General features: G+C 36.2%; 10 protein-coding genes across 25 annotated transcripts in view; 4 read left to right on the top strand and 6 right to left on the bottom strand.

Annotated features, from left to right (window-relative positions):
- The window catches only part of LOC110807791 (Leucine-rich repeat protein kinase family protein), a 6,568-nt gene extending 3,359 nt beyond the window's left edge, over positions 1 to 3,209 (top strand). For 3 of the 5 annotated variants that reach the window (XM_022033044.2, XM_022033042.2, XM_088222640.1), the window contains 5 exons: positions 1 to 119; positions 414 to 622; positions 723 to 763; positions 1,068 to 1,179; positions 2,422 to 3,209. The exon at positions 1 to 119 is cut by the window's left edge and continues 122 nt beyond it. In XM_022033044.2, coding sequence (XP_021888736.1) covers positions 1 to 119; positions 414 to 622; positions 723 to 763; positions 1,068 to 1,179; positions 2,422 to 2,700 — 760 coding nt within the window. In that variant the 3' untranslated portion in view covers positions 2,701 to 3,209. The remainder of the gene's footprint in view (positions 120 to 413; positions 623 to 722; positions 764 to 1,067; positions 1,180 to 2,421) is intronic. The other 2 variants (XM_022033043.2, XM_022033045.2) reach the window with 2 other exon arrangements.
- Positions 3,210 to 9,311: 6,102 nt separating this feature from the next.
- On the bottom strand, positions 9,312 to 17,158 carry LOC110807785 (ubiquitin-conjugating enzyme E2 2-like). Its single transcript, XM_022033027.2, has 5 exons — positions 16,841 to 17,158; positions 16,702 to 16,727; positions 12,531 to 12,620; positions 12,268 to 12,356; positions 9,312 to 9,864 (listed from the first exon to the last, which is right to left on the bottom strand). The coding sequence occupies exons 1-5, from the start codon at positions 16,963 to 16,965 to the stop codon at positions 9,736 to 9,738; spliced, it is 459 nt and encodes a 152-aa protein (XP_021888719.1). The 5' UTR covers positions 16,966 to 17,158; the 3' UTR covers positions 9,312 to 9,735.
- A 9,574-nt stretch (positions 17,159 to 26,732) lies between these two features.
- Positions 26,733 to 28,306, bottom strand: LBD20 (LOB domain-containing protein 20). The gene is made up of 2 exons (XM_088222462.1): positions 27,720 to 28,306; positions 26,733 to 27,260 (listed from the first exon to the last, which is right to left on the bottom strand). Exons 1-2 carry the CDS (start codon positions 28,104 to 28,106, stop codon positions 26,901 to 26,903), a joined length of 747 nt encoding a protein of 248 aa, XP_088078588.1. The 5' UTR covers positions 28,107 to 28,306; the 3' UTR covers positions 26,733 to 26,900.
- Positions 28,307 to 29,663: 1,357 nt separating this feature from the next.
- Positions 29,664 to 31,995, bottom strand: SDG20 (SET domain protein 20). Of its 3 annotated transcripts, none has more exons than XR_015821745.1 (3): positions 31,174 to 31,995; positions 30,186 to 30,685; positions 29,664 to 30,087 (listed from the first exon to the last, which is right to left on the bottom strand). XR_015821745.1 is itself a non-coding variant. In XM_088223266.1 (2 exons), the coding sequence occupies exons 1-2, from the start codon at positions 31,871 to 31,873 to the stop codon at positions 30,297 to 30,299; spliced, it is 1,089 nt and encodes a 362-aa protein (XP_088079392.1). In that variant the 5' UTR covers positions 31,874 to 31,995; the 3' UTR covers positions 29,664 to 30,296. The 3 variants fall into 3 exon arrangements, 1 of the variants encoding a protein (XP_088079392.1); XR_015821746.1 differs by having other exon boundaries at positions 31,186 to 31,995; XM_088223266.1 differs by having other exon boundaries at positions 29,664 to 30,685.
- Positions 31,996 to 32,664: 669 nt separating this feature from the next.
- EGY1 (Peptidase M50 family protein) lies at positions 32,665 to 52,445 on the bottom strand. Of its 3 annotated transcripts, XM_088223260.1 has the most exons (10): positions 51,845 to 52,443; positions 50,600 to 51,064; positions 50,334 to 50,474; positions 49,436 to 49,537; positions 48,635 to 48,846; positions 48,445 to 48,495; positions 48,303 to 48,372; positions 36,486 to 36,554; positions 33,278 to 33,328; positions 32,665 to 33,047 (listed from the first exon to the last, which is right to left on the bottom strand). In XM_088223260.1, the coding sequence occupies exons 1-10, from the start codon at positions 52,220 to 52,222 to the stop codon at positions 32,889 to 32,891; spliced, it is 1,698 nt and encodes a 565-aa protein (XP_088079386.1). In that variant the 5' UTR covers positions 52,223 to 52,443; the 3' UTR covers positions 32,665 to 32,888. The 3 variants fall into 3 exon arrangements, with proteins under 3 accessions (XP_088079386.1, XP_088079387.1, XP_088079388.1); XM_088223261.1 differs by lacking the exon at positions 50,334 to 50,474 and having other exon boundaries at positions 51,845 to 52,445; XM_088223262.1 differs by lacking the exons at positions 32,665 to 33,047; positions 33,278 to 33,328 and adding an exon at positions 35,161 to 36,400 and having other exon boundaries at positions 51,845 to 52,444.
- Positions 36,563 to 48,041, bottom strand: LOC148253546 (uncharacterized). Its single transcript, XM_088223267.1, has 2 exons — positions 40,997 to 48,041; positions 36,563 to 40,833 (listed from the first exon to the last, which is right to left on the bottom strand). Exon 1 carries the CDS (start codon positions 46,841 to 46,843, stop codon positions 46,265 to 46,267), a length of 579 nt encoding a protein of 192 aa, XP_088079393.1. The 5' UTR covers positions 46,844 to 48,041; the 3' UTR covers positions 36,563 to 40,833; positions 40,997 to 46,264.
- Positions 52,446 to 53,171: 726 nt separating the features above from the next.
- On the top strand, positions 53,172 to 61,384 carry LOC110807792 (guanosine-3',5'-bis (diphosphate) 3'-pyrophosphohydrolase, putative (DUF2215)). The gene is made up of 10 exons (XM_088223263.1): positions 53,172 to 53,389; positions 54,802 to 55,021; positions 55,121 to 55,278; positions 55,358 to 55,503; positions 56,787 to 56,849; positions 56,961 to 57,053; positions 57,931 to 58,092; positions 58,520 to 58,611; positions 59,327 to 59,481; positions 60,787 to 61,384. The coding sequence occupies exons 1-10, from the start codon at positions 53,290 to 53,292 to the stop codon at positions 61,092 to 61,094; spliced, it is 1,497 nt and encodes a 498-aa protein (XP_088079389.1). The 5' UTR covers positions 53,172 to 53,289; the 3' UTR covers positions 61,095 to 61,384.
- Positions 61,385 to 62,456: 1,072 nt separating this feature from the next.
- BPM4 (BTB-POZ and MATH domain 4) lies at positions 62,457 to 69,892 on the top strand. Of its 2 annotated transcripts, none has more exons than XM_088223265.1 (4): positions 62,457 to 62,981; positions 67,830 to 68,175; positions 68,301 to 68,576; positions 69,433 to 69,642. In XM_088223265.1, exons 1-4 carry the CDS (start codon positions 62,617 to 62,619, stop codon positions 69,499 to 69,501), a joined length of 1,056 nt encoding a protein of 351 aa, XP_088079391.1. In that variant the 5' UTR covers positions 62,457 to 62,616; the 3' UTR covers positions 69,502 to 69,642. The 2 variants fall into 2 exon arrangements, with proteins under 2 accessions (XP_088079391.1, XP_088079390.1); XM_088223264.1 differs by having other exon boundaries at positions 62,459 to 62,981; positions 68,301 to 68,580; positions 69,433 to 69,892.
- Positions 69,893 to 70,494: 602 nt separating this feature from the next.
- Positions 70,495 to 84,467, top strand: CAT4 (cationic amino acid transporter 4). 4 transcript variants are annotated; one of them, XM_022033078.2, is made up of 14 exons: positions 70,495 to 70,642; positions 71,898 to 72,099; positions 72,503 to 72,587; positions 72,685 to 72,825; positions 72,893 to 73,011; positions 73,092 to 73,188; positions 74,120 to 74,292; positions 74,364 to 74,430; positions 74,712 to 74,870; positions 78,238 to 78,502; positions 80,596 to 80,698; positions 83,470 to 83,582; positions 83,845 to 83,920; positions 84,045 to 84,467. In XM_022033078.2, exons 1-14 carry the CDS (start codon positions 70,555 to 70,557, stop codon positions 84,199 to 84,201), a joined length of 1,845 nt encoding a protein of 614 aa, XP_021888770.1. In that variant the 5' UTR covers positions 70,495 to 70,554; the 3' UTR covers positions 84,202 to 84,467. The 4 variants fall into 4 exon arrangements, 3 of the variants coding, with proteins under 3 accessions (XP_021888770.1, XP_021888769.1, XP_021888771.1); XM_022033077.2 differs by lacking the exon at positions 70,495 to 70,642 and adding an exon at positions 70,820 to 71,254; XR_002538536.2 differs by lacking the exons at positions 70,495 to 70,642; positions 80,596 to 80,698 and adding an exon at positions 70,820 to 71,254.
- Positions 84,468 to 85,084: 617 nt separating this feature from the next.
- LOC110807799 (RNA-directed DNA polymerase (reverse transcriptase)) lies at positions 85,085 to 90,013 on the bottom strand. 4 transcript variants are annotated; one of them, XM_022033055.2, is made up of 3 exons: positions 89,474 to 90,013; positions 87,571 to 89,398; positions 85,085 to 87,466 (listed from the first exon to the last, which is right to left on the bottom strand). In XM_022033055.2, the coding sequence occupies exon 3, from the start codon at positions 87,460 to 87,462 to the stop codon at positions 85,126 to 85,128; it is 2,337 nt and encodes a 778-aa protein (XP_021888747.2). In that variant the 5' UTR covers positions 87,463 to 87,466; positions 87,571 to 89,398; positions 89,474 to 90,013; the 3' UTR covers positions 85,085 to 85,125. The 4 variants fall into 4 exon arrangements, with proteins under 4 accessions (XP_021888747.2, XP_021888749.2, XP_021888746.2 ...); XM_022033057.2 differs by having other exon boundaries at positions 87,571 to 88,449; XM_022033054.2 differs by having other exon boundaries at positions 87,571 to 87,644.
- Positions 90,014 to 108,370: the final 18,357 nt, after the last annotated feature.

Raw genomic sequence — 108,370 nt, 5'->3', positions numbered from 1 at the left:
TCATTTAGTCAGTGCTCTTGGACACTGTTTTGAGTGCTACTTGGATGATTCCAGCGTCAGCAGAATGTTTCTCATATTTGAATATGTACCAAATGGCACCCTAAGAAACTGGATATCTGGTAATATATAAAATTTCTCTGTAGATTCTCAGAGTAATGACATATTCATCACACTGCTTGCCCTTCTCCTATTATCAGGCTCCATCTGAAAGTGATCAGTAAATAATGCTGATTAAAAATAGTGAATCATTTCTGTAATTTGTCAATCAAATGTAATTGGTCAAACCACATGAAACAATTCCACAAAAAATATAATTGGTCAAACAACTGACAATGTAGTCCATTTATGTATTCCAAAGTACCACTTTTGTCCACTGTTATCTAAATCTTGGTTCTATATCTTCTTTTGAATAGCAGAGCGACGCACCAGACGATTGCTTAACTGGGAACAGCGAATAGCAGCTGCAATAGGTGTAGCAAAGGGCATCGAATTCTTGCATACCGGAATTGTACCGGGAGTTTATTCAAATAATTTGAAAATAACGGACATTTTATTGGACCACAACTTTGTTGCAAAGATTAGCAGCTACAACCTCCCATTACTAGCAGAGAACACAGTAATGGTATACAAGACATAATTTGATCTGTTAGGTTATTCTGGTCAAGGAAATATTTTTGTTTGAGTAAGCAATTTGAGCTTGTATTATCTGTTCATGCTTGCAGGGTGGTCCTGGTGGATCCAAAGACCATGGCATTAGTACAAGGTATTCAGTGATGGATGTAATTGGATCGAGTTAGTTACTGGGATATTTCAATAAGGATGGTTAAAGACTAAATGCTTATCAAAGCGTAAAAAGCTTAAGTTTTCCTGATGACTAATTTAAGCAAGAATGACATTGCATTTTCTGGTCTCTAATCAATTTAGAATTAAATTCATGTAAACATGAATCTCTACTATTTCATTTAAGAAGGATAATGATACGTGAGTTTCTCAATATTGAAAAATTTTCATTGCATGAGCTTCCTCAAAGAGTATATGATGTTTCTCTAATCATTTGTTCTTGACAGCTTAAATCGTGAAGATAAGATTGATATTTACGACTTTGGAGTAATTTTACTTGAAATAATTGTTGGAAGGCCATTCAAATCCAGGAATGAAGTGGATGCTCTAAAAGATCAGGTTAGGATGCTTCTATATTTGTTTTCCCCTTTCATTGATATAATTTCGGTTCCTTCTCCGTAGATTTCCTTCATATCTCATACAAATTATAGATGATAACATGGAATGAGGTTGAAATCTGATATTGATTGAACTTGCAAGTCATACAAGCTCATTTTTTCATCAACGAGGATGCAGAATGGTTCTCTTTCTTTTTCCTAATATGAGCACAACACACTTATCTTGTCGCCTTTTTCTAAAGATTTTCCAGATCATCATTCTCTCCGGTTACATGAGAGAGGCTCCATACTTTCTGGCAGGTGGCTGTTGCATAATAACGTCATTTCAACTGAAAATATAGATATTAGGGAACAGACAACAGAAAATTCTATTCATGTTCGACACAAATACAATAGGCTATCATGCAGCACCTTAAATTTCATTAATCCAGCTTCCTCTTTTGTGGAATTTGAACTTTCCTACAACTTTCTATATTTGTCTCAGAAACGTGTCTAAGAAGAGCCAGCCTCAAAATGGTATACAAGCCATTTGTCTTTCTTATACAGTGAAGCATGGTTTCACTTACATTGACTATCTTCATCTCTGCATGGTCATATCACATTCTTGTTTGGCGCAACGAATGACCAAATCCAGTGGAATGATTTTGTTCCTCAAAGGAAATTATAACTGGAGGTTCAGAGATAGAGTGCTCTCAACTCTTTTTCCCAAACTCATCCACCTCTTAATTTTGAGAATGAAAATTAAGTTGCCTTTCAACATTCTTGTTTGGGCATCCAATGCTTGCACGAATCATTCAAAAATAAAATCTACTTCAAACTTACATTTTGGAAACAGAAAGATGTAGATTGCCATATAATTACTAGCAATATATTTATCCACATGCTCCGAATCTAAGGGATGTCTCGTGTCATTATCAGCTGAAGTGCCTTGAATAGTTCTTAGAAATATTATGGCAAATGCCAATCTCCAAAATCCACGTCAAGTTGGCTCACATATTTGTGTAAATAATTCACTATCAGCTGGAGCTCCTTGAGTAGTTCTTAGCTTTAATGGTGCATTAGTATAGAAGAGAAACTCATTTACCAACCGTGAGCTTCCAGCACATGGTAAATATCTTTCGAGTATCATGTATAATGCACATCAACTCTCATGGTTTGAATCAATAAGAACTACAAAGAAAACTTTGGTCGGAGTTATTTTATCATATCCATAATTGACTTATTACTCCTTGAACGTATGCAGTTGCAAACCAGTATCCAAGCTGACGATGCAGATAGAAGGACCATGGTCGATCGAGCAGTTAGGAAGACATGCTCAGATCAATCATTAAAGACGATGATGGAGATTTGCTTCAGATGTTTGCTAAACAAGCCAGCAGATAGACCATCCGTGGAGGATGTGCTGTGGAACTTGCAGTTTGCTTCTCAAATCCAAGATGAATGGCAGGGGGTCTCCCAGAGCAGTGAAGGTTCCCCAATTTCCCTTTCAGCACCTCCCAACCTACACCTCACCTATAATTAGCAGCAAAAACCAGGTTTTTATGATAATGAGAACTTTTCTGGAAAAGCATGTTTATGAAGTTGAAGCTTCTTTCATTTGTTTCTCAACAAAAAAAGAAAAACAACCATACCTCTTGGGACATACTTGTCTTCCTTCTTTGTTTTCTTCATCCTCTATCACTGCTTCAGGGTATAGCAGCTCACTAGAGGCATCAGAGAAACAGCATCCATGAATCTAATACCACGTTAAGAAGCTTTTCAGTTCATTTGTTCATCCATTCATGGCATGTCGAGCTTTCGATAGAGGTTTTTGTTTCCCTTATTGTGTTCTTCTCATTTTATCTCATTTCGGTGCAATTGCAGATGACTAGAAGGAAGTTGCAGAATCAATTGTATATACCTGTTTCCTAAGAAAGAATGCTGTTTAATACTCATCGTGTCTATTGATATCAGTTCCTGGTTATCTTGTTCACGGATTGTTTTATACCAAAACCAGTTTTTCATGACAATGTGAAATCTGAGGTTCTCCCACACTTTACTCCATTTTGACAATAGAGAGAGTGTATACAACTTCAATTATGCTCATAAAAGTACAACCAATTATCTCTTCTGAAGATTAGAAGGGAGCTCAAGAGTGTTCTGGAACAAATGAATTTCACAAGAGAAAGAAAAACACTAGAATTTATTTGTAAATATTGGTGTACTATTGTAAAGTTGCTTCAAACATGACAATTTAATTTTAATAAATTATAAATGAACACAAGAGTGTAGTCGTGTCTTAGAAAAATGCACACGAACCCAAACTCCCCTGCAAACTCTGAAGCAGCCCGCATGTTTAGTGAGAATAAGCGTGAATACAACAGGAGAGTGCGTGAAATTGTAGAACAGAGCTGGACAGCTGACTGAACCAATAAAACCACTAGCAACCTGTGCCATCCCAGAAAAATAAAGAGAGGTAGCTGTGGTGGCAAGCTTGAAAGTGAGACTAGTCCCAGAAAATCTTGTTAGATGGTGTATTTTCGTGATTGGGTTTGGTGTGCATTTTTCTTAGAAGATTTGTTGAAATGATTTTATTTCTGCCTAAAAGACAGCTCCGCTTGAACTTTGTCAGTTAAATGCTCTTCTTTCACAATCCTTCTGTAGTGTTGGCTTCTGTTTGGGCATTTGTACAGAAGCATTATTATAGGAGTGATGTATAGGACAAATATTTGAGAGCGGATAACCCTGTCTCTTGGAGAAGAGTTTGTGTAACGACCCCGGAAATGTGAAAATGAAATGAGTATTTAAACACATAAAATGCGGAAACGAGATCAAAATTTCAGTTAACATCCCTTACACGAAAACCAAAAACGTACTTAAAATATAAAAGATTAAACTAACTAAAAGAGAAACTCGAAAATAAAACTATGAGTATGACTACAGAATCTCTAAGCATCCCCTTCGTCGTGCTCCTGCGGAACGGGCTCGGGAACCATGTCTTCCTGATCTGAAATGGTTAAATAAGGAGTGAGCTACACTAGCCCAGTAAGAACGTCACGATATCTCACCGTCACGGAGGTAAAGGTGGGTAGAAAAACACAAAAGACCAATGGAGCATGATTTACAACAAATCCTTTTTATTTATGATAAAACCTTTACCATCCACTTACCTCGGTGGAATTCATGAAACAATATAAGAAAACAATAACATTATCACAATCATGGAATAATATAAGCTGTAAAACATAGCACTTATCATGCATTTTGTAATTCAATCATTATACAACATATCATTTTCTCATTTACCAGCTTACTAGTATCCATGGGGGTCCATAGGGGTCCCGCTATCCGTTAACCTTTAACATTCATAATCAGTTTCCAGGGCCGTCCCCATACCCCGTCCGGTATGGGCGCCAAAACCATAAACCTCAATACCCCGTCCGGTATGAGGGTGAAACGGGCCGTCCCCATACCCCGTCCGGTATGGGCGCCAAAACCATAGACCTCAATACCCCGTCCGGTATGAGGGTGAAACGGGCCGTCCCCATACCCCGTCCGGTATGGGCGCCAAAACCATAGACCTCAATACCCCGTCCGGTATGAGGGTGAAACGGGCCGTCCCCATACCCCGTCCGGTATGGGCGCCAAAACCATAAACCTCAATACCCTGTCCGGTATGAGGGTGAAACGGGCCGTCCCCATACCCCGTCCGGTATGGGCGCCAAAACCATAAGATCTCCATACCCCGTCCGGCATGTGAGACCACAATCCCGGTAGGGTTCCCTACGGACCCGGTCCGTCCACCATCTCCCAGGATATCTAGTCAGGCTGACCCCATCATACAATTATCAGTCTACACAATCTTTCATTTTCCTTTTCCTCAATAAGCATCATCAATTCACATTTAAACAAGCAAATCGTAATTCATGCCGAACAGACAACATACAGTATCAGTTCTTCAGTCATTCAACCCATAATTAATAAAACAGTAATATATGCACTCGAAACTATAAAATGAACACATCAAACCTCATAATGCATTTAAAGCTGTAAAACAGGCCAAATAATAGTAAATCATCAATCACACTAGACTCGGGCTCCATTAGCAACCTTAAGCAATTTCACACATGCGTTAATTCAAGAAATACCGTTTTATCATTTTGAACTTTAATACCGTGATAGGAAATAGGGTGAGGGGTCCTTACTTGTTTTCGGGATCCGAATACGATTCACAGTGCGCCTACAGGCCGTCCCTAATTTTCCCTGAATTTTTCCCGGGGAACTGAAACACACTAACGGTACCTGCACGTGTTCAAAAAAAAAACCCAAATTAGGCCCAGGGCCTCTTTCGGCCCAAATCGCAACTCCGGCACGGCGGCGGCGAGTCACCTCGGGTTGGCTGTTTTCGGTCGTTTTCGGCTGAATTCGGCCACACTCGCATCGGTCCCTGTGAGAAAACAACCCTAGGGCCCTCGGGGGGCCAAAAAATCACGGAAAAACGGAGCTTACTGGCGGCGGCAGTCTCGGGTGCGGCGGCTCTCCGGCGAGGTTCGTGTTTTGGTGATTCGGCTCCGGTCAACCTGTAGAGAAAAGAATGGTGATCACGGTGATATAAAAATTGCATCAAACGGAGGCCGGGAAGGGCCTCGTCGGAGGCAAAAACCGAGAGGGAGCGCGGCGGCGCTGCTGGTCTTCGGCCGCGTATTCCGGCCGTTTGGCCGGGATTTTAGCTTCGATTTGACCATAGGAGGAATCAGCGTGGAAAAACGAGTCGGGGGTATGAAATTTACCTCGATCGGCGGTCGGAAATTTCCCCGGTGCGGCGGCGGGTGGCGGCGGTCGGCCTCTGGTTCGTCTTCTCCGGCGAGCGGCAGGCGGCTAGGGTTTGTGGTCTGGTGTGGGGGTTCTATTTATAACCCCTTGCCCTTTGATCTCAGCCGTCCATTTTGTTTTAATCTGGGCCGTCCGTTTTTGATTAAATATGGGCCGTCCGATCGCGCGATTGATCTGGGCCGTCCGATCGCGCCCACGCGGATCGCCAACGTGGCTCGTTCAGGAGCGACGTGGTCTTGCCACGTGGCAGGCCCCGGTTGGCCGGGACTGCTGACCGAGCCTGCTGACGTGGCTGCCGACGTGGCTTTTTTTTTTTTCTCGGTCCGGGCGCTACAGTTTGGGAGGAGCTCATCCCTTGTAATATACTCATGTGGAAAGTTGAACATTTTGAATGAATGCCTGGATATCCTTTTCTTGATGTCAAGTTGGAAGTTTCTCGCTTATTGTCAAGCTTCTTTGACTTCCTGAATGTTTTTTGCCTCTGTAAATTAATTTACCCTTCCTAGTTGCAGCCGAATGATGCGAGTTGGTAGGCTTCGGCCAAAGCTTTCCTTGAGCCTTGGAACAAAGGCTTTCCGGCTTTAGTTAAGCAAAGAGAAGGGGAAGCGTGATGGGCCCATAACCCAGAGGTTCTAGAATCGAAACTTGATTCTTGTACCACCTTTAGCGGTCATCCCTCTCTTATAGAGTGTGTCCAGAGCACACTTATATTTACAATTAAATAATAAAACTTAATTTTTATTAAAATACAAAGTGGTTACAAATGTTATATTTATTGAATAATGTATATAAGATACAGTACAATACGAGAGTATAAAACTTTTGTTCATATATCACCAAATACAACAGTATAGTAGTATCGATTCTTAATACTAACTTCACAATTTTTCTTCCCTATCACTTTCTATTATGCAGTGGAATTCTCCTTATGTGAAAAATGATAGAGGAATGAGATACACTATCCTAATAAATCGGTATTGTAAGGCACGTTTAAATACATATAATATATCATATCATCACATACATAAGTGAAACATATTTATCCCATGTTCCAAAATCATATAAAAAACCATCATGTATCATAGCACACAGCAAACATAGAACACTACACACTTGTATCAGATCACAAAGTAAGTACAGTGCATTAATATCTGTACTAAATCATATAACAAGTATAATATACCTAGATCTCATAGATGCTATATTACACAGTAGAGTCCAATCATTGCATTGTACAATATTTTATAAAACTATCATTATTTTCTAAAAAATAGGTGTCAAAACATACTATTGCTACATGCCATAACATCCACTTATCTTGAATCATAAGTACATTTGGACTCAGGCACGAAATTTTCTAGTTTAAATCTTCGTTAATTATATAACTAATTGTAAATTAGGTTAATTTATTACATATTACTAAAATTTGAGGGCAGATTATTCGTTAGAAATGTGAAAATATGTCAGTTTAGATAATTGATATCTGTTTAAAAGACTGAATCCTATAAACACTATTGCATGATCTCATGAGATAGTGATTTTATAGTTAGTATTTTCACAAATGGAGAATGAATGACGACGGATATTTAGTTAGTTTTCATGTTGCAAATATTTATAATGTATAGCTTGAAGCACAAAGATAAATTTAGATTTGTGATTGTTTAAATTCTTATACATAGTTAAAATGCTATTGCCACAGATTTTCATCTATGCGTGCACATAAGTTCATTTTTCTTTACCTTCTATGTCTAAATTTCATGTAATAAAGTTCTAATTTAGGGCTTATAAAACTTACATTTTTGTCGCAAGCACTCTTTTCTTCTTTTTCTTCTTTTTCAAGGATTCATATAATCTTTTAGTTAAACTCTAACAATTAACTTATAAATATAGAATTATTATTTCTACAATTACAAAAGAACTTAATAATTTATACGAAATTATAGAATAGCTTCATAAATTTTATGAAATAATAATCTAAATTATCTTAGACTCATATTAAATAATTATTTATATTTTAGGGATGGGCATTAAGCTAAAAATTTCAAACACCAATTTTAGTTTGTTAAGATAAAATTATTTTAGTCATTTTGGTGATTTTAGTGCAAAAAGTCTCAAGAAGGTTGCTACATATATACTAGTGTTACCAACACTCAAAGTTACTTGAGAAGATTCTTGTTTATTAGAATAAATGAATAATAAAAATTATAATATTTTTTTTAAAAAAATCTTATTTAAATGATCGGTTTATAACTTTTTCAACAAGAAGTGTAAGTTCAAGTTGAACTATAATTTCGTGTGTATTTCCGTTTTAATATTAATTCTATAATGTTATAAATAATATATATTTTTTTAATTAATAAATATATGAATTTATTAAAAAAAAAACTAAAATTTTATTTTTGGAACATGTAAATTTATGAAAATTATTTTTTGGACCAGATTATGAATTTATAAAATATTCTATTAAATTAAATTTTTCTTTCTGTAATGCATTTTTAGTTTAATAGATTTTTATAGTTCTATTTATATTTCAAAATATATATGTCTCTAAGTTATGATGATATATTTTTAAAATTATTAATTTTGATGAAATCTAAAGTTTATTATTTCCATTTCATTTATAATTTATTAAAATTAAATTGTCATGTTCGAAGCAGCTTTGCATATAAATCGAACTACAAAAACTATTAAACTAAATGTAATTTTTTTGAAAACTAAATATAAGTTTTCTATACCCTAAATTAGAATTTTATTACATAACCTTTAGACATAGAAGTTAGAGAAGAAAAAGAAGCTATGTGCAGGTAAAGAAGAAAATTTGTGGCAATAGCATTTTAACTATGTATAAGAATTTAAATAATCACAAACTCAAATTTATCTCTGTACTTCAAGCTATGCATCATAAACATTTGCAAAATAAAAACTAGCCAAATCTCTATCTCCATTATTTCTCCATTTGCCAAATCACCATCACAATAAGACCATGCAATAGTATTTCATAGGATTCAGTCTCTTAAACAGGTACCAGCGATCTAAACTAGCGCATCTTTATACACTTTGGTAACATGTGACAAATTAAACTTAGTTTACAATTAGTCATGCAGTTGACGAACCTTTAAAGTGACAAATTTACTACCAACCATCCCCTTCTCTTTGCTTAACTAAAGCCATAAAGCCTTTGTTCCAAGGCTCAAGGAAAGTTTTGGCCAAAGCCTACCAAATCGCATCATCCGGCTGCAACTAGGAAGGGTAAATTAATATACAGAAGCAAGAAACATTCAGGAAGTCAAGAGGCTTGACAATAGGGGAGAAACTTCCAACTTGACATCAAGAAAAGGATATCCAGGCATTCATTCAAAATGTTCAACTTTCCACACGAGTATATTACAAGGGATGAGCTCCTCCCAAACTCTTCTCCAAGAGACAGTGTTATCCGTTCTCAAATATTTGTCCTGAACATCACTCCTATAATAGTACTTCTATACAAATGCCCAAACAGAAGCCAACACTACAGAAGGGTTGTGAAAGAAGAGCATTTAACTGACAAAGTTTAAGCAGAGCTGTCTTTTAGGCAGAAATAAAATCATTTCAACAAATCTTCTAAGAAAAATGCACACCAAGCCCAATCATGAAAATACACCATCTAACAAGATTTTCTGGGACTAGTCTCACTTTCAAGCTTGCCACCACAGCTACCTCTCTTTATTTTTCTGGGATGGCACAGGTTGCTAGTGGTTTTATTGGCTCAGTCAGCTGTCCAGCTCTGTTCCACTATTTCACGCACTCTCCTGTTGTATTCACGCTTATTCTCACTAAACATGCGGGCTGCTTCAGAGTTTGCAGGGGAATTTGGGTTTGGATCACAAAGCAGAGACTAAGAAAACACAGCAGACATATTATTATTAGCAGGTTAAAACCTCAGATGAAAAAGTAAAAGTCCAACCAACAGGAACCATAAAAATTAGAAAATCATCATAGAAACAAAACCCTAAACAACTCCAGCAGAGAAGTCTTCAAAAGCATGAAGCTGCTTGAACGTAAGACATCAAAAGAAGATAAAAAGATCAAACAGGGCCAAGGTTGAATTAAACAAATAACAGGTACAGACAGTAGCCTCCTTCGATAATGAGGCTTTCCAAATTAAACTTGCCAGCTTAAGTACAAATTTAGAAAATGCCAGACACGTGACTTCTAAACATTTAAGAAGCAATTTGAGCCATATATGTTTTCTTTTTTTTTTTTCTTAACAAAAGAAGATCTATTAAGACAAGAGGAGAGAAGTACAATGAAAGGAGGGAAAGATGTCCTCGAGATGTTACAATCTACAGTGAGCAACAAAATTGTAAAGAAATATGATAGAGGCATCCCTTTTTAGAAAATGTTGATTCAGGCATATGCTGGCCATGTATTAGGTCATAACTTTTCACAAACGGCTAAACCCACACAATCATATGGAACTTTAACTTGATGAGCTCTGCAAACCATCATCCATGACAAGCTTAAGCAACAGCTTGCAACCATGACAACGAAGAAGTTTGGTGACTTAGATTTCTAAAGAGATTAGGAATTCATTTCTGGCAATCTACATTTGTTGTAATAATATGGGCAAGATTAGGACTTCGATAGTACTAGGATTTTTTTACGCTTAAAACCAATTTCTTAATAGGCAAATCAATACACACTGCCTCCCAATCAGAAGGGGCCAACTTTCTGAAGTTGAACTCGTCAAAATTCAGGATTGAAGATTGCAGTTCAGTGCTTGACATCATGGCCAGAATGGTGGAGATCTAGGATGGTGACGGCTGTGTGATGTTGAACGGGTATTGTGGCTGTTTCTAGAAAAATTAAGTCACCAAAATAATGTGCCTGGAGCAATCAGCAACTTCCCAATTCAAAGTTGCTGGCAATATCCAGTAGCCAGCTATGGTTAGGACTTCCAGTGAAGCCAATTATTACTGCTTTTGTTTTGCAATTTTGGTTATAATTTTTGCTAATTATTTGAAATACAAGAGGAAAGTAAAAGAGCACACATGAGGGAGATAATCAGAAAGGAACTAAGAGAAAATTTTCATTTCTTTTCCTTTTTCATTGTAGAGGGCTAGAATAAGTGATAAAGGATAAGTGAGAGATGCTCAGCACTCGGACAGTTTTAATAGCCCAGTACCTATTTCCCTGAAATACGCAGAAGAATAGAATGAAATAGCACTATTGTAATGCTCCTATTATTGTTCCCGACTATGCACGGAACGTGAGAAGCAGATGAACAATCATCTGCTTCCCGAAGAAATCGAAGTTAAAAATGGGATAACATGTTTGATAAGGCCTATTATACCCTATCACTCTCAAACAACAAATTTTCATTTCGTCAGTAGGATTCCTGCTACCCAAAAACTTGTGCTTGCTTGGGAATTCCTATGGGAATCTCAAGATTTTACCAAAAGTATCTTCCGGCTGTGACACTTCAATGCAAAAAGAATCATATATAAAATGGCCACTAAAAATTAAGAGCTTCAAGCACTAAATTTTAGAAACTTATCTTTGAAATTAAACACTAGAAAGTTGCCTTTTAGCTGTTCTACAATTAGCTAATCAAGCAAGGACATCAGCTTATGGTGGAAGATATCCACTCCTTGGGTTTTGAGATCCTAATAAATTTGGGAGTTTGTCACTGTTTGGGATTGAATAGTACTTGGACACCTATATTCAATCCAACAGATAAACAAGTTTGTGTACCCAAAATCATGAGAAACGAGGAAAATTCCGTCCTTTCGGATAAATGGTCCTTAACGTATCTTTTAGTCCAAAGTGCATAAGGCTCAAATCTACCTGATGATAATCCTTAAAAGAATAACCAATAATACAACTCTAATGTGGCAACTGTCAAAGTTTGAACCTGAATAGACAAAAAAGCTGCTGACTACTATCCATCAGAGAGAACCATATCTAATCGCCTAAGTTTAAGGAAAATTTCTTTGCAGATGAAAGAGAGAAAGACAAATAGCAACTTTCTTCAAGAAAAGTGGTAATCATGTCATATCATGAGATATAGCTGAACAAAATTTATTCCAGCTTTCTCTTCATCTGCAAAAGTGATCCAACTTGGATCAATAAAAACATTGAGGGAACTGATCAACAAAAGGAGCCATCAACAAAGAAAAAAGATATTGCTTGCAAGCACTTAGTCACAAAGCTTGTGGTATCAAATCACCACAAGGAAAATTATTATTAACAAGAAATAGAATTTTTCAGCCCAAGAAAAATTCAAAAAATGTTGTACCTGAATAGAGGTAAGAATAGCCGCAACATCGTATATAGGACTCCACTGATTTTGCAAGATATCCAAACAAATACTTCCATCTGCGTAGACTAATCAAATGCAATTATATATAGTTAGAAGCTGCAATCAATCACCATTTTAAGACAAGATATTAATATAGGACAGACAGAAAAGATGAACAATTAAGAAATCAATAGTAACAATAGGAAGTAATTTATCAGAGAACATCAACAAAAAAATTGGAAACAAGATATTTCACATACTATTTGGATGAAACATCCTTGAGACGAAGCGTACTGTAGGAGGTTTATTTGGATAATCCTCTGTGAACTGCAGTGTTAACTTGAACGTACCTGGAAATAAGAGAGGGGAAGAAAAAGAAAAAATCTCAAGAAAATGTATGAACACAATTATGAAATCTCTTCAACAGTGCATCTGAGGAAGAGAGAGAATCTCTGGTTGAAGCAGATAAATTACAAGACGGGTAAAACCAATCCTAATTCCAGAAGTAACCTAGATTTACTTTCATTGAACTCACTGAATTAGATAAAACTAGGCACAATATTTTCACCCACTCCAGCTGCTCATGCAATTTCACCTGACAAAAGCTACTGAAAATTTCCCTCTAACTCAAAGGAATTGCAATTCATTCTATTACAAACAAAAAAATACATGGAAATTCCATGCTAAATGAGCCTTAACCAAAAACAAACAAGGTACTGTTATAGACGTTAGTCATCAATAGATATTAGGGTTATGAAGGTTGACTTCATACTTCCTCATATCTTTTTATTTAAATAGAAATTCTTGAAATACCTCTATCAAATCATTCTTAATAATGCGCTATATGATGGAATAAAACTCCGGTAAAATCATCTGGACCAGGGAATTTCTGAGTGGACATAGTCCAAATAGCCTTTAGAATCTTCTCTAACTTAAACTATCTTTCAATATGCACAGCTTTGGCACGACAAATGGGCTGCCAATCAATTCCTTGAATGAAAGGTCTAGATACCTCATCCTCAGTATACAAGTTACAGATTTCACGCCTTATCAACTCCTTATCTCCGTCACAACCCCCCCCCCAAACAATAAATCCAATTCTAGCCGCCAATCAACTCCTTGAATGAAAGGTGTAGATACCTCATCCTCAGTGGAACCTAGTGTTTGCATCACCCTCTTTCACGCATTTCAATCTAGCTTTTGCCTCAAAATTTGCTCTTTTTTGAACAAAACCTCCTCAAGTTCCTTCCTGAGTTTGAAAATTAGATTTAAATGGTTCTGGGATATGTTATTTTCTGATGCTAAGGTTCCAAGCCCTTTAGTTCCTCGAGAATAACCATCTTCATCTTCCTTGTATCTCCAAAAATTTCTTTATTCCATTTCCTCATCTTTTTCTCAAGGAGTTTCAATTCCTGCACAAATTTATACCCCGCAAAACCCCTAACCATGTCTTCATGCCACCATTTCTTCATTCTATCCACAAAATCAGGATGTTGGATTCACAGGTTCTCAAACCAGAATAGAATAGGGCCCCAATGGACATGTTGGGAGTTCAACATGATAGGAAAATGATCTGATAAAGACCTCGGTAAAACCTCCTGTATAAAATCAGGAAATGTGTCCTCCCAACAAGATCTATTTCGAAAAAAAAAAGTCCTCCTAACAAGTGAAAATCAGTAAGCAACTAAGACACGAAGAACATCTACCTCATCTTTCTACAACCAGCTGAATTGAGCGTTATTGAGTGGAAGATCGCACAACTCGTGCTCTTCTATAAAATTATTGAAGCCTCGCATGGTCATAGTTTCCCTACCACCTCCTAACTTCTCATAAAGGAATCCACATGACTGTCCCCCAATACATCAATGTGGATTGCACAAATCATAAAGAAAGGATAGCTCCTCTCAAAAAAGAGATCTACTAGGGTTCACGGGTCCATAACACATGTTATCTGCCTAGATCCCTTTCCTTCCACATCAAGCAAAACTAACAATGATACAGAAACTTCGATCACATCAATTCGACTAGCATAAAAAAGCAAAATAAAGTAACGAAGTCTAGTGCTTAGTCAGAATTCTGAGCAATGAATCTAAGAGTATGCGAGCTATTATGATTGAACGGTGATCCTAGAGATCTAAGGATCAAAAGGGATGACCTCGTGCGTGTTTATTGTGACAAAAAATCAGTTATCAAGATTGTTCATAATCCAATAAAACACGATAGGCCAAAATATATTGAAGTTGACAGACACTTCATTAAAGAGAAAATAGACAATGGTCTAATGTGTCATCTTCGCGGATGACACGCTCATATTCTGCCAACCTAACACAAGTCAATTAATATTTCTCAAATGCATTCTGATATGCTTCCAGGCTGTGTCCAGGTTAAAAATTAATCTCCATAAATCAGAATTAGCTCTGGGTTGCTACAATTCTGGAAATTCATTCCGTGACATTCTTGATTGTAAAAAATTTTCCTTTCCCATTACTTACCTGGGTGTACCCTTGGGATCTAAGAAAAATGACAAAAGATGCTGGGAACCGGTGATTGAAACATTCAACAACAGATTAGCCACTTGGAAGAAGAATTTTAAGTCCAAACGAGGCAGATTAACACTCATAAAGAGCACTCTCTCAAATCTGCCTATCTATTATTTATGGATTATTAATATTCCCATAAATGTTGCCAAAAAATTGGAAGCCATCCAATGCAAATTTTTTATGGGGTGACAGTGAGAAGAAGAAAAAACATCATCTGGTTAAGTGGTCGGATGTTAAGAAACCCTTGAGGGATGGTGGTTTGGGGCTGAGATCCTTGATTAATTTATACAAGGCCTTGCTTGGTAAAAGGATTTGGAGATTTTGAAATGACAACAACAATTTATGGAAATTGGTTATCAACTGCAAATGGTTTAAAGGCAATACTCATGACCTTTCACATATTCAGAACAGCAACTATGGTATCAGTATGTGGAAGAACATAATTAAATTGAATGATGCTGTGAAATAACATAGTACTCTCCGTCCACCTGGAAAATGTTCATTGCTCCAAAAGCTAAGCATATTCATTCATAATAGAAAAACAAAATCTTCTAAGACCAAGCTTTCAAAGAATCATGTAGTTTTTTCCCCCCTATAGCACCCAACAAACAGACACTGAGTGATATTTGCCCCTGTTGGTCTAAAGAGAACAAGTAAACCACACCATGCTCGCAATTCCATTGCCACCATTCTAAGAGCTACCATTTATTTCATCCCCAAAAGAATAAAGGCCATTCCCTGACGATTTCTAGTCAGAAGGTACCAGGTACCAGGTACCAGAAAAGAAGATAGTTAACAGATGAAGCATCTTCCTTGCAGATCAACACCGTTACGAAACAAAAAGTGACACAACTTTTCCTTAAATTTCAATGATTAAGACCATTTTTGCAAGGCACTTCACAAGACAAAACTACTAACTTGCCAGCAACACCAATCTTTCATATGATCTTCCAGGTGAAGGTCTCAATGTTCCTCACCCATCATCTTCAACTCAATGATTCTGAGGTACGATTTCACATTAAAAACCTCAGTTGCTTCAGGTCTCCGTACCACTTCATCTTTCTTGACTAATTCCAAGGGAAACTCATATTTTACAACATCTTCAGAATGAATAACAACAATAAAAACCTATCATCTGCTTGGACTGGACCTCTCCATTTTGCACAATCAGATCAAAAACACATTTATAGAGACAACCTCCTCATTCCAAAGGTGTTGCTTGGTCACTGAAGTCTGAGGCCTATCAATATTGAGCATAATGGGCTCCTTGGAGATCAGAACCCTTGCTCTCTGGGATTCCCATAGCAAGTGGAGAAACAGCTATTTTTCCCTTTTGTTTGATATTTTGGATAAAGCAATCGGCCAAGTCCACCAAAAGAATATAGTGAACCAATATGCTTTCGGTACTAGTATGCTAGATAAATGATGTAACCATGAAACCTGGCCTCTTTCCAACTAGGGTTAAATAAAATTGATGGTGGAAAATGGCAATCTAAATGCTACTTTTTCTGTCAATCTACTGCCTTATGAACATCAGACCTGAGACCAGATATGAATCACGAAAAATTGTAAATTCCAAGCACAAAGAAGGAAAAAAGGGGCTCCTGATAAGCAGAAACGAGGAAGGTACATTGAAACCCTTGCAAACTCGGCATAAATCACCAAAAGTGAGGAGCAAACCGAAATAATACCCCTTACAAAGCAAACAACCGACAACTAAAGACAAGCCAAAAGTCATGAACCTTACGAAACCCATCAGATCAGTTCTTCAACCCTCTCAGCTCAACTTCACACATAAAAGTTAAGGACATAAAAATTAAGAAGGAAAGAACTGAAAATTAATTTTCCAAAAAATTGAATACCAATACCGGGGAATATTAAAAGTACCCACCTCCATCCCAAGGAGTGTCATCAGGCCTAGAAAATCCAGAAACAGAAACGACGAACGAATATCAAAACAAAAAAACCCAATCAAAAGCAGAAATCAAGAAAATAAAGGGGGGAAATAGAAAATTAAGATATGGAAATACCCAAAAATTACAGCGTTCCAGAGCATAATGTTGTTGTCCTGAGGAGCACCACTAATTCCAGCAGGCGGATCCAGCTGGAGCCTCTTGAAATCCCTCATCAGCCTCTTCCTAGCTGATGTCGACATCTTTCCTGACTTTCACTCCACAGTCAGAGGAACAAAGATCCCTAGTGCGAGAGATAGAGGGAAGAGGAGCAAGAGATCTGAGGATATATCAAGAAGGATCAAGGTGAAAGAGAAGGTAGAAAGAGGGGTTTTCTTGCTTCTGCTGTGTCTCCCGCAAGAGCGTCTAACCGTATTTCTTATTTGTTCGTCTAGTAGAGATGTGTGAACTTCTTATTCTGGATTTATAAAAAGAAGGAAAAAAATAATAATATATATATATAATTATGTATATACGTATAGGTTCTGTCAATAATTTTTAGAAATTAATAATTTGATTTTTCCATATAGTATTTTTTATTTTAGAAAGTAATTCAATCATTTTATTATTTATCCTCCCAAAAAGTTAATATATATCTTTTTTATAAAAAAAGTTAATACATTTTCTTATTTTCTTTTATTTATTATATTTATTAAAATCATATAATCTCAAACAAAATTATTTATTATATTATTATTTAATTATTTATTGTCAGTGATATTTTTTAAATTATTATTTATTGTATATTAAAAATTTTATGATTTTCTACAAAGACTTACTGTTATTTTTCAAAAAAAAAAATTAAAAAAAAATTCTACATCTAATTGTAATATAAAAAATGTCTTGTAATTACCCTTAATTTTTAGTAAATTAAAATATTGCATTTAATTATTGTTATATAATATTCTTCTATTATTATTATTTTCCTTTACATATAAATTAAATCTTTTTGTATTTTTCCAAAAAGATTTTATTTATGCATTGCCATTGGTTATAAGTGATCTTGGAATCTAAATTTCCTTCTCTAAGTCTTACGAAAGAATATATATATATATATATATATATATATATATAAACTCTACAAGGCAAGAAATTTCTTAACTCAAGTACTCTAATGCTCATGTTGGTTTACTAGAGAGAAGTGAAACACACACATATATATATATATATCTTTAGTAAATAGATGGAAAAAAAATTATGTTTGGAGTTAGATACTTCTCAAAACTATACCAACACTTTTGCCACTAACATTCACTCACGTTTTGGTGGTCCGAAGTTGTATGCTACGTTCAGAAAGAATGAATCAATCGCTTCTAAAAAAGAATCTCTATTGAGTCTCTTCTAATTAGTTAAACTGTAGATGCGTTGATTTATTTCACGGATGAGATCTTTAGTTCAAATTCAGGATGACCCAGCTGCACCAAGAAAAATAATAGAAAAAGCATATAATTTCTTCACGTATGCTTTACTTAGCTCAGGGGGAATATAACTCAGTTGGTAAAGTTTCACTCTTGCAATTGGGTTATTAAGATTATAGATTTGGTGTCTAATTATCCAAATAGTAATGATAGTATCTTGTACTTAAATTAATGTTTTATTTTTTTTTTACGCAATAGGAAAGAGAATCGAAACATATTATTGAAAGATTTTATCGAAACAAAAATGAGCTGTCAAGAACGTAGAGGAGATAGTATGATCAGTGAGTCAGATATAGTATGAATGATACATGTATGGTAATTATTACACTCGCTCATCTTCACATAAATTCTGCACAAAGTTCCCACAAAATAATGATAAGCCATCAGAACTAAGGGTTGGATGTGAACATGCAATAACATTTAGCAAAAAGAAAGAGCATGCATGGTTAGCATACAAAATTGAAGGCTTCAAGATAATCTCGACTAACAAACTAGAATGTTACTTCTTCTAAATGAACAAATTTATTTATTGCACTTGTTATGAGAATCCTAACCTGCAAGTCCTCTGAGAGAGCCTCCGATATAGCAAGAGTATAACAACCAGGGACAAATCTCCCTGCAGAACAATTTACAATTTTCAACAAATAGCTTAGTCAGAAATAAAACATATAGTTACCTTAGATCCAATTGGAAATCTAAAAAACAAACAAATTAAAAGCTTTGGCCTGTAATATAATATTCAAACACCATACAATTATACATGAAGTACTTGGAGATTTTTTATCCTTTTAAATTACATTAATAGGTTGAAAGAATTCGTTTATCCATGGTTGAACTTTTTATTTTTCTATACAATACAAATTTGAGTTCGATTACTCGTCTCTCGCGTCTTCATTATAAAGTTGTATTGTATTTAATATGTATCTGCTCTGTAACTAACGAAATATATAAAATTTTGTATTGTATTTCTTTTAGGTTTTCAAATAATGTTGTAGTTGTTTCATATGGATGACATTCGCAGTTTAATTGTTTAGTTGTTAAGAATTTAAGAAAGTTTAATATTATTTTTGTTTTAATTTATTTAAATTTATAATTGTCTTTTGAGGTTGTTTGTATTTCTAGTTCAATTTCATTTGCCATATTTTGTTGTTGCCAAACTTTGAGTTAATTATTTGTTTGGTGTGAAATTTGAAGAGTTGAAATTAATTTTTGATTTAGTTTGTTTGTAATTGTATTTGAATTTGATCTTGTGACTGTAGTGTAGTTATAAATGCAAAAAAAAAAAAAGACACAAATAACAAAAAAAATGCTACTAAAATAAAAAATCACAAATAGAAAAAAAATGCTACTGGAATGAAAATTATCTAAGATAATCATAATTAAATAAAGTTAAGCGTAATATGACACTAGTACCTCATAATTGAACAAGTTAACAATACTTGAAAAAGAAAACAAAACACAAATAATACGAGTGGACGCACTTCAATTAAATGCCGAAAATGTTACATAGTAATAGAATATGAATAGTTTAAACTGGCCGAATAAAAAACAAGCATGTTGGATATGTGGTTTTACCTGATTTTTGCATTTTGAAATCGACTAAGTAACTAACAAAAGTAGAGAATCAAATTGTGAATAACCAAGATATTTCTATGCATATCAAAACTGAAAAATTAAAATAAAAAAAAATCACTAAAACCATCAAGACAAACATTAAAATAAGACAATTTTATTTAAAATAAGTTTAAGTTTATTTCTTAAGTAAACAAAGAGAAATTTATTAAGTAAACAACGCTGAATTTTTCAACTCATAATCATTTCATTTTATGCAAATATGTCATTAGTTTATTTTTTAAAAAAAATTAAAAATGTTACGGTTGTTCTGTATGCATAGTTGTTGCGGGTTAATTGTTTATTTATTGAAAATTTTAAAATTTTAAATTGATTTCTGGTTTAGTTTACTCGGATTTATAATTGTCCTTGAGCTTACTAGTAATTATAGTTGAATTTAATTTTGTAATTGAAGTTGTAGGTCATTTATTGTAACTTGTTAGTATCGTGTTTGAGTTGGATGTTTGTTTCTTGAAAAATTTGAAGAGTTGAATGCGATTTTCGTTTAACTTACTTATATTTGTACTTTCATTTGAATTTGTTTGTAATTACATTTGAATTTAAGTACGTAATTATAGTTAAATTCTTTTATTTTAGTTTGTTATAATTACCTCGAGTTAATTGCTCGTTTGTCTTGAACTTCGGAAAGTTAAATGTTAATTATTGTTTTAATTTACTTGGACTTGTAATTGTTTTTGAATTTTTGTTGAACTGTATTTTTAAATTTCAGTAATTATAATTTATTTGTTTAGTTTGTTTTCTCAATTTATGGTTCTTTTTGTATTCTGTTTTATTTGGTTAATGTTTTAATTTAATTGGCTGATTGTTGCACTATTATTTTTTAATTATAATCATACTCCAGTTGGTTAATGTTTGAACTAGTCAAAATAGGATAATGTACTATATTTGCAGTTGCTACATAAAATATTGAATAAATACTAAAATTTATTAAGAGTTAATATAGATTATACGGGGACAAATAACACATTAACTTTCTAAAACTCCGACCAAAAGATATAAGAAATAGTTGGAGAAAACGTATAATTAAATCATAATCAAAAGAAGTTAAACTTGTTATCCAACAAATACCTCATAACCGAATATGTTGATAATAGCGATACCTGCAAAAGAAAACAAAATATAAATCATAGATACGTTTATAGACCATCTTTAATTTCTTTCTTGAAGAACTTTATTGTGACAAAATATGAAAATTTTAACTAGTGAATGTAAAAATGACATATTAAATACCTGAATTTTAGAGTTTAGAATCTTCAACAACTAAATAAAAATGAGAAGATTAATTTGTGAATAAGTTAGAGTTTTTTTGTGTATAATTCAAAAGATAAGAGAATCCCTCACAAATAAATATAAGTAAGAAGTCAAATCTGTTATGCCTCGAATGCCGCATAACTGAATATGTCAACAACAGTGATACCTGCAAAAGAAAATAAAATATAAATAATAGATAGACGTCTTTATTTTCTTTCTTGAAGAACTTCGTTGTAACAAATATGAGAATTGTGAATGTGAATGTGAAAAAATCTGAACAAAAGTAAAAAGATAATTTGTGACTAAGATAGATTTTTTTTTTTTTTTTTGTAATTCAAAATAAAAGAGAATTCGCTCACAAATAAATATAACATATGTATAGATTAGGCTGGAAATGAATGTATTAAAACTTTTTTTTCTTTTATAAAAAAAAAAGATCATCAAGAACAAATATTAAAGAATAAAACACCTAAAATACTACTAAACATTCTTCAATAAGATTAATGTTAACCCCCAACCCCAGAAGAAAACATATTTCACTTTTCTAGAAATTTAGATGTTTCAAAATCTTATACACCACAAGGTTTCAAAAGGATGCAAGAACAAAAATTACCGCCAAGAGCAACACTCAGATAGGCAATGGGCCAAGACAAAGTAGTACAACCAACTTAGCCACACCCCTACTATCCGAACCTCTAAACTAATGCCTACTAAGCCACTCTTGCTAACATTAATATATGAACCAAAGATAATCTTCTACACTTACAAGAGAGGCAGCATACCATAGTATTCATGGGATAGAAAAAGGTTGGTATTGTCTATAAATTGGAGATTGGAGACCAAGGATAATTATGAAATTATAATGGCGTATCCAAAGCATATGACATATCAAAAAATAGCTCATTCCATTCGTCCACTTGCTAGTCAACCTAGCACAATCAAGTAACTGAACTACTATGTAACGCCCAAATAATTTCAACATTTTTGTTATTATTTTTATTAATTTTATTTATTTAGTTTAATTTATAATTTAAAAAAAAAGTGCCACGTCAGCAGTTACGTCAGCGGCCCAGTCAGCAGCCCTGACCAATCAGGACCTGCCTCGTGGCAAGACAACGTCGACCAGGGAACGGGCCACGTGGGCGATCCGCCGCGTGCGATCGGAAGGCCCAGATACATCCCCGCACGCACGAACGGCCCAGATTTAATCAAAATGGACGGCTGTGATCAAAACGCAAAAGGGTATAAATAGAACCCCCACACCTAACCACAAAAACTCTAGCCGCCTGCCCTCGCCGGAGAAGACGAACCAGACGCCGGAGGAGCCGGCCGCCGCCACCCGCCGCCGCACCGGGGAGTTTTCCAACCGCCGATCGAGGTAAATTTCATACCCCCGACTCGTTTTTCCATGCTGAGTTCCCCTGTGGCCAAATCGGAGCCAAAATCCAGGCCAAACGGCCGAAAAATACGGCCAAAACCCAACGGCACTGCCGCGCCCCTCCTCGATTTTTGCCCCGATGAGGCCCTTCCCGGCCTCCGTTTGATGCAATTTTTATATCACCGTGATCATCATTCTTTTCTCTACAGGTTGATCGGAGCCGAATCACCAAAACACGAACCTCGCCGGAGAGCCGCCGCACCCGAGAGCACCGTCGCCGGAGCATTACGGAGCCACCGTGCCGGAATTGCGATATTGGCCGAAAGGGGCCCTGGGTCTAATTTGGGATTTTTTGGAACACGTGCAGGTACCAGTAGTGCGTTTCAGTTCCCCGGAAAAATTTCAGGAAAAATTAAGGACAGCCTGTAGGCGCACTGTGGAGCCGTGTTCGGACCCCGAAATGAGTAAAGACCCCTCACCCTATTTTCTATCACGGTATTAAAGTTCAATAATGATAAAACGGTATTTCTTGAATCAATGAATGTGTGAAATTGCTTAGGGTCGCTAATGGAGCCCGAGTCTAGTGTGTTTGTCGGTTAACTGTTATTTGACCTATTTTACAGTTTTAAATGCAGTATGAGGTCTGATGTTTTCATTTCATAATTTCGTGTGCATATTTTACTGTTTTATTGATTATGAGTTGAATGACTGAGAAACCGATGCTGTATGTTGTCTTGTTTGACATAAATTACTGGTTTGCTTGTTTGTGTGTGAATTGATGATGCTGACTGAGGAAAAAGGGGAATGAAAGGTTATGCAAATTGATAATTGTATAATGTGATCAGTCTGACTAGATATCCTGGGAGATGGTAGACGGACCGGGTCCGTAGGGAACCCTACCGGGATTGTGGTCTCTCATACCGGACGGGGTATGGAGACCTTATGTGTTTTGGCACCCATATCGGACGGGGTATGGGGACGGCCCGTTTCACCCTCATACCGGACGGGGTATTGAGGTTTATAGTTTTGGCGCCCATACCGGAAGGGGAATGGGGACGACCCTGGAATCTGATTACAAGTGTTAAGGGTTCACGGGTAGCGGAACCCCTATGGATCCCCATGGATACTAGTAGGCTGGTAAAAGAGGAAAAATATGTTGTGTAATGATTGAATTACAAAAGGCGTGATAAGTATTATGTTATACAGTTTATATGATTTCATGATGATAATAATGTTATTACTTTCGTATATTGTTTTATGAATTTCACCGAGGTAAGTGGATGGTAAAGGATTTTATTATTGATAAAAGGATTTGTTGTAAATTATGCTCCATTGGTCTTTTTGTGTTTTCTACCCACTTTTACCTCCGTGACGGTGAGATATTGTGATGTCTTTACTAGGCTAGTGTAGCTCATTCCTTATTTAATCATTTCAGATCAGGAAGACATTGTTCCCGAGCCCGTTCCGCAGGAAGACGACGAAGGGGACGCCTAAAGACTCCATAGTCATATTCATAGCTTTTACTTTCGAGTTTCTCTTTTAGTTAATTTGATCTTTTATATTTTGAGCACGTTTTTGGTTTTAGTGTAAGGGATGTTGATCGAAATTCTGACTTCGCTTCCGCATTTGACATTTTTAATACACATATTTCATTTTAAATTTTCGGGGCGTTACATACTAGGTGAAGGTTAATAAGATCAACCAACAAAGAAGGCTATCACAGTCACTTAATGAACAATGTATCTCTTTAATAATAAGACACCTAAAATAAACCCTTTGACATACTAGTTCAGAATGGGGGAAGCATAACATCTCTTTCTCGTTTCTACACAAAATTAATATTTCAGTCAACTAAATAGTATTTCTTTCCTATTGGAGGCAAGGCAGCTGTTAATAAAAGTGAGCTATTTTTTTTTTTTTCTATCACAACTTCCTTTCTCTTAAACTCTTTGCTCTTTCACTGGGTTAGAGAGTCAAGAGTGTTCATTTGCTGGTAACTTTAACCAACCATTGATTCTCATGGCTTTCTCGCCATAAATGGAAGCCACTCCACATTTTGACATCAGCAATAATCTTTCAAATCTAAAAGATATCACGAAAGTAATATATATCTAGAAGTCATGACCTAAGACAGACATGTTTAGGACATAATTAGCAGAAGAGAAATATCATTAACAAAGCAATAGAAGACAAGATTTAGATGCTTTTCTTTATGGGTTAGTTTTTTGTTCTAAAGAATTTCAATAGATATCTCTAAACTCATGTGTAAACCATTCATACAATTTAAAAAGACCTGCCACATTTCAAAAAGATTAAAAAACAGTCCGATTTACAATATAATTTAGAAAATCTCTAAAAATTAGAGCTTCAAAAGCTTTATTGTGATTTCTCAATGGTTATAATAGCATAAAATGATTAATTAAAAAGCAATATATTTTTTTATACCTGAATGCAAAACATAAAAGTGCGAAAAAACTTTTTGGAGTTTAGGCTGCTTGAGTTCGAATAGTATTCATTCACTGACTATAAACCAAATAGGCAAGGTGTTTAAAATGACACCATAAGTTGGCATCTTACCATCGCAACTACTCATTTGCAACCCTATAGTACCTACTGAGACCCAAGGAAATCGGAGAGAAAAAGATAAAAGAAAAGCAATTTTACATAAAAGAAACATATACCACGATTTAGAAGGGGAGAGAGCAAGAGAGAGAGAGAGAGAGAGAGAGAGAGAGAGAGAGAGAGAGAGAGAGAGAGAGAGAGAGAGAGAGAGAGAGAGAGAGAGAGAGAGAGAAAGAGAGAAAGAAAAACAATTTTACATAAAAGAAACATATACCAAGATTTAGAAGGGGAGAGAGAGAGAGAGAGAGAGAAATGGGTAGATGGGCTAGGCTTATTTGGGTATAATTGCTTGTAATAAAAAAGGGCTTGCTTAAGTAGATTTGGACTTTATTTTATGTCCCCTCATAAATTCTTAAATAATGATAGTGAGCTTGATTTTCATCCTAATGACTTTAATTTTCATTGTTGAGCTTCTTGAACTATGAATATTAGAAAGAAAGATAAGACCATTTTTTTATGTCCTATAACAAACAAAAATACTCTAACACCAATTTGTTGGAAATTTAATGGTACTATCATACTCACCAACAAGAGCAAGAGAAAGGAACACAAGTTTTTCTTCAAAATGACTTTTTCATTTCCTTCGATTACATAGTTTATTCAAATAAAGTAGAAGGAGATCATTGAATTAATCATCAATTACAATTTTATTTGATAATCCGCCACAATAATCAAACCATCATTTATAAACATAGGAAGCGCCATTTTGAAATGACAATTTTTTTTTTCTAAAAATATTTTATTTATCTACCATTTTGAGATATACAAAACTAAACTTTTTAATTCTCCGTGAAGTTGTATGCATCGAATTTGAATGAGATTTTTTCTTTAAAATCTCTTTCTAAAATTGACGGTTCATTTAGTAGTCAACAAGGTTCGTCAAATCAATTTCTATTGTCACGATCCAACAAAAAGTCGCTATGACAAGATATTTTTGTAGTCTACTTCTACCATAAATAAGTGTTTTCCAAACTTGATAGCACAAAAAAAGTTTAAAAGATACCCCTTATTTTTTATTACATGAGAGAAAAAATAATAAAAGATTTAAAGTCGCACAAGACAAACTTTTGATATAATAAGTGGTCGAGCTCCTAAAAAGCATAACCAAGCAATCAATATACATCCTATTCGAGCACGAACAAGGCTCCAAGATGCATCTTCAAAAGTGACTTAAGTGAAAAATAATACATTTAGTCTTTGTGTTATTATCTTGATTTACATTTTTATTATAGTTTACTTAATTTTATTTATATTTTATGATAAATTTAAATTCTCATTTATCAATAAAATGATACTAAAATTATATAATTTGAATTAAATATTAAATTAGTTTTAAATTAAAATATTATTTTCATTCAAATTATAATTATATTCTAATTCTTATTTTTTATTATATTTTTACTGTATTCTCATTCATTTTATTTTTAATTATGTCAACGACCATATATATATATATATATATACCAAGAACTTTTAAATAAACCACGGTTGACATTCTATAAAAAAATTTATTACTTCAACCAAATTAAAATTAAAAATCAAGTTTACAAAAATAAAGAAAAACCAAAAGTAATTTTATGATGAATACTGAAAAAAAAAAGTAACGCAGTACTATATATATATCAAGAGATAATAATAGTTCTTTTTCCCAAGAAAGAAAAATTCTATATAGTATAGTTTAAACCGGTATATATATATATATATATATATATATATAGTACCATAATAATAACAGCAGTTATACATATATATATATATATATTTATATGTATATATGACTTAAGAATAAGCCAAAAAAAGAAAACGGAAAACAAAAACGAAACTTGCAGAAGAAGTTTCATGACCTCCGGTGAAGTATGTGGTTGGGAAAGACGGGGGCGGAAGCGATATCGGTACTATCTTGCTCATCGTCATCGTCCTCTCGGGAGAATCTAGGGTTGTGAAGGGAAGAAGGAAGTGTGTCGTTGGTGACGAATCCGCTGTTGAAATTGGAGGTGAAGTTGGAGATGTTGATGAGATTATTCGAGGCGGAAGAATTGTTAGAGTAGGCTGGTTGCATCAGAGCCAGAACCTGTTGCTGTTCATGATGATGTTGTTGCTGCTGCTGCTGTGTGTTTTGAAGCACATTCGCCATTGCCAACCTACTGTTAATCACCTGAGCCTGTACCATTGCTACCTCCGCTTGCAACGACGACACCTGCAACTCAGTCAGTTTTCAGTTCTATTAGTTTCTCTTTTTGTTTCAGATTCAGAGGATTATTTTCAAATTGAGTTGAGCGAAATTCAACTGTGTATATATATATATGTGTGTGTGTGTAATCAATATTCAATTCTACTAATTATTTTACTTCTTGCTTCAAATCCAGAGGTTTATAGAACTCGAATTTCTGATTATAGTCAAATTGACGTAATGAATTACAGAGACGATATCGAAGATTAGAGGTGAGTTGAGTGAAATTCAAGTATATATACATGTAATCAACATTAAATTCTCTTAGTTATTTTACTTATCGCTTCAAATCCAGAGGTTTAAAAACCCGAATTTCTTATCATTGTCGAATTAACGTAACGAATTACAAAGACGATATAGAAGATTAGAACTGAGTAGTGAAATACGAGTAAATAAATATGTACGTATATATAGAAGTGGATTAACCTGTTGCTGCAGAGAAAGTATCGTGGAGACACAACCGTAAACCGGATCGGACAGTCTAGCTTGAGCCTCATACGAAATGGTAACCACCGCATCGTGCCGGCGATTTACCGGAATGTGCAACAGGAGTTTCGACACATTGCTGGCGCCAAACACCTTATGAACCGCCGCGAAGCGAGCGGCACCTTGGTCAGACCCGAAGTACGGTGCAAAAATGCAGCCGCTGACGCACTTTCTCCTCAAAAACTTGCACGCGCCGCATGGAGAAGGTGGCGCAACAGAAGGCGAAGGGTTGGAGTCACCGTCGACGGAATCAGGCTGGGTGAAAACCTTGCCGTTTGGTCTCCGGCGAGCGTCGGAGGTAGGGTGGTGAGGTTGTTGGTGAGCCATTGGAGGGTGTGATTGAAAGAGAGGAAGAGACAAAGGTGGTGGAGTTGGGTACTGCTTATATGTAAAAATTATGGAGGAGGCCACGTTTGTCTCGTGAAGGAGTTAGCAAGGTGATTGTGGTAACCTTTTTTTATTATTATTTAATTATATATAAATATATATGTGTGTATAGGTGTATGTAGAGAAAGAGAGGGAGGAAGACGTTATGGATGGTTGGTAAGGCTGGCGAAACGGGAAGAGGCTGAAAGAGAAGAGGAGGGAGGGCGTGAGGTGCACGTGCAAAGGTAGTGATTCAATCTCAAGTGGTGGTGTTTGGGATTAATTTTATTTCTTGTTTTAACAAAAAAAAAAAAAAAAAAAAAATTAGAAAAAGTTATATAATATATTCATAGAATCTTTCTTTTTCATCACCAATTTATAATATATACTTTTAAATTCGTAATTTTTAAATAAAATATTAAAATGTTAATGATAATATTATATTAATTGTATAATTTTTATTATTTAAAAAAATCAAATTTATTATTTTAATTTTATTATCAAAATTTTAACTTTTTTTTAATTTTTTTATAAAATAATAAATTTTAAGTAATTTTTAAATAACAATCACTAAACCATTATACTTGTTTTAACTATATATTTTTTTATTATTATTTAAATTTCATAGGTAAAATTTGATTTTTTTTTTTTATAAAATTTTTCATAAAATTGATTTGCAAATAAAAATAATTATTGTATTAGTGTGCTTATGTTAAAATTTATTATTTAAATATCATAGATAAAATTTAAACTTTTTATATATTTTTTATAAAATGACAAATTCTATAAATTTAAATTCGTGATCTTTACACAAAATATTCGTACTTGTGTTAATTATATAATTTTTTTATTATATAAAAAATCAAAATTATTATTTAAATTTAATAGACAAATTTTGAAGAATATATCAAAATTATTTGAAGAATATATTTTTTACGACGAATTTGTTCTAATGTAAGAAACATTGTATATAAAAATAAAAAAAAATACTGTACAATTTTCAATAATTATTGATTTTATTACATTAAAAAAAAAAAAAAACTTGAATAGATTATTAATTAAAACAAAATGGTAATATATATATGTATATATTTATATTGCCGAGAGATGGGGAGCATGATATAATAATATGTAAAAATAGAAAAGAGGTGTAATGAAAATTGTGGGTTGTGTGAGTAGGAGGAGGTTGTCTGTGTGGAAAGGCACAAGATTTGTGCTGCCCGTGGCGTGTGGATATTTGATAGCTAACCGACGTGCGGTTGTCAGCCACTTCCATAATCCTATAAAAATTTCATTAAAAAAATTATATTATAAATATATATATATATATGTATATTGTGTATGAAGTTTTTACTTCAAAAATAAATAAAAAAATTTCATGTATCTATTTGTATTTAATAAAATGTATGAATTATATATATATATATATTAATTTCCCATAAAATTTTATATTAACTCAATTTTATGATCAAAGGTAGAGCATTTATCGTTTTCTGTTTGAAATAATTTATTGACAAATAAACTCAACACAAATTTTGAAATTGTAAACCTTCATGCAATCCGAAGCATTACAGACAGAATTTTCAGAAATTTCCTAATCTCCCATGCTTCTCTTTCTCACCCTCTTGTCTTTTCTCCAATCCTTATCTTGTTTCTGGTTCTATTAACCACTCCAGCTTTCACTTCCAACAATGGTGTTAGGAGCTTAGGTTGCTAAACAACTGGTATCAGAATTCTGAATTCATGTTTATAACCGAGAAATTTAAGAATGTGCAGAAAATTTCCCTAAATCACTTTGAAGCTAATTCTCACATTTTCAGCCAGACATGAGAGATCATATCTTCATCTTCATCAAAACTTCCAATTCTGTTAATCATAAGCTCAATAATTTGTCCATCACACTCTTCTTCCACATTTCCAGTCCTTTCTCTCTTTTTCTGAGCTGGTAATGAAGTATCCAAAATACCCTCATATCACAATCAAAAACCTTTTACAAATGAATAAATATACACATAGACCGTATAAGATTAGTTTGGTTACCTTGAGTCATGATGAATGCATGGAGGGAAATATGTTAAGCTTCCAGCGAGTAACAGTACCAGCCAAAGCACAGATTAATATTTCTGAGTCCAAGACACCTCCCTCTTCCAATCATGTATCCTCCGAAGGCAAAACTCCAAAACAACATGAACTGCTGCAAAAGCACTGCAAGCCGTTGGCCCTCATTCTAATGTCCCCATAGCTGAAAGTTAGCTCCTCATCTTGCTTTATGTTCTTGGAAGCAAAGAAACAAAGCCGAGGAAGCAATATCCCTGTGCTTCTAATTAGTGCGGTTGACAGATTACCACCATCACAAGAATGGTTAATGAATCGTGCAACATTTCCAACTCTTGTGGCATCAATATTTATCCTTAAACATGCCTTTCCGGATGGAAGATGCTCTCTCACAACTAAAAGAGCGGAGGAAAACCGGCCAGCTGATGCAAACTTGTCATAGGCTTCTTGTCGTCTTCTAGCTTCTTCAGTCGTCACAAGTTCACCTTTTGAAGAACATTTCAACCGTAAATGTTTCTTATAAATTACTTTATCATATGATCATCATTTTTGGCAATCAAAGTAATCCAATGAAGATCTGAGAAAAGTTCTGCCAAGATTATTTTGTATCATCAAATTTAATTATAACCCTCAACAAGATGCAATAACACCAGTAGAACTATAAAATAAAAATGACACTGCCTAAATATATGAGGTGTCAGTATTCTCTCAACAAATTACATATGAACCACAGGAAAAAATAAAAGCACAAAAATGGTTCAGTACTCACCCTAGCAAAAATAAACTTGTTTGGTTAAAATTCGGAGATGACACCATGAGTTGACTCGAGAATGAAGCACAAAAGAACCCAAACAAGCACTCTATATGAGTAAGGCAAATAGTATAAGCTCCATTTCATACTGACAACCAAAGCACTAACCCAAACAAACACTTCTTAACTGCTTCAAACGGAAACTAAGTTAAGATGAGATACCAGCATACTCACAGACAAACTCCCCTTGCTGAATCGGCTGATCAGCGTACAAACTCCATCCCTTCCTGCCATCACGCACGATTTTCAACCGAACAGAAATCCCCCTCTGGCTCATTCGATTCCCACACTCCAACCCGCACCCGCAACTCGGCCCACACTCAGTCACTATTCCCATCCCCTCCAAACCCCGACACGGGCACCCAAACCCACCATTATCATCCACCTCCTCACATTTCCGGCAGCGACATCCAGACACGGCCTCCCCAGCCTCGTCCACGAGATTCACCAGCCTCGCAGAAGAACCCAAATCCGGGACACCCGCGTCGCATCCTGGCGACCCAGTTACCGATTTTGGACCAATTCGACTCAGCGAGTTACAAGTCAAACCCCAAGATTGGCGGGGAATGTTTTTTGAAGGAGAAGAGGGGAGAACCTGAGAGGGGGTGTACATGAAAAAGGCATAGGGATGATGATCGACTAAGTTGTGGAAACGTATAGGGAAGGTCTCGAGGGATCTAGAGACGTCGAGGGATCGATGGAGAGTTAGGGATTTGGCGAGCTGATTGAGGATTTTGCAGGTCAAGGAGACGTTGGCTAGTTCTACTGGGGTTAGCCATGGGAGGATGAGGTCTGCGCAATGGAGGAGTGAAGCTTCTGGTTGGTGATGGTGGTGAAACTTTTTACGCCATTGTTGCGACATTGGGGAGCAGTGGGATAGTGACCCCGCCAAGACAAACCCAAATCAGAAACAATCCGCCATTTGAGCAGGGTACGGAGTCCCTCTAGGTGGGAGATTTTGTGACGGCATAAATTAAAGGTACCTTATTTTAACTCCAAAATTTAATTTGCATTCTGTTTCATCGAATATAAAAATATACAAAATACACGAAATTGATTTGCGATGAAATTTTACTTTTTTTTAATAAAAGAAAATTGGGTTTCTGTATCGGAACCCTAATTTTAATTCCCATTTAGCTAAACTCCATTTCCATAACTGCGTCAAAAGACAAAATTGCTCTCAAACATGTAAACACATGGTAAATTTTTTATTTCAAATTAAATAAAATATAAAACTCAAACTCGAATTATATTATTTGAGATAGAAATTTCTTGGTTTACAGTAAAACTTTTAAACAAACACATGAAGAAAACAATTTTCAGAGATAAACCCACTTAGGTATAGTGTAACAGTGAGATCTAACAAGGATAAAATAGTAAATATAGGCAAAAGTGTGGCCATAACATTAATCTTATTTCTAAACTTAATTGGGTCATGGATGACTCCTCTATTAACATCTGGTGTGATTTTTGAAAAGAAAAAAACAAATATTGTATTAGATGATAAAAGGTATTAAATAATATATTATCACCTATTATTCTAAAAAAAATTGAAGTGAGAAATAATTCAATTATGGAAAGTGTACAACAATGCAAATTAGAGTAACCTAATTAATATAAATCCAAAAAATATTATAATTACAAGCCATAAAGGAAGAGAAAAAAAATCTGTAAAATTATCTTATTAGAAGACATCCATGTTTCAATTTACAACTGACTGAAATCCTAGTGGAAGCAAAAATGGGGAAAGGGAAAAACAGGGTAACAAATAAGGATAACATAGTTACAAGAAAGATTATATAACCAATTGAACAAGACCTCCATCATCTCAATGTTCAATATGATTTTAGTCAAAAATTGGATTTACATGTTAGACATCAAAATATGGTTACAAGACCTATACCTAGCTCTTCTGCGAGCTCATCCCCAACGGGAAGCAGCGTCAAGATGACGAGGAACATAGCTATGGCAACAGCTACTTTCCTCCATGTTCCAACCTCAGTCACATCATTCAAGCATGGCTTCTCTGGAGTTCTCTGAGCACGATATCGAAACAAATAAGTAGATGAAAAGATGAGTTTGGAACACATTTGAATATGGTATTAGTAGATCAATATGGTCCTTATTTTTAAATCAGCCTTAGCGACAGTTAATTGTATATAAGAAACTTAAACAGTTAACTAATTGGAGGAACTACGCCTCTCATGGATGCTGCAGTTGGATTCTGCAAAATGATGCAAATAGTTTCATTTGATAACTCTAATACCTGGCAAATCAGCACATAGAGTCCCCAAGGAAGTGATAAAGGACCGCCAAGCTGCACCAAAGGGAAAATGGAAAAAATATATGTAAAATTTAAGGAATTGAAGCAAATTGAGAAAAATCATGATACAGAATTGTAAATTTATAATTAAATCTTTTACTTATTGAATTTTTATTTATAGTACTTAATTTACAATAGGTAAATACATATAGAAGACGATTAGAAGAGTTTTAATAAAAAATTAAATATGAATTAGTCCCATAAAAAAAAAAAAGATCTTTCAACTACAAAAGTCAACTATGATTCTAATTATATCTGAAAGGACCAATCTGCACAAAATTAAACTTCTACAAGAAGTTAGGTTCCTACACTTTCCCTCAAACTTGTTTAAAGATGTTGAACAAATCAAGTTTGAAACTTAATTCCTTGAAGTTTTCCTAGGTAAATGTCTAGGTGAAAATATCCGCTGTTTTATGGTAATACCGAATGTGCCACAAGAAAAGTGCTCTTGATTTTATATTCTCTTAAACAAAGTGTCTATCAATCTCTACAAGTTTAGTTCAATCATAATGAACTGAGTTCTTTGTTATACTTATTGTGAATTGATTTTCACATAACACTTCTACATCCTCTAAAGAGGGAATTTTTAATTCACCTAAGACCCTTCGTAGACATATTCTTTCACAGCTATCATGTCCCAAATCTCTAAACTTAGCCTCAGGACATCTCCTTGATACCACTGATTATTTTTTAGTTTTCCAAATAACTAGGTTTTTCCAAATATGGAACAATATCCATAGGTGGATCTTTTATCAATTATAGAATCAGTCCATATTGTTGAATTTTCTGAATATATGACTAACTTATGATTTTTCTTTCAAAAGGAATAGTCATGTAATTCTTATATAATCATCTATAAAGGATATAAACTATTTAATACCAATAATATTGTTGATTCTAGTAGTACTAAGATATCACTATAGCATAGCAAGGTTTAGATGCTCTGTGGGGCAATATAAGATATATAGTATGAATATATTTTGACAACTGACATATTTTATAATGAAAATTTTTTAAATTTTTATTTTTAGATAAAAAGAAAATAGTTTTTGAAGGTATGCAAAATTTGGATGTCCCATTCGGTAACCCATAATATAATGATATTAAAATTGTCTAAGTTGGACTATCTTTAGACTAAACACATATTACAGTATGGAATTATCTCATAAAAGATTCATTATCCTTGAAAAAAGAGATTCATGAGTACACGTTAGCATTGTCAATCGTCCTTCTCGAATTCAAGTTCTAAAATTTACGTAAGTTTCAATAAAATTTAGCAATACAGTTATAATCTTGGATAAGTTTTCTTACTGATAATAAATTGCAATCCAAGTTAAGTAAATGAAGCACTCTATTTAAGATTAATTTTTTTGAGTGGATATCGCTTATTTCAACCACTGTTAAGTGAGAATCATCTACTGTTTCAGAGTGAGATTCTCTTTGCATGAATTATATTCTTGAAACAATATTTTATTTCCCAGCATATAGATAATGGTCTCGAAGTCAATGATTCAAGTATCTTGACTTCCTATAATAACATTAAAAACACTAAAAAAATCACACTTTTAGCTTGTTGTCCCAAATCCTATATTGTTATTCATGGAGTTTTAATCTATTAACATTTTTTAGAGGGTTTCTATTTGCTCTTTATTGAACATGCATAATTTCTTAGTGGAGACAACTTCATTAATAGAGCCATGATTTGCTTACTTTTTATACTTGCGGCTGATTTTGTGGTCTTTCAAATCAATTGTTTTTCTATGAATTTTCTTGTAATTGTCTTGAGTATGACCTGATTTTTTACAATAATCATACTAAAGTCTTCCTTTTCTTTATCGGTTATCTGAGTTAAAATGAGGTCCTGGGGCAGTCAAGGTAAAGTTTTGCTTAGTAGTAGGGCTTGTAATCCATCTCCCACCATTACATTCTTTATATTTTCTTCTCTATTTACTTCAGAAAATACATTACGAAGATAAGGTAATGATTTCATTCTGATGATTTTTCTACGAATTTTATTCAGATTTTTATTCAATCCCATGAGAAATTTGAAAATCATTTTCTTTTAAAATTTCCTTGTACTGCTTTGCATCATCTAGACAATTCCATGCAAGTTTCTCAACCACATTCAGTCATTGTCAATGAACATATTATAGCATTGGATTACAGATAAATTTTTTGTTGTAGGTCTCAGAGGCTAGATTCAATAGTAAAAATTTCTGATACATTTTCTTTATTCGAATAGAACTCCTTAGCTGCTTCCTAAATTTCGTGTATTGTCCCGTATAACAAAAAATTTTCTCCAATATAATTTGTCATAGAGGTAATCAGTCACGACATAATTAGATTATTCTCGGCCTTTCAAGTCCAGAACTTTGGGTCCTCGGCGCTTGGTTGAATGACTTCTCTAATGAGATATTCTTTTCTTCTTATGAAAATAAAGATCTTGACTCATTGAGACCATTGAATGTATTTGCTTCTATTTAGTTTATGGCTGGTGATTGAAATTTGAGTGGCTTTTAGTTTGGATGGTCTAATGGAAATAATTCCATCAAATCAAGATGTGACTTCACAAAGGTTATTTGATCTTGTCATGGCTATTCCATATTTGCTTATCAGCAAAAGAGAAAAAGAAAAAAAAAGGCCTTTTAGAGTTCAAGGATTCTACTATAATCCTATGAAAATTTGTAGTTAAATTTTTTATTTATTAAATTTTTGTTCATAATACTTTATTTATAACATCTTACATATATAATAGAAGATTAAAGAAAATTTTAACCAGGAAACTAAATATAATTTGTCATATAAAAGAAAAAGACTTTCAGCTTTAAAAGTTGACTACAGTTTTACTTTATAGGAAGATTTCCCTGAATATACCAATCTGTATAGGAATTAGACTTTTACAAAAAGTGAAATTCCTACAAGAATCATACCAACTGAAGAACTAAGAACTTGAAAGTTCTAGTACTGGGAAGAGACAAAAACAAGGGTATGGAAGCAGAAAGCCAGAAACCCATATATGGAGCCTTTTCAGTGTGTTATTGACATAAAACAAAGAGGCTACGTTACCTGTGTATTATAAGTAGCAATTAAAAAATCTGGCTATGGCTACTTAACTCTGAGCATAGAACCAAAGAAAAACAATTAAGCATACCACTCCTAATCCAAGCAGCGTGTATGTTGCCAAACCAGATCCAATTAGTGCACTTTTACCAAAAGCACCCTGTACGAACAAGTGAATAGATCATGGTAAATATTTATACAGTTAAGATATAATCAAGCCTTCATAACTTTCATTATACTTACCCCAAAGAATTCTCTAAACTAAAAATTAAAATATAAGTCAGACAAATGATATGCTTCCACCCAAGAAACAGAGAACCAAAATTTTCTTCAATGAAAATATAAGGGTTTACATGCTGCGCATGAAAATTTCAGAATTGTATTTATAACAGTCAGAATATTCTGTTACAAAGGATAAGCGAAAATTTGGAAGTTATTTTGGGCAATTTGAAACTTGATGTCTGAGTTCAAGACAGCACTGTGGAGAAATAAAGCGTGCAGAATAAATTTGAAAGTCACAAGCAAACGACAGAGATCAAGCAATCAAGTGAAGTAAGACGAGAAATGAAGGGAAAGACAGAGAAACATAGGGAGAGAGAGGGAGACAGACAGAGGATAACCAATCAACCATTCACATTAAGCTACATAGCACTAATACTCGTTTAAAGAGCCATATAAAAGTAACTATAAATATTTCACACCACTGTTTGTCACGCGTGTCCTGCAATGTGTTCAACATTCTTACTGGAACCAAAAGTTGGATAAACACTTATAATAAATAACAAAATACAGTATTCATTGAACTAAAAAATCGCCATATACAGAACCAGGACTACTGATTTTCCTCTTTTTTCATTTCTATTGTCATTTTCTTCGGAAAAACAACAAGGGAGACAAGGGAGAAAGAACCTAATTACAGTAAGACCTTAGAACTCCCATGATGTTCACTAACAACTTGACAGATACCAGTTTACAAGTTGTAGCCAGCTATGGCAAATGAATCTAGGTACAAAAAAAGACAACACTAGAAACATTAATGATCAATCTATGAGTTACTTGATCCTCTAAAAATTTCTACAAGAATAAACCATAAGACACTGGCATGATTTTCACACAGCATTCCTGAACGAACTGCCTTGAACCCAAATGATTCCTTTAGATACTGTTAAGAATGATTGGATTGGTTTTATATTGAATATCATACTTCTATATATACAGTCTTTCTAGAATAATAAAAAATAGATAATTAATCATATATGGTATATTTTGTCCTAATGCTCTTTAACCTAATTACATACGATACATTATTTTAACACTCTTCCTCAAACAGAGGAATAGATGTTGTCCATTAACAGCTTGCTAATGATAGTCTGGAATACTAGACTAGTCAAGTCTTTGGTCAATATATCTTCAAATTGTGAGCTAGTAGACATATATATGGAATACATATTGAACCCCTATCGAGCTTCTCTTTAATGAAGTGTCTATCGACCTCAATATATTTGACCTTATTGTGTTGTATTGAATTATGGGCAATTCTTATAGCCAATTTCTTGTTACAATATAAGTGCATTGGGCTGTCCCGTTTAATTCTTAGATCTTTCCTAATTCTCTTAAGCCACAATAGTTTATATACCTCTTGACCCATTGCTTGAAACTCTAATTCACTACTCGTTCATGTAACCATATTCTGCTTCTTACTCCTCCAAGTACCAAGCTACACTCATAAAAGGTATAGTAACATGTGGTAGATCTCTTGTCTACCACTAATCTTGTATAGTCTACATCTGTATAAACTTTTAGGAGCAGCCTGTTATTTTCTTAGCATGATTCTTTTTTCATGTGACTATTTCAGATAATATAGCACCGGTAGGCTGCTTGTAAGTTCACTTTCTTAGGTTGTGCATGAATCTACTTATAACACTTATTGCATAAACAATGTCTAGTCTTGATGAGACAGATATATTAATCTTCCCACAAACCTTCGGTATATCTCTTTCTCTACCGGTGTATCCTCTCTTATTGATCGTAATTTATGACGGAAAACAATAAGGAGTACTTGCCAGTTTACATGCTCACTTATTAGTATATCTTAAAAGGTCATAAATGCATTTCTATTAGGAAATGAAGATTTCTGACTTTGAGTGGATAACTTCAGTTTCAAGAAAATATTTCAACTTTCTTAATTTTTTTATTTCGAATTCTTTTATCAGACATTGTTTGAGAATCAATTTTTCTTTTTCATCATCAACGTATACTAGGAGAATTGTAACTCCCCCTAACTTTGAATGTTTGATGAACAGGATATTAGTCTCTCCGTGCTTGCTTATATCCCCAAGCCTATCATTACTTTCACAAATTTGCCAAATTGTTCTCTATGTGATTGCTTGAGTCCTAGAATGCCATAACCAGTTTACACAGTTTATTTGGTCATGTCCCTTTGGCAATCCTGGTGGGAGTTACACATAAGTTTTTTTTTTTAATTAAATCTCCATGCAGGAAAGCATTCTTCATATCGCATTATTATAGTTACCAATCAAATTAGGCAACTAAGATAGCAAGACTTGCATTGTGTTCTTACTTACTGGTGCAAATATTTCTTCATAGTCTATTTTGTAGATCTGGGTATAATCTTTTATCACTAGTCTTGCTTTATACCTCTTAATTGTCTCATTCACCTTATATTTTATTGTAAACACTCACTTGCAACCACACATTTCTTTCTTTTGAGCAGGTCCACCAATTTTCACATTCGGTTCTTTTCTAGTGACAACATTCCACATTTATAGTATTTTTCTATCTCTCAAAGGATAATGTCTCATATACAATGTTAGAAATACACTCAATATTTAAGTTTGTCAAGAAATTTCTATGGGATCATGAATATTTATTAAGTAACACAGACTGTAAGATAGGATAAAGAGAACGTTTATTATATTTCCTGATTTCTTTGCGAATTGCAATATGTATATCATTATTAGATTGTTAAGGGTTTTTAGGACTTATTTCAGTTCCAAAACTTATATCTGATGCTTGAATTTACTTCAACTCGACTTAATTTTTTCTCCTTGTATAAACTTGAGTGAATCTAGGATCATGTATGATTTCTTGAGTAGGCGAATTTTTAATTGAATTATGAGGGTTATCTTATGGTGGTGGTGTTAGTGGTCTTTGAGTATGTGGTAAGGGTAGTAGAGTAAAGTTAGCCAAGAAATCAATATTTTGATATTCCAATATAGACTCTCCTTGAAGATAAGATTAGAAAAAAATAAGAGTCTTGTTCAACAAAGATGACATCTATAAATACGTAGAATTTTTGTATTAACGGATGGTAATATTTGTATCCCTTTTAAGAAGAGAAGTACTCTACAAACATACATTTCATAGCCCTAGAATTAAGTTTCTCTCAGTAATAGAAATAAACATGAACAAAAACTACACACCCAAAAATTTTAGAGATCAGATGATTCGTGATATTTACTTTTGGTTAAACTTGAAAAAGGACTTCTAAAGAACTTTGAAATTTAGAACATTTGAGGATAAACAATTAACAATATAGGTGACTATAAGGACTGCTTCGTCTCAATATTATTTTGGGACATGAATATGGAAGAGAAAGACTCTAGCAGTAGCTAGAAGGTGATCATTCTTATATTCCATGACTTCATTTCAGTATAGATTGTGAAAATATGATAATTCATGAATAATTCCTTCTTGGAAATATAAATGAGAATGTATAATTGAAAAAGTTTTTTGCATTGTCAATGCAAAACTTTTTTATGTGGCCTTCTAATTGGGTTTTGATCATGTTGCAAAACAAGGGTATTGTATGGCTAACATCGGACTTGGATTTGACTAAAAAAAGTTATGCAACCCTTGTGCAATCGTTAATAAATGACACAAAATAAATCGAATTTTAGAAATATTAGACGTGTAAATCGGTCACCAAAAATTATTATAAATTAATAAAAATAGAAACAAACCTCTTTTAGTGCTAATAGGAAAAATTACATATTTATGTTTGTCAAACTCGCATATATCGCAATATAAATTTCCATAATCAATATTTTTAAATAATAAGGGAAACATAATCTTCAAAATGGAAAAAGATGGGTGGTTAAATCTTTCATGACAAAGTCAAAGCTTATATATAGGGTTGTTAGTAATAGCAGAAATAGATTTCCTGATGCAAGTAGTATAATTTGTTTCTAACTTCAGCATGTCCGATCATCTTCCCTAAATTTTGGTCCTAAAAGTCATAGTGAAAAAAGAAGAATGTCATTTAACAGTTTAGATCTTATGACAATTTAATAATTAGTACAAGACTGGTACACAATTTGAGAATATGAAACACATTATCTAATGATAGGATAGAACTAAACTTGATGTTGCCCTTACCCGCAACGGTGTAGAGAGAATCATCAACAACGACAATTTTCCTACAATTGGGACATGAAACATATGGGTGAAAGTGTTTAGAAATATTGGTCATATGATTAATGACCCATAAACTTATAATCTATGAATTTCTAGACGGTCTATCTGAGGTATTCAAACCATGTTAAAAAGAAAACATACATGAGTGCTTTATTAAGCCTGTACCTTTGGGTTTCTTAACACTATCTTGTTTACTTGTCAGTCGTTCAACTTCAGCTTCGAATGCATTTAAGGCCAGTGGACTTCTCTTCCTCTTGCTGGTCAGTTGCATGAACCTATTTGAGAGACTTCTATAGGGTCTTTTTTTAATCTTCATTTCTTACTGAAGATATTCAGCTTGTCATACAGTTTCCAACATTTGTCTTTGCTGCATATAGGCTTCTTGCAAAAGATATATTAAAGATTATCCTTGTTGTCAATACTAGGAGCTAAGTTTTCAGTGTGACTCAGTTCCTTTATCCATAAATAAGGCTTGGAGCCATGTAAGATCAGAGTTGAGCTATTAATAGAGTGGAGTTCTAGCATGACCCCTCTACTGCTCTCTTCTGCAATTACAGCAGAAATTACCTCATCTAGTGATGACATCTCCTCCTTTTCCAAGATTTATACCCTACCTTGATCACATACCCAATTAAGTTATGCAAGAGACTAATAGGCACAGTCCTTTTTCACAAGCTTCTTTAGGCATTCTGCATCCTCATTGTAATCCATAGTAAGGCTGCGGTACTGGCTCAGTTTCTGCCACCAATTTTATAACATATTAGACTATTCATTGACTAACCTATTCACTTACTTGGTGGACCATATCTTGACAGTTAGGTCATAAACTTACGTTGCATCCTTGACTTTAGAATAAGTCTCACTGATGGCATTCTACACCTCTTTTGCTGTCGATAAGAATATCACGGTTTTACTTATTTCTGAAGACATGGAATTCCAGAATCAGATCATGATCATTGAGTCTTCTTCATCTTAAGCAGCAAAAGGTTAGTTCTCCAGACTGAGCTTGTCTTTTCCCTTATTAGTGTTTTGGATCAACTAGGAAACAACTCAAACAGTCCTTGTCTGTGAAGCAACAAACAACATGAACTGGCTGAAATTCGCAATTATTTTGTGTGAAATTTTCCATGTGAGAGTTTCTTCCAGTAATTTGGACCTTACTTTCAACATCCTTTAATTTTTGGGCAATTATGGCTCAATACAGAAGCCACTGGAAGAAGATTACTGGCTAAACAAAAAGCTCGGCTACTATTCAGACTAGTGGCTGGGAGTGGCAGCTGCAGAGTCTGGGTTGCTTCTGACAGTGCGGCTTGGAGGCTGGAGCCAACTAACAAACTGGTTGCTGGGCACAGCGAACTGGCATCTAGGTAGATTGGTGCAGCTGGCTTTTGGTTGGTTGGCCAAGCAAGCAGTTGCATGCAGGAGGGAGCCGCTGCTTGCAGCTTGCCACTGGCAGTTAGGAGTGGCCGGTTGCAAGGAGAGAGCCACAGCTTGCGGCTCTGTTACTATTGCAGGTGACAATGACCGGTCTTGGTTGCTGGTGACCAGCATCTGTAAGGTGGTGGTCAACTATAAAGGTTTCCCTCCTCTCCCTTAGGGTTTTTCTTATTTCGGCAATGAAAACTGAATAAAGTTTGTCAAAGAGTTCAAGATTTCTTAACCTAGGGATTTGATACTATGATAAGAATGATTAAATGTCTTTTATAGAATAGCACAAGTTTTCTAGAATAAAAAAGAAAATAAACAATCAATTATACATAGTATTTTTTTTTTTTGAAAGAAAAAGTATAATATTTGCATTAGGAAGGTATCAAAGAAAAGGAGTTACTTGCTTTTTACAAAAAATTTACAAATTTATTAGTGAGTCAATGACATTTCCAAAATCCTCAGTCTTAATGATGTCATGCCCCAATACAAGACAACCGAAATAATTAAACCATCTCTCTTAATTTACTAGTATGATTCACAATCCCCTCAAAAGCTCTTCAATTTCTTTCCTTCTAAATAATCCAAAAAACAGATAGGAGATGAGTCTTGCAACTTTAGTTTTCAGCCCAGCCCCCTCCAGGCCCAAATCTCATCCTCAATTGAACCAGCCTGTACCCAACAGATGCCTATCAAGACATACACCAAACTCCAAATTTCATAAGCAGTAGGGCACCTAAGCAGAAGGTAATGACAGTCTTCCTCATCTCTTATGCACATAAAACAGCCATTCACTAAAGTGCAGCCCCTAACCTTCAGTTTGTCCAGGGTTAAAATGCTTTTCCTATAGGCCTCCCATGCAAAGAAAGCCATCTTTGGGGGCGCAGAATTTTCCCAGATTAAGTTGCTGGGGAAACTGGAAGAATTACACTGTCTATGACACATCAGCTTGTAGTAATAAGAGCTCACCAAAAACTCACCATTTTTGCACCCCCTCCACAGCACCTGATCTGGATCACTGCTAATTTGAAAATCAGAAATGTTCTTCATCAGATTTTCGTACCCCTCCACTTCTCAATTGTTCAAATTTCTACTTACATTAACGGATCAGATGCATATGTCCTTTTCCCTTACATAAGCCTCTTCCACCAACATATTTTTGGATTGTGCAATTGCGTAGATTCTGGGAAAACGGACTTTAAGACACCTCCCCTCCAACCATTGATCATGTCAGAATCTAGTGTCATTACCTCTACCCACTTTTGAATTCAGGTTCTCCACAAAACCAGGCCAGCCCATCTTGATTTTCCTCCATAGACCTCAGTCGTGCCCTTTTCTGTCTCCCCTCCCCAAATCCGTAAGTGCACAGGTCTGCCACCTAGCCAAAATCACCCTCTTCCACATCCTACCATCCTCTCTCAAGAATCTCTACAACCACTTGCCTTGTAAAGCTTTATTGAATTCAATCACCGATCGAATGTCCAAACCACATGGATAAGTAGGCTTCTTTATTTCGTTCCATTTGATAAGATGAAATTTCTTTCTATCCCCTCTATCGCCCTATAAGAAACAACAATGAATAGTCTCCAATCTTTTTGCAACACTTACCAGAATAGTCAACGTTGAGAGAGAATAGAAGGGTAGATTTACAAACGTGCTCTTTATAAGCGTGAGTCTACCTCCTTTAAACAAAAAATTTCTTTTTCATCCCGCAATTCTAGTCTCAAACATGTCAATCACCAGTTCCCAAGTTTTCTTCTCCTTATACTTAGCACCAAGAGGCACCCCAAGATATTTAGTAGGAAGATTTGTAACTTTATAACCCATCACCTTAGCAAGGCAGTATTCATCACCCTTATCCCCTAATTTGCCAAGTTCAGATTTATCAAAATTGATATTGAGTCCTTAAACACCTTAAAAACAAAGAACAATGCACTTTAAGTGTAGAAGAAATTGCTTTTCAGGATAACAAAACAGCAAGATGTCACCAGCGAAAAATAAATGAAAAATTTCCATCTCCTCAAGACCCCTGCCAATCGCCACTCCCTTGAGAAGCTGACACTGTTTTGCCAGTTCAATCATTCCATTTAACACTTTCATGACAATAATGAATAATAATGGTAACAATGGGTCTCCTTGCCTCAAACCCCGTGAACCCGTGAAAAACCTTGATGGCCCACCATTAACCAAAACAGCAAACGATGTAGTTCTCATACAAGTCTTCATCCAACCCCTCCATTTATCCCCGAAACCCATTCTACACAGCAAGTAATCTACAAAGTTCCAGCAAACGTGGTCATACGCCTTCTCCGTATCCAGTTTACAGATTAAACCTTCTTTGTTGTTCATGACCAGATTATCAACAATCTCATTAGCGACAAGAATAACATCTTGAATTTGCCTACCAGCAACAAAAGCGTATTGGCACTCCCCAATGATTTCTTCCAAAATGTTGGACAGTCTGTTCGCTTACACTTTCGCAATAAGTTTATAAATGCAGCTCACCAAACTAATTGGCCTGAAATCTCGAATATTATCTGCACCTTTCTTCTTCGCAATCAGCACCAAAAAATTAGAATTCAAATCTCTAACAAACATACCCCTGGAATGAAACTCATGAAAGACATCTATAACATCTTTTTTAATAACATACTAGAAGGTTTTAATGAAGTTTATGTTGAATTCGTCCGCGCCCGGGGCCTTATCCCCATCACAACAATTCAGGGCAGAGATTACCTCATCCTCAGAAAAACTGGCTTCTAACATCTTTCTGTTGTTTCTCCCAATTTTCTTGAAATTCAAACCATTCAATTGAGCTCTAACAGCAAATTCTTCCTCATATAGACCCATAAAATAATCCCTGGCAATCTCTCTTAAGTTATCATTGCCTTTGTGTTTGACCCCATCCACCCACATCTCCTCCACAAAATTGCATCTTCTATGTTGACTTGCTAAGGTATGAAAATATTTAGAATTTCTGTCCCCTTCTTTCAACCATTTTTCCCTAGAATTTTGCTTGTAAGCAAGTTCCTCCATTTTTGCTTTCCAGGTCAGCAACAATTTTATTTCATCCCTGTGATTGATTTCATTCATCTGCAGATCCGTCGTTCCCTCATTGTAGTCCAGCTCCCCCAATTCAGAGAATAGCCTCCTCACATTCCTTTGAGATCACCTTGTTCACCCACTCCTAATAACATTTTTCAGTAATTTCAGTTTGCACGCCACTCTGCAGCTGGTCGTGCCTTCCACCTCAAATTTACTCAAACTGTGTTCAACCAACAGCTGAAAGTTGTCCTCCTGTAACCACCGATTGTCTAAGCGGAATGGAGTAGGGCCTCACTGAATACCGTTAGAAGCTAGACATATCAGAAAGTGATCCAAAATCGGCTGTTGGAGAGTCTTTTGAGTCAAACCTGCAAACTGAATTAGGAGATCAGAATAAAGAAAGAACCTGTCAATCCGAGAGTAAGACAGGTTGGCTCTCTGGTTGGTCCATGTCCAAGGACTACCAGTCAGTGGGAGGTCGATCAGATCAAACTCCTCCAACTTATCTCTGAATTCTCCCGCCAACGAATCCAAAAAAGACACGTCGGTCCTTTCCTCCCTCCTCAACACCATATTGAAATCCCCCCAACAATTCATTTGCCTCCCCATTTCAATTTGCATACCTTCAATTCTTTCCACAGTAGCTCCTTTCCACCTTGTTTCCTCTACAATAGACAGCCGTAAACATCCATTCATCACCGCTTCTCCCAAATCACATCCAAGCACTATAATGTATCATCATTCCACATCACTAAAATCCCTCCCGCAACTCTGAAAGAGGGAATAGAATGGAAGCCTACATTCCTCAATTTCCAGAGGCTCTTAACAGTGAGATTGTCACAAAAATCAAGCTTAGTTTCCTGCAGACAAACCACCTCCGCCTTCCATCTCCCCAAACAACCTTTAATAACATTCCTCTTCTTCATTTCATTAATCCCTCTAACATTCCAAGAACTGACTTTGTTAATCATTAACAACTAGATTTTTACCCTTCCCCTTCCCTTCCCTTACCCTTCCTCCTGTCTTCATAATTAACAGAGAACTCAAACGGACTCCACTCTTCTTTCTACCATTGCCTTCCTTTTCAATTCTCTTCCTCTTAGCCATACATCTTCTGTAAATTTTAGCAAAAAATAGAAATACTTGTTCCTCCATTCCTTCGATGGTTACACTCATCATTCTACTAAACTTTTGAATGTTCTGAAAGATCCATGCAAAGTTACTCTCTTCACTGTCGACATCAATTTTCTCGTCAATCTTTGTCAACCATCTCCTATCCTCCCCATTTCCCTCTATGGAAGCCAAAACTTGAGCCTCCTCCTTGATGATGACTAAGGCACAATCTTCCACCTTCCCGAATTCCTCTTCTGTTGCAGATTCCTCATGCTCCTTCGAGTCCCCGTTCTTTTCGACTGCCCAACATACCCCCCTCCTCTTCTTAGTTTCTTCAGAAAACAGACTATTTATATGATAACCATCATCCACCTGAACATCTCTGTCTTCCCTCATCCCACTAACATCCCTGCCCTTCGAAGAAACCATGCTCTCGATTTTAGGGCATGTGTGGTCATGTTCGACACCCGAACACTCTCCTTTAGTAGAAATGCTTCCCACAGGCCTCCAAACAGGCTTTCTAGTTGGGCTTTTCTCTCTGGATCGTGATTCTTCATTTCCCAAGTCCACGATAATTTTACCATTTTCAACCCGTGTGAACGCCGTGGTCTCCTGGGCCCATAAGTGTCGTGACCTACACTCCTGGGGCCGAACTGAGGAATGTCTCACCCACCCAACATTTTGGGCCCGTCGATTTTCGAGCTCGGGTCAGGTCTAATTCTTTGTCTACCCTACCCAAGAATCGTTGTTCCCACTAGAGTGCAGCACCGCCGCATAGCTAGTAACTCCACCAAGCCCCGCAGCAAAGTGTATTGCGGTCAAACAGTGTGGACAGTTAAATGAAGCCCTTCACAGACTCGCGTAACCCTTGAGCACACGAAGAGCACTCATCGCCTTCTCTCCCATTCTCCTCCTGAGGTCAGGGTTCACAACCTTCCTTTCTGCTATATTAAAAGCAGCTATCATGAACAACCACCATCCTCTTCCCTAATACCCTTCTGGAATAAAAATACGTCTTGCCTTCTTCAATATTTTAGAGATCACTAAGTATAAACCTCTTCTGTTTTTTCCGAAAGAAATCCAAATGATTCTATTTTTCCTTGAAAATCGCCTTGCCCATGGCAACTTGATGTTGTACCAGTAAAATTCCTCTAAGGCCCCGAGCAACCAATCTACCTCAGCTTTTGCCAGTAAAATCGACATGCGGAAACCCTGGCCGTTCTCGCATATTCTCATTCCATCCATCAACCTTCCTTCACTAATCAAGTCGAAAGACTTATTCTCCACGGCCAGAAACTTGTGGCCGCCCAGGGAAGGCATAATCCCTGAGGCTGACCAAGGCCAAGGGTCGTTGGGTCAAACACACACAAAGAGAGAGAGAGAGAGTATTTTGTTTACATAGTGTATTTTAACCTCATGTCCTTTAACCTAAGTACATAGAACATATTTTCTTTAACAGATACCACCTTCTAAGCTTAAATGAATAAACCCATTCACACTCCTTTTATTTCAAGGGAGTTGGGTGTTAGGTCTTATATGGATGGGCTTGATCTGATAGACACATACAATAGATGTCTTTTGACCTCAACAAAATAATGAAGCAAAATCTCCAACATGGTTGGTGGCTTCTTCTCATTATTATCCTGAAACTACTAGAAGCCTAACCTTTTGGAACTTCAAAATATCCGCAGCCATAAGGAAAGAATATTTTTTATGGCTGCGGATATTTTGGTGAACATACCATGTTTATCTTAGAAAGTCTACTTAACCTCAATCTACAACTTCTCATACTCTAGGTTTGTTCAAGCTCCACCATTCTGCTTGAATTTCAACACATTTACAAATGATACAGTTACTCTAATTGAAAATAAAATAAAAGAAGTGAGACCTGCACAGCTCTTCCACCATCAAGGCAACCCACCGGAAGCATATTAAATGCAGTTGTTGTTAACCCACACCTGCAAAAATTAACTGCTAAAGTAAGCATATGATGGTGAAGAACATAAAAGAGGCCAGGAATTATATGCTACCAGCCTGCAATAACCAGAGGATGAATGGTAACAGTTGCAGCATGCATAGCCCTGCACAAAAAGACAGTAATGTGTCAGTTAATCCTTTTCATAATGCGAGTAGGAAGAGAGATGCTAGGGGCCTGCACCAAAATCTTGGAAAAAAAAATTTTTGGCCGAATAAAGAGATGTCATGAAAGGAAAGACTTACACATAACCTAGAGTGGCTCTACTGATGAGTCCAAGGAGCAAAGAACCCTGAAATACCATGCTTGGAACCTGCACCAGGTCTCCTGCTGCATCTGGAGTGGATGAGAGTAACAAGCCAACAGCAAACATAGAAAACGACAATACAGCACCAGCAAATGGACCAGCAATTGAAATATCAACTTTTGTACTCCGATCAGGAAGAATTGATTTGAACTAAAAATTAAAAATTGATGAACAGCATTACTTGGAACTGTTATCACATTGCTTAATTAAAAAAATCATCTTTTACATTATGTCAGTTAGAGATTCATTGTCACCAGTATTTCACAAGTATAACAAGAGGCAAAAACATTTAGTGCTCAGCTTGCATTAAGGCAGATAAAAAAGGTTTTAAATAGAATTTACGAGTACCCACTCAAATAGAAAAGAACATCCTTGAACGATGTACTACCCAGACAAACACCCAGGGCAATCTCATCTGCCAATCTAGATAAGAAATCTTTTTGTTGCCATAAGGTGAAAAGCAAACTAGATATTTGATATGACAATCTCTAGTGTTCACATGAAACAAATATCCAAAAGTTAATTTACATTTTTCAAGAATTTTTCTCATAGAAAACTATAAGCACCTTTCTGACCTCATTAGTCACACTTAAAAAGTTCAGGCCACTATGTATGGCTTTTTAACTTGTCTTGGCTAGACAACATGAAAACCTTATCAAAGAGTTAAGAAGTTTATCAGACATCACCCAGCAACTTAAAATTTAGAAGTTAGAATTGCCGTCAAATTAGATACACTCACCTGAGTGATTGCACCAAAGCTACCAAGTGTAATGTTTGGAATGAAATAAGGAATGCTAAGTTTTACTTTCTTTGGAAATGCAGCCAGAAAGTGCCCTACTTCCTGCGTGAAACCAGTTCCACAATATAAATATAAAAGCAAAATAAAATAAGATAACTTTAGCAAACTAATGCACCAAGTAAAATTATGTTTTACTGAAGCAAACTACCAATCTAGGAATAAAACAGAAGACATGACTGCTGTTGCAAGAGATAAAAACTGATATCCTTGTATATTTGTTGCACTCTCTTGGTGCTTTTAATAATATATTTTTTATTTTAAAAAACAAGAAAAAGACAAAAAGTGAGATCTACGAGAGAGGAAAGTAGGCCAGAGAAAGCAAACTAATTGCCAGCCAAGAAAATATCTGCACTGCGCCTTAGGTTCTTACCTTGTTGCTAACCAATGCATTGTCAAGATTGATGTCTATTTCAACCACATTTCAGGATAGAGTGCATGTTCAAGCAAACAATAAATACATCCAGTTGCATACTCCCAAAACTTCGTAAATAATAATTCCAAGTTAACATTATCAACTTGCAAATTCCAGGGCAGAATGACCGAATAGGTGAATAACTCAAAATGCATACAAAAGTATCACAAGCAAAGTAGCACCATTACATTCTACGAAGTTAGCTGCACTCTCATGATCTGATCAAGTAAATTTACTCAGGATATTGGAGACTGAAATATTGTAAATAGAGATGGAAAATAACTATATGCAGAATAGCATACCAAATGAATATAGAGAAAGAGACACAAAGAGTCGGGGAAAACAGGAGTGTGGGGAAGAAAGGGCACTTTTCCAATGAAATGCTTGCATATATTTCTTAGGGCCATCAAAAGCAGAAAGTTTTACATGAAATAGGAGAACTCCCAGTACACCATATGCTAGAGGCAGCGCAGTCTCCACAAAGGGGTATAGCAACTCCATATCTGGAGGCTCAATGGCATCTGGATCTGTGAAGTACTTAACTACCTCAAGAGGAAGTCGGTTGATCTGGTAAAAGAAATGTAGGCAGTATCTTATCCTTCTAACTTGACAGAGAAGTTATCAAAAGAAAGTTTGACTACAGTAAGTTTTGCAAATATTTACAAATGAAAGTGTCTTAAGGAATAACATACCTGAGATGCAATTCCTAATTCCACAGAGGTGCCAATGGTCAAAAGGAATAACAGAAGAGCAATCACATATTGCCAAAGAGTTGTTGGCCCAGGTTCAGAAACCTCTTTCCGCAGCAAACCAAAGCTAACACGTGGTCCACCACGTGGGTCTGGTCCTTCTGAATTAGGTTCCTCTACCATAAAAAGATTGTATTTAACACCTGTGACCTCAGCCAGTTTTATCTGAAGTTTGGCAAACACATCTTCTCTCGTCCCTCTTAAATTTCCAAGGAACAGAATGCCCTCACCAAGGTCGCCAAATGGTTCTTCTTTCGTCACCCAAAATGTCGAATACCCAAAAAGGCTTTCCTTGATTAGTTTTACATCAGCGGGATCAACCTTTTCAGGCCCAAGAAGCTCCATTAACTTAAAAGAGTCAACTTGGAAATTATTGTAGGCTGGTCCAACTGGTGATCTAGTTGGTGGCTGAAGAAAGAATGCATTGGCAAATCAAGATCTAGAATCATGGATATAATAATTTTATCGAAATGCACATAAATGCTTTGCATGCAAAAAATCATTATTGTTTTAAGTCCTTACAAGGACACCTGCACTATGCATTGAAAAGCCACAACCCTCTGCAAATGTATTAATCAAGCTTATATCCAGTGAGATCTTTTACTAACATTGAAACCAAAAGTCCAAGTTTGTGCCAAGAAATGATCTCCAAAATAATCAAACTTATATCCAGTGAGATCTTTTACTAACATTGAAACCAAAAGTCCAAGTTTGTGCCAAGAAATGATCTCCAAAACAATATGACTAGTTGAAGTAAATTTGCCAAAAAATATTGAGACTCAAACGCATATCCAGGATAAGTCCAAGTAAAAGTTTCCCATATTACGCGGAATATGAAACCCAAAGTCCCAAGAAAATTATGAACAGACAGTAGCATTCCAGCAAATAGATTCATTGTTTATTTGGACATAGGTTCTCTCATTTTAGTTTACCTCCAACTCCATTGTCAAGAATTCTTGATTTCAGATTGAGCCTAACAAATTAAGCAATATATTAAGGGACAATCTATTTGCGGGTGAACACAATGACGATCTGATGTCTCAGACAAGGCATTTTGCCGTGCTTTATGTCAAGAAAGTCCATTGTCAAACACCAAGCAAAACAATGTACCCAGTAAATTATAAAAAATTACACTTAACATAACAGAAGTAAAACATTTCAAAGGGAAAGAAATTAAGAACTGCGTACTCTTGAAGAAACAGAAGGAGGTGCCTCATCAGAACTTAACTCATTGCCGTTGCTTCTTCTCTCTCCAGCATCTTCAGGGGCCGCCGTTTTGACACTGGAATCTTTCAATAAAGTGTCACCATTCGCTTCTCTATTGTCTCCACCATTATCGTCATTGTAGTCGTTATTATTAGTACTAGAACACCTAATTATCCTAAGAACACCCCTGTAACTATCGCTACCTCTCCTCTTCGAAATTCCTTTGCAAAAAAAGTAATGACCTTTCCATTTCTTGAGATCATTTAACGTAACCCTTTCGCTAGACACACCATTGGCGATAGGAAACGAACGGGACTTGAAATTCACTGTGCTAAAACTACAGCTCGTGAGAGTTCCCATTTATTCAAAAGCCCCCCGAGAAAAAAAAAAAAAAAAGAAAGCAAATCACGTGAAATGCCAAAATCAAGAAGGAAAAAGCTTATTATTCTGAGTAAAACATTTGGAATTCTGAGTAACGCTTATAATTCTGGGTTTTTGACACTGCTTTGGTGCAAGAGAAAAAGGAGCAGCAGATTGCTCTGTTTATCTTCTCTGACGGATTTTTCCAAATTTTTATAAATATCTTTTCTGCTTTTTCTTTTTTCCTCCTCCCTCTGTACGTTAGATATTTGCTAAGGTTACAGCTTCTCGTTCTTCATTGGTCCACGTGGACAGATGGGACCCACTTAAAGAAACAATTCAACATTTAATTAAAACATCACGTGGATGATTAGAATTATTTAAGAAAACTGTTTTAAGCGAAAATACTTTTTTATTTCCATTTTTAAATTCAAATCAAATTATAAAAATTTAATTAAATTTTAGACTAAATAATAAAACTTAGTATCATATATTAAATATCAGTAACTTTAAAAATTAATTATAATAAATAGAATAAACTTAATTTATGTTTGTCAATTTATTAATTAAAATTTATTTATTTTAATTAAAAAATATAAATTTTAATTTTATTAAAAATATAAAATTTATCATTTTATAATTATACTATAAAATTAAAAATGATAAACGCATGACTCAGTGATTTATTTATTTTATATATTGATGTATTATTATAATATTATAATTATAATAATTAAATTTGAATTTAATATTAATAAAATATTATAATTATGATAAAAAATATTTTTTAGAAAGAAACTCATTAAATTGAATAAAAAAAATTGTAATACTAATGAAAATCTCAAGCTAAACAAATTAAAATAAATAGAAAGCATAAAGCCTTGTTTGGCGAAATAACGATTTTATTTTTTTTCTTAAAATATTTTTTTAACGGAGACGCCGCTGCTATACTACGCTACGCGCAGAAGACAGAAACCGACACTCAAGCGTTTAAGTAAAAGCCCAGACGCAGCGTCCCCCACTCAAATTCAGTCTCTGAATATCCTCACCCAAGTACGGGAGGGAGAATGCCGGTTGCTTCTTCTCCTCCTCTGCTTTTTCTTCTTATCTCATTTGCTCTCTCTTTGTTGATCGTTCTGCATGCCTCGCCCTTAACCGACCTCGCAGGTATTGCCAACCCCATTCCCTCCTGTTCATCTTCTCCTCTTTTTCTTAATGGTTTTGAAGTCTGCCCGTTGCGTTTGTAGAAATGGTGGAAAGGGATTAAGGCTTTTATTTTGGATCTGGTTTAGGTTTTGAGGCAGGGAAGAACTCGTTCTATCAGTACTCTTCTGTTTAAAACTGAAATATTTGGTTTCGTTTATATTAATAATGAGTTAAAGACAAGTGGAAAAAGAAGAAAGCGTCTATCATTATGGGATTCCACTTCATTTTTTTCTTCTTACTCTCTTCCTCCTCCTCAATGACGGATTCTTCTTTCTTCATACTGAAGTGTGTAAAGGTTTCGCTTCCTTGATTTGAAAGTCTTTTTAGAAAAAAATTGGTCTCGTGAATAATTTCGTCTCGCTTAATAGCCATTTGACAAGGTTTTTTGTTTCAATTTTGAAGTTTTTTTGTGAGACTCAAATACTAAGTAAATAGGAAATTTTTGCTCACTCTGGAATATCGTAGCAATCCTTTTAACATCTCAAAATGATGGGAGGGGTTATGGAGTTTTTGTGACAATTGTAAACTGAATTTTGGTAATCTTGTTAGGTAGATCTTTTCCTACTGCTTCATTTCCACTGAGATTATTATTCTTTTCATGCTAACAAGTTATATCTATGCCACTTCGAAGTTCTTGTTAGGTAGATCTTTCTCTAATGCTTAATTTCCTCTGGAGTTATCATTATCTTCATGCTACCAAGTTCATTATATGCTATATGCTAATTGCAAGGAATGGGACTTGGATCCCACATCAAAAGGCAGGACTTTGTTGTGGGGTGTTTATGAGTTCGGGTTTTCTAGCCTTAATAGCTGGTTTTTGAGTTGTATTTCACCTAAACTCATATCAATAGTACCAAAGCTATTCACTATCTCTTTCAGTGTCAATTGTGCACGTCTTTCAGAATTGCAGTGCTCAATCATGACTAATCAAAAGAGAGTTAGTGCAAAGCCAGCCCACGAGGGGAGTATGGTGGATTTTTTAAAAAAAAATAAAGGGAGCATGGTGGATCATTATGTGTTAATTGCAAAGTGAGACTTGGATGCTACATATAAGACGCACAACTTTAATGTAGGGTTTATATGAGTTTGGGTTCTCCGACCTTAGTAGTTACCTTTTGAGATGCGGTTTCTTTAAATTCATAGCAACCGAAGACCTCTTTGCTTTATGCATGCTGATGCCAGAACCAAAACTTTGTTTGTGTAATCAAGTATGTGTTGAGTGCTGCTGAGAATCATTGTAGTGGTTGGTTGCTAGATGTTGTGGCTTCCATATCTGGGCTTTGTTTTTCATCCAGGAATTCACGTGGCCTGTAGCTTGCCTGGAAATTATTTTTTTATATTAACCTTGTATTTTTGCACATTGTAAACCTCAGGTGTCGATCCGGACCATCCAGTTTTGGATATTGTTCCTGCCTCTCTTTATGGACAAATATCTGGTGGTTCTAAAGATGTTTTATTGTGTAAACGGATTAAAGTTTCTGGTCACTCAAGGATGAAACTTGGGAGTTATGCCAATTCTTTTCGGATTACTTTGGCTCCATCTGCAGTAATACCGGAGAGACAACATAGCAAAATTCAGGTTTGCTTCCACAGGTAAGTAAACTTTCATGCATCCATTATTTTCTATTCTGTATTAACTTTCCACCAAGGAATGTTTATGAGTATTTGTCCCATTTGACAAGCTCTTTCCAGGAATGCTTCGCTTGGGTTATGCCAGTGTGAGAAAGATGAATGGAAAACACTTCAGATGGGACTTTGGAGTTCTGTCATGTCACCATATGATGAGAGATATGTTGACATAAAGTTCACTGGTGAAGTATCTGGTTCTGTCTCTATTGGCATTGAAGAAGGTTCTCTCTCTCTCTCTCATCCTTATTCCTTTCTGAGGTAATTGTAGATAATCTCTTTAGTAACATGATCATTCTGCAGATTTTCAACAGTGGCGCCTCCTTTGTCTGGCAGTTGGATTTGTTTTACTGTTGTTGGCACCAATTGTCAGCAGTTGGGTTCCGTTTTACTATAGCAGTTCAATGGCAATTGGAGTTTTTCTTGTTGTCATAATACTTCTGTTTCAGGTACTTTCTATTGCTCTTCAACGACCTCTCTCTCTGTCCTCCAATTAGAAATTTTTTACTGTCTCTTTCATTCTTTAAGATTTCAAAATAGTAGAAAGTAAATGAACTGTATTTATATCCTATTTAATTATACTGTGTCATAATAAAAACCTAGTTTAAGTTAAGTAGTGGAGTATTTATTACTACCGAAAATGGTAATAAAAGGTGGAAAGGACTGTGCATTTTTTTAAGGTTTTCTTTTTATTTCTCTTTTTCCGCAAATCGAAACAGGTAAAGAAAGGAAGAAAATTGTCAGATGCATGACTAGGCCTACATATCCTTTTATAGGAATGGGATGAGGGTGCAGTCTCAGACTGAACCAAATGGGGTGATGTATATCATTATTTTCCAGGGGAAAATTTGTAGAAGGAATTGTTGTATACGCACAGCAGGAAAGGAGAGTAAGGAGAGTAGCATGCACAAATTTAACCTATGATCTGTTTGTCTTCTTGCCTCTGACTACATGTGTTTTTGCAAGTACGGAAGAGTTTATCACCTCTGAGTCCTTGGAATAATGTTTCTTTTGGAGTGCTCTGATGGACAATTCCTGTAAAGCTTCCTTCTATTATCTATATTGGATTCTTTAAATTTTGTTGTAACTTTATAAGAACTTTGGTTGTCAGGGAAAACTAGTTGCTCATTTTCAGTTAGAGGTTGGGTGTGTTTCTTCAACTAAGTTACAATCTGCTTTTTTGGAATTAATATGAATTGTTTTTCCATGGAATCTTGAAAATAATCATATGGAATTGTACGGATGCTTATTCCTGTTTTGGACAAAGTTGAAAAGTTTCCGTGAAATTAGCATGTAGGATTTTTCTGAACGGTTAGAATGAAATTTATGTAGCTTAAGTGGTTCAGGCATAATATGTAAATTCATCACTTATTGATCCGTATGCTAACAAACTTAATTCTTTCTAGAAGCTTTACTGGTTGAACACTAACCTGTTGGTGGTTTTTTTTTTTTTGAAATAAAAGTAAAGTATTATTATACACCAACCTGTTAGTGGCTTTCATTATCATGAATTTGAAGTTGGTGAAACTATCTGTTCTTCACAAAGTTTACCATTATATTGTTGTCTTGTTTAGTCAAACGACCATGCTGAGGGTCATCATGATGGTGGTAGCCTATCAGATGACACTGCAAAAGCGAGGGTTAAATGATTGCCACTTTGGAAAATGTTTTCTTTTATTTCCTTTACAGTTAGTTGTTTGGAAGCTAAATTTCTCATGGGTTCTGTATGCAGGGTATGAAATTATTACCAACTGCAAGGAAAAATTTCTTCTATTTGGCGATATATGGATCGGTGGTGAGTGTGCTATGACATCAACCTTCTTGTTTTTTCTTTTAATCTATATTATTAATAAATTATTTTATACATGCCTCTTAAAAAATGCTTATAGTGTGTGCACTATTTCAGTTTGGGGCTGGATCATTTCTGTTACATCAATTCTCAATGCTGGTGAATGCGATTCTTGTTAAGTTTGGGCTTAGTGAAGAGATGCACAACCCGGTGAGTCATTGTATTCTTCTGATGTTACTTTATTACAATGCTTAAACATCATGATTAGCTTCTGGTAGACTGTAAAATTTAATTTGGCTAGCATACATGCATTATGTATAAATCAGCATATATGTGGCTAACTTCACATGATGCGTATGATTTGGATATCTTGTTGAAGTCTCACTTTATTTTTTGCTCCTGGTGTAACCAATTAGCTAACTTGGAGGCTTCACTTTAAAAAAATTAGAAGAAGTAAGTACAAATTTATTTCAGAAGCCAAAGTTTAACTTATTAAATAAGGCTTGTCCAAGGTGCTCACTTTTCTTCTTTTGGCTATAAGCTGTATCATGCCCTTGTGATTAATAATTCTGGAATAGTCACTACATCTGCAATTAAGAACTGGGATTGAGCCTCTTGAATGGTCCACTGAAGCGATTGTTTAGGATATTGGAGATGTCAAAAATCTTCCAGAGCTCTTAACTCTCAAATTCCTGGATCAAAAAATTTGACACCCGTTTTCTTTGAAAATTGGAGCTATATCATCAGAATTTTCTGTGTCTTGGGCCAACCTGAACTCACTTCTTTTGGATTTCTGTTGCTCAGGGAGTTTGGTGAGCATTTTGGATTTTTTCAATGAATTGTGGTTGACAAGAAAAAAAAAAGGATTTCATCAGTATACATAAGGGGAGAGATGTCAGTTTTTATCTGGTACTAATCTCTATCTTCTAATTTTGGTTATGAAAGAATTGGAGAGAAAAGAATTTAATATCTGAGCTTATGATGCATTTTTCTGCTGTGGTTTTTATATAATGTCATTTGCTTCTCTACCGGGATATTAGTTTCATTCCAGTTTGACAACTGTGTCCGCATTATTTTGTTGTTTCAGGTTGCCATATTTGCATTGGTGGGAATTGTCCTTGCAGGAGCTGCTTTAGGGTATTGGATTGTGAGGAAATTTGTCATCTCAAAAGATGGAAATGTTGATGCTAGTGTGTCCCAATTTGTGAAATGGGCAATGCGAGTAATTGCAACCACCTTTATTTTACAGGTATATAATTGCAATAATATTGTATGCATAACTTGTGTTAAATTTCAACCACCTTTATGAAGGAAATATCCTTTCTTTCTCTGATACACATTGGAAATCCCTATGGTATTTGTGATGTTTGTTAGCATGGTCTGCATGTTAAATTAACACAAACATTGTTGATTGTGTAGTTGATGCATGAAGGCCTCAATTTAATATGAACTGTTACTCCATGGCAAGTGTTATTTGTGGGACTTCCATCTTACCATCTGTTTGCAGCTACTGTTAGACTTACTCAAGATGAGCAAATTAATTCTCCTATAGATCTGCTCATAATTGAACCAGTGCTGACAGCCTTTTCTGGCTGAAATTATTTGGTAATCAAATTAAATTTTTGTGGTATTTTAGTTATATTTTCTCAATTCATCTGCTTTTTCTTGTGTTTCAGGGCACTCTAGACACTCCTTTAGCTGTTGGGACCTTGATTTCTTGTTTCACCATCTCTTTTCTCATTACTTCAGCAAGGAGGCGCTGTCAACTGTGAGTTCCAGTGGAATTTTTTCTTCCTCTTCTACTCTTATGAAGTAAAGAATTTACTGCTTGAATATTGAAAGTTTCCTTACTAGTTGATTGATGTTTTCTTTCGTGCTCCATCTTGGGCCCTTACCTTGAATGCATAGTATGCGTATGATATAGCAGTAGCAACTTACTGGATGTTGATTATCCGAGAAATGTCCATTGGGTGGATGAATATTTTCCCGCAAATGGATCCTTTCACTTCTGTAATTGCCTCTTGAAGGCCTCATATACAATGTTTGGGACTGGTAACTAATGTTACTAAATGTTGATTATGTAAGTTTCCTTTGATGGATTAATAACATCCTGACCTTACTAATGGATAATTTACCTTCTATAATCAGAGCCTGTTGAGCCGGCATATACAATGTTTGAGACTGGTAACTAATGTTACTAAATGTTGATTATGTAAGTTTCCGTTGATGGATAAATAAGATCCTGACCTTACTAATGGATAATTTACCTTCTATAATCAGAGCCTGTTGAGCCGGCATATGTGATGGTAGGACTCACTTAAAATGGTAGAAAAGACAGACAAATGAACTTGCTTAAATAATATGAACATGTTTTTTGGCTCTCTGAGCTGTGCAGTTGACCTGGCAGATTCCAAATTTTTGCTCGTTTTTTTTTTGTGCAATCCAATTTCCAATTTGGTGAACAGATATTTGATTTCTTGTAGGCATCAATCATATTCTAAAAAGAAGAGCCCAAAACAGTCAACATCAAGGAATGGCCATGCTGAATTTCTTAGCAGGCCACTGAAAATGAGCCCTAGAAGCGACATGTGGAATAGTTCAAGGAGTTCACCTGCATGGTATAACTCTCCTGTTAGAGGTATGGTTTATTTGGCATAGTTTCTGGCAGCTTTTTAAATTCATATATGACTGATAGATACATTCTAATGCTTTTCACTGAACTGATCTATGATTTTTCTTGTTGACTGTGAAAACTATCTTGATCAGAAATGGGCTCCATTCTTGAAATTTAAAATGCTAAAATTGTCCTCAGATAATTATATTATGGCTGTACATTCCTTGATGTATGTGATAATAATATGGCTGTACATTTTCGTCATAATAATTAGTATGTTGATCACGGATAAGCTTGAAAACCCGTGCCAGTGGTAGGTTCCAGCAAGAATTTTATGAAATTTTATTTTCTGAATCCATAAGATGCCTCTTCATTTTCTGGAGAAGTTTATTGCTCGGGTTAAAAGATAGCTGAAACTTATTCAGCTGTATAATTTATGAGATCAGTCATTAAGGTATCTGCTTACCCTGTGATCAGGGGAACCAAACATTAACGTACTATACGATATTACATATAATAAACAATTTTATCCATTTGCATTAATTTCTTATTTCTTTCTCACTTTTCTACCTAAGAAATAAATATATAATACTAAATAATTCAAAGATCTTCTCATAGTGAGCTAAATTTCCTTCCTTTTCTTATATATATTCCCCGTACTGACATAATAGGTGAGTCATTTGGGATGTCATTAGTAGGGTTATTTCTTTTTAAATTTCACTTATAATGATCTAAGCTTTTTATTATTATTATTATTATTTGAAATAAAAAAAAATATATCTTCACAAGCAACCTGATTATAGATAATTAAAACTATTTAGTATGTAAGGGATATTAGAATTTTGTGCTGTGTATGAATAAAATAAATAAATATATAAGATTTGAGATTTTAACAATTTGTGCCACTCTACAGGGACTGAATGATATTTATGTAGTAATAGAAAAATATAATTAACATTTATTGTATGGGCATGCAGTTTGTTTTTTTCCCTTCACGAAATATTCTGACTTTGCCAATTGGCTCCAATCTTATTGTTTAAGAATGATAAAAATCAAAACTTGGTCAGTACTTTATCGAACTTGTGCTTCTGTCCTAATTTAAGAAAAAATATGATTTCTCCAATGATCCAGGAGATCTACTTAATGCTTCTATTTTATGATTTTGTCGCCTTTTGGTAATCAATTTGCTTCCATAAAGAACCCGGATGCATTTCTTGCAATCTTTTCTTCTGCTCTCTGCTAAAATGTATCAGGGTTTATCGTATTAATTTTAACATTCTCATTTTAAACACTCGTTGGTGTAATGATTTTGGCCTTTTCATGTCACAGGTGTGGTTTCTCCTTCTGTTGGGAAAGGGGCAGTAAGTCCATATGATTACTACTCAACCTTCCACAAGACACCAAACCGAAAGAGGTTCACAAAGGAAGATTGGGAAGATTTTACTCAGGAATCAACCCGAGAAGCTGTAGCAGGGTTGGTAACATCTCCAGAATTCACGGATTGGATTATTGAGCATGCGGACCGCATACACATCCACCCAGACGAGAGTTCGGATGAAGCAGAAGCAAGTGAATCTGATTCTATAGACGAGATTACTCTGCAGGATGGCAATTGGTTTGCCTTTTTCAGTTGGTAGCAGCTGAAGCGAAGGAAATAGCAATTCCAGAATGCAGTTTTCACTGACATTCAAACAAACATTAGAATGGGAAATATGATGCTTGATAGGATGCTGACTCAAAGTTAGGCAAAAGTCAACTAGGTCCACTCCTTTTTCCTTAGCACAGATAGCGTGGCAGTTTCTAGTTTGCTGGAATCTTTGCTCTGTAATTTTACATGATTTAAGTGTAAGCTGTCTTTCTCTAGATCTGATGTTAATATTTGTTTGCATCCAGAAATCAAATTAGGAGCAGAAATCACATTAAACTCTTTTGGTCTCTTAATTGCTTTATTTTTTCTGATAATTCAAGGGTGAAATCTGTTGGTTGCAAGTTACAGGCTTAGCACCCTCTTCCCAAAGAAAATGAATGGTAAATTTAGAGTCGAAGATGTTGGCTTAAGTAACTGGAGATGGCTGAAAGTGAAATCGGAAGAGCTTAACAAAATTAAAGGACAATATATAATCTAACCAGAAACTGTAGGAGTCTGCTACGGTGAATTAACCATAAAAATGTTTGATTTTGTTAGGGTGTTTCACTTTTACATCCGTATTCAATCTAGGCACTTGGTGTCATCATATTGTCAAATTATAAGCAGCTTTCATATTGAAGTTTCGAAGGAAGAAGTTTATACGTTTCCAAAAATTGAAGATACAGATCAAAATATTTAACTATTTGTGTAAAGATATCAATTGGTAAAATTGTTGATAAAAGAAAGAGATTTTATACATGAATCACTCACATATTCTCTTGAATTTTATGTATCCGCGAGGTTAATTTAAACTAATAGAAATATACAAGAACAAGTAATTTTTATTGGAAACATTTTTCTAATGAATTTCTTTGGAACTTTTATAGTAAACAGAAGTCCGGAACCCAAGTCAATAAGGTGTGTCCATCCAGCTGAGAAAAACAAAGGAATGATACGCATTTATTAACATAATTAGAACGTTATGTTGGTGAACCAACCTACAATAAAAAAAAAAAAATAAAAAAAAAAATTAAATGATTAAATATTTGAAAAAAATAATTTTAATTAATTTAATAAAAATAAAAATATATCTAGATGATATACGTATTAATTAATTAATATATATATATATATATATATATATTCTCGATTTAAAAGAATAAACGGTATTATTATTCATATTGTTTAATCTAATACTTACAAAAAAAAATTGAGAGGATAAATGTATAAAACAACAAAAACAAACTCCTTCAAAACTATATCAACTAAAAAGGCAACCATGCATAATTATAAAAAAATAAATAAAAATTGGAATTTCAAAATTAATTTATGCTAACATATATTTTCTTATAATTTGTAAGAAAAGAGGACCCACCTATTATCATCACCATCTCCCCCATCATCATCCCACGCAACCTGAATCAACAAATCATTTTCCCTTCCGTTTCCAATTGAATCTTGCAAGAAAATTTTCTATCTTCCCTGGTTAAAAAGGAAACTGCACTCCATGCTCTCTTGATCTCTGACAAAAGATGCCATCTCCCACCACCACGTCTCTCTCAGTAACGCAGACAATCAACGGTTCGCATAATTTTACCATCAAGGGATATTCTTTGGCCAAGGGCATTGGCGTCGGCAAACACATCGCCAGCGATACCTTCTCCGTCGGCGGTTACCAGTGGGCTATCTACTTCTACCCCGACGGCAAGAATCCGGAAGACAACTCTGCTTATGTCTCCGTCTTCATCGCGCTCGCCAGTGATGGCACCGACGTTAGGGCTCTATTCGAACTCTCTTTGCTCGACCAGAGCGGGAAGGGCAAGCACAAGGTCCATAGCCACTTCGATCGCGCCCTAGAGAGCGGTCCGTACACCCTCAAGTATCGCGGCAGCATGTGGTCAGTTACCATTTCCATTTCTTTCTTATTTATCCGTTTTCGAGAATTTTGAATATTTAGAAATCGCTTTTTTTTCGACGTGGAAATTTGATGAACATATGCGTTGGAGAACTTTATGGTAGATAGCATGCCAAAAAGGAAGATCAATTTAGATAGTTTCTTGCAACTCAAAAAGATTTGAGCAACATGGTAGATCGTACTCTTTCTTGATCGAAAATCTTGAACATTGAGAAATTGCTTTTTCTTTTCTTTTCTTTTTTTTTTTTTTCTCTTGTTGGCGTCGAGATTTAATTAAAATATACGTTGTGCTGGGGAACTTCATGTTAGATAGCATGCCAAAAAGAAAGACCAATTTAGATAGTTTCTTGTAACTCAAAAAGATTTGAGCAAGATGGTAGATGGTATTCGTTTCTTGAAACGATTCATTCTCTTTTCCTTATACTTATTTTGGGACTACAAGAAAGCTCACCTTCTTCGGAGCATTGTGGATGGAATGACAAACACAATTTATGTTTGCGTATCCAATAGAAGGCATTGAGAAATTTGAAAATCAAAAGAGTTCTGGGACCTTTAAAATAGTGTACAGTTTTCTATTGTAAATTGCTGTTTTTCTGATAAGTAATAAATAGTTCTGTTTTCTATATATGAGTTGTTGGTTTCAATTCTATAATAGGCTGGTTCAAAGATTCATATTCTTGCAAGTTACAAATCACAATGGTCCCAGCTCCCTGTACCCCATAAATCAGACACATCTCGACCTCTTAGGTCCACTAACAACATGTGAAAAAACCCAAAAAATTTAAGTGGATTTAAATCTGATACTATTTGCAATGCCATGAGCATATAACCAAAAATGGTGGTTAAATGATGCTTCTGTTATGATTTAGTCAAACATCTACACATATATATATATATATATATATTATCCTTACTTGTTTGACAACACTTTCGAGATGGTGGAATGTGAGGAATTAAATTGATTACACTTTTTATTTCAGATATATATATATATTATCCATAATTGTTTGACAACACTTCCAAGATGGTAGAATATTAGGAATTAAATTGATTACACTTTTTATCTAAAAAAAGGAATTAAATTGATTATCCTCATTCCAAATCATTTTGTTGAGTGTTTGAGTTAGGTCTAGTAATTGGAGGCATAATAGTTGTGGGGAGGTCTCAAAGTTAGGGGATCATCATGCTTAATTTATAAAGATATTTTATGCTTAATTTATAAAGACATTAGGGAAGTATTTGGGCGGTAGCCCCTTGGTACTTTTTAATTCATATTTTCTTTTATTTCAAAAAAATAAAATTGTTCCTTTGATTACTGAGAATTAGGAAAATATATGGGCGGTACCTCCTTGATACCTTTTAATTTAATTTGTATCTTCTTTTATTTCAAAAAAATATTTTATGTCATGACCGTAATATTGCACCAGCCAGCTCATTGGTTTACCGGTATCAGCTATGTGTGCGGGAACTATAGAGAGAAGGAGAAAGTTGTTTCTTCTTAAGCTCTTTTGATTCTGTTAGGACTTCCTGTTAGAAGTTAACTAGCATTTTTGGATTGGATATTGTGTAGGACTTGGCTTAGGAGTTTGATGTTTGATTTATCAGTTTGATTAGGCTCGTATCAGGAATGGTTGGATCCTATTTTCTGTAGTTTTCCCATAAATATCTTTTGCAGATATTAATAAAGCATTTGACAATTAGCATAAAAAATAGAGTATTCTCTAGAGACTTAGGGCTCTCTTTCATGTTCCCTACTTGAGGTAAGAAATAAATTTTAGAAATGTCCATTTCGACATTTTACTTGGCAGTTAGCTTTTAACGTAATTCTTAATGTTAAAATGGTTGAAACCTACAACGTTAGAAGCCTTCAACCACTTCTTGACTGACCATGTATTACAGAAAATTTTTGAAAGACTATTGACTATTGCAGAAAGGTTGGCTATAATGCTTCGAAAAAATTCCGTACTTGGATTCCTGATGCTCCAGTAGCATTTGAAACATTAAAGACTGCCATGGCTGCAACACCGGTCCTAGCACATCCTGAATTTTCTCAGAATTTTGTCATGTAATGCAAAACATTTGTCTATAGTGGAGCAGTGTTATTACAAGAAAGCAGAATAGTTGCTGTTTTTGGTAAATTCTTGGTGGCCAGACATCTCAAACTTCCAACATTTGAAAAGGATCTGTTTGGGTTGCTGAAGCAATGAGGCACTAGAGATCTTTTCTGTGGGCCAGATGTTTTTTGGTAACAAGCGGTCACTACATCTTAGAATTTTGTTCGAGTAGTGGGTTGTTGCTTTCCTGCGGCAACACTAATGGACTTCAATTTCACTGGGAAGTATTATGCGTGGGGAAAAAATGGGTGGTTGATGCTCTTTCATGCCAATATGAAGAATTGGGCATGTCAATGCTCCAAATAGATATTTTCCATGCAAGGAAATTATAACCACCAATAATTAAAGAAATTTTTTTTTTGAAAGTTCCTAAGAATTAAAGAAATTGATGGAATGAGTAGAAGAAGGAGAGGCTAGCAATTATGGGAATTCCATAGTTGCCTAATATTTTCCAAGAAACAAGTCTATCTGCTTCGTACATCTCCAAATATATTTTATTCTCCTTGTCCTTCATAACCTAAGCCTGAATGACTTCGAAAAGACATAAGGTGATAGCAAGTGATTTCCATTGGAAAGGACTAAATAATAACTCCAAGACTTTGTTAGAACATGTTCAGCCTGTCAAACCTACAAGGTAGAACAAGTTGCAGGTATTCTTGGGTTCTATCTTCAAATTACATGGACTAAATGAATCTATAGCGACAGGGCAACACCTTTACAAGAGATTTCGTGGAACCTACTTAGGCTTTTTTGGTATTAGACTTTTGTTTAGCTCGGCCTATTGTCCGCAATCATTGGCCACACGGTGGTAGTCAACCACATCATTAGATGTATCTCCATTGCTTTTCCTATTATTGCTCACACCATTGGCTTGATTGATTGTCTTGGGCATTGATTGTCTTGGGCAAAATATTGTTATAGCATAGGGATTCACTCTCTACTTAAGTCCATCCTTTGAAGTGGTTTATTGTAGGAACCACCAAAGTTGCTGTCCTAGTGCCCCGGCATGGCTAAGCTAGAGTTGGGAACTCGAGTTGCAGAAAAAAAAATGAAATCATTTTCTGAGGGTTATTCTAGAATGCCCTTCACAAACTCAAGCTACAATGAAATCATCCTATGATGCTCATCATCATGAAGAACAATTCGGGATGGGTGATTAGGTGCTTCTTTGACTTCATCCCTGCCAAGAGGTGTCCATTGCTCACTACCCTATAAGAAGTTGGTGCCTACATTATATGGCTCTTCTAATTACAATTCTGGAAAGGATTGGTACCTTCATGTATAAATTAGACTTACCTGAGGACACAGATTCATCATGTCTCGAAAAGTTTTATGCCGACAAACAAGTGAAACCTACTCTACCACCAGTTACTAAGGGAGAGCTTCTGCCCAAGCCGCATGCAATTGTGGATCAACATTTTAGGCTGGGAAGAAGGAGCTTCTGGTTCATTGGGAAAAGTCTTCTCCCAGTTAATCTCTTAGGAGGATGCTGCAGATGCCATGGCATGCATTCCTACACCAGCACTCGAGGACAGGCTCCATTTCAGGGAGGAGTAATATCACACTGAAATGACAGAACAGGCTGTTGACCGTGTTACTGGTATCAGCTATGTGCCTGGTACCACGAAAGAAAAAGTTGTTTCTCCCTAAGTTCTTCTCTTTTTGTTTCCTTAGGACTTTTGGTTAGAAGTTAACTAGGATTTTTGGATTAAATGTCGTATAGGATGTGGGCATAGAAGTTTGGATTATTAGGAGTTGGATTAGGCTTGTATCAGGCTCAGTTGGATCCTAGAAAATGGGGAACTAGTTGCCGTAGTTTTCCTATGAACATAGATTGTAGAGTATTAAGAAAATAATTCTCATTCAACATAAAAATTTAAGATTGTTTTGTAGATATAGAGAACCTGGTTCTCTCCTGCCCTGAAGGTAGGTTTCCAAGATAGGAAATCAAACAGACAAGTTTCATGCTTGCTGCAAGACTTACGGGAAGCATACCCATGATCAGATTCCAAACACTGGACCATAACAGCTTGTCAGTTATTATCCTTATAAAACTGGGATAACGATTCAATCTTACCTGAAACATGAGTTCTTTTTTTGTACCTATCTTTTTTACTATTGTTAAAGAGAGGGTAAATTAGGTTAAAGGATATAATGGTAAGTTATGTCTTTTATAATAATTGTTCATTTTCTTTTCTGTTATAAAAAACCTGTATATATAAAACTGTAATATTTAATAGAAAATACATGAAACGATTCTCAACATAGTACGAGAGTAACAAGAATGTGGGGGATTTTGAGGAATATAGGTAGAATGCTTGGGAAAATATCATAGACCAGTGTCTCAAATCTTTCTTCTCCCTTATGTCAAACATTGAAAGGTCAACAACTTCATTTTTCGTATTTTCATTTTCAAACTTATTTGTTCAATCTTAAGTTTTTGTTAATTTAATTATGAGTATGTATATAGCTGAAACTTGTGAGTGGCATGCAGTATCCTTTTTTTTTTCAACTTGCAGTACTCTCTGCTCTGTGCTCCCACAGTGAGTCAAAGCCATCTTCTTGCCATGAAGATATGAGATTCTTATTAAACATTACATCTTCAACTTTTGAACTCCCAGTCCTCTCTTTTTTAAAAAAAAAAAGAAAAAGAAGAAATGTTCTCTTTTGGAAAATTCCTTTACTTTGTATGACCTTTTTTTTTTTTTTGTTTTAGGGGCTACAAGCGGTTTTTCAGACGTGCAATGCTGGAAACATCAGATTTCCTCAAGAATGACTGTCTGAAAATTAACTGCACTGTTGGAGTTGTGGTCTCAGCAACAGATTGCCCCAGATTGCACCCAATACATGTACCTGAATCAGATATTGGTTCACATTTTGGGATGCTATTGGAGAATGAGGAAGGCTCAGATATTACTTTTAATGTGTCAGGGGAAAAGTTTCATGCTCACAAACTAGTATTGGCTGCTCGATCTCCTGTATTTGAAGATGAATTTTTTGATGGAACAGAAGAAGATAACAATGAAATTTTTGTTGCAGATATGGAGCCTAGGGTCTTCAAGGCACCTTTCTTCAACTTTTTTTTTCTCACTTTGTTTATAGTTCTGTAGCTTAACATGGTTGCAGAGCTCAGACTAGGCTGCTCTTTGTACTTGTTCTAATTTTCTCTTGTATGTCTGTTGTGAAGGCTTTGTTGCACTTCATTTACAGAGATAATATCATTGAAGACGAGGAGTTCTCAGCAACTAGTTCAACATGCATGCCGTCTATATCTGACACATTAGCAGCTAAGTTGTTAGCTGCGGCAGACAAATATGACTTGCCGAGATTAAGACTGATGTGTGAGTCTGCACTATGCAAGGATATATCTGTCAACTCGGTTGCAAATATCTTGGCTCTGGCTGATCGTTATCGTGCTATGGATCTAAAATCTGTTTGCCTAAAATTTGCTGCTGAAAATCTTGTAGGTATGTTCTTATAAAAAATTTGTGTTCTCAAGTTTCTCAATCATATGGAGCAACAAAGTGCCATGTGCTAGCATCTTTATCTCTGATAAAAAAAACAAAAAAATGTGCTAGCATTTTTGTTTATTATGCATTGTATCATTTCCCTGGATTTATATTTTGCATTCTATTGTTTCTTTTTTTTGAAAGCAGAATATGGTGGGGTTAGAGCCTTATTTATACTTTCATATCTTGTGGGAGTTTGAATTAGCATCCAGGGTTCAGTTTGATCTTAGAGTGGTTGAAGTTGATTGATTATCTTTTTGGGAGCTTTGTAAGTGAAGTTTGTTTTTGATGGGTCATTACATCCGTTTCTGGGTTTGACCACCTTGGTCAGTCTCCACATTTAGGGTGTAGGCATTGGAAGCACAACATTCTTGCTTAGCTGGGGACATATGGAACACAAGTCCCAATATTATGAGTGGAGCATATGAACACAAGCTCCAATAAGAGTTGACACTGACATTTTCTTTTTCCAAAGTCCTTGTTAGATCGTTGTATCTTTGTCGGAATTTTGCCTCTGTGTCCTATACAGACAACTATGCTGAATCTATGATCTATTTTGTTTGCTGCTCTGATGGCAGCACACTCATGGCTGGTTACCTCCCTAGTTTTGGTTGGAGTAGATCTTAGTGTTTGCTTGGTTTTAAGGGTCAATGAAGTTTAATATTTTTTGCTTTTTTAATTCAAATTTAGATGGACTTCTTAAAGCTTCTCCATGTGAATCCATTTAACTGTGGATTTTTCTATAAGCTAATTTTTCCCAGTACTCTTAACTTATCATTACACCACCTCTGATTTCCGTGCTTGCTGCAGCTGTTATGCGCTCTGACGGTTTCGAGTATCTCAGAGGAAACTGCCCAGCACTGCAATCTGAGCTTCTGAAGACGGTAGCAGGATGTGATGAAGAATTCAGCGGAGGGAAGAGCCAAAGTGTGTGGGGACAGTTTTCCGATGGTGGTGATACTAATGACCGAAGCATAAGACAACAGACCTGGGAGAATGGAGGGGAGAGATTGTGGGCACCTCTTGAAGGTGGTGATGCTGGCGGAAGGAGTCCTAGGCAAGAAGAATGATGCCAGTAGACTCTTGTCAAGTTGGTTGCCTAGTGCTTAGTAAGCCTAAAGGGAATGAAATGGAAAACGAGAACAAAAAATGTATAGGAAAAATCCATTGCCTTCATATGCAATACATCTTGTTCTTAACTTCTATTTCTCATGTTGTACGTTGAGTAAGCAACAATTGCACCGGTGAAAATGGACAGAGGATTATCGTATGTGTTGTAGCAAAAATATACTATCACAAACACTCGTATTTTTACCACCCAAGAAGCTAGTTTTCATGGACTCTTTTCTTGTCTCCGAGACATGTAAGAGATAAAAAAAAAAAAAAAAAAAAAAAATTAAAAATAAATTCTCAAATTTTCCAAGAAAATTATAAACTTTTAATTTAATCCAAGAATTAAAATAGATAGAACGATTTTATTCGAATAGGATTTGTTTTATAAACTCATATTTTTGTGTCTTTGGGTTCTTAAGAGATAGTATTATCACCGTCAAGAGTTCACTGGCATCATTCTTCTTGTCGGCACCCACAACCCTTTCCCTCAATTCTCCCATGTTTGTTGCCTTATGCTTTGATCATTAGTATCACCACCATTGGAGAAGTGTCCTCGCATTCTTTGGCTCTTTCTTCCGTGATTGTATGATCAGAACGTAATTAACGGTGAAAACAGTTCCTGAATCATTGATGTTGTAAAAGATCGTTTTCAATTGAGTTTGATCAAACTGGAATGCTCAGCAGGTTAAGTAAGACAGAGTTAGATATTCAAACTTTATTATTTAAAAAAAAAAAAATTACAATCGATGAAATATTTTCTCTAATAAATATAATGCACCTCCCTGAGCTCATAAAAAATTTGCAAAGAAAGTGAGACAAATGCAAATTCGCATACCCATGCCTTCCCCGCATCTGGAGCAGGTTGGATCAAGATGCAAATTTTGCATAATGATTCTCATAACTGGCGGTATGATTAATTACAGTAGTACCCACTTATGACCACTGAAAAATATCAAGAACATAATGATTTTTTTTTTTTTTTGTAAGCAAGATTTCATGGTTACAGGTCTATAAATATGGATATTTTGTTTGCTTTTCTGTAAATGTGGATAATTACATATTAAGGAAAAAATAAATTACAAGTTGAAGGCTATGCAGATTTTTTTTAAAAAAATCGCTAGACAGAATAATTTTTAAAATTGAAAGGATTAAGAAATTAGAAATCAGCTAGCAAAGCGGGCACGAAGAATGGTTAACTTGCACGCAACAAACACACCCCGCTCGTCCTCTTATCTCCTCAATCTGCCTTTCCCTTATTTAAATCTGTAAGAGAGGGAAAAAAATAATTCATTTTGATTGCTTACATCTGTGGATACATTTTCAAAACAAAAAAAAAAAAAAAAGCAAAGGAGGTGGTGAGTTTTTGGTTGATGAGTTGATATGCGAAATTTTAGAGAGGTGAAGTGTTCATGGGGACTGGGGAGTTTGGTCAGGAGAAAGCAAGTTGATTCCGTTCATTTCAAGAGAGAGGGTCACCAGTTGGCTAGGAAATTGTCTGCCATCGACCTCATTGCTATTGGTACTACTAACTTCGTCTCCTTTTTTTCTCCCCAAAAATTCAAGTGGGGTTTTTTTTTATGCTTGCTTGGTTTGATAGGGTGATGTTATAGCTCCCTTGTTCGCTCTGTACCAACTTCAAGTACAAATTTTGATTATAATTTGAAACTGGGTTTCGCGGTTTTCTCCTGATTTTTGCTGATATTATGGAAATGAAGTTTCTGTTGACTGGGACTTTCGCCCATGAATGGAATTTGAGTTCCCGTATTTTGGCTTCTTTTAGTCAATTATGTTACTAATGATCCCTTTTGAGGCCTTTTGAAATATATGAACCTTATATGGGGTCCCTCGTGCATTAACAGGGGTTAAAAGTATTATGCATTGATGTTTCCTCACAAATTTGGACAACAATCTGAAGTACACAGTGATTTTAGCACTTGAGGGGTTTTGCTTTTGGTTTTCTGCAGTTTATGGTTATGTTTATCTGTGAATAGAGGACTTTTTCAGTTAGTTTTATGGTACTCGGGACTTTCATGTTTTTCAGGAGGTTGAAAACTTTGATGACCTTTATGTTCTTACTTGGCATTTATGGTTTCACTGATACAACTTGTAGAAACATGTGTTTCACTTGCATTTTTGTTGGGTTTGCTACTGTTTCATTTCAGGAGTGGGCTCCACCATTGGAGCTGGTGTGTATATTCTTGTTGGAGCAGTTGCTAGAGAGCACACAGGACCTGCCCTTGCTATCGCTTTCCTAGTTGCTGGAATAGCGGCTGCCCTCTCAGCATTTTGTTATGCGGAGCTTGCATGTCGCTGCCCATCTGCTGGGAGTGCCTATCATTACACATATGTTTTCCTTGGAGAGAGGTAACAGAAAATCTCTTTGATCGTTCAATATCTTTTTGTGGGTGCTTATCTTTATATTTTATTTAACTTGTTCAAATCTTTCTCGGAAAAATTCTCAGCTTTAAAATAAACATCTTGCTTAACAATTTTGTTGCAATCTTGATATCTAGGTAATTGATTAATTGAACTTTCCGTACAAAAACTTTTTTTTTTTTATAGAATCAATACAAGAATTTTAAGATGTCCAACATTTGACTAGGTAGATTTTTAAGGGCTGAGTCCTGAAAGTGGATATCTTTTAAAATCTTCTTTTTTTCCTTTCTCAAATTGGTTAAGCTGCAATATAGGAAGAGATATTGAAGATGTGATGATGTTTTCTTCTCTATGTTTCACTTTTAACTTATTCGCTTTGGTCACTTCTCAGTGTTGCTTGGTTGGTTGGTTGGGCACTGATTCTGGAATATACTATTGGTGGTTCAGCTGTTGCTAGAGGCATATCACCGAATCTGGTAGTTTACAATTGTCTTCCATTTTCGTCATGCAGTGCTGAATATTTGATATCCTCAATTTTTTGTTTCTTAATATCCTTTCTTTTGTTCATTTTAGGCTCTGTTTTTCGGAGGAGGAGATAAACTTCCTGCTTTCTTAGGCCGTCAAACCATCCCCGGGCTTGGTATTGTGGTTGATCCATGTGCAGCAATTTTAGTTATTATTGTGACAGTGCTATTATGCACCGGAATAAAGGAGGTACCTTACATAATAGTTTGGTTCCAATGTAGCTGAAAAATTTTAAGCATATTTTCTTGTCTTTCAGAGTTCATTGGCCCAAGCTATCGTTACGACAGTGAACATTCTCGCCATGCTTTTTATTATAACAGCTGGTGGATATTTGGCTATGAAGACTGGATGGACTGGATATAACCTTCCTAGTGGGTAATTAGCTTAAGCTTCCATATTTGACATCTTTCTACGGTGCCATTTTTCCTTTTTCATATTTCCCCTTCATTTTATAGGTATTTTCCTTTCGGAGTAAATGGGATGCTTGCAGGATCTGCTGTAGTTTTCTTTTCATATATTGGTTTTGATGCAGTCACTAGCACAGCTGAGGAGGTACTAACTTTCAATGACTTTTTATATGGGTAAATAACATGTTATCACATAAATCTACTTGTTGAGCTGTTCCTGAAAAAACTTTGTTCATCTTGATATGCAAGTCAGTTGAGCTTGATTTAACAGAGAACAGGCCAAGCTCAAGCCAGAACATGAAACTTGTCTTTGAAGGAAGCAGAACATTATCAGTTAGATGTGTGGCTTCATGTGGTTTACAATCACAAAGCTTACACTTAATGTTCATATAGATAGAGTTTAGATTCATACAGCTAGATTGACTTGAGTATTATAGGTTTGAAGGGCAAAATGTCTTCTTATGTTGCTATTATAACTTCATAAACTCCAGACTGTGGTTTGTCAACTAGACTTTGGTATGCATTTCATGTATTTGAAATTCGGTATACAAATTCAACAAATTGATGCATTTTACTTTTTTTATCTTCCTTGATTTATGAGCAGAAGTTAAAGCCTATATCTGACTGCTGAGAGGGAATTGCTAAAAGCCTGAATTAATAGAATCATTGAGCATTTTAGAAATTACTGTAGATTTAGACTCTCATTGAAAGGGGTATGTCAGATAGGACAGCATTTTCTTTCATATAAAAAATATATGCAGTAGTAACAAAAATAAATACTTCACCAGAGAAGGTCATATAGAATAAACTATAAAACCATCAAAATTTCCAATTTGAAGGGTTTGGTAATTGAGGTTAAGAGATGTTATTAGGGGTTTGCCAAATCCTTTACCTTCTTTTTCTTTTTAAAAGGGTAAAATGAGGATTAATCCTACCTTACTTTACTCACTTAACTTCTTGACTGGTAAGTAATAATAAGTTCTCATGTATGACTGGTCACCCTAATCTATTTCTATGAGGCGTTCTCTCAGTCTATCTATTCTTTCATCTGGTTTCTTACTTTAAGTTCATGATAGGTGAAAAATCCTCAAAGAGATCTGCCTCTGGGTATAGGGATGGCTTTGTTTATATGTTGCGTATTGTATATGCTTGTGTCCATTGTCATTGTTGGGTTAGTCCCATACAATGCATTGAATCCGGACACTCCTATCTCCTCAGCATTTGAAGACAATGGGATGCAGTGGGCAGCGTAAGTAAATGTTTAGTATTAGTTTTAAATTAGATCAAGCTTTCATGTGTCATAATTTTTTATCTGTTCAGGTATATATTAACAACTGGGGCAGTAACTGCACTTTGTTCAAGTTTAATGGGTTCTCTTCTTCCTCAGGTATGTAAATGGTAATATTTTTCGTTTGCAAGTTTGAGGACTTTGATACATTTCTTGGTGGTTTAGTATCAAAATAGCTTGATAGCCGATTTAATAAAATTTCAATCTGTATCTGAATGTTCAACAATATTTTTTGTCTATTTTTATTTATTATTTTGTAACTTTGTGACTACATATGGTACAAATTATAACTTGGTCAAGGTGAATGATATTTCCTCAGTTTTTATGCAATTGTGAAATGGTAAAAACTATATAACAGGCATTTTATTCTTTTTCTTCAGCCACGAGTCTTGATGGCAATGGCTAGAGATGGATTATTGCCATCATTTTTCTCGGACATCAATGAACACACTCAAATTCCAATGAAGAGCACAGTAGTAACTGGAATACTTGCAACACTCCTGGCATTTTTTATGGATGTTTCTCAGTTAGCTGGAATGGTATGTTGGTTCAAACATACTGCTAGAAAAGTAAATTGAAATTTCGTTTTTGTTATGCACCAAAGAAATAGTACATGCATTTAGAGAGATATCTATGAATTAGGAAAGGAAAAACTCTCTGCAGGATCTGGCTAAATAGGTAATTGACTATAATGAAAACGGCATATTTATGATATTGCCACAAAATAATTAATTGTGCTTAATTCTCTTGAAAAATAATTAATTGTAATCATTTGTAGATTGAGAGACTCCCTCTCGCCAAGAAAATTGTTGAGCTGAAAGCGTGAATCAAGTATAAGTATTATCTTTTGTTAAAACTTAATCAAGATATATTTGGCCGTTGGCTGCCTTGATTTGAATTCTAAACCCCTAAGTTTTGTACCATTCTAAATAAATAATAGTAATTAATTATTAAAAAAGTTTAAGTTGTTAGGAAATAGTTAATTGTATTATTTAGTCATTAACATTAACTATATATGAAAACCTATATGAAATAACCTATCATTCTCTAATAGACTATATATGAAATATTCATATTTTCTAACATCTCTCTCAAGCTAAAGCTAACATAAGTTAAAGCATGTTATAAATAAACTAAATAAGAAACTTAAATCAAATTAGAAACTTGTAACCTAATGGATTCACAAGCAGCATACAACAACGTTAATAAGTTCCATGAATCATCCCTCGGAAAGCATTAAACTAACAACTTGACATGAATTCAACAAACAAAGAATTAATCCCAGAAAAAAAAAATAACCGGAAACCAGAAAGGGGCAGTTTTTTCAGGTCTATGGACTCTTTGGCTTGCAAAAAACCAGAAAATTTTTGAAGATAGGCCTTTCTATGAGCTATAGGAGAGAATTACATTTTTGACAACATTATGGGTTAAGGCGCATGGACAATTCTCCAATATGGCTATTCCTACCTCCATCGGAATTGAGAGATTATTATTTTGGGCACTTAGGATCTCACGTTTCTATGTATTATATCTCTCTATTTTGTTTTGCTCATTACATAGCCTGTTACAATTAGGAGGATGGCTTTCCCTCAATTCTTTGTATTTATTTTCCCTCTTTTCTTAAAAAAGCTTCTTCTTCTATTAAAAAAAAAAAATCAAAGACTTGAATAACAGCTCAATGAACAATTACTTATTAGTTGTCACCAACAACTAGATATAGTTATCATTTACCATGAATAGAAATTATGTTTCTGTCAAGAACAGCCATGAAACCTTGAAAACAATTTGTCACCAATTTCATTAAACAATTGTGAAAGAAAAACTATTTTTTAAGGAAATAAGCCTCCATTGAGTAATGAGCTCTGATGAAATTTTTCTGGGATAATCAATCTTTATTTCATTGGGCAAGAAACTCTTATATTGTGTTTGGTTTACTTCCTATTCAATTCCAAGTTAATTTCCTTGTCCTAGTCTTAGTAGTAGTTTTAATATGCACAATTAGAACATAATTTATTGTGTTTGAGTTACCATTATCTCACCTTAGTTAATGGTAGAAATTCAGTTTGCACCTTTCAAGATGGGGGTTGAATTCCTACTATTGAGGAATTGAGGTGGGACACTAGGAGCAGACTCAAGGACAATAAGTTATGTTCTAACTATGCATATTAAGAAGTATGAAAATTAGAACTAGGAACTAACTAGGAATTGACTGGAAAATGAACCAAATAGAGTTTTAGATTAATAGCAACAACTTTTGTTGGAAAATGAATTTTCTCCCTCGATGAAAGCTTGAGGTTGACCACAATAAATTCTTTGGGGCAACTCATTTTCACTCCTGAAGAAAAGCTCTCACAACAAACTTTTGTTGAACTATTAATCCTCACTCTTCATTCCTGAGTCAACCAGATCTAAGATGCACAACAACTTCTCACAACTTTTTTTTTTGTTTTATTTCTTACAACAACTAGCCTTTTTAACTAGAAATGCATATACCATACTCACTAAGGATATAAAGTTTGCCACACTGTTGGTGTATTATGACCTGGCGGTAGTTTAGCATATAATGTTTGATTCAGTAAAATTAAAAACTTAATTGATTAGTGTGTTAGTGGGGCTGCGATTACCAAATTTGGCTAAATTTTGGCAAGTTTATTACATTTATAAGTGGAATGAATATTTAACAGCGGTTAGGTTCCTTTAATTGGGTAACCAAAATAGGTTAAAAACCTGACATAGTCTTTTCTTCATCAAAGAGAAAAAGAAAAACAACTAGCCTTGAATAAACTGATCACTTATTTAAACTCCACTTTATTAGCATTCCTTCCTGATCACAAGCACTAAAGAATACCATAAGTGCACTTGAAGAAAAACCATAAACATCAATAAGTGGTCGAATTAGGACTACCACAGCTTCAATAAAGCAGCAGAAATTCTAAGAATATCTGCAGCCAATAATTTCCTTTTCCCATTCGATGCCACCATACCAGAATAACTTTATTAGAGAGAAAGAATGCCTGGCATATTCTCCAAAAAGCATCAAGGTGGACCAGAAAAGCAGAAATTGATTGCCAGAAACGAGCTTTGATGGCACATGAGATTCACACGTTAGCAACAAGCAATGTGAGAGACAGCATCTGGCAGTTGGACCTTTGCCTGACAGATTAACGATCCTAAAGAGAAGAGGAATATGAAGTCATGTTAGAAAGGGTACTTCGACTCCTAGGTTCTTTAAGATCTATGGAGATGAAACAGACTTAAACAACTTATTTTCCCCTTTAACAGGAGCAAATAAAAACACTGGAAACAGAAAAGACAGAGAACATTGCAAGAGAATATGGCAGAATGTCACGAAAGCAGAAAAGAGGAGAAACAGGTTTGATGTGCAAAGGGATAGAATAGAAACTACGTTGTAGCTTTTTATCAATAAAGAGAAATTGGTTAGTAAATAGAACTGAATTTTGTTGTTTTAGGAACCAGGCAGTTCTTTTTCCTTTTCTTTTTCATGGTTGATGGCTATGAAATGGAAAGAGCAGTGTAAGAACAAAACTAGAAGAAGCTACTGAATCCTGGAAACTAAAGCTCTAATTTCATACTAGAAGAATAAACTGAAATGTCATTTTTTTTCTTATGTTGAAGAACTAGTAGATATATTTATAGAGATACTTATTAATAAGAAAGAGCAATAATAATAGAATTTAACTGGAGAAGATATTAACTGTAATAAAACCTGCTAAATAGGATATTAAGGATATACAAAAAGAATATATGGGTTATTCTCCAATAGATTTTATGGAATATATTCCTATCATTAGAAGAGATTTTCAAAGGAAAGAACATATCCTTGAATAAAGATACAAATTAGAATGTAGAAATGTAATGCATTTACAATTTTCTTTACTGATGCAGGTTAGCATAGGTACACTGCTTGCCTTCACAGCTGCTGCAGTTTCAGTCCTAATACTTAGATATGTTCCCCCGAATGAGGTGCCACTGCCATCATCACTTGAATGGTGTATAGATTCAGAGTCACTTGGTTTTATTAGTGATATGAAGAAGATAGAAAGTGCAAATCTCCAGGAAGCTATTGAAGCTAGCGGTGGAAACCAACATTTACTTGCCAATCAGGAAGCATCCATTGAATATCCTCTTATTGAGAAACAAATAGCTCAAGGTACTGTCAGTTAGATGCCTCTAGTTCATATTTTAATCATATTGAAGCATAAATGGTGTGGTGACAGATGCTTGCTAGTTATCTACTCAATGATGATTGAGCTGCATTATATTCTTGACTTTTATGTTTTGTGAGCAAATCATCAAACCCATATACTATATATTAGACATTTTAGCACTGCTTGTTTTTTTGTACGAATTAAATATATGCAGCTTCATAGTTTGTCATTTTACATGATATTAATTTTTTAAGTACAACATAAATATATTTCTCTTGCGCGAAATAAGAGCCAAACTTCCTATCTCCTACTTGTTGGAAATGGAGAAGTATTGCCTGACTCAAAGGTTAAGTGTGTTGTTTTACATACTACTACTAGTTTTTAAGAGAACATTTACACATATTTCTGTTTAGAAAAACGTATATGTGAAAGTTTAAGGTTACATTAATCATCGGGTTAAAAGAAAATAACAGTCACTCGGCTGATATGTTGGTCAGAGAGGCTCTAGGTAATGACAGTCACTCGGCTTGGAACGTGATGATCACCAGAAATTTAAAGGATTGGGAAGTGGAAGAGTATGTTAACCTGCTGCATACACTCACTGATATTCAGCTCTGCACTAATGATGACAGATTATGTTGGAACTTGAAAAAAAATGGTGAATTCTCTGTTAAATCCTACTATCAATTTCTGGAGGGTTACAGAACAGTCAATCAACATGATTTCTCTTCTAAAATTATCTGGAAGTCTGGTAACCCCCCACCAAAGGATCTCTTTTTATGCTTGGGAAGCTGTGAAAGAACGTACTTTAACAATAGACAATCTTATGAGAAAAGATTTAACCACCGCTAACAGATGCTTCCTATGTAAATGCTGCTCTGAGTCCTGCAACCATTTGCTTCTCTGGTGTCCTGTCTCTTATAAGCTCTGATCTATGGTGTTTGGTCTCTTGGGGATCTCTTGGGCTGTGTCCGGGTCTGTTAAAACTGAGCTACTGGCATGGGAAGGGATGTGCAACAGAAATAAAAATTGTAGACTTCTTTCATTAACTATTATATGGGTTGGGTTATTTGGAAAGAGAAGAACAATTGTGCTTTGGAGGGTAAAGAGGTTGATTTTGCCACTATCAAGGATAAATGATTTCACTTTTTTGGTTCTACTGTTTCAGGGCACAACCTTGATAATTTGGATGACTTATGTTATATTATAGATATGCTCATAGATATGTAAATTTTTTTGTACATGGGTAGCGCCTCCTTGGCACCATCACATTTATATACTTCACACTTTTATTTCAAGAAGTAAGGTTAAAAGAAAATGACTGAACAACACTTAGTTTTATATAAATAATATAAGAGAAACCACATGTATTGAATCTGTAAAAGAATTTCATGTACTAAAAGTGAAAACAACTAAACCAAAAGTATTAAGCTTGTAATTTGCCTTTTATTTTTAAAACTACATAGATCGTCATAGATGGGAGAAAGGGCAAACTTATGATTATTGCCAACATTTCATAGCTTAATGGAGAGATGAAGTGGATTAAGGAGTTCTCAAAATACCAAGAAAAAAATAACAAAGCGCACAAAAAAATTGGTGGTTTTGATATATGTCTCTTCATCACAAAGAACGCAGCCTATGTTGGTCTCCTTTCTCCTGCTTTTACTTTGAGAATGGAAGGAAATACATTCTTTGACAATAATAAAGCATCCCCGATGCTTGATTATGATTCTTTAGAGGAAAAATGGGAAGGATGAAAAAAAACATTGGGGTGCAGAATTACAAAAACTATACAAGAAAAAGAAACAAGAAACTTTTACATAAGAGCCTAAGTCATAAATCAATGAGCTCTCCTAAGACTTGTTCTCCAAGGATAGAGTGAACTTGGAACAAAATATGTAAGGTTTGAAACTAGTTATCTCTATTTTCTGTGAAGTTAGATTAGACACCCCCAAATTTTCTCCTATTCCTCTTTCTCCATATGTACCATAAGTCTTCTTTGTTACTTTTTCTCTTTGGCACTTTATTCTTATAGCTTTATGGCCCCAGCTTAAAAAATTTTATTCTCTTTCTACTGGTGATTTAACTGATGAAGAAAATCACGAAAAGAGGCGAAAAGTTGCAATTTGGTCTATATGCCTTGTGTGCATTGGAGCTTTTGTCCTTGCATCTGCAGCATCAGCTGAAGATATTCCCAGGTTTGTAATCCTTGGAAACTCTTTTAATTCTTGTTTTCAATTTTTTATTTGCATTTGGAACCCATTTCACGGTACACATGCGAGACAGAAAAGAGGATAGACCACATTACTGTTTCCGCTAGTGCTTGAATCCCACATTACAAGATGGAAATGTAGGGACACAACAATAAGTGACACAAAGGCTATTGGTAATTTTTGTTTTTAGTTAGTATTAATTTGGTCCCGAACTATGCTCTCCATTATGGATTAGCTCTTGAACTTTTGAAAGTTATTATCCTTAAACTTCTAAAAAGTTACATGTGACTTTTTGAATCAATAGCTTGATAATTTTATTCATGACATAGATGTATTAATAGGAAGGTAATTGAATTAGATCTCTATTACAATTCTAGAAATTATAGTTCTAGTTTTATTCCAAGTTCTAATCTAAATCTGATTATAGTTCATAGGAATCGCAGTCCTAGTTCTTTTCCAATTCTGAAGGAGTTTAAACTCTTGAAATAATGTAATAAAATTATTTAACAGTTGAATTCAACAAGAGAACAAAAAAATTGTCTGCATGGCATGACACAATCCAAAGAATCAACAATCATTAAATCTATATCCAAAACTGTGTAAAGGAGTTATATGGCTTTCCTATAGAAGGAAACTCTGTATGACAGCTGTGAATTAATTGTAGATATTTCACAATAGGAGCAGAACAGTTATCTTGTATCCTTCATTTGTGGGGATTTGGACTTTAAAAGGGATTCTGACTTATTACTTCGTACCTATATCTACTATATAAATTCTTGTTTCTCTATTCAGAAAAGATATTGAAGACTTCCACATTTTCGACATGGTATCAAAATCTTAATGTTCTTTTCTTGAATTCTTTCATGCTTTTGGCTTTTGTAGCCATCTTAATCATATAGTTGTTTCTAACCTTCGTTACTGGTCATAATTCAGCTTAATTACTGAAAGAAGTACTCTGTTCACTTTCCTTTATCCCTCCAAGAGGACTCCATTTCCATTTCTTCTTTGTTTTTGTACCTCGAAGGAAAGAGAAAATTCAACTGGTTACTTGGCACTAGACTCAAAGAAGGAAACAAAAAATTTATTGATTAGGACAAAGAAGATTCTATGGTCATGGACATGGAATTCCATGCTACTCAAGATAAATGACGTGTACATCTTCATACCAACAGCCAAAGACACAAGGGATGCTCTGCCGCAGACATGATGTCCTGTGTTCTCGATACCTCTTCCTTACTTTAACCAAGTTCTATCATCTTTTTTTAAAAATAAAAAGTATTAAGTATTTATTAACATGAACCAATAAAACGGGGGTATCGCCTATGTACAACAGCAATTATAATAATATTAGAGTATCAATGACATTCTTAAAATTCACCTCGCTATTGATGTCATGACCCAAAATAGTGTATCCTCCTATCTTTAATTCTATTTAATCTACTCTCAACACTATCAAAAGGTTTACTATTCTTCTCTTTTCAGATGACCTAAAAAACAGTCAAACGGATCATGCTAGCAATGTTTCTTTTTACAAGTAAACCATCCCAAGCTCAAATATCACCCCTAACCGAGCCCGCAATGACCCAATCAATCTCAAAAAGCACATAAATCAAACACCACAAGCTGTATGTAGTAGGATACCACAATAATAGATGAAGTTCTATCATCTTTCTTTCAAGGAATAAATTATTTATATATTCTCTTGTATTTATACACCCCAATAGAATGGGTCGTGGAGAGAAAAATATAGTCAGTTCTTAGCTACCACTAAAGCATTTCTTTTATAGAAAAATTTTCCAAAACCATATTGGGGAATGGCGGTATTCACTTCTGCTCATTTCTTGCCTTACTTTCTAGTGGTAACTTTTAGAAATTTAGGGGATACTACATGACAGAAGGTATAGTTTAGGCCCTATATGTTTATTGCTAGCACATATATTTTTTTATTTAAAAAAAAAAACCTGTAACTTGGTATGAAATTGAGCATAAGAATTATGGTTTTAAACAAAAATTAGAATCTAATGTAGAACCATATGTTCGTTAAAAAAACAAGAAAAAGAAAAAAATGTGATAAAATTTATGCAAGCACGTCAAAATGAAACAATAATCCATTGACTTCTCAGCATCTTTAAGTTTATGTTACATAATTTTTTGTTCTTTGACTTGTTTAATTCAATCTGAAAGTGATGACATCTGGTTTGACAACCACTGACCAATACATTAGGGTTTAATGTGCTTAAAGGTGTCCTAAGCAATTGCCTTGTGGAACATTTTGTGATCAGGGGTTGATATCCAAATTTGTCTAACTTTCAATTGGATGATTGATGATGGAGGAGATTTAATTACTTAGATTTTTCATGTAGATTAGGGATTATTTTTCTGTCAAATTAGAAGAGCATCTCTAATTTTATTTTAGTTGATTCTTTTATTCAAGTTATATTAGTCTTCCTGGTATTTGTTGTAATAGTATGGTTTGGAGTTCCTCATACTAATTCTAGTAATATTATGTCCTATAGATTAGATTCACATTAGTCTATAAAGAAAAGACTCTCTAATTTCTTTCATATGGAAGACCACTATATTCAGATAATTCTCTTAGTAGATTTCTTGTGTGTGGTTGTGTAAAGCACTTGCGATACCATGATGCAACCATTCTTATGTTTGTATCTACTTTTAAACCCATAATAACTCAACAGGCAGTTTTTTTTTTTTTTTTTTTTTGCCTCATTTTGTTGCAACTTTCCTGATTCAACCAGCTTTTTTCAATTCACGCTATGCGCAATTGGTGGAGTTATCCTGTTCTGCAGTTTGATCATTCTGTCCTGCCTAGGCGAGGATGATGCAAGGCACAGCTTTGGACATGCCGGAGGTATGTCCTATTTCGTGCTATGTAATACTCATTAGATTGCTCAAGGTCAGGCACGAGGAATCATTTTAGCTATTTACGTTATCGAGCTAGTACTTAGGGCAGTTTGTGAAAATTTCAGTGGGTAAAAGTTCCTTATTTTTCCTTATTGGTTGGTGAGAGGTGGAGAGTAACTGGCTAGGCCGTTATTTTTTCAGCTGTATCTCGTTACCATCAGAGTTCCATGCACAATTGTAATTTGGGTACTTGTTTGATTTGCTCTCAGGTTTTCTTTGCCCATTTGTTCCATTCTTACCAGCTGCTTGCATTCTCATCAACATCCACTTACTAATTGACCTCGGGTGAGTATTCAGCCAATTAGCTTTCCCTAGCGCTGATATAGTTTAACTTATACTGAAAATGAATTGATACAAGAAGAATTATCTGATGATAAAAATTTTTTTTTCCCGTTGGATGGATAACCAGGGTTGGAACATGGATTCGTGTTTCGATATGGTTGGTTATGGGGGCAGTGATTTATATATTTTACAGCCGAACCCACAGCGTGCTGAGAAATGCAGTTTATGTTCCAAAATCTTATGCGGATGAGATCTATCGTTTCTTGTCAAATAAAGTGGTATAGATTAGGTGTGCCAAAGCTGCTTACTCCATGTCCGAGCGTCTGCCAGTCCGCTTAGTTTGAAAGAAAGGAGTCTTGGTTCATGTTTACAATTATTTATCTCATTACATTCTGTGGCATCAATTGCCATGAAAGGAAAAAACAAGGTTTAATGCTTTTCGAGAAGTGACAAAAGCTGCCTTCTCCATTTCTTGTAAAATAAATAGAAAGGAACATCTTCCTCCCAGTTCATCAGAGGAACAAAAAACATATAATTTTCTTTTTGCAAACAGGTCCTTTGGATTCTCTAACACACTCTTTCCTAAAAATTAGTTGCCATTTTAATTTAGAAAATTATTAAAATATTTCAGAAGCATAACTGAATTAAAAATTTGCCATAAATATAATTATTTCACTTAATATTTTATAATTTTTTGATAAAAATATATGACAAATTAATTATATTTACAGAATCTTTCAATTTACTTGTGATAGTTGAGCACTTAATAGTTTATTCATTAGTTAAACAATTTCTCCAAAGTATCTGGCCAACTTTAAAATGACGAGAATATTAAGAATACTTGAGCAAATATAAGATAAATATCAAATTGTACTAATGTACTTTAGGTACTTTGAGTCTGCTTCAGATTTCCAAATTAAGAAAATATAATTGACTATTTTTAGTAACTTTTTCCACTTACATTTTCTGCGTCGTCACTATAAACACATTATTTAAATATATTATGCCTCTTTCTCTCGTACTTCCTCTTTACTGTTGATCACAGCCTACAAGTTAGGAAAAGTCATGTTTACCAAATTCCAGATACTACAAACATGTAAGTATCTACTTTCATCCCTCTTCTCAGAAAGGACAGAGAAAAGACTGAATATCACTTCATGCAGCAAGGACCAAAATAATATCCATCCATTGCAAATCATAAGGGAAATTCAATCTACATCAACAAATGAACTATAATCAATATCCTGAAGGGTTATTTTCCCCAAATATAAATCACTGATGTGATCAGAACAGAGTGGTAGACACTTCCTTTGCAGACATTCATGGATTACACTCATCCCACTGACCCACTTGTCTTCATCCAATTGATTCAGGTGTAAATGGTTTTGCAGTGGCCGGACTCTGTACATACTAGTATCAGTTCTTCCACAGAAATGAGCACTACAAGAATGTGGGGGCTCATCACATGCTAACCTAATCAAAAACGAAGATAACAACCCATCCACAGGTTTGGGATCAGAAAGATTCCCATCTCCCATCATCTTAACCTCCCTTTCCGAAGGGAAATGCAGTTCTTCATTTCCATTCATATCAAATGTTCTCAAGTCTTTACCAAAGTGACTAATGGCTTCTTTTTTTGTAGATCCATGTTTTTCTGCTAATGTCAAAATACAGGAGAACCTCAGGTGATAGCTTACAATAATTTTGACCATCTTGAAGTTGTGGCAGCAACAAAAGAACTCAAGCCATCTTCTTCCAATACCTGCATACCATTTAATAATATCAGTATCTTCCAGGGCAAAAAGTATGCCGATAGGCCTTGGACGACCCATGTTGTTTGTGAACCCGACCATCTTAACAGCCTTCCTCACAAGTTCTATGGGTGCTGAAACTTTCATGCAGAGCCTTGTCAAATCATCCACAGTCCTCTCAACATATCTTTGCTCCTCTTCTTCAACTACTCTCCTTTCTTCATTCTCCAGTGTCCTTCTAGCCTTAGCCACTGTCAAATGCTTGTCCACCTGCTCTTGGAAGTTATCATAGGCATCTATGACATAATCTGGCAATTGATTTCTTATGTGTCTCAATGCGAGAAAATCCCCACTTGTAAGTAGTCGGTGCCAATTTGAACATTCCTCTACAGATCCCAAAAACTCTTGAACCACATCATCTGCCCAAGTCCTGAATATATCTCTAACTTCATTCTCTATTTGGAAATCAAATTTAAAGCCATTACTTTGCTTCATTTTCTTCAAAATGTGTTTAAAGATTTTCAAGCCTAGTTTCTTCCTATTCCTCTCACGAGCATTTTGCAGTTCTAAAGCCCTAACTTCCTTTTGCCTAAGATATTTCTTCCTTGCTCTAATTGCTTTCTCCGATAAAGGCTTACGCAAAACAGAAGGTTGGACAGCCTGCAGTTCCATACCTAAGAAGCTCATTTTCTCTGAAACTGCACTATGAATAGCCGTTTTTACTTTATCCACCTTCAACATCAATTCCCCGCCCAAATAATCCAAAACTCTATTCTTCAAGTCTATTGTTAACATTTTTGAATCGGAGGTTATAATCAATATCTCATCAAAGTACCTAACTGCATACATCTTCACTGGCTTATAGAAAAAATTAGATCTCCAATTTAGCTCATCTGTATCAATTTTCGGATTGTTCTGCGTCATCTTAAGACGCATTTCCTGAATTTCTTTATCAAACCTATCAAAATAAATATTAATCAAAATTGAAGACAGACCACATTCTTGAGGAAACCCCTTCCCCAAGTAACACCCACCTAAATCAATTCTTAGCATGCCACAGTCAAATAACCTCTTAATCATACAAATCAAAATCCCGTCCTCAATTTTTTCACCAATGAATAAACACAATTTATCTACATTATGTTTACTAAAACTTTGGTAATTAAAGGAAACAGAAAACCACCAACTAGGATTCTCTACATAATTCTTAAGGTACCTAATTGCAGTATGTCTTCCCATACCAACACGCCCACCATAAGAGAAGGTCACAAACCTCTCATCATAAACAACTTCAAGTACCATCCGAATAGCTTCAATCAAAACCTTCAATTTTAAGTTAGGCAAAACCAGAGACTTGCCTCTCTCCTTTCCTTCAAATTTGATGCAATGAGACTCAATATCAAACGCGTTTTCTCTGATTTCACGACCCATTTCCTCGATGGAGAAGCACTTGGAGACAGAGTGAAGAAGTGATGAGTGAGAGGAGAGAACATTGGCCAGATTTTGGCAAGCAGTCAGAAGGACAGAGGGTAAACAGATGACTTTTTGAGTAAAGTTGGAGAAGCTGCCATGAGAATATTGACTGAGAACCAGGGCTTTGAGCTGAGGTTTAGTCAAGGGTTCAGTTGGGTTTGGGTTAGAACTAGAGATTATCGGAAGAGATTTTGAGTATGGTTTGAAGGAAGAAGAAATCGAGAGCATGATATCATATCTTCTGGTTCTTTTCAGATTCATAAGCATTGAAGCAACACAAGAGAAATAAAGCAGAAAACAATCTGACAGTAGATAGAACATGTGCCTGAAATGCAATAGAAAAGACATCCAAAAGCTTCAGTCAATCATTTATTTAAAAGCCTTTCTTAAATTGAATTATTTGAAGTTAACAAAGTCAAATTTAATTACCTTTCACAGTTCAGCACTTGGATGGTTGAATAAAATAGCAAACTTCATTATGTGCAATATCCTTATCCTTTCATCTGTTTGGAATAAACTGAGTAAGAAATTAAATGATCCTTTTAACATAACCATATATTTTTCAGTGCATAAAAGTAGAGTAGTCCAAATACTTATGGCCCATTAGGGAAATTTTCATTAAATTCTTATCCTACGATTTATACTTGCTATAAACATATCTTTTATGTTCCAACATATTTTCTGTGTATGTATGACGATGCCATTTCTTTTGGCATATAAAACAAGATCATTATTTTCACAGTTGAATCTTTTTGCCGCTATTTTGTACTTTTTAGGAAACAGAATTCCAGCTTATATTCCCTCAAGCAGTATTTAGAATTTGATCAAGGAATTCAACCTAGGGTAGAAATAATTCAAGTACACAAATTTGATCTCATTCTACATACAATAAGTGTGCTAATAATAAAGTAGAAAACAATTGAATAAAAATTAAATGAGAATTGAGCCAGAGACATTAAATCAGTGAAAAATTCAATATGCATGTCTACAAGTCAGTCCAAGTTAATGCCATCAAAGAAACCCTCAATTGAAAAGATAAATAGTAATTATGGTCTTATACCAACAGTTTACCCCAACCTCATATATTGAATCTTGCTTTGTACCCCAGGATTTTCGTGACGTGTTAGAAAGCTACAAAAATTCCATAGCCACCTCTTTTGGAATTGTGATGTGGTTTGCAACATCTGGACATGTTTGTTTGATACTTTTGAACTTTCTAGGTATACGCTTCTCATATTGAGGCATCCATTTCTTTACTCTTTGTAGGAGGAAAGGAGGCCAAATCTTTGTAGCATAGGGCCCTTTTAGCTGCATTGAGGATAATTTGGTTAGAGAAAAATATTTCCCAGATCATTCTTCCCCTTATTGCTTCTTTAGAACAGGTTATCTTTTTAGGTCTCAATGTGGGTTAAAGCGCATGGGCATTTCAAAACCTAGTTTTTGTCTGTTCTACATAGAGATTGGTCAGCTCTTTATTGATTTTTCTTGCTTCTTCCCTCCTCTTTTTTTTGTTCTCTTTTTTTTTTTGGTTGATTTTGTCAGTCCTCCATTGACGCACTTCTCTTTCTGTTTTAATAAAGCTTCTTTATATATATATATATATAAACCAAAACCCAAAAAATAACCACATTTCGCATGGTCTCTTGAGAACAAAGATCTCCTGTACTTAAAACTATATGAGCATGATATAAATATGCAAGTGTTAGTATAAAAAACCTAAAAGTCACACTAGCAGCAACTGAAAACAGCAGGATAACAACTTAAAAAACAGAAACCTTGAATCAGAAATTGTCCCTATTCAATTCTCAACAGCAGGATAAGCCAGTACAACAAAAAGTCCACTTCAAGCATTATGTCAATCATAAGGCACATATATTTATCCTGCTGGAAAGGTGCAACACTTTCAAGGATACTAGAATTTCAAAGGAACATTTACTCAAACAGTTTGGGGGCGAACATCAGTTTACGCACCATGCGAGGGTCCAACTTTCGTCTATCCTTTACTAAAAAATACGCAAAACCTAAGATCATCGCTTATGAACAATACGCCTAAGATATAAGTAAATTCCAAAAGCTCATTTTGGTCATGCGTATAAAGAAACCAAGATTTCACCACTCCACTGTGCCAGTTTACAAATCAAATTCAACATAACTAAATCAGATTTGCTGTCTGAATCAAATGAATAATAGTTGCAACCGAATCTAAAATGAAAATAACTTATCTATTCCTTTTTATCACGCTATTTCCATGCACGGCCTGTTAATCAACAAGCACTGCAATTAGAAACTTAAGTACGTATTCGAAAGAATGAGAGTAAACCGATCCCTGTACCTTTTGGAAGCATTAACAGGACTGCCGCAAGACATGTATGAAAGTGAAGAAATATAAGGAGTTTAAACCAAGCAGGAGCACCCCTCTATTAAAGATAGAGCCTTGGCCCTAGTCTTCCACAAGCAAAGCCATACATCTTGTTTTGCTACTACCGCTAGCTAAAGAAAAGGCAAGCAAATCCGGATATTCGTTCGATAAGCCCAGTACAGTAGAGAGAAAGACAGCCCTCGTGGTGGGGCTTTGGGTTTGTAGATCGTGCAATGAAATTGGACAGACAAAATTTAGAAATGAAGAACACATTTTTTTTTTCTGGAATAGATAAAAAGGATCCGCGCGCGGCTCATCTTCTCGTCAGAACGCCATGCGGATTGGATTCTGGGAAAGTTAAGGAGAAACCAATCCTGGAAAATTCCTCAAATCTCCTCCTTTTATCGCTCTCCTCTTCCAAGAATCTCTTCTCCTCAAAGTTTTCTGCCCCGTGTTACTGAAAATTCTGGAGTATTTTTCCGGCGTCTCGTGTTTTTCCCGCGCACATTGTAGTCGTGAAAGGGGGGATTAGCGTGGCAAGATTATGGGCTTTAGGCTTATTGGGCCTGGCTGGATATTTATTTACATCACCATTCTTAAGATAATTTTTTAAAAAAAAATCGTATATGCAAAGTGTCAATTTAAAAAATAAATATATATATATATATGATCATAAATATTAGTAATTTATTATCATATTAATTATTATTTTTAAATAGATATAAAAAAAATAAAAAATAAAAAATCAAGGTGGAAACTATAAGCACACATTGCATGCATGATTTAACCAACGTCAAACATCAATATAATATCATACAATAAGATAAAAGCTTATATTACAATGTCCGTGCTAAAATCATAACGTATATTATAAGCTTTTATCTAATCATTCATTAAAGTATACATTTGAAGGAAAATATGGAGCCAACAATGGTTATCTCACACACACACACACACACATATATATATCTTCAAAAATAATTTCAAAACCAAACTATATAGATGTAATCTAAGAATGACATCGGGATGGGTTCAAAACGTATTTTATTAAATTTTAAATTCGATTCGTACATTTAAAAAAGATATCCGAACTTATTTTGAATCAAAAATAAATTTAAATTTTTTTAATCTATGTGTTATTTTATACAAATTTAACATGATTATTTTATTATATTAATATAAATATAAAACATATTTGTTAATATATATAATAATAATATATGTTAATTATATTTATTAATATAAATATAAATATATTTTTACCCATAATGAGCCAATTTCCAACGAGTTCTAAGATGCCAAACCAGAATCGGCTTCCCCGACCTGACCCCTCTTCTCACTTTTAACAAATATATATTTAAAAATGGCTGACCGGCTACCGTCTGGCGGCCATTAAATTGACATTCAGAATTAAGTATTAATTTCGGCAAATGGCCATTTTATATTATCTTTTATTTTCTATTTAAAAAATTGAACTAAATTACCTTTTTTTTATATTTTAATTTTATTAATCAAATTGAACCAACTCAACTGTTTTATTGACTGTATAGATAACCTAATTTTGTTTTATCTAATTATACATACACACACATATATGTATTTGTGTATGTATTTATGTATTACTAATGGCAACAAAATCACTTAATTAGACCGGGCCCGGAGGTAGTTGATTTTTTTATTTAGACGCGGGCATGTCTAATTTATACTTCAAAAGTTTTACATTCTAAAAACATATACTTACTCCTTTTATTTTTAAAATGTTCTTTATAAATTAAATTTTAAAATTACCATATTACCCATATAAAATTTTTCTTTAATTAAAATATTAATCAAGTAATAAATTATATTTGAAAATCAATTTAATGAATATGCAGTGTAGAGAAAAAAAAAAAACCCCCCAAATTTATTTTTATGTAAGTAATAATGATCAATTAGTATAATTTTTTAAGAATATTACTTAATATATGATATATTTTTGCATGTACTGCACCAAATTAAAAACAAAATGTATGTTTTTAATTAAAATAATATTTAAATTAATTATTAATTTAAAATTCATCTATTTCTTCATGGTGGGACTCCAATATCTTTAAAAACAAGTAATATATGTATATAAAGAATTCAGTTGGAGTTCTTACACAGCATCTTCTATAGCAACTTTCAATTGATGTTGATTTATGTAAAAGCTCGGATCTCTATTAGGGATTTTGAATATATAACTCAATAATGATCAAATAAACAATACTGAAATTTATAATTTACCGAAAGCAAATAAAGTTTAGGGTTACATTTTTTGCACGTTTACCTAAATTGTCAAATAGGGTTGCAGAAATGTCCTTAAAACTTAAACATAAAAAATATAAGAAAAAATAAATATAATTAACTTTTACTCGAAACTGACAAAGCAGAAGAAACAATCTTTTAACTAATTTCTTGTTGTTTAAGATCCGAGTATTTGTCGTCTTAATTTGAAATAGTTAATAATAAAGGAAAACAAGTATGATTAACTTCTACTCGAAACTGACGAAGAAGAAGAGACAATCTCTTAACTAGTTTCTTATTGTTCAAGATCTAGGTCTGAAATGGTTAATAATAAATAAGTGAGCTACACTAATTTAGTAAGAATATCAACGTCTTACCACTGATATGGAATCAAAATGTTGTAAAAAATATAACATAATAAATGGAGCTCATTCTTAATAAAACTTGAATACTAGTGCATTCATTATTCGTTTAACTAAAAACGTTAGTATTTTCTCGACTCACTTGTAAATCCTCAAATGTCATTTATTAAGATAAGAATCAGAATAGCAATCTAACAGTATACATTTTAAAGACATATAACAATTAACCTTCTGTTATTTCCCAAAATTAAATTTCTTACCTCATTCATCTCTATCATTTTACATTTTTCCTACCGGTATTGCTGAGGATCTATAAAGATCCCCACTACATGTAGACACGAACCTTTTCTCTATAATCAAACGGTTGTCCTCATACCCCTGTCCGGTAATTAGTGCAACAACACACAGCTACCTCAATTTTTTCGTCCGATATGAACGTAATTAAAATAATTTCCTACCTCGTCTGGTATGGGACTTCTCAGTCTCGTACGACTAAGGGTAACGCCTACGGTAGGGTTCACCCTATGTACCAAATCCGTACACTCCTTTTCAAGACACCCAGTAAGCTCATTTCATTCAATATCATTAATTCACGCATATCTTTTTTTCTATTTACTATTTAGCCTTAAAAGACATGTATATATATATTTCAAGCAACACATGAGTATGAAATTCATATTTCAGAGTACGTGAGTGAAATAAACATCCATCATGCTGACAAAAACATATTCAATAGAACAACAAGACAACATAGATTAAGAAACTTTATCGCGCTAGCCATAGATTTAAAGCGAATGAATTAAAATAAATAGAACAGTAAATAGATAAGCATAATAAACGACTAAAGAAATAACTAATATAATTAAAATACAAAACAAGCATAGACTGACTGGTTACTAGCTCCAATGGCAACATGTACTTAATTAATTAAAGAGCCACCAATTATCTAAAATTTTTATTTATTATTAGTTTGACTTCAATTTAACCGTAACAAGAAAAAGGGGTGAGGGATTCTTACACTGGTTCGGTGTCCAACACACAGTCTTTTTCACTACAGTTCTTAGTTCTTAGATTTCTTGAATTTTTCTACTAAGATCGAAACATATCTCAAAATAACGAAAACGATAACAAAAGATAAAATCTCACGGGGTCGGGTTGGGGTTCTAGCGCGACGGTGCTATCATGCTCTGCCACCTGGTCCTCATTCTCCAACGGCTCCTCCTCTAAGTCAGGCCAGTTTCAGCTGGTTCTCAGTGAAAATCTATTTAAATCATGGTTATGAGATGTCTCTCTGCTAAAAGAGGGAAAAAACTAAAGTTTACCGGCGGTTTCGGCCTTCTGGTGCAGCAGCTCAGCTGAGCTCTACCATTCCTTCCTTGCGAGTTGCGGTTGTTTTCAGTTATTTTGTATAAAAAATGTGTTAGGCTGCCAAACGGCGGAGAAATGGAAAGAATGAGAAGAAAAATCGTGCACATCGGTGCATTTTGGGTCTCTAGTGCGACGGTGCTGACGTCCTCCAGTGGCTGAGCTTCTCTTCTAGCCGCCCTTTTTCTTCTTCTCATACGAGGTGTGTTTGACTAGAGTTAGGGTTTCAATTGGAAAAATGTTTAAATACCCCCTCCCTCAATTTGGGCCGTCCATCTAAGCTCACGTGGATCATCCTCAGTAGTTCGATCGTATTTATTAGGGAAACAAATCTGGACCATTCGATCAAATACGTGTGGGCAATCCGATCACACTTATCTAAAAAATCAATCTAGACCGTTTGTTCGCATGGGAGTGAACGCAGGCCGTTCAATTGCCTTGACACACGATTCGTCTGCATGGAGCCCATGTCAGCGTGTCTGTCATGTGGTGCGTTCTGACTCGTCATGTTGCTGACGTGGCTACCCTATGTGACCCATACTTCTCTTTTTTGCAATTTGACCCATGTTTTCAAACTTTTTTTTTTCAAATATACCCCCTCTTTACTTACAGTTACGCCTTACTTTCTAAAATTGTTTACAAATTCGTTCAAAATTCATATATCTAAAAATAATAATTAAAATTAAATCCTACAATTTTTATTATTATTTTAAATATTAAATTACATTATTTCGAGTCTAAATATCGGGTTCAAGATGTTACAACTCTCTCCCCTCTTAAAAAAATTTGGTCATTCAAATTGTTTGCCCCTAGTCAAATAATTGAGGGTACCTAGCCCTAAAATCTGATTCCAACTCCTAAGTGGTCTCATCTTGCGAGTGATTTTGCCATAGAACTTTGATAAAAAAAAATTTATCTACTGCGAAGCGCCTTACTCCTTTGGTCTAAAATACTAACTGGTACATCCTCATAAGATAAATCCCCTGAAGTGGAAGTGGCTTGTAAGATAAAACATACGAGGGATTAGAGTTACACTTGCACAACATCGACACATAAAAGACATTATGAACTCTGAATAGTTTTGGAAGTAGTACTAGTCTATATGCAGATATTCCAATTCTGTCCAAAATCTCAAAGGGTTCGATTAACTGATTATTCAATTTTTTCCTCCTTCCAAACCTGGTGATGCCTTTAAGGGGGGTGACCTTAATGAACACTCGATCGTCTTTCTCAAATTGTAAATCTCTCATTCGAGTGTTCGCATAACTCTTTTGTCTACTATGGACTATTTGAATATTTTTTCTGATTTTGGTAATCTTTATTATAGTCTCATATACAAGATTTGGGTCAATCAATTTTCTATCACTCATTTCTTCCCAACATATCGATGATCTATAGGGTCGACCATACAATTTCCCATACAGAGTTATACCAATACTTGCTTGATAACTGTCATTGTAAGTGAACTCTACCAGGGGTAAGTGGTCATCCAAATGCCCTTCGAAATCTAGAACACAAGCCTTGAATATATCTTCTAGTGTGTGGATAGTTTGTTCTAATTGTCCATCTGTTTGGGGTGGAATGTCATACTAAGAGATAATTTTATTCTCATTGCTTGTTGAAGACTTGTCCAAAACCTAAAATTGAACCTATGGTCCCTGTCTGATACCACTATCACAGACATTTCATGTAATCTGACTATCTCCTAAATATAAATTCTAGCTAACTTGTCCAAGGAATCTGTTATTTTGATAGTCAGGAAATTAGAGAATTTAGTGAGTTGATCAATAATTACTTAGACCACATAGTGTCCCGAATATGTCTTAGCTATCATGTTACAAAGTTCATGGTGATATATTCTCATTTCCATTATAGAATCGGCAGTAGCTGAAGTAGCCTGCCTGAACATTAATGCTCTGCCTTAACCTGTTGGCATGTGAAGCATTTGGAGATAAAATCAGTAATTTTCCTTTTCATCCTGCTGCACAAGAATCGAGGCCGCATGCTTTGATACATCTTGGTGCATCCCAGGTATGGCGAACTTCGAACTGTGAGTCTCTGTCGTAATATCTCTTTTTAAATCGTTATAACTAGGAACACATAACCTATCATGAAACCTAAGCAACCCATCTGCAGAGACTCGAAACTCTGAATTCAAACTCTGTTCTGTATTCTTTTTAAGAGTCATTGGAGTGAAATCGGTCAGTTGAGCCTCCTTTATTCTCTAGATTAACTTCGGTTGGAGTGCTAAGTGAGTTAGACATGTGGCTCTTTTTAAGTCTTTGAGTTGTATTTGTTGTGTAGTCTTTATCATCATGCATTCATAAACTAATATGTTAGCTAACATACCTGTATTCTTCCTGTTAAGGGCATCAGCTACCAGATTACCCTCGTCTGGGTGATATAAGATCTTACAATTATAATTCTTAAGGAGTTCTATTCAATGCCTCTGACGCATATTGAGATCCTTCTAGGTGAAAATATGTTTTACGCTCGTATGGTCCGTATAGATTTAAAATGTTTTCCCATATAAGTAATGACACTAGATTTTCAAGGCCTGGATAATGGCGGCGAGCTCCAAATTGTGGGTGGGGTAATTCTTATCATAAATTTTTAACTGCCTAGACCTATAAGCTATAACTTTCTCGTGCTGCATCATAACACAACTCAACTCTTAGTAGGACGCGTCACTGTATATTTTATACCCACCTGTACCATTCAGTAGAGCTAACACTAGTACGATAGTCAGTCGTTTCTTGAGTTTTGTAAAGTTCTTTTCACATTTTTCTTTCCACTCGAATTTGATATTTTTCTTTGTAAGTCGTGTCAGGGAGGCTACTATACTTGAGAACCCTTCTACAAATATACGGTAATAACCTGTCATAGCAAAAAAACTTCTAATTTTCTTAGCCGATGTCAACTGTTTCCAACCCATTATTGCATCAATCTTGTCAGAATTTACTAACACTCCATCTTTCGATACTATGCGTTATAGGAAGGAAGTCTGCTCAAGCCAGAATCCACACTTACTCAACGTTGCATATAGTTTCTTTTTCTTATGAACCTATAAGACCTGAGTTAGATATTGCACGTATTTCTCTCTACTCTTAGAGTAAACCAGGATATCATCAATGAAAATTATGATAAACTGGTCCAAAAATGGCCTGAAGATTCTATTCATCAAATCTACAAAAAATTGCATGCACATTAGTTAATCTGAACAATATAACAAAGAACTCATAATGCCCATACTGGATCCTGAATGTCGTCTTAAGAATGTCTTCTACTTTGATCTTCACCTGATGGTATCTTGAACACAGGTTGATCTTGGAGAAAATCTAAGTACCCTATAATTGATCAAAAAAGTCATCAATCTTGAAAAGGAGGGTTCTTATTCTTAATTGTGACCTTGTTCAATTCTCTGTAATTTATACACAATCTTAGGAACCCATCACTCTTTGTTGTGAACGTAACTCCGGCACCCCAATATGATATGTTTTATTGGATGAACCTATTATCCTACAACTCTTTGATATATTTTCTCAATTGTTCTATTTCGACATGACTCAGATTGGGTTAGGTGTCAACCTAAAGATCAATGGTGAATTCAACTTCTCGATCTACTGGGAGTCTTGGTAGTTCGTAAAGGAATACATCTAGAAAATTTCGAACAACAGGCATATCTTGAATGTAAATCTCTTCCTTAGGTTTGCTTAAGGTGGAAAAGAATAGTTAAGTTAAAGACATTTGATAAACAATACAGTCACCATGTGTCAATAATATCTAAGATTTTATTAATTAATGAAAGACTCTTCGTTAGGAATGTTGAATACAAGCTTCTTGTGATAATAGTCCATAGTAGCGAGATACCGCTAACCGCTAACCAGTTTATCTTTGTAATTACATCAAAATCTCTCGTATCAAGTGCTATTAGATCTATGCTCAATTCCCCACCTAATATCTCTATGATACAAGCTTTGTATATAACATTCTCCAGTAATATTCCATTTTCAGGTATAGTCACCAATAATATATAATCAAGACATTTAGATAACACATTTAAATTTTAAGTAAAAGCATATGAAACAAAAGAATGTGAAGCATCAGTATCAATCAAAATATGTGCAAGGTATTTACAGATAGTATACGTACTTTGTATCACATCTGGGTTGGCTTCAGCCTCTTGCTGGGTAAATGTATAGACTTTGTCTTAGATTTGGGTCTGGTCTGATTCTGATTCCTCGGACACTCTCTTATGTAGTGCTGGACACTCCCGCATATGCATCAAGTGTTGTTGAGGCAGTAGCAAGATCGGTCTCCATGATCATTGCCATAGTGTTGGTAAATCTTACCGCATCCTACTATCAGGGCCTGAGGAGGAGCCTAAGGTGCGGGTCGAGGTCTCTTGTTATGCTAGTTCAGTGCAGTAGGTGTTACCCTGCGATGGGGAACTAGGGGCCTAGAGTTGTCCACCACTGAAGGAAAGATGTGCAAATTTATCTCCATTAACTGTGCATTGGCCAAGATTTTCGAATAAGTGTCAAGCCCAAATATATATAGTTGTTGTCTTATCTCAGGGCGAAGACCCTATTCAAACCTTCTAGTCTTCTTACCTTCATCTGTCATGCTCTCAGAGGAGTATCGGCCTAACTCTAGAAAATTCGAGCATATTCTGATGCTGACAAATCTCCTTGAACCAAATGTGCAAACTTCATTTTTTTCAGATGTCGAAGATGTTCTGGAAGATACTCAGCATTGAAGGCTGCCAAAAATTGTTCCCAGATGACTAGAGTGGGTAGAGTAGCCTGCTAAAGTTGCCATCAATGCCCTACCTCACATACGAGCATGTAAGTGGCAAAGAAAACCTTATGTTTCAGAAACCATCCCAAGAGTCGCGAAAGCCTTCTCTGTCTCTACTAACCAGTACTTAGTTTCTTCAAAAGTGGATACCCTTGTAAAAGTTAATGGATTAAGTCTCTTGTACCTCTCAATGTAGGCTGGGTACATTATAGATGGAGCTAGGTCATACTAAAGGGGAACTGGATTATGCTGGGGAGGAACTGGGTGGCCTTGTGGCGGTACTGGATTGAATGGTGGTGGCATCAGATTATGCTGCAGCGGTGTCGAATGATACTATAGAGGAGTTGGGTTGTACTGTGAGGTATTGAATCCTCTCATTGTGGAGGTGGCTCGTACTGTGGTAGGGGTAGAGGGGAATTAGACAACTCCCTTATCTATTTCTTGGTCTGTTGAGCAGAAATGAGTCTTTTAAATATCTCGAAAAGTCGATCAACATCCATTTGAAGCGATCCCTCTCAAACTGCTCTATTTAGCGAGGGTCTTCATCTCCTCATATTCTTTTACCTACATTTCATAACAATGGTTTGAGATTCGGGTTGTATTAAATTTACTCTAACCCTTATGTGCAATGAATAGTTTCGAGGAACGTGGCTTTAATACCAACTATAAAAGTCCAGACCTCTACTAGGGATTCTGAGCATATAACTCAGTAATGGTCAAATAAACAATACTAAAATTTATAATTTAGCTTAAGAAAATAAAGTTTAATGTTATATTTCTTCTACGTTTACTTGAATGCCCAACAGGGCTGCGAAAATGCCCTTTAAATTTAAATGGAAAAAATATAAGAGAAAACAAGTATGATTAACCTCTACTCGAAACTGACGAAATAGAAAAGATAATATCTTAACTAGTTTCTTGTTGTTCACAATCTGGGTCTTTGTCGTCTTAATCTGAAATGGTTAATAATAAAGGGGTGAGCTACACTAGTTTAGTAAGAATATCAATGTCTTACCACTAATATAGAAAATCAAAGAGTTGTATAAAATATAAAACAACTAATGGAGCTCATTCTTAATAAAACTCGAATACTAGTGCATTTATTATTCGTTTTACTAAAGTCGTTAGTATTTTCTCAACTCACTTATAAATCCTCAAATGTCATTTATTAAGATAAGAATCAAAATAGTAATATAATTGTATATATTCAAAAAACATATAACAATTAACTTTACTATTTTTCAAAATTGGATTCCTTACCCTATTCATCTATATCATTTTACCTTTTTCCTACCAGTGTCATTGGGGGTCCATAGGGATCCCCACTATACGTGAACATGAATATTTTCTCTATAATCAAACGGTCGTCCCATACCATGTCCGGTAATGGGTGCCACAATACACAACCACCTTAATACCTCGTATAGTATGAGCATAATTAAAATAATTCCCAACTTCGTTTGTTATGGAGCCGTCAATTATCTAAAATTTCTATTTATTATTAGTTTTGTAGCGCCCGGAAAGGAGGAGGAAAAAAAAAAAAAAAAAAAAAAAAAAAAAAAAGGGGGGGCCACGTCAGCAGCCACGTCAGCAGGCCCGGTCAGCAGTCCCGGCCAACCGGGGCCTGCCACGTGGCAAGATCGCGTCACTCCGAAAGGAGCCACGTTGGCGATCCGCGTGGGTGCGATCCGACGGCCCAGATCAATCACGCGATCGGACGGCCCAGATTCAAACGCACGGACGGCCCAGATTCAATCAAAAACGAACGGCCCAGATTAAAACGAAACGAACGGCTGTGATCAAAAGGCAAGGGGTTATAAATAGAACCCCCACACCAGACCAAAAACCCTAGCCGCCAGCCGCTCGCCGGAGAAGACGAACCAGAGGCCGACCGCCGCCACCCGCCGCCACTCGCCGCCGCACCGGGGAAATTTCCGACCGCCGATCGAGGTAAATTTCATACCCCCGACTCGTTTTTCCCCACTGATTCCTCCTATGGCCAAATCGAAGCCGAAATCCCGGCCAAACGGCCGGAATACGCGGCCGAAGCCCAGCGGCGCCGCCGCGCCCCCTCTCAGTTTTTGCCTCCGACGAGGCCCTTCTCGGCCTCCGTTCGATGCAATTTTTATATCACCGTGATCACCATTCTTTTCTCTACAGGTTGACCGAAGCCAAATCACCAAAACACGAACTTCGCCGGAGAGTCGCCGTACCCGAGAGCGCCGCCGCCGGTAAGCTCCGCTTTTTCGTGATTTTTTTGGCCCCCTGAGGGCCCTAGGGTTGTTTTCTGACAATGACCAATGCGAGTGTGGCCGAATTCGGCCAAAAACGGCCGAAAACAGTCAACCCGAGGCGAATCGCCGCCGCCAGCGGCGGCGCCGTCGCCGGAGCACGGCGGAGCCGCCGTGCCGGAGTTGCGATTTGGGCCAAAAGAGGCCCTGGGCCTAATTTGGATTTTTTTTGGAACACGTGCAGGTACTGTTAGCGTGTTTCAGTTCCCCGGGAAAAATTCAGGGAAAATTAGGGACAGCCTGCAGGCGCACTGTGAATCGTATTCGGATCCCGAAAACAAGTAAGGACCCCTCACCCTATTTCCTATCACGGTATTAAAGTTCAAAATGATAAAACAGTATTTCTTGAATTAACGCATGTGTGAAATTGCTTAAGGTTGCTAATGGAGCCCGAGTCTAGTGTGATTGATGATTTACTGTTATTTGGCCTGTTTACAGCTTTAAATGCAAAATGAGGTTTGATGTGTTCATTTTACAGATTTGTGTGCATGTACTACGTTTTTATTAATTATGGGTTGAATGACTGAAAAACTGATACTGTATGTTGTCTGTTGGGTATGAATTACGATTTGCTTGTTTAAATGTGAATTGATGATGCTGATTGAGGAAAAGGAAAAATGAAAGATTGTGTAGACTGATAATTGTATTATGGGGGTCAGCCTGACTAGATATCCTGGGAGATGGTGGACGGACCGGGTCCGTAGGGAACCCTACCGGGATTGTGGTCTCACATGCCGGACGGGGTATGGAGATCTTATGGTTTTGGCGCCCATACCGGACGGGGTATGGGGACGGCCCGTTTCACCCTCATACCGGACGGGGTATTGAGGTTTATGGTTTTGGCGCCCATACCGGACGGGGTATGGGGACGGCCCGTTTCACCCTCATACCGGACGGGGTATTGAGGTTCATGGTTTTGGCGCCCATACCGGACGGGGTATGGGGACGGCCCTGGAAACTGATTATGAATGTTAAAGGTTAACGGGTAGCGGAATCCCTATGGACCCCCACGGATACTAGTAGGCTGGTAAATGAGAAAAAAGATATGTTGTACAATGATTGAATTACAAGAGGCGTGATAAGTGTTATGTTTTACAGCTTAGATTATTCAATGATTATGATAATGTTATTGTTTTTCTCATATTGTTTTCATAAATTCCACCAAGGTAAGTGGATGGTAAAAGTTTTATTATTGATAAAAGGTTTTGTTGTTAATAAACGAGTTTATTGTAAATTATGCTCCATTGGTCTTTTTGTGGTTTTCTACCCACCTTTATCTCCGTGACGGTGAGATATCGTGATGTTCTTACTGGGCTAGTGTAGCTCACTCCTTAATTAACCATTTCAGATCAGGAAGACATGGTTCCCGAGCCCGTTCCGCAGGAGGACGACGAAGGGGATGCCTAGAGACTCTGTAGTCATACGCATAGTTTATTTTCGAGTTTTCTTTCTTAGTTAGTTTAACCTTTTATATTTTAAGTACGTTTGTTTGGTTTTTCGTGTAAGGGATGTTAACTGAAATTTTGATCTCGCTTCCGCATTCGATATATTTAAATACTCATTTCATTTTAATATTTACCGGGGCCGTTACAGTTGGTATCAGAGCCGCGTTTCCTCGGACCCATCCCTTACACAATAGTGTCTTAGATAAATACTCACCGATATATCGTTACTCAATCATTCCTTATGAATGCAAGTACACGGGAATGAGGAGAGGAAGGCCCCCACTAAACCGAGCGGCTCAGGATAATTCGCTTCGGGAGAATCTTGACAGACTGTATGAGATGGTGGAGGCTCTCGTAGCTGCCCAGCGAAGGCAAGAGGAGAGAAGGGAGTTACCCGGACCTCCTCCGCTAGCGCAGGTTGAGCCCCCGCTACAGCAGGCTGATCCCGAGCCACCCCGGCAGGAGCCTGTTCCTCCACAGTACCACCCGGCGCCACAGCCGCGGTACGACCCTGTACCACAGCCACGGTACCAGCAGGCGCCGCCACAGCACATTCCAGTACCCCCACCACATCAGCAGGTTCCACCACAAGGTCCCCCAGTTCACCCTCAGCCGGTCCCAGTCCCTCTACCCCGGGACCCTGCTCCTTCCTTGATCGACCCCGGCTTCATAGAGAGGTACAGGAGACTGAACCCTTCTACCTTCTCAGGGGGATCCTCGTTCGAAGAAGCCCAATACTGGCTGGCAGAGACTGAGAGAGCTTTCGAGACCTTGGGAGTAATTCCTGAGCAGAGGACTGCCATTGCCTCCTACATGCTGGTAGGGGAAGGGGTACGCTGGTGGGAGCTCAAGCGGGCCACCCTGCCTGTACCAGTTACTTGGGAGCAGTTCCTAGCGGCCTTCCATGCGGAGTATCTCCCTAAACACATCCAACATTTAAAGGAATTGGGATTTGCTCAATTGGTCCAGGGTAATATGATAGTGTCGGAGTATGCCCACAAGTTCCTGGAGCTGGGCCGACATGCCCCGGAGACATTGTTGGATGAGGGCCGAAAGGCCAGGAAATTCCAGTGGGGTCTCCGCCCGGCAATCAGACAGCACTTGTTGGTGATGGAGCTCGAGACATATTCGGCAGTCCTGGCAATGGCGCAGATCATAGAAAGGAGCTTCGACACCCGCCCTCAGCTAGCGGGAAGTTCCCGACCTTCAGCCCCGCTCCGCAGGCCAGCGCCTACCATGCCGGTCCAACCCAGCAAGAGACCCAGGCCTGCCGCTCAGGGCCCTCCTCAGGCTATGGGGGCAGCTCGTGAGAAGATCTGCCAGTACTGCGGCAGGGATCATGGGGACCGACCCTGCTACCGCCTCAACAACACCTGTCGCATATGCGGCAGTGCCCAGCACTATGCGAGGGAGTGTCCTAGGAACCAGAATCAAGGGAGGCCTCCAATCCAGGGCAGAGTTTACAACCTTACCCAGAAGGATGCCGATGCAGACCCGGACGTGGTACATGGTAAACCCAAGAAGGAAGTTTGTATCCAAGAGATTCCAGTAGTCCGAGACTTTCCAGACGTATTTCCGGATGAACTGCCCGGTCTACCAGGGGACAGAGAGGTCGAGTTCACCATAGACTTACAGCCAGGAACCCAACCCATCTCGGTAGCTCCTTACCGAATGAGCCGCATTGAGATGGAAGAGCTAAGGAAACAAATCACTGAGCTACAAAACAGTAGCTTCATTAGACACAGCATTTCCCCATGGGGTGCCGGGGTTACTTTTGCAAAGAAAGGAGATGGAACGTTGAGACTGTGTATTGATTATAGAAGGATAAACAAGGTAACAATTAAAAACAAGTACCCTCTCCCCCGGATTGATGACCTTTTCGATCAGTTGCAGGGTGCACAGGTCTTTTCTAAAATAGATCTACGATCAGGTTACCATCAGGTAAAAGTGAGAGCAGAAGACATCCCCAAGACGGCATTCCGAACCAGGTACGGACACTATGAGTTCCTGGTTATGCCGTTTGGGCTAACCAACGCCCCGGCCATCTTTATGGACCTAATGAACAGAATCTTCAGAGAGTTCTTGGATAAATTTGTCATCGTGTTCATCGATGATATCTTAGTCTACTCAAAAAGTAGAGAAGAACATGCTCATCATCTTGCCCAAGTCCTCCAGGTACTCAGGGAAAAGAAGTTGTATGCAAAGTTGAGCAAGTGTGGATTTTGGCTCGAGCAAACCGCCTTCCTAGGACATGTTATATCGAAGGAAGGGGTGTCGGTGAACCCCGAAAAGGTTGAAGCGGTACTTGGTTGGAAAAGGCTGACAACAGTTAAGGAAATTCGCAGTTTCCTAGGGATGGCGGGTTATTACCGCCGGTTTGTCGAAGGGTTCTCCAGTCTAGCGGCCCCTCTAACCCGACTCACAAAGAAGAATGCAAAGTTTGATTGGAATGAGAACTGCGAAAGGAGTTTTTCAGAATTGAAGAAGCGACTGACTACTGCACCCGTGCTGGCTCTACCGAGTGGATCAGGAGGGTATACAGTTTATAGTGATGCCTCCTATCTGGGCCTGGGTTGTGTCCTGATGCAGCATGGAAAGGTTATAGCATATGGGTCTAGACAACTAAAGAATCATGAGAAGAACTATCCTACCCATGATTTGGAGCTTGCCGCAATCATACACGCCTTGAAAATCTGGCGCCATTATTTGTATGGAGAGACCTTTCAGATCTACACCGATCATAAGAGCTTGAAGCACATCTTCACTCAGAAGGATCTCAACATGCGTCAGAGAAGGTGGATGGAACTCCTCAAGGACTATGATTGTGACATCATATACCATCCAGGTAAGGGCAACGTAGTAGCCGATGCCCTCAGTAGGAAGAGTGCAGGCACCCTAGCCCATCTGATGGTTTCGGAATGCAGGTCCATTGGGGCTACGCAGCAGGTTCGACTGCAAGATCTAAAGAGGGCCACATGTTTGAGCCACCTAGCAGTCCAACCCGAGCTAATCCAAAGAATAAAGGAAGCCCAGTCAATCGACCCCGCCCTAGTAAACCGCAAGAAGGATGCAGAACAGGGAGTGAACTCAGAATTTCAGATCTCTGCCGACGGATTGATTCGTTTCAAGGACAGAATGTGTGTCCCAGACGACAATGAATTAAAAAGAGACATCATGACAGAGTCCCATAGTTCAAGGTTCGCCATGCATCCAGGAAGTACAAAAATGTACCAAACTATGCGACCCCGATTCTGGTGGAATGGGATGAAGAGAGATATAGCCGACTTTGTATCTAAGTGCTTGGTATGTCAGCAGGTCAAAGCAGAACATCAACGCCCAGGGGGGTTGCTTCAGCCTTTACCGATTCCAGAATGGAAGTGGGAACACATCACCATGGACTTCGTATCGGGACTACCCAAGGCACGATCGAGACACGATGCCATATGGGTAATTGTTGACCGACTCACTAAGTCTTCCCACTTCCTGGCCATCAGAATGACTGATTCGTTGGACAAGTTGGCAAAAATGTATGTCCGGGAAATAGTCAGACTGCATGGGGTCCCAGTAACAGTGGTATCCGACAGGGATCCCAGATTCACTTCTCGGTTTTGGAATAGTTTCCAGCAAGCTATGGGAACAAAGCTGTCCCTCAGTACTGCCTTCCACCCCCAAACCGATGGACAATCAGAGAGGACAATCCGTACGCTGGAGGATATGCTCCGAGCTTGTGTCCTTGACTCCGGAGGCCATTGGGACGACCATCTACCCCTGATAGAGTTTGCCTACAACAACAGTTACCAAGCAAGCATCGGCATGGCCCCATACGAGGCGCTATACGGGCGTCCGTGCAGGTCACCGATTTGTTGGGAGGAAGTGGGCGATAGAAGATTGTTTGGCCCGGATTTAGTGGAAGAAACCACGTCCAAGATAGTTAAGATCAAGAAGAACATCCAGACAGCTCAGAGTAGGCAAAAGAGCTATGCTGATACCCGGAGGAGAGACCTGACCTTTGAGAAAGGTGACCGGGTGTTTCTTAAAGTCACCCCCTTCAAGGGAATTAGTAGGTTCGGCAGAAGGGGAAAATTAAACCCCAGATACATTGGACCCTTTGAAATCTTAGACAAGATTGGTACCACTGCCTACAGACTTGCACTGCCCCCTGAGCTCTCCCGGGTTCACAATGTGTTTCATGTATCTATGCTGCGCAAGTACAATCCGGACCCTTCTCATGTCGTGGCTCATGAACCGCTCTCACTCCGAGAGGACTTGTCTTATGAAGAAGTACCGGTCAGTATCACGGACCGAGAAAGCAGAATACTCCGTAACCGGGAAATATCATTTGTAAAAGTCTTGTGGCAGAACCACACGCCTAGGGAGGCGACTTGGGAGCTGGAATCAGAATTTAGGGCCCAATATCCTCATCTGTTTGATCAAGAGTAATGAGGCAAATTTGGGGACCAAATTTCTTTATGGGGGGGAGAGTTGTAGCGCCCGGAAAGGAGGAGGAAAAAAAAAAAAAAAAAAAAAAAAAGGGGGGGGCCACGTCAGCAGCCACGTCAGCAGGCCCGGTCAGCAGTCCCGGCCAACCGGGGCCTGCCACGTGGCAAGATCGCGTCACTCCGAAAGGAGCCACGTTGGCGATCCGCGTGGGTGCGATCCGACGGCCCAGATCAATCACGCGATCGGACGGCCCAGATTCAAACGCACGGACGGCCCAGATTCAATCAAAAACGAACGGCCCAGATTAAAACGAAACGAACGGCTGTGATCAAAAGGCAAGGGGTTATAAATAGAACCCCCACACCAGACCAAAAACCCTAGCCGCCAGCCGCTCGCCGGAGAAGACGAACCAGAGGCCGACCGCCGCCACCCGCCGCCACTCGCCGCCGCACCGGGGAAATTTCCGACCGCCGATCGAGGTAAATTTCATACCCCCGACTCGTTTTTCCCCCCTGATTCCTCCTATGGCCAAATCGAAGCCGAAATCCCGGCCAAACGGCCGGAATACGCGGCCGAAGCCCAGCGGCGCCGCCGCGCCCCCTCTCAGTTTTTGCCTCCGACGAGGCCCTTCCCGGCCTCCGTTCGATGCAATTTTTATATCACCGTGATCACCATTCTTTTCTCTACAGATTGACCGAAGCCAAATCACCAAAACACGAACTTCGCCGGAGAGTCGCCGTACCCGAGAGCGCCGCCGCCGGTAAGCTCCGCTTTTCCGTGATTTTTTTGGCCCCCCGAGGGCCCTAGGGTTGTTTTCTGACAAGGACCAATGCGAGTGTGGCCGAATTCGGCCAAAAACGGCCGAAAACAGTCAACCCGAGGCGACTCGCCGCCGCCAGCGGCGGCGCCGTCGCCGGAGCACGGCGGAGCCGCCGTGCCGGAGTTGCGATTTGGGCCAAAAGAGGCCCTGGGCCTAATTTGGATTTTTTTTGGAACACGTGCAGGTACTGTTAGCGTGTTTCAGTTCCCCGGGAAAAATTCAGGGAAAATTAGGGACAGCCTGCAGGCGCACTGTGAATCGTATTCGAATCCCGAAAACAAGTAAGGACCCCTCACCCTATTTCCTATCACGGTATTAAAGTTCAAAATGATAAAACAGTATTTCTTGAATTAACGCATGTGTGAAATTGCTTAAGGTTGCTAATGGAGCCCGAGTCTAGTGTGATTGATGATTTACTGTTATTTGGCCTGTTTACAGCTTTAAATGCAAAATGAGGTTTGATGTGTTCATTTTACAGATTTGTGTGCATGTACTACGTTTTTATTAATTATGGGTTGAATGACTGAAAAACTGATACTGTATGTTGTCTGTTGGGTATGAATTACGATTTGCTTGTTTAAATGTGAATTGATGATGCTGATTGAGGAAAAGGAAAAATGAAAGATTGTGTAGACTGATAATTGTATTATGGGGGTCAGCCTGACTAGATATCCTGGGAGATGGTGGACGGACCGGGTCCGTAGGGAACCCTACCGGGATTGTGGTCTCACATGCCGGACGGGGTATGGAGATCTTATGGTTTTGGCGCCCATACCGGACGGGGTATGGGGACGGCCCGTTTCACCCTCATACCGGACGGGGTATTGAGGTTTATGGTTTTGGCGCCCATACCGGACGGGGTATGGGGACGGCCCGTTTCACCCTCATACCGGACGGGGTATTGAGGTTCATGGTTTTGGCGCCCATACCGGACGGGGTATGGGGACGGCCCTGGAAACTGATTATGAATGTTAAAGGTTAACGGGTAGCGGAACCCCTATGGACCCCCACGGATACTAGTAGGCTGGTAAATGAGAAAAAAGATATGTTGTACAATGATTGAATTACAAGAGGCGTGATAAGTG

This window comes from Carica papaya, chromosome 6, assembly GCF_054855325.1.
Source record: "Carica papaya isolate Zhongbai chromosome 6, ASM5485532v1, whole genome shotgun sequence".
NCBI classification, from domain to species: domain Eukaryota; kingdom Viridiplantae; phylum Streptophyta; class Magnoliopsida; order Brassicales; family Caricaceae; genus Carica; species Carica papaya.
The sequence above is the reverse complement of the archived record's forward strand: the minus strand, read 5'-3'. Positions and strand labels throughout refer to the sequence as shown.

Coding starts and splice junctions, on each gene's coding strand:
- LOC110807785 (XM_022033027.2), bottom strand. CDS start 16,965: ATGTCGACATCAGCTAGGAAGAGGCTGATGAGGGATTTCAAGAGGCTC. Junction 16,728..16,840: donor TGGAACGCTGTAATTTTTGG/GTATTTCCATAT, acceptor TGGATTTTCTAG/GCCTGATGACACTCCTTGGG. Junction 9,865..12,267: donor CTATTCTTACCTCTATTCAG/GTACAACATTTT, acceptor GTGTTTTCTTAG/TCTCTGCTTTGTGATCCAAA.
- LBD20 (XM_088222462.1), bottom strand. CDS start 28,106: ATGGCTCACCAACAACCTCACCACCCTACCTCCGACGCTCGCCGGAGA. Junction 27,261..27,719: donor TACTTTCTCTGCAGCAACAG/GTTAATCCACTT, acceptor ACTGAGTTGCAG/GTGTCGTCGTTGCAAGCGGA.
- SDG20 (XM_088223266.1), bottom strand. CDS start 31,873: ATGTCGCAACAATGGCGTAAAAAGTTTCACCACCATCACCAACCAGAA. Junction 30,686..31,173: donor GTTTGTCTGTGAGTATGCTG/GTATCTCATCTT, acceptor GTTCTTCAAAAG/GTGAACTTGTGACGACTGAA.
- LOC148253546 (XM_088223267.1), bottom strand. CDS start 46,843: ATGGTTTCTTCGAAGGGCAGGGATGTTAGTGGGATGAGGGAAGACAGA.
- EGY1 (XM_088223260.1), bottom strand. CDS start 52,222: ATGGGAACTCTCACGAGCTGTAGTTTTAGCACAGTGAATTTCAAGTCC. Junction 48,496..48,634: donor AGAGCCACTCTAGGTTATGT/GTAAGTCTTTCC, acceptor CTTTTTGTGCAG/GGCTATGCATGCTGCAACTG. Junction 33,048..33,277: donor TCTATGTGCTGATTTGCCAG/GTATTAGAGTTA, acceptor TATCGTGCTCAG/AGAACTCCAGAGAAGCCATG.
- LOC110807792 (XM_088223263.1), top strand. CDS start 53,290: ATGCCGGTTGCTTCTTCTCCTCCTCTGCTTTTTCTTCTTATCTCATTT. Junction 55,022..55,120: donor ATTCAGGTTTGCTTCCACAG/GTAAGTAAACTT, acceptor AGCTCTTTCCAG/GAATGCTTCGCTTGGGTTAT. Junction 58,093..58,519: donor CAACCACCTTTATTTTACAG/GTATATAATTGC, acceptor CTTGTGTTTCAG/GGCACTCTAGACACTCCTTT.
- BPM4 (XM_088223264.1), top strand. CDS start 62,617: ATGCCATCTCCCACCACCACGTCTCTCTCAGTAACGCAGACAATCAAC. Junction 62,982..67,829: donor AAGTATCGCGGCAGCATGTG/GTCAGTTACCAT, acceptor TTTTTGTTTTAG/GGGCTACAAGCGGTTTTTCA. Junction 68,176..68,300: donor TGGAGCCTAGGGTCTTCAAG/GCACCTTTCTTC, acceptor TCTGTTGTGAAG/GCTTTGTTGCACTTCATTTA.
- CAT4 (XM_022033077.2), top strand. CDS start 71,116: ATGCGAAATTTTAGAGAGGTGAAGTGTTCATGGGGACTGGGGAGTTTG. Junction 74,871..78,237: donor TTTCTCAGTTAGCTGGAATG/GTATGTTGGTTC, acceptor TTACTGATGCAG/GTTAGCATAGGTACACTGCT. Junction 83,583..83,844: donor CAGCTTTGGACATGCCGGAG/GTATGTCCTATT, acceptor ATTTGCTCTCAG/GTTTTCTTTGCCCATTTGTT.
- LOC110807799 (XM_022033055.2), bottom strand. CDS start 87,462: ATGTTCTATCTACTGTCAGATTGTTTTCTGCTTTATTTCTCTTGTGTT.